Source organism: Melanerpes formicivorus, unplaced genomic scaffold, assembly GCF_026170545.1.
Source record: "Melanerpes formicivorus ecotype bairdi unplaced genomic scaffold, bMelFor1.0.p_v2 SCAF_92, whole genome shotgun sequence".
In the NCBI taxonomy this organism is placed as follows: domain Eukaryota; kingdom Metazoa; phylum Chordata; class Aves; order Piciformes; family Picidae; genus Melanerpes; species Melanerpes formicivorus.
In genome coordinates, this window is record NW_027142444.1 from 1,955,214 (window position 1) to 2,094,617 (window position 139,404).

The window sequence follows — 139,404 nt, forward strand, 5'->3', positions numbered from 1 at the left end:
GGGTTTGCTTTTTTCCAGGATCAGGTCATATCCCTGAGGCAGCAGCAGTAATGAAAGGCTTTGTTTGTTTGTTTAATTAAATACATGGAATAGCAGAAAGGTTCTGGTGTGCTGTGAAACACTGGCATGGGCACAAGCCACAGCAAAGGCTGCTATCGCTTGGTGCAGAGGGGTGGTACAAACCAGCTGCCAAGCAAAATGCATTCCATGACATCTCCTCTGCTTTGGAGGATGCTGAGGTTCTGGACTGATGCCATGGACAGAGACAAATTTTCCTCCCTCAGCTCAGTTTCTATCAGCTATTCTAATCAGGAAAGAAATAGGAGCTGTGGAACTAAGTCACTGAAATGGAAACAAACCAAGGAGTGAGCTAGGGGAAAATATTTAAGGTACAAACAGCTGATGTCAGCTTTGGTGACACCCAACACAACTCTCATTGACACTGAGGTCAAGAGTCTTTTATTGCAACACCAGATTTGGTCATTTGTCCTACAGCCAGCACTGGGACCAAAGGCAGTGTAAACTGCTTGTTGACACAACAACCCCCGGCCAGCTCAGCAGAGCAGCATGAGGCGGGGAGAGCACAAAGGTATTGTGTTTGTAAGAGTCCTGGCTAGAAATCCCAGAGGAGGGAGGAGGAAAGAGGCTGTAGCAGGCTCAGAATTGTTTGCATCTTGACCTGGCTAATTGCTTCTCATTAATAATAATCTGCTTCCTCTCTGGAGAAGGCTCCTGTGTGTGTCCTGATGGCCACAGTGCCTCCTTTGACAAGGCAACATACCCCTGCTTGCTTTGGAAGAGTGTTCTTGGAGCTGAATTTGACCTCTTACAGCTGAGCTCTTCCCTACCTTCTGTTATGCAGGTGCCTGGTCACTTCCAGCTCACCAGCAGCCTCAGGGAGTCCATTCTCTGACAGCTGTCTGCAGGGAGATGTTAGCTTATGGCTGGACTCAGTGATCTAAAGATCATTTCCAGCCATGTGATTCCATGATTCCCTCTTACAAACAAAACCTGATTTCACCCTGGCTTTAACAACTCACTTGGGCAGGCCTAAAGGCAGCCAAGAGGTTTCTCTGATGGGAATGAAGGGTGCTCTGTACAGTCCTTGGGAGGAGGGCTACCATCCTAACTTAATGGATACGTCCTAGGAAGTGACTTTCTTCCTTGAAGAAGTGCCACAGGTGACTAAACCACGTGGCCCCTCTCAGCCATCCTTGCTCACATGGCACGACATTCCCCTTCCTGAAAGCTACACTTTGCTCTGAGAGAACTAAACAAAGCTGACCTGCCCAAATCACACCACCAGTACTGCCTTCCTGCTCCTACAGCTGCTAAAGAGGGGAAAAAGGAGGACAAAAGGTAGAGTTCAAGCACAGATGGCAAGTCTGAATCTTGAAGTGCCTTTGAGGTGCAAATAAATCATTTTATATCACCAAAAAAAAACAAAAAGAAGGGCAAGTGCCAGCCCCTACCAGAGGTATTGATTATTGACAACAGCCCTGAATTTCTTGTGGCAGTGCAAAGCCATTGAAGCTCCACAGCCACTGCAGTCCCAGAAAGAATTTGATTTAAATTCTTTCCTTTTCTTTCTCCCTACTTGCAGCAATAGGGCTTCAGGGTTAGAGTTGTTCTATACAGTGAGCAATGGACTTCCCCCCCACCCCCCTGCCTATTTTTGAGGCTTGGAGAACTGCAAAAATAGCCCTGGTCATCCATCAGTCCTTATGCTAAAAATACTTACTCCTTTAAATAGCCTTATAAGCTTGAGGGGGGGTGGGGGGTGGGAAGAGAGCCTTGGGATGGAGAGCCTGGGGAAGGAAAAAGTGGTTTGGGTCAGAGCTGGAGAGTCCCTGTGCTGAGGCACATGAAGGCACTGAAATGCTTCACTGCTGTGAGTGCAGGTCACAGCTGCTGCCTGACTCAAGCCCATCTAGACTCACAGTGGTGTTGCTCCCAAATGAACTCCCCAACAGGTGATTTGTGCTGCTGAGCTGCTGGCCCAAAGCACAGTGCAAAGGTAGTTTGGGCCTGGTGGCAAACATCAGCCAGCCAGTTTAGCCAGCAGGGTTTGCATCCAGGCTGAGCAGAGGAAGGGCTCAATCTGTTGCTAGTACAGCTGAAGTTAGTGCCACAGCAGGAGGGGAAAGGTGCAGACAAGAGAGTGAGAGCCAAGTTTATGCCTACTCTAAGTCGGTACAGAGCTGTTGTAACAACTGCTCATCACTTTCCTGTGGCCTTACCTGAAATGGGCTGTGTGCTACTGCATCTCCTAATGACTGCCCGTGGCAGGGGCTTGGAACTAGAGGATCCCTTCCACCCCAAACCATTCTGTGACTCTGCTACTGGCACTCCATGTTCTGCAGCCCAAGTGCACATTAAAGAGGAGAGAGAAGTCTTTGGCACGGGATGGGAATAACTGTCTGTTCTGGGAAACAGAGGATTATTAGGGGATTTGGATGGAATCATATGTTCAAAGTAGCTGCTTCCTTGTCCTGAATGCAGGTTTACACCCACTCAGCCCAATCCAATGTGAGGTAACAAACATGGCACAGAGCTTCACACCGGTGGGTCCAGCCTGCTGGCTGCTTTCCCCTGCTCTTGTGTTCCTTTGTGCTTGGTTGGAGCGGCCTCCAAACTGCTACGATGCTGACCAGACTGAGGAAGTTACTCCTCAGTAGTGAACTGGTAGAGGTTGGGTTTTGCAACACAGGGAACCCAGCTTTGCCAGTGGGAGTGAAATGCCCCCTGTGGCAGAAGCACCAACACAGGCCCACAAGCAGAGATGTGTGGCAGGAGATGCTTGGGAGGAGGGGCTGTGACCTAAGCCCAGCCAAAGAACAAAACATTTCCCAAGTTCCCTTTTTAAGCTGGCTGGGACGTTGGGAGCTGATTGAAACAATCTGACAAGCTTTCAGGAGATACATTCTTTTCAGAGCATGCCCTGGCTCCAATGCCAACGAAACTCTGCACTCCCTAAAACCTCCCTCACGCATTTTCCCCCCTTGCTTTTTCTGCCCAGCTCACAGCTGCAGCCATTCCTCTGCCAGGCCTTGGCCCATCACCTCCCTGCACACAGCCACTATTGCCCAACGGGGGTGTCACCAAACAAGAGGACACTTTCAAGCTTCACAAAGGGTGATGAACTAAGACTTGTAGAGTCCTTGAGAGGAGATGAGTAAAAGCAATCCAACAAGCTGTGAACAAAACCTGGGCACTGCCCACACAAACATGGTTACTGCTGACAAGGGCAGAAAGGAAGAAGCAAGCAGGAGCACCTCAGACTGCAACCAGCAGAGCCTGGGGCTGCAGCAGCAACTGACTCATTCCTGTTCACCTCCCAGCTCTCCAACAGCCTAGGCACAGTCTAGGGTCTTAGCATTTCAATCTACCTAGTTTTTGTCCACTAAATGTTCTAGGCTGAATTGTCAAGAGCTGCTTAACACTGATCTGTGATGCCACCACTCCAGATGTGCCTGGTGAAGGTGCTGCACCACCTCCAGCTCATTCTCTTCAGAGGTGAAAGGCTGTGAATGGCCACTCAGGAGAACACAGGATCAGAGGATGGTAACTAGCCTGGGATGTCAGTCCTGGTTATCATCTGTAATTTCAGCCTGCAGCAAGGATATGAAGGGAGTGCTGTACCCTCCACATGAGTTCAGCAATCCCAGGCCACAAGGAACTTCCAATGGGTTCCAGCTCCTCTCATCAGCATGAGCAGAGAGCTGGTGCACAGGGACTTGGAGGTGATTCAGTGCTGACTGTGCTCCTGCACACAGGGACCAGCAGAGAAGCTGGTTACAGCTGGTTATCCTGTGGCACCAAGGGAAACTCCTGCCTTCTGCCTGCCTTTCAGCTTGGTTTCAGGGCCAGCTCAGTGTGCCACAGGCAGGTTTGGCAGTAACATCCAGCAGTGGTAAAAGCACATTACACACCAGCTGCTGCTTCAGACATCTGCCACTGCCTAGAATGATTGCATTCACTCCAGGGTAGCAGCACTGGTTTAGATGTGAGCTTAATTAAATCACTGCAGTGTGCAGACTGCTCAAGCAGTTTCTGCACTGATTTAATTAAATCAATCGAGGCAAAGTCTTTATTCAAACTCTAGCTCAAGTACTTCATCTGTGAGGAAAGAGATCACTCCCCTGTTCCTGGGGAGCAGGGGGAATACCCAAAGAGCAGTGTGGCAGCCGTGGTCATCTGTTGATACCCTGCCCTGCATCAGACTCAGATGTCTCTTTAGACACCAGTGAGGTGCCACAAGCAAAGCTAAGGTGACTATCACAGGACCACAGGATGTCAGGGGTTGGAAGGGACCCAAAGAGATCATCAAGTCCAAGCTCCCCTGCCAGAGCAGGGCCATACAATCTGGCTCAGGTCACAGAGGAACACATCCAGACAGGACTTGAAAGTCTCCAGTGAAGGAGACTCCACAACCCCTCTGGGCAGCCTGCTCCAGGGCTCTGTGACCCCTACAGTAAAGTTCTCCCTTGTGCTGAGGTGGAACCCCCTGTGCTGCAGCTTACATCCATTGCTCCTTGTTGCTTGTCTGAGGGGAACATGGATCTGCTGAGCTCCGCTCTGCAGCTCTTCCCCAGCCTGCCTGCTCTCTAGAAAGAGCCTGTGTGGCATCATTAAAAGCAGGATACACACTTGGCTGCCAGTGATGAAGTAGATAAAGCCTGGCTTGATGTTCTTTGAAGTGCAGAACACACAGCATATCTAAAAGTGGTGAATAAATTGCCCAATAGATTCTAGATGAGAGACAATGCTGAGTTATTAAAGACACACTGAAGCACAAAACAGGCTCAGGGTGGCATTACCATTTCTTAGGCTTTCCCTCCTTAGCTGGCATCAACAATTACATGGGGGGAATTTCACTCTTGGCTGTCTTCCTTCCCAGAGTAGACAACTAAAAGGAATGCATGCTTTTTGCTTCCTTTGTTCTGGGAGGGGTCTGGGGGCTGGTTTGTTGTGTGGGTTTTTTTTCCAGGACAGGTTGAGCTTGAGCCATCCTTACTCTGAGACTCAGTGGCCTTTATTCTGTCAGTTGGCTCAACAAGAGCTTGCCTAGAGGTCTGCTTCTAATTGATAGAAAGTTAAAAGCAGGCTTCAAGTCTGCATAAGGCAGGCAAATGTGCAGCATTATTTTAAGACAGAAATGACTACTTGACCTCCTGTGAACCATTCATCCTCTGAACAATGAGGACTGATGTCTCTGGTGTCTCTCTCAGCTAGCATCCACACACAAGCCAGCTTCTGTTATACTGGGGTTTGTTTCCATGATGGCTATCCCAGTAACAAGCAGAGCTCCCTTTGCTCAGCCAGGCTTACAATGATTAAACCAGGCAGCACATCCCAAACTTCTCACTGCCTGCTCACGCAGAGAATGAAGCCATGCTCCCAAGGAGAATTCCAGCCATTTGCTTTGCAGCCTCACACACCAGGCAATGCCAGACAGCTACAGAAAGCAGCACAAACAATGAAAGAGAAGTGCAACCCCCAGGCTGACACTGCAAGGAGCAATCTGAACAGATGTCTTGGTTTAGCCTTCCCACAGCACAGAGTTTCCTTCCTTCCCCAGCAAGCTTTTCTTCGAGCAGCCAGGTACCCTTGGTCAGCACTGGATGCAGCTGGCAGAGGCTTCCTTCAGTCGTTTGCTGTTTCAAAGAGAAGGCTTTGGTTGCCTGTCACACTGCTGGGAGGTTTGTGGAAGTTCAGGCTTTTGCTTTCCATCTGCAGAAGTCAGTTTTCTGCAGCCACTCTGTCTGCTGTTGGCAGACTGCAGGGTTCTTAGGGTCTTCACAAACCATTTTTCCCCCCAGCATGAAGAGCAAAGAAAATATCAGACTGCAGAAGAGAAACACTGAGGTTGAAAACAAAATGTGATGTCCTTTCTGTCCTCCTTCCCCAAATACAGGAGACACAAAATGCTCAAGTTTCAAGAAGTGTTCCATGAGCTCTAAGCCTTTCCAACAGGCTTTAGCAACTGAAGGGCCTGGGAAATGCTACAGGTGCCTGTAGGAACCCTGCCCTTCCCATAGCAGATGGCTCTGAGAGGCAGAGCACAAAGCTCAGGGGAATGGGGAAGAGCAGTCCCTATTCATCTGAGGGCACTGGAGGTGACAAATGCCAGGTGGAGGAGCCAACTCCTGGCCCTGTGAGTCTGAGGCCTGCATTTACCTCGGGATCGATGCTGCACCAAATCCAGCTGAGCTCCTGGGAGAGCAGGACTGAGAAAGGCAGAGAGGAAACCCCAGTGCCTCCCCTATGGCAGGTCTCTGCCACCCCAGTGATGGCACAGAAGTCACCCTGTGACTGCACTGAAATGCAGCAGGCCTTCAGCGGGGCACAGGATCAGGGACAGTCTAAGTGGCTCAGTCCCTGTGTGGATGAGGGGCTCCAGCTGGAGACACTGCAAGGCAGGAGAGAGCAGAGCAAACCCCTCAAGTTTAATCCAGCTCCCCATGAGTTTTGTTGCACCCCTAGCTCCCAAGGCCTCTGCTTCTTCAGAACTTTGCCAAGAGGCAGCCGTGTGTTTTGTGCCAGGAGCTCCAGTGCCAGTGAAGCTACTGCAGACGAAGCAAGGAGTTCACACAGCTTACACACATCTCACCAGAGAACTCCCCAAATCACCTCATTTCAAGGGCTTTAAAACAAGCACACTCACTTGTTCACTCCCAAAGAGATGAACCAAACTGTTCTCCAAAGGCCTTTCCAGAGCTGGATTCCTTCCCTGCCACCTTTGCACCCAAATGCATTTGTTTGATTTTAAGTGCTGTGGGGTTTTTAATGGCTGTGTCCCTAAACCTCCCCCAGCTCAGACTCAGCAATGCACCGGTGAGGGCCAGCACCATGGAATGCTCTACATGCTGGGGCAGCAATCCCTCCTGCCACGTTTTGGTCCAACACTTCCTGGGCTATTTAATCGCAGCCTCTTTTAAGAGTGGAGTGTCCTGTAAAAGGCAACTGCACCAGAGGCAGAGCAATAAACACTTCATTCACGCTGCTGGGCCACAAGGGCTCCCCGAGGCCTGGAATGAAAAGACCCTTGTCCACAGCAGACACAATGACAAGCACAGACAGGATGGCTTTGCCTAGGAGGGGAAAATGCCTTGGAGCCTCAGGGGGAGGGTGAAGTCTCTCAGTGGGCAGGGCAATCGGTTTGCTAACGATTAGGACACTTGTAATGGGGAGTGGGGAAGAGAGGGGAAGTCAGAAGTGCCTGAAGGGGATAACAAAGTGCACCTCCCATCTCCCCAAGGAAAACTCTTCTCCGTGTTCCCTGTTTCCCTTAAGGGAACATTTAGGATAACTCATCACAGAAGCATCCCAAGCAGAAACCCCATCGATTATCACTCCCTCCTCCATTGTGCTTTCTGAAGGTTTTAACACCTGATCCAGCCCTTGATCAGCCTCAGTCTTCTCTTTGCTGCTTGCATATTACTCTGATTGCTCAGCACTCTCAGAGCGTTTGCACTTTGCCTTCTGCTTCCTCCCCGTCCTCTTGACTCTGCCTTTTGCTTCCCTGGCATTAATCTGCAGCTCCCCTTGAACTCCTCATGGCTCCTCTCTCCCAAGTGACTCATGTTGCAGATGGCAGCAGCCAAAGCAAAGGGTGCACCTTAGAACCCAAGGCCGCAGGACTTGGACAAGGATTTGCCCCAGTAGCAGACCCCACAGCAGTGCAAAGATTTCCTCTGCTAAGAGGGGCAGTCAGTCATGGTGCCTTTGTTTGCCAGGGGTGAGTGCCTCCCCCACCAATAAGTGACCCCACGAGGCTGCAATCAGCACGGCCACTGTCTGAGCTGCGGCAGCACTGCAGACCTCAGGGAGGAAGCTCGACTGAGACTCAGCATTTCATGTTCACTTCTTCCTTCCCTGAAAGCAACTCAGAATTTGGCCTCAACGAGGACCAAAGAAGCAGAAGTCCTGCCTAAAAGATTCTGGTCATGTAGTTACCCAAAAAAGTTTGTCTTTTGTCAGGGCTCTGAATGCAGAGGAGCTGTCAAAGGGGGGAATGCTGCTCTGCACATCTACAATGCTGTGGCTGTTCCCAAAAGGATCTTTCAGATGTCACAGCATTTCTGTCCCTTCAGGGAGTGCTGCTTTCAGTTCCTCCCTTGATCACAAGTTCTCTGACAGGACTGCACTGGAAAATAATTGTTATTTGCAAGCTCTTTTCAGGCTCTACTCTTTTCATGCTCAGGATCACTAGACTTCTCTTCAGTGAAAAATACAGGCTGCAAGACAAGACTGTTATATTCACCTCACTTGGCAGCACACAGGAAATGTAAGGCAGAAGTGCAGAGTGTATGAACCATGCACAGGACTCTGTGAGGAGACCCAGGTGCCCTCCCTGCTCCTGCAGACAACCTGCAGTGACAGGAGGCTAACAGGTCTGTGGTGCAGCTTCCTATGCTGGGAAAACAAACCTCTATCCACCACCAAACCTGCAAAGAGCAAGAGGAGCCTTGTGTTTTCAGGAGGAGGAGATCACCTCCCATCTCTTGCCACAGGAAGGCAACCTCTGAAGGTGATTTGCCCTCGCAGGCCTCAGCGCAATAGGATGTGATCTGTTCCAAGGCTAAGTGCTTTCTGAAGAGGCTGCTGCACGCCTTCCAGATGGGCTGGGCATTATCCCTCCATACTGCTAGGGTACACTCCAACAGCACTGCCAGCAACAGGAAGCTGCTGATGTGCTTGCTTTTGTGTTCTGAGATGCCTTAAGGTGAGCTGCCAGATTCTCAAACAGAGGTTGTTCTGTTTTGCCTGCCAAACACTCTCCAAGCAAGCACACTCCATTGTCTCTGCCCTCTGCTATCACCCACTTGCTCTCCTGGCATGGAAGTTGTGTTCCAGTCATGCTGCAGAGTAAGAGGAAACAATTTCTGCTTTTTCCCTGGCAAAAGAAGAGAGCTGCTTAGCTCACCTCCTCATGCTGCATACACCTCGCAGAGCATGGCTTGCCTGTCGATCTTGCTGCCAGCCTCCAGAGCAATCATCCCTGCAGCAGTGCCAGCAGCACTCGCTGAGCTCCTCTGCAAGTGGAAGGTTGTCATGGCACATGCCAGCATTACATCTTGCACCACTGTCGAGACACAGCCAAAGTTCCCCTCAGCCTCTGCTGACACTGTTAGGGGGACAGAGATAAGTCTGCAAGGTAACTCTGCAGCCCACCCCTGAGAATGCAAAGGAGTTCCTTTAACCTGCAGTAAAACTGAGCCCAGGCACCAGAAGCACATCCCCACCTGGCCTGCTACTGCAGAGCACCATGATTTCTGCCCTCACCTGTCACAAAGGTGCAGGTCAGTCACTGGGATTGTCTTGTAAGTAAGAAACATCCAGAGAGCTCCTCAGGCAGGAGCATCCCTCTCTCCCCTCCCCAAGAGCCACACACAGTGGAAGTTTCCTGCAGTAGATGTACAACTCTCATACATCTGCTGAGTCTGAAATGCAAGGTCTAAAGCACCACAGCTTTCTTCTGATTCACTTAATCCTCACCAGATGTTACCTGAGCTCAGCACCATCAGGCACAGTATCAAGCTCTGATCTCCCAGTTCAGTCTGTTTAAAACTACAGATTCAGACAGGCTTTTCCAAAGTAAGACCTGAGCCTAAGCAGAACTGGCCAAAGGCAACACCCTCTGAAGGTACAGCTCTCTCTGGCTGTCCCACCCTGCACTGAATTCTCACCCTGCAAGACCATCCCTTCCATAGGCTAGTTCAGAGCCCTGGGTAACCACACTGAGCTCACCTGACAGCTATTCCTAGCCCAAGGACCTCCATGGGAGAAGCTGCAGTGCCCTAACCACCCCCAGAACTGCTTCCCCACCTGCCTGCCACAGACATGAGAAAGCAAAGCTCCTCTTTGCTTTGGTAGGATCAGGTTATGCACCCAGCAAACTGCAGAGCTCCTAACTTGGCAGACCAGCCACATTTCCACAGCATTTCCAGTCTGATTTTAAAGCAAGAAACAGATTAACCTTCAAAATGTATTCAACAACCCATGTTTCTTATCCTCTAAAGTAAATAACCCCACAGTGAAGCACAACATAACCCACATCTGTCTTCTCTGCCTTTTTGTCCTGCTTGCTTCCCCTCAGCTTGCAGCATTTCTCCCCTAGAGCACAGCCTCTGGTTGCACCTGACTGTGGAATCAAAGAAAGCAGAACTAAGACCTAACAAGAACTACGTAGCTGCTACCTTCCTGGCTCCACTGGAGCCCCTGTTTTGCCCTGTGCACAGCTTGCAGAGTTTGGGGTTGGTGTTGTGTCAGGCCAGAGCTCTCCATGTCTTGGCAGAGCACTTAGCACAGGGCCCTCTGGTTGAGCTGCTCTTGTATAAAATGGGCAATCAAGAAAAACCACTCCAGTGTCTTCCATGCTGGAGATGAGCTAAACAGTTACCCACTGGGAAGCAGTTTGCCTGTTCATGGCTGGCCTCTGCCATTTCAGTTGCCATCAACCTGAGGAAGCAGCCGTGCTGAAGACGATGGTGTGCAGGCTCCAGCAGTTCACAGCACCTAGCAACAGACCATAAACGTGCTTCAGGTCCCCACCACACACAGAAGAAGGTTTCTGTGTTCTTCTCCACCCAGCACTGACACCAGATTGTTCTACAATCCATTTCACTTGCCCCCAAAAGAAAGCAAGCCATTAAAGCTCCCCCAAACCACAGGCACTGCCCATTAATGTTTGAGATATCAAATCTAACATCCATGACACACTGGAACTGAAAACCTGGTAATGCCTTGATTTGTCTGCAATTGCCTTTGGGCTTTCCCTTGCCTCTGGACCTCAGCTGACTCCTGCAGGTAGCTAAACACACACAAACAGAAAGGCCAGGGGAAAGCTGCAACAAGCTGACCACAAAAGCTGAAGCAAACCAATGCTGTGAACCAGTGAACATCACCTGCTCAGGCTCAGGTATAATCTGCAAGCAGCCTGCCCTGTCCTCAGCTTGGAGACTCAGGACAAGGTTTACCTGCTCTCTGCTGCTAATTCACTGTGGGGAAAAAATACTGCAAAGCCCCAGCTGGCTTGGTCAAAGCCACTGCCTCTCTCTCTGTCAAATGGCAGTGACACATCTCTCTCAAGTGCCATTCACTGACCCCAGCAGGAGCTGCACTTGATAACCAGTTGGCTAAGTGCAGGATCCATCTCTGTTAGCCTGGACTGTAACAGCAGAGTAACACAAGTGGGACTGGTGAGTCATCAGCTGCTCAAAACAGCTCTTTTGAAAGCCTGGAGTTTCCCTTTAAGATCTGATGAGATCTGTGTCATTCAACAGCTCCTTTTACTTCCTCAGCAGTTTCTCACTTCCCCTGGCAGGCACGCCTGGCAGTCACCGGCAGAGGGTTTCAGAACAGCGCCCTTCAAACACAGGAAAGTTTTGGGCACTGGGGCTGATCTCACACCAGCCCCCAGCCAGCACACCTCACTCAGGCAGTGGTTCCTCTGGACTGCTCTTAGGGCAGGAGGGGTGAAAAGCCCTCCACAGAAGCCTAAACAAGGCAACTGAACTGCATCAACCCAGCTGTCAGTGCCACCAGCAGAGCCCTGCAGCCGCTCTCCCAGAACCACACCAGCGGCATACACCTTAAAAACTTCAACCTAAGAAAGCTTTCCAAGGGACACAAACTTTTGGGTTTCACCCTTCCCCTCCCTCCCACTGAAGCAGTCCCTCTTTACCCTCCAGCGCTGCCCTTTCGCCTCTGCCAAAGCACACAGCGCAGGGGCTCTGCTTTTTCCTCCCGCGGCTCTGCTCTCGGTTTCAGTTCTGCCTGCTTTACACCAGCCTAAACGAGCAGGGAATCAGACATTCCATCCTCAGTGCTTTTGTTTCGAAGATAAATGGCTGTTTTGCTGCCTTCCCCACGGCTTATTCCAGAGCTCTGCTGCCAAGTCGGACTGGCTCCGTGTCAAGGCTTGACACACAGCAACACCAGGCGAGAGCTCACCAGGCTGCGGCTGATCAGCCAGAGCCGCAGCAGAGGCGAGGCAGCACAGCCACAGCACTCCCAGATACCTGCTTCTAGAAAGAGCTCTGCAAAAGTTCACACCAAGGGTTTTGGACAGGAAACAGGCCTGGAAAGGCTGAAGCTCTGAAAGGAGAGAAAAGGGGCAGGGAGAGAGGAAGCAGAGAAGCAGCTGATCGCTACGGAGCGCCTGCGGATGTGCCGCTGAGCGGGACACGGCAGTGTGGCACTTGGGGACAGAAGATAAACTGAAGGGCAGCTAGAGCAGTGCTGCAGAGACACCAGTGACATCAAATTAAAGTCTCCTCTGTGAAGAATGGCCTAGTTCCAGTATTTGATCTCCTGCAAGGACTCAGAACTGTTTTACAGCTCTTCAGAAGAAAAACCGTATCTGCTTCCTGCCTTAACTCAGAGACAGCCAAAGCAGCAGGGCCAGGCTCATTTCCCTTGAGGCTTCTGCTACTGATCTGTCCAAGAGAAACACCTTCAAGGAGCACTTCAGACATTTCACCTCCATCAGCAATCAAGTCCACAGCAGTGGAAATGCCATTAAAATGAAACAGACCATTTCCATGGGGAAATTTGATTTAGGTAAGTCTGTAGTGGAGATTCAGACTGACCTGTAAAAGCAGGTGCAGGTGGTGTGCTGTCCTGGAAGCAGGACCGGAGTCACAGCAGCTGCTTCATCAGAAATACCTCCTAGGACTGTAACATGTGGGAAAACAAAGCATTCAGTCCCAGTCAGAAACACATCAGCTGTTGATGGCATGCTCCAATGTGTCACTCACTGAAACCTCACTTAGACCACAGGCACCAGCTTCGATCTGGCAGCTGCTTGTGCACAGAGCTTCACAAGGTGCCTGTGCGATGCGGAGTGGAAGCTGCACCCTGCAGAGTGAGTCTGTGTGTGAAAGTATCTGTTTAGTTTGTTTCTTTACTGTGAGCATGCAGAGCCACTGACTAATCAAAAGGAGACTCTCCTGCTTCCAAGTCCTTTGGAGCTGAAGAGCAAAGACAGTAACGGCAGAGAGCCCTTCCTCAGCTCCCCGGCAAAGCCTGGGTTGCAGTGCTGCTAGCCACAGCGTGCAGAAGTCTATCCCACTGCCATCTCACCTGGGAGAGCTGCCAGGGAAGGCAGAAAGCTGCTTCTGCAAGATGTGTGCAAGAAGACCCAGCAGAAAAGTCAGCTTCCATCTCTCAGCACTGACAGAACAACAAAAGCAAGCTTCCTGTGTGCCAGCTGCTGGGGTTTGCCTGGGGCAAACCACAGGGCACTGCCCACTTGGATTCCACGTGGGGAGTCCCCCTGGTTTTTTACCAAAGTCTCTCTTAGGACTGGGGCTGCATTCCAGAGGACCTTACTGAACACAGCCTCCTAGAGAAACTGCTCAGAACAGAGCAGTGCAAAGGCCACGCTGTGAGTAAGAAAATGAACATGATAGGCTCTCAGGCTTGTTTTGACAGACACTCTGTGGCCAACCCAGCTGCCCATCAGTGTGGAAACAGCACCAAAATCCTTCTCTTTCAGGGACAGCTGGAAGCAACTGTGGGAGAGAGAAGAGCACTGTCACAGAGCAGTAACTCAGCAGCAGCAGCTCTGAGCCCAGCCTCAGCCAAGGAATTTAGGATGCTCAAGTGTTCCTCAGGGATGGACATTGCCTGCATTGATGGCTGTAGCAGAGCAGGAAGGTTACAAACAGCAGATGGTTAAAGTGACTGCACCCTGGGGACCTCTTCAGTAAGAGTTAAACACTTCAGGAGCTACCTCCCTTCAGTAGGGAAAAAAAATCATCCTAACCCCCCACTTTTACCCTCCATCCAAAGCCTTCATGCTGCTGACTTATAGCTCCCTTATCTCTGCTTTCAAGCAGAGATTGCTGTATCCTCACTGCCCCAGCTCCCACCCAAGCCAGTGTTTTGTTCTCTTTCTTCCCAAGCAGGAATATTTCTTAGCTTACTGGATTTTGTGCTTCTAGGACTCACTTTTGCAGCTTCTCCTCAAAGAGGCCTATTTAAAATTCCCTGGAAAACTCTCCCTTGGTTACAAGCTTTCCAGTGCTGCTATTTTCTGCTCACACCAGATTTGTGGTTTGGAGTGACAGAGAGTCAGTAATCCCCAACCTACCACACCTCTCAGGAGCTCCACATTCTTGAACTGACATTACAAAGGATTTTCTTCCTCCTTAGAACACAAAATCCTGCAGAAATTGAAGGGAAGGCTGCATGAGATCATCTCCTGCCAGAAGGATGAGGCAGTATTAGCCACCCTAGGTAACATAGCTGGTGCTTCTCATTAAAAGAGCATTCCCTGGGAGGCCCATACCTTTTATCTTGGGCATGGAGATCATCTGGTAGCCTCCCTCCTGCATTACCTCATGTGTGTGCAGACAACCAGCAAGGCCTTACAGGTCGAAGGCTCCCAGAGTGTCACCCAGAGAAGCTCTGCCATGCATTTGGTGCTAGATGGAACAGAGGTCCCAGTGCTGTGATCAAGCACTCAGTGAACTCAGCAGCCATGGAAAAGAGACTGATCTCAGATCCAGCTGCTGAGAAATGCTGCAGAGTGACACCACCTCCTGTAGTCTGGGCAGTCACACAGCACTCCTGCTTTAAACTTAGGAGAAACAACAGCCCTAGGATCACAGTGCAGCAAGGAGTACTACAGCAGCTGTACCAAGAGCAGGCTGGCCACAGCACACCTTTCAAGAAGGCCTCAGCTGTATTTCCATTCATTTGCCAGGGTATGTGTCCCATGCCCCAAGGAAAGTGTCCAGAGAAGGGCAACAAAGCTGGGGAGGGGTCTGGAGCACAGCCCTGTGAGCAGAGGCTGAGGGAGCTGGGGTTGCTTAGCCTGGAGAAGAGGAGGCTCAGGGGAGACCTTCTTGCTCTCTCCAACTCCCTGAAGGGAGGTTGAAGCCAAGAGGAAGTTGGTCTCTTCTCCCAGGCACCCAGCACCAGAACAAGAGGACACAGTCTCAAACTGTGCCAGGGGAGGTTCAGGCTGGATATTAGGAAGTCACCGTGACTGGAGGTGTTTAAAAAGAGCCTGGCTGAGGCACTTGGTGCCATGGCTTAGTTGATCAGATGGTGTTGGGTGAGAGGTTGGACTTGATGATCTCAAAGGTCTTTTCCAACCTGGTTAATTCTATCCTATCCTATCGTATCCTATCCTATCCTATCCTATCCTATCCTATCCTATCCTATCCTATCCTATCCTATCCTATCCCTATCCTAAAAAACTTTTCCTAGCTCCATCAAAAAGGGCTAAGGGAGCCACAACTCCCCAGGCAACTGTTTTTCTGCTTTTGTATGTCAGGCAAATCCTGAGGGGTTGCAGTCTGTAGGCATGTGAGGGTCAGCCAGCACAGCACTGCCTGGAAAGCAGCAGCTGCTGTGAATCATATCCTGGGAACTTCAGAGAGGGTACAGACAAGTGAGGACAGGGCAGCACTCCTTTCCCAGCCCAGGAGCTGGCTGTCTCATGTCCTAAACAAACAGAAGAAACTGTCTCTGGGAAGTTTTAATGGCAGGGCAAGACCTGCTGGAAAACTGCAGTGATTAAGAACCCCTGTCCAGATGGAAAGGTGTCTTTGCTCAGCCTCCCAGGTGGGTATTTGCCTACCCCAGGGCTGCTCAGTATTTCCACAGAAAATCTGGGTGATGCCTTTCACAAAGAGAGATCATACCTCTAGAACCTGAGAGTGGGCCAGCAGATCTGTGTGCTCCACAGAACAGAATTAGATTGAAGTGTGGCTTGAAGACCAAGAGTGCAGCCGGGGGGGCAGGCAACCAGCCCCTGCGGGCAGCGCTCGGGAGGGGAGCACTGAGCAGCAGCAAGAACAGAGGCTGGGGAGGTGTGAAGCAAGCCCCTTCCCTTCTGCTCCACATCCACGGGGGGGCTGTGTCCAAGGAGCACACTGGCCTTCAAAACGAGGTGTGGACAAACAGAGGCAGCTGCAGAGGATGTCGGTGAGAAGCAGCAGGAGTCTGGGAAGCACATGGGCTGTGAGCACACACCAAGGGCAGAGTGGCTCAGCCCAGGGAAGGCAAGAGACTCCTCAGCCTGTGAGCTGCCAAAACACAACTGGAAGGGCACAGGCAGGCAGTCCAGCCATGATCCCTTCAGTCAGGGCAGCTAAGGTGTACCTAAGCCACACCTAATGAAAGTTAGGTTAATCATTATGGACAAATTCTGTAGCTGCAAGGATAACGAAGTACTGAAGAAGCTGCCCGGGGAGACGCTGGTGTTCCCAGCACAGGCAGATTTTCATAACAGGTTAGACAAAGGGGTGTAGCTAATCCTGCTCTGGGGGTAGGAGCTTGTGAGAGCCCTGGGAGACTTATGGTGTGGTCTAGAGAATGGTGGGCAGCTGCAGCTCCTCCTCTGCAGGTGAAAGCAAGGGTGCCAGTACTTGTTCAGAGTCCAGTTCTTGACCAGCCACACACTCCCCCTTTACCTGGCCTGAACAACTTCCTCCTCCCTTCCCTCAGCTCCAGAGCAAGCATATTCATTTCAGGTTATGTTACATCCTCCAGGGAGTTCCTTTTCCCAGTGCTTCCTTGCTCCCTCCCTGAGGATTTAACTCCTTCATCATCACCCTGCCAGCCCCACAAGCTCCAGCTCCCTGTGAGGGTCTGAGTCACACAGCCCATGCAGTCCTTGGCAGCTTGCTTGGCTCTGCACTTCACTGCTTCTGTGGCAGACTGGCACAAAGCCTCATGTGCCTTACAATGAAATATTTGCCCACTGAGGCCAGTGCCCATAATCAAGTTGTACCCTACAGCACAGCAGGCCTCCCTGCTGTCCTCCCACTCCCACTCAAATCAATCAGGCCAAGGGCCACACAGCAAGGGCTGAGAACCAGCCTTGTTCCCTGCTTGGCTGACAGAGCTAGAGTGCAGAGCCTTGCTCAGGGAGAGCCTCCTCTTGCTCAGTGAGTGCCACTGGTGGTTTTCAGAGCTCCTGCCCTGGAAGCTGCCCCTTGTCAGCCTCCTGTGCTCAGCCACTGCCTGCTAACAGCCTTAGAACAGCTGCAGTGTGCAGTGGGGAGCACACAGGAGCAAAATGGGAGCACACTTCCAGCAACTGTGCTCCAAAAAGAGCCTTCTGGAGCTCGATGTGTAGCAAACACTCTGCCCTCAGCTGGAGGCAGAGCTCGCTCATCCCTGTGGCCTAGCCCAAGTCCTGCCATCTCCGCACAGCACAACTGTTTCATGTCAGAGGCTGCTGCAGCAGAGCCCCCTCCCTCCAGCTGCTGCTGGACCACCCCTTAGCAATGCAAGGCACAGCAATGCTGCCAGCTCCCAGGGCCTGCTCCATCAGTGATGTCAGGAGAGCTGGCTAAACACTTGCAGCCCTCTCCTCCACCCACCCAGATGCTAACTGACACCCAGGTAGCCATGATCCCTTGCTGACACAGCATTTCTGTGCACACTTCCACTGACACACCAAGGATGGTGGTACCTTCCAGCTAGCTCTTGTGGCAGCTCTGGCTGGCTCTGCTCCCATGGGAGTTTGTCTGGCAGCTAGCTTTAGTGATGGATTATCAATGACCAAACATTCAATAGCCCAGTCCCACAGCACAGTTGTGTTTCCTGAAGCCTCTTGCTTGTTGTCCTGCTTCTTCTGAAGGCTCCATGTCCAAGAACCCTAATCCTGCAGGAAAACTTATCTAAGTTGCCCCTATAATGAAGAACATAAAGTGTTTAACCTGTAAGGTAGACATCACACTCCCCAGGCAAAGCAGACACTTGTGTTTAGAGTGTGGAGCCTGCAAGACGAGTTCTCCTTTACCACCTGATAAGCAGAAGGAGTTAGCACTGCTGTCAGAGCTCCCTGGAGCAAAGGCTATAAAGAAGGAGGATTTGGCAGGAGCTGCTGTCATCTGCAAGACTGCCTCTTTGATCCTCCTTACACTTCTGTAATCATGCCAGCATCTCTGCAAAACAGAGCAGAGCTGCTGCATAAAGGCAACCTCCTTCTCACTTCCTTTTTGTCTCTGACAGCATTTTCGCTTGGTGACAACTCTTTATAGACTAAGGAAAGTCCTGCACCTCCCTCTCCAGTCTCTCCCTCTGTTGCAGCATTTCTGTTTAAGCTCCTGGGAACTCGAGCTAGGAAGCAGTGCTGACAAGGAGGCAGGACACTGGGCTGCCAGGGAGGAGACCCTCAGGCTGCCAGCCCTGAAATGGAGTGCCTGGGGATTTCCCTGTGCTGCTTTAGGCTGGGAGGTCGACAGAGCCACAGCTGGGCACCGCACCTGTGCCCAGAACAGTGCTCAGACATGGTCCCCTGAGGAAAACCAGGGCCTGCACAAACCATCTCCTGGGCACTGTGACCATGAAGAGTGCCTTTAAAGTGGTGTGTGATCCACAGTCTAGAGAGTGCTTGCCCCACACTGCACTACAGGTATTCCCTCTGGTTTCTCACTACATCTTCAGCACCAGCAGCTGAAGAGTAATTCACTGAGTCAAGCAGGAAAGCTCATCCTGAAGAGTCAGCCACCAGCAGGAGCTGACTCTGCTATGTCAAAAGCTGTGGCAAAACTCCAAGCAGTCTTCCAGGGGCTCACATCAATATCCTGACAGCATCAGTCTGTCAGAGTGTGGTCACTGAAGTCAGCAGGCAAACAACACTAATACAAATGACGGAGTTTTCTCCTCCCTCCAGTGCTCTTCTGATTCCTGAGCCCTGAAGGTAAGCAGCAGCCACATTTCTGAGCTCTTGTGAACACAGAAACTGATTTTCCTATCGGTGTGTTAACACAAGACCTTAGTCTGTGGGAACACAACCAAGCACGGGAGGACTAAAGCATTGAAGTCAAAGGCCCCCGTAATGCTGGTAACAAAACCCTTTATGTGCCTCACTGCAGTACATCCACTGCATTAATAATTCAATATTCACTGAAATACCTCAAGATTATCAGCATAAAAGTACAGGTGGAATACAGGCCTGAGCCCTTGAGTGGCCAAGTCTAGCTGAGAGGCACCCTGCAGGGGGCTGGAGCAGATGAGCTCTGAGGTCCCCTTCCAGTCTAAGCCACTCCAGGAAGCTGCGGCAAGAGTCCAGCAGCAATGACAATTTCACTTGAGACCCTTTGTACAACACAGAGGGAAGCTGAGGGAGACAAAAATATATGGACAACTAGCATGCAAGCTTTCACTTGCAATTATGACCACACTCCCCAGTCCTTCCACTCCTTCAGCAGGCTGCTTCTGCTTTTGAAAGGAGCAAACCACGGCCAGGCCGCTGCGCTATACATAGAGAGGATGAAATCAGAGTTTCCCAGGATGTGCCTGTACAGTTAGCATCCACCACATAATTAGCAGTTTCTCTAAGAACATGTGTTTTGAAGCAGGAACATCTTTGGAACCTTTGAATAGGCACTTTCAGCTTCAAAAGCAAAGAGAACTTGGAGGCTGAAAGCCCTGCCTTCGCTCTGTATTGGTGCAGCAGCCAGGACAAGGGGGTCTGGGTTCCCCACCAGAGCTCCTGTGAACTGCCACAGGATTTGTTCAAAGAACCCTCTCCCCCTGTCATCTGCTGGTGTGGGAGTCACGTCCTGCAGAGGAGCTTGCATTTCACATGACCCTTGACTGCCTTTTGGAGGGGCAAGCAGAGCCCTCTCATTTACCAGTGCTTCAAATCCAAGGAGTGATTTAGCAGAGCTGCAGTGCTGGGCTCCCTTCACGCAGTGCCCACAGCACAGCTCAGCGCTCCAGTGCAGCAGCCACTAGCACCGTGCTGAACAGAATCAGAGTGTGAGGGCAGCTGAAGAACAGAAATCAGTGCACACATGGCCTGAGTTCATCCACCCCAAGCAGCAGACCAGGTTCAAAAGTTATCAGTTTCCATTTGACCTTAGATAGGAAGCTTCCAGGAACACCTGTGTTTAACAGGGCTCAGGTGTCTGTCTGTAGAGTCATTTGTACCAGCAGAGAGACAGGAAAATCTATCTGGATCAGAGCAGCAACACCTGACATGCACTCACCTGACCCTTCTGTCCTACCTAATCATCAACCCTTTTCTTTCTCCCACTCCCTATTTAGATCTAAGATGACATTTCAGACAAGAGAGCAACAAGGCCTTCACAGAGAGTTGTTAGCCGTTGGAATGTGCTGCCCAGGGAGGTGGTGGAGTCACTGTCCCTGGAGGTGTTCAAGAGGGGATTGGACATGGCACTTGGTGCCACGGTTTAGCAGTCATGAGGTCTTGGGTGACAGGTTGGACCTGATGATCTTGGAGGTCTTTTCCAACCTTACTGATTCCATGACTATTCTCTGCAGCACAAGTGACAGATTCTCGATTGCTCTCCACCAGGCCAGGCCATGCCAGTGGAAGTCCTCTGGCTTTTCTGTAGCACAGGAGGAGCAAGAGCAGCCCCAGTGCTGTGTGTCACTGCTTTGAACAGGCTGAAATGACAGCAGGAGGTGCAGGGGAAGTTCAGGTGTGGGGCACGGGCCGCAGACTGGAAACAAATACCAGCCCCTGGGCTGCAAGGCCTGTGCTCCCTGAACAGCAAACCAGCACAGGAACGCCTGCTCAGGAGCCCTGACCTCCAGGATGCCCTTTCCCCTCAGCTGTTCAGACTTGGACACAGCACCAACTCTTCCTGCTCTGTTCAACAGGGTGAGTCTCCCTCAGCTGCCCAAGTGCTCACCTGCTGACCAAGCAGAAAGCCTCTTGAGTGCCAAGACAGCTGTTGCTCTCCCTGGCACAGCCACTGCCCAACACTGCCTTTAGTTCCAAACAGAGTCTTGGCAGAGGAACTGAAGTGGAAACCCAGGGAAGCTGGAGAGCAGGTTGGCATGAATCACAGAAGACATCTGTTTGGAAGAGACCTCCCAGATCATCCACTCCAACCTTCGACCCAGCACTCAAGGGTCAATGCTAAACCATGCCCCCTAAGCGCCAGGTCCACACACTGCTTGAACACCTCCAGTGGTGGCAGCTCTACCACTGCCCTGGGCAGACCATTCCAATGTCTGAGAACCCCCTCTGTGAAGAAATGTTCCCTAGCAGCCAGCCTGAACCTCCCCTGGTGCAGCTTGAAGCCATTTCCCCTGGTCCTGTCACGTGCCACCGAGGAGCAGAGGCTGCCCCCTCCTCGCTCCAGCATCCCTTCAGGTAGCTGTAGAGAGTGAGGAGCTTGGAGATCATTTGACCATCACTGAGCAGCACTAACCAGGAAAGCAGCAAGCTGAGCTGCTCTGCTTCCACCCCACCCCAAGTCCTTTTTGACCAGCAGGAATCTGTACAGGGAAAGGAAAACCCTCATGTAATGGTGTTGCTGGAGTGTTGTGATCCCAGTGGGAGGCAAAGGGAAATCTTCCACTCATCTTTGAAAGGAAAAAAACCCAACCACCAAACCCAAGGGTGAGCAGGGGAGCATTTAAAAACCACAGCCTTTTAATGGAGTGCTCCCCAGTGAGACCCAGCACTCCAGGTGGAGATCCTAAGGCTCAGATGGGGCCAGTCAAACGGTTGCTCCTGACAAGGTTTGGCTTAAAGCTCCTTTAATTTTTGACCTGTGTTTTGATGCCTCTGATAATTCCCAAGCTGTGGGGATTCAGTTACATTAAAGGAACAAACACAAAGCTTCCTGCTGCAAAGCAGCTGGGAGGGAGAACTCAGGTGCCATCTCTTCCCTGCAGAGCACAGCCTTGCTCTTAACCATGTGCTTTTGCACCAGAACTCCTCTGGCTCCTCTCACTGCTTCACCCCTGGCTGATTAAGCAGCCTGCTCTTGCAGGCTCATAGCTATGTTAAGATATATGTTCCTACAACAGGAATAAATCCTGTCTGGCTAAAAGAGAGCTCAGAGGTTTTCCAGCCAGCCTTCCAGTTCTTTCAATCCCAGAGGAGATTCTTCATTTGGAGCCACTTCAGCACTGCTGACTCAGTGCCTCTTTGGTGACCCATTAGGGAAGGGAAATGCACATGAATTGAGCTCAACAGGTTTCACCATGTTACTGACCTAATGCACAGCATTAGCAGCAGACTATTTCTTGCTTTAAGACCTTGATCCTGACAGTCTGAAGCATGTCTGTAATAGCCCAGAAACAGCCTTACTGTGAAAGGAGAGCTGTGCAGTAGCTTAATGCTAAGCACTCATCAGTGAGTATGGTGACCCTGGAAAATGGGAACCTTTCCGAGCCCACCAGCACCTGAGCACAGCCACCCTGGCCCCTGCAGCAGCTTGTGTCAGTGGAGCAATGCAAGCTGAACGACAGCAGCACTGATTTCAGACAGGTGGCAGAGCTGGGAAGGCAGGAATCTCCCAGGCATAACTGCCATCAAGTTCTGTAGCCGTTTCCACAGGGAGCTGTCATTTCCCTGCAGCTGAGTTCTCCTCTGGGCCTCTGCTGACAGGCCCTCGGAGCCTCCAGCCAGGGCTGCTCACACAGCCGGTTAGATGATCAACGGGGAGACAAGAGGAGCTCCATCTGAAAGGGCTTTTGGCCTCCTGCTGTGCTTAGATTATGATTTAATGCTGAAAAGTTGGCATGGCAACCCAATGCTTGGCAACCAAATGTCACGGCCAAGGAACAGGTCCCAAAGAGGGCCAAGCAGAGAGGGCTGCCCAGCCGCCCGCAGGCACAGCCCTGCCCCACACAGCCCTGCCTCACATAGCTCTGCCCCACACAGCCCTGCCCCTCACAGCCCTGCCCCACACAGCCCTGCCCCACACAGCCCTGCCACACACAGCCCTGCCCCACACAGCCCTGCCTCACGCAGCCCTGCCTCACGCAGCCCTGCCTCACACAGCCCTGCCCCACACAGCCCTGCCTCACACAGCCCTGCCTCACACAGCCCTGCCCCACACAGCCCTGCCACACACAGCCCTGCCCCACGCAGCCCTGCCTCACGCAGCCCTGCCTCACGCAGCCCTGCCCCACACAGCCCTGCCCCACACAGCCCTGCCACACACAGCCCTGCCCCACACAGCCCTGCCTCACGCAGCCCTGCCTCACGCAGCCCTGCCTCACACAGCCCTGCCCCACACAGCCCTGCCCCACACAGCCCTGCCTCACACAGCCCTGCCCCACACAGCCCTGCCTCACACAGCCCTGCCTCACACAGCCCTGCCCCACACAGCCCTGCCTCACACAGCCCTGCCTCACACAGCCCTGCCCCACACAGCCCTGCCCCACGCAGCCCTGCCCCACACAGCCCTGCCTCACACAGCCCTGCCTCACACAGCCCTGCCCCACACAGCCCTGCCTCACACAGCCCTGCCCCACGCAGCCCTGCCCCACGCAGCCCTGCCCCACATAGCCCTGCCTCACACAGCCCTGCCCCACACAGCCCTGCCCCACATAGCCCTGCCTCACACAGCCCTGCCCCACACAGCCCTGCCCCACATAGCCCTGCCCCACACAGCCCTGCCCCACACAGCCCTGCCCCACGCAGCCCTGCCCCACGCAGCCCTGCCCCACATAGCCCTGCCCCACACAGCCCTGCCCCACACAGCCCTGCCTCACACAGCCCTGCCCCACATAGCCCTGCCTCACACAGCCCTGCCCCACACAGCCCTGCCCCACACAGCCCTGCCTCACACAGCCCTGCCCCACACAGCCCTGCCCCACACAGCCCTGCCCCACACAGCCCTGCCAGCGCTTCGGGAGCAGTGCGGTGACAGCAGAGGGGAGCACCGTGAGTAAAATGGGCAGGTCTGCAATAAGTGAACTGCAACATTCTGTAGCAGGCTTCAAACGGACCCTGGCACCACACTCAGGCTCCTTTAGCCCTGTCCACCCATGACCAGACGTTGCCAGGAGACAGTGCCGCTCCACACGGGGACTCGCCGCTGCCTGCCATTGTGCTCCCGGCCTGGCCCCCTCCTCCCCGTCCTGCTCCTGCTCCCCTCAGTGACAGGAGCCTGGCAGTGCCCTGTTCCTCAGTTCTGACACAATTACCTCTTTTAATTTGCGAGCTTTCAAAAGCTCTTTGCTTTTTCTGCAATGACCAACTGAGCAAAATGCTCAGCCTGTGCAGCCCCAAGCTTGCAGCGGGCTGGAGAGCGACGCAAGTGCCATAAAGGACAGGGCTGACCTGAGGGGACAGGAGTGAAGTGCACTGGGAAGGGTCTGTGTCAGAGGGATCAAAGACACTCATCTGCTGCATGAGCACTGTGGCTGCATCTCCTGAAGCCTAAGACCCTGAGCTTGGGCACCTGGTGAGCACACTCTAGCTGGAGCCCCATTTGCACTGGGAGCTCTTTGTAACCCATCAAAGCGTGCCCTTGGCTAGCTCAGTGCTCCCAGGCTTTTGTTTGATCCTACAGGGCTTCAAAACCCTCACTTGCCTTTGGATATTGGCAGGCTCAGTCCCATGCACATCAGAAACTCAGCCATTCATTCCTCAGTGCTCCCCTCAACCCCCTGAAGGAAACCCTTGGGACGCAGGCTCAGTAGGAGCCAGCACAGTGTCACCTTCCCCAGCCCGCTGGCGCCAGTGCCAGTCTCTCACTTCAGAGAGCAGAGCTGCTAAGCAGATAAGTGAAGTTAAAGGCTGAACAGTCCCAGGGCTGCTTTGCCAAGCACTGTGTGCCAGGGATCAGTTTATGCTGCCATTTGGCATCATCTGCCATGGTCAGAACATAGTGAAAGGTGGAGGAGAACACAGTTGTAGCAGAGACCTCAGCACTGGAAGGCTCTGGGAGAACAGTGCAGCCCAGGCACGGCTAGAGCACAGTGCTCCAGCCTCCTCAAGGGCCTTGGAAAGCAGGCAGAAAAGAACAAGGATTGTAATGCTCCCTTTGCCAGGAGTCAGCCACAGCCTGGCCCTGCAGCTGCGGGAAGGGCACTTCCCCTCCGTGCCACGCTCAGCGCTGTATCCGTGCTGAGCGCTGTATCCGTGCTGAGCGCTGTATCCGTGCTGAGCTGAGCCACCTTGCCTTTCCCTGGATGAGAAGCCCCTCCCCACATGCAAGTGACCTAAGCCAAGCATCCCAGCTCCATGCCTGCCAACAGCTGTCTCATTCCAGCACTCCTGTTCCCTGCCCCACACCTCACCACTCCATCACCACCTCTCTCCCCTCCCCGATGGCGTTGTTTTCCAGCTGCTCCCAGACACACACCAGCTCTCCCCCTCCTGCCATTTCACCTGGACACAGGAAATGTCAATGAAGTGGACAGGCCAATTAGAGTAATGTATTTAATGTCACCATAACTTCACTGTTTGTTTCCCATTCACTGTGTCACCATGGGCCACGTTTCCCCTCATTCTTTGCTCCCAGGGATATTGTTACTGTTCTGAGTCTGCAGTGGAGAGAAACAGAGCATCAAGCTCAGTGTTCCCAGCTCTCCCGGGCAGAGGGGAGCAGCTGTGCTGTGAACCAAGAGCCATGAGGCAGGAGTGGATCCAGCTCTGTGGCCCAGCAGCCAAGAGAGAAGATCAAGCTGTTCCCATGGGGGAGTTTCAGGCTCCTCAGCAGCAAAGGAGCTCCCCAGCACATGCCATAAAGGTGCATGGGGAGCCCCCAGCTGCTCACCTCACCTCTCACCCCATGTCCTCATGGCTCTGGTAGTACCCAGCTCAGCTGTGCCTCTGAGCTTCACCAGGAGAGCTGCTTTGTTTGCAGAGCTCCAAGAGGTGATTGTAGCCAGTCCTAATTCATAGACTCAGAGAATTGTTTCAGTTGGAGAAGCCTTCAAAGGTCATCCAGTCCAACCACCAACCCAACAACGCCATGGCCACTAACCCATGGCCCCAAGTGCCATGCCCCTGGTTCTTGAACTCCTCCAGGAATGGGGACTCCATCACTGCCCTGGGCAGCCTCTTCCAATGCCTGACCACTCCTACAGCCAAGAAATTCATCTGGCCTCACTTGCCAGCTCTGCTCTTACTGACAGGAGGAGCTACAGACAGCCAGCTCTCAGCCACAGCAGAGGCACACCTCAGGCCCAGCACAGACTGCAGGTCCCCCACGCAGGGCAGGGTTGTTTGCCTGTTGCTGCCTGCCCAGCCCTCTCCTTTTGTCTTTGGTTAAAGACAGAAGCCCCAGAGGGCCCAGCACGTGGACAGGCAGCAAGGGGCGTGCAAGGAGGCTCACAAGCACACACACATACAGCTGAGGCTTTGTTCCCATCGTGTTTACTGCAAGGCAGACAGGCCAGCATTGTTTCTCTTTGACAAATTGTAACTGTCCAGCTAGGAGGGATCTAGTTCCAGCTGGTTAGAGCTGTTTTCATTTCTCACCTCCTCCCCCTCCCTCTCCAATAACTTATGAGTCCAGCTTACCCAGGGACAAAACCAGCAAGGACAAGCTGCCCCTTGGCTCCCTTCCTGCTTTGCACTGACACCGACCTAACCAGAGTCCTGACCTCCGCTGCCAGCAGAGCTGAGATCCTGGTGGGGCATGGCTTGGAAGGGCAACTCACTTGGCAGGTGTCTCTGGCATTCAGGCCCTGCACTTCTGTTATTGTGAGGAGCAGTGGAGAGAGACCCTTCCACAGCTCCCACTGAAGTGCTTTCAGCAGAGGAGGTTTGGTAGTGTTGGAGCACAGCCACAGGAGCCTCAAGCTACTCACTACCTACGTGCTCTGACTGCCATGTACAGCACCTGGGGCAGCAGGGGCTGGCCAGCCTCTGCACCACCCCCAGTGCCATGGACAGCTACTGACCCCAGCTCCAGAAAAGGAGGTGTCCTGTCGGCAGAACAAAGCTGCTCCTTCGCTGTCAGGCAGAGGAAATCCCAGGATGTCGTAAGAGGTTTGCTTGGTTCCCTCTCTCCAAGTAACTGCACCACCTTTAAGACAACTCCCTCCTTGAGAAGGACATCAGGGCTCTACCACAGCAGAAGAAACAGCAGCCTCAAGAAGCTGACAGCCTTCAGAGAAGAGGTGGCAGAATCAGACCTAAGAGCAAAGCAGCTCTGATACTCAGCTTCTGAAGACTCCTACTTAGCTTCCATAGCATTTGGAAGCTGCTTTGTCTCTTCTGTGATGAAAGGGGAGAGATCTTCACCTAGTGCTGAAATGCACACAGGGAGGTCCTTCAGAGCATAACTTAAAGCTGAACTTGTTCCACCCCCCAGGACCCTGACCTGTGGCTCCTGAGTAAGCAGGACTGGGAGCTCAGTGCACAGCTCACCTGCTGGTGCTTGTGAGGTGGCTAAAGCAGCGCTTCCTATGGGCTACAGAACAGGTCACAGAACCCAGAGGCAAGGAGCAAAACGTGAGCCCTGCAGTTCTCCACTCGTTAACCCTCCCATCAGCACACAAACCAAGCCTGAGGCAGCAGTGCTGGCATTTCACAGCCTGCTCCAGACTCTCTTGCACGACAGCCTGGCGTGCCAGAACTCAGACCTGCCTGACCCAGACACCAGTTTCCTCTTCAGAAGGGGAAACTCTTCTTGTGGGCACTGGTGAGGGAAGGTAGCTCAGCTTCAGCCTTGTATTGCTAGCTTCCAGCAGCATATCTCATGACTCTCCCTGCTCCCCCAGTCACTCAGAAAGCTGTAGATAAACTTCACCTTATCTGGAGGGAGGAAGTCGCCGCCGGATGCAGTCAGGAAGGACAGCAGGCTGCTGCACAGAGCAGGAGCTGGAGGGGAACACTCATTTTCCCATGCAGGGGGGAAACAGCATTGTTAACCACTCAAGTGCCGTGCCACCAGGCCCACTGCTTCAGCAAACTGGAGGCCTTTCCCCTTACAGTTGAAGGGCAGGAAAGGAAACTCCTGAAGCTCCTTGATGGCCTGGGCTGACAGAACTTCAAAGCTATAAAATGCAAGGGTCCAAGGTCCCAAGGCAGGGACTCAGGACTCTGCCCTGCAGCACGTATCAAACCTTTCCCTCTGCTCTCAGCTTCCCACCTGACCTTGGCTCCTTGACCTTGCCCTGCAGCAGATATCAAACCTTTCCCTCTGCTCTCAGCTTCCCACCTGACCTTGGCTCCTTGACCTTGCCCTGCAGCAGATACCAAACCTTTCCCTCTGCTCTCAGCTTCCCACCTGACCTTGGCTCCTTGACCCTGCCCTGCAGCAGATCTCAAACCTTTCCCTCTGCTCTCAGCTTCCCATCTGACCTTGGCTCCTTGGGCTCAGTCATTAGCCAGGAACATAGCTCTCAGAGCTGATAGCTGCTGGTGCAGCTCAGCTGGCAGAGACAAGGCAGCTGGAGGGAGCACTGTGTGCTCGGGGCTTGATCACAGCACTGCTGGCAGAGTGACCTGGACTATCTTTGGAGGGCAGCTGCAGAACCAGCCTGACCTGAAGGGTCACAGATAGCCAGGACATTCCCTTTTCAGAGGTGCTCTGCTCCATCAGCCTTTCTTTGCTCAAGCAGGGGTGTGAGGGCCACGGCAGCACCTCCCATGTCAGGCTGGCAGGCCCTGGGTGATGTTTGTCCCAGTGACAGCTGTGGCAGGTGGCTGTGCTGCTGTGGCTGCAGGGCACACAGTGCCCACCCCTTTAGAGCTCAGTTAGCTGCTCAGATGTGTGCTGTGTCCCTTCCTGGGAAGTGTCCCAGCACAGCTGAGCCACCTTCCTGTGGGCTTTCCCTTCCTGAAGAAGGAAGAAAGGACAACTGGCTGTGTTTCTCTGCTGGAGAATGCAGCTGGAGCGTGGCAGCTGAGCAAAATCAGCAACACAGAACTTTCCCTTGATGACCAAGGAAAGGTCCCACTGCCAGTGCTTAAAAAAATCATCCCAGTAGAAACCCAGGAAGAGATCTCCCTTGGCTGGCTGGCACTGCCAAAGCTGCTGCCCACAGCACAGCACAAGTTTGACACTGCAACACTGCTCACCTGTAGATGAAGAACCAGACCTGTAGTGAACCTGTAGTGCTTCCTGGTAGAAAGCAGTGCCAGCCACTGCTCCCCCAACCGCTGAAGCAAGGGGATCAGGACCTGCTTTACACAGAGCAGCCACCTGAGGTTGGGGATGGAGACCTTGAACCTCAGAAGCTGGGAACCACTCCCAGGGGTGCAACATGCTCCGTGTATCCCAGCCAGGCTCTTGCCTGCTCCCCCCTGCTGCCCTGTGGGCACAGGCACAGCTCACAGCTCACACACTCAGTGGTTGGGCTTTTTTATGGCTCTAGGATTAAAGTCCTCCAGGACTTGCTCACCTAAAGGAGCCAAGGCCCATGGCTCAATCTTTACACAACCAACAAACCTGCCACTTAGCCAGCCTCTGCAGAGCACTACATCTGCATGTCCTGATAAGATAAGGAGACATCAAAAGGGTGGCAAACTCCCTAATTGCCTCTCTCAGCTCCTTCAGCTTTGTCCCTGCAGCCTCCTTCCTTTGAAGTCCAAGTCATTTGCTCCCTGCTTACACAGGTCCTTCAGGGAAATCTCTCCCTTGTGCTAAGTGCAGTCTGGCTGTCCTGCTGCCAGAGAAATCACCACACAGGCCCTGCCTGCAGCAGGAGAGCCAGCAGTGTGCCACCAGCTCTGATCAGCCTCAACAGCCACCCTGCTGAGAGGCACAGCTCCCCCAGGGCTTGGGTGTCACCTCACTGTCTCTTGGTGCAGTGCTCCCCCAGCAGAGTGAGTGCCACAGCAAAGCCTGAGCATCCTCTGGGCTTCTCTGGGGCTTGCCAGTCACCAGCTGGGTTTGTTACCAAGCATGGCAGGAAAGCTGCCTCAGCCCAGAGAGGGCTGCTGAGCATTTCCTACCAGCCCTTGGAGTTCCTCACATGTGCAAGCCCCCTGCAGGCATGCTAACTGTGGGTGACGTGGGGCATCCATCCTCTTCCTCCCCGTGGCCTTCACCTGAACTTTGTGCCTGCTCTCTAGGCTGCCTGATTGTGATGCCTTCTGCTGGGGCTCTGACTGCATTAACTCTGGCTCTGATTCTTTCTCTCACAGCTGCTTTCTGCCCTTGCACTGGTAGCTGTCCCTGTAATCAAGCCTGCTCTTCTCCTGAAGAAGCACCAAGATAACTGGCCCCCTCTCTCTCACCTGATCTCTCACTCCTCCTCTTTGCTGTCAGGACTTTTAACAACAATGAACTGCTGGGTCTCCTCCTCCATGTCTCAGCCTCACTGTGGGTGAAACACAACTCCCATCCCCAAGCAAATCAGAACAGGAGGAGGAGCCCTCCCTGAGCAGCTGTGTCAGCATGTAGAGTGGTTTCTCCTTTCCACGAGCCCCAAACCTAAAGCCCTCTGAACAGCTCCTCTGCTCACTTGAAGGCAGCCTTGCTTCTAGCCCACTGCAATTCCATGCAGAAGTGAGATCTGATGTTTTAGTTAGACTCTCCAGCCTGGGGACTTTACCAGGCTTTCATTTCATAGCCTCCCTGGGGAGACACAACTTTAGCACTCCTGAGCCTCTCTCTGCTGCCTTATCCCTGAGACAACTCCAGCAGAGTCTGTGCATCCCCTCAGTCAGGACCATGAGTCCTCACTAGGGTTTTGATGGCACTGTGCATGCAGATTCACAGACACAAGGGGTTGGTTTGGTTTTAGGTTCTGCTAAACATTGGACTGGCAGCAGCTTCAGTTTCTTCCCCTCCTAAAGGACTTTAACTGTCTCTGTCCAGGGCAGGAGTGCTGCCAGCAGTCAGCAGCAGCCCTGCCTCACCAGAATGACTGCACCAAGGCTAAGCACAGTCTGAAGGGATTGCTCAAGCTGACCTCTACATCCAACAAGAAGTTATACAAATACCTTGCAGGAGAAGAGGACCAAACCACAATGAAATGTTAGCTTCCACGAGCAGCCTCACCACCAAGCAAGCAAAGAGCAGGAAAACTGCTCACTTCCCTTTGCCCCTTTGTATTGTCCGTGGGTCAGCTCCAGGGTCCTGCCTGATCCTTGCTCTGGAGGGAGACAGGCATTTAAAGGGGCACTCAACAGATACACTGGCAGCTGATGCATGGCATGCCAGGTGAAAGGGGGCAGAAACCCTCACACACCTATCCACATTCAGCCCAGCTCCAGGGCTAAGCTGTAGTAGTCCCTGTGTCACCTCCTGGCCCTTCCACAGGGCAGAGGCTGGGGGAAGGCCACTCGTGGGTTACACTGAAACAGATGTAGTGAAACAGCCAAACTGCCCCCACAAAGCACAGAAAGTCACACTCCCCCCAGCCAATGTGGGCACAACACTGGGCACAACAAACAGGAAAGCAGTGCTGGGAGCAGAGCCATGAGAGCCCCTCCAGGAATGGGGAGCAGCAGGAGCCAGCTGCCCCTTTTACAGAGTGTGAGGGTTACGGTGTGGGATACAGCTGTGAGCAGCTCGGGGCAGCTGCCCTGGCTGACTGCCTGCCTGCAGCAGGCCTAGGAGTCTGTCCCAGTAAAACCAGCACACCATCCCCTTTGGGCCCTACCACCAGAGTGCCATCTCCCTAATCTGTTCCTCACAGACTCATCTCTGGTGAAAAGCATTTTTCTCACAGTGTGAACAGACCTGAACCACCCCACACTGCTGAGCCCCCTGAGAGCAGCACACCTCTGAGCTGGCAGCCCCAGCTCCCCTCCCCCTGACCCTTGGCACAGACTCACCTCCTTTCCTCCCTTTGGCTGTCCCACAAGCAGTGTGACACAGCTTACCAAGCCCTTGCAGGGAGCTTGGGCTGAAGCACAGGCAGCTGCAGTCCAAGTGCCTCCTGCCCAGAACCAGGGCTGCTCCCCAGGGCTCACAAGCCAGAGTCGATCAGAACAGGGCAGTCAGTTCTCACCTGTAGCAGAATCCTCCTTGGAAGGGCTTGATGTGCTTTCTGCACAGGACATGGCCAAACAATCTGCACAGCTGCAGATGGCAGGGCTGGTGGCAGGCTCCTGGTGGCACAGGTTGGCAGCTGTGTGTCATCCAGGGGCGTGGAAACCTTCAAAGCTCCCCAGTTGGGAACAGTGCCTCAGGAGGGGTCAAGGATGTTTCATGCTTCCTAAACTCAGATTGCTGCACACCTGCTAGTCCCAGCAAGGGCTCTCTGTACCAATGCCTCTCCCTCACTGAATGACAGGACTGGGAAAAGCAGCTTGGCTGTGACGTTATAAAAGCTCCTGGAAGCTACAGAACATTTTCTCTTCCATCCCTTGGAACCACCTTGGCATTCAGCCATGCAGGGAATGCAGTCTCTGGGTGGGTGACTTGTGGGGTGAGAGCTCTCTTCACGCCCTGAGCACATCAACACTAGAGGTGCAAACAGCTAAGAGGCACTCTGGAGAGGGAAGGGCAAGGAGGGGGCAGTGGGAAGCATGGCAATGGACCACGTAGCCAAACAGGAAGCTCTGGCCAAAGGGAAATGCTTCAGTGCTGTCTTAAAGCCTTTCCTATGAAACTCCAGGCAGCTGAGAGAGGTGAAACAAACCCAGCTTCCTGCTGGTTCAGCTTCCCAAAGGCTTCTGACACAAAGGTGCTAAGCTACAGTGGCTTAAGTGGGTCGTGGTGAAGCAGTGTGGCCATTCCCCTGCAGAAATAAAGCACCACTCCTTGGTGTTAGCTTCCTTCAAGTGGAGGGCAAGCAGGCTCCTTGGTAAGGGTTAGGAGAGCAAAAGTGTCAGCAATAAGGAAAAGGTAGAGGTGGCAAGTGTCCAGAGGCAGGAGCAAGCCTTGGGTAGCAGGCTGTGAAGTCACAGGTACCACTAAGGCCTCGGCAGGGTCACAGCCACACAGCTCCTCCCTCCTGCCAGCTAAAGTCCTGCCAGCCGCTCAGAGCCTGCCCCAGCCCCCACGGCTGCTTCCCGGAATGAGTGACAGGATGGGAATCAATGAGCCCTGTTCTTCCCAACCCAGACCTCTCAAGGGATAATTGAAACTTCATGGCCCTCAGTTGCAACTGTCCATTTAGTTTGTTAAATGCCAGGAGAACTCTTGTTCTAAAGCAAGTCATCTTCTTAAAGCCAATTTAGATAATCCCATGATCCCTGGAACACAAACAGGCAGAATTCCCAAGCACAAAGATGGCCCTGTAGTCAACATGTCTGAAGTTGAAAGACTCTTTGTTTCCTGCAATCAGCATCATCTCCAAGTTTTCTTAGAAGCCAATGCAAAGGGGACCTCACTCCAGCCCCCACCCTGCAGAGGGTAAAGCTCTTCTGCCTCGTGTGCAGGGCCCCTGCAGCACAGCGTGGCTGCTGTAGGGCACCCTGAGACCCCAGCACACACACGGTGACCTGCCCAACCTGCTTTTGTGGCTGTGGGCATCCAGCAAAGTCCATTCTCCAGCGTGCTGAGCTCTCTCTTTCTTCCTGCCCCTGGTGAAAGGCAGGTCGCAGAGCCATCAGTGGTGATCTCAGGCTGAGGGGCCAGGGAAACACCGCAGGAACCACACTGGAGCTTGCTTTCCTCGGCAGCCTTCCCCGTGCTGCCACACCGACGCTCTGCCAGCAGCTGCTGGCCTTGACAAGCGACTGCCCCGCTGGGACAGGACCCACTGCAAAGGTTTCCTCCCAGGTGCTGCACTGCTGGCATCTTCTGAGCCTGCAGGAGGCTGAAGCTTCTGCCAGTGCTGGGGAACCCACAGCCCCTGGAGAGCAGCTGCTTAGAAAAGCTCAGGGGCAGCTCTCCCCTGTGGAGAGGAGCAGGCACGCAGAGCTGGGGCCTCGCCTCCCCGGTCAGAGCAGCTCAGCCTGCAGCCCAGCGCCTGCCTGCAGGTCTTTACTCCTGCCTGCAGCCTGGAAGCGAGCAGAGGCGATGGGGAAGGGGTACCCACTCCGGGGCAGCAGGGCAGTTGCCACTCAGCGCTTTAGGGCAGGAGGTAAGAAGCGCTTTGGGGACCACTGTAAAACCCCGAGCTGTGCTAGCAGGGACAGTCCTTGTCGTGAAGGCCTCTCGCTAGCGATGGAGCAGGGAGCAGCAGCGTTCCCCGCAGGAGCGCCGCACGCTTCCTCCTTCCTCCGCCCGCAGAAGCCCTCCCGCGGGCCGCGCCGCGGGGCAGCTGCCAGCCCACCCGCGGGGAGCCGCTGCAGCGCTGGCGGCAGCACCGCCCCTTCCACGGCCAAACGCGCCTGGAGTCCCAGCAAGCAGGGAGCGGTGCGGGTCCCCTCTGCAGGGGCTCAGCAAGGCCGGCGGGAGCTCTGCCCAGGAGCGGCCGCAGCGCCCCGCAGGCAGCGTCTCAGCTCCCTGGCGCTACTCCCGCCGCCTCCCGAGTCAGAAGGCGCCAAGCCGGCAGCGCGCGGCCTCTCCGCCGCGCGCCTTTCCCGCCCGCCGCCCCCCGCTCCGCGCACGCGCCCCCCGCGCGGCCTCGCCCACAGCGCCGCCTGCCGCCTCCTGTCGGAGCCAGGAGGGCGCGCGCGCCCACTCCCCGCCACGTCGCCCCCTGGCGGACGCACCGTGGCGTAGCGCCGGTTGGAGCCGCTATCCAGACACTAAAGTGACACTAAAGCTGGGAACGAGCGACTCCAGATTTAAGACAGCTTGGCTCCTCTTCCTCCCGGCCCTGCTCAAGCCGTGTCCCCAAAGCCTGGCAGGGTGAGGGACAATCCCACCTGGGACACAGCCTAGAGGAGCTCATGTCCTCCTGGTACCACAGGCAGAGCAAGGGCAGAGCAGTCACCAGACCAAGGGCAACAGCTTGCCAGCCATAAACAGTGGGACATAAACAGCATCCAATTTCTTTGCTTTCAACCCTGGCCTGGGAGCAACACAAGCCAGGGCCCCTCGGGAGCCATGAGGGCACCAGTAACAGTTTCTGGGTGGCACTGAGTTTCCAACCCTTGTGTTGCAGCCTACATGGTTGCGGCAAACCAGAGCCCATCAACTCCAGCCAAACATCACCAGTTGTGTGCCACAACATAACCAGTTGTGTGCCACAACATAACCAGTTGTGTGCCACAACATAACCAGTTGTGCTGTGGTGCCTCCTGCCACCACCTGACAGCCACCACCAGTGGTCTTCAGACAGCGCTTTCTGCACAGCAAAAGATGGAAGCATGCTCCAGCTGTGTCCAAGAGAAGCAGGGACGTGGAGAGGTGCTGCAGACATCAGTAGTTTATTGGTATGTTTAGTCAAAACACATTCAGAATGGAAACTTAAAAGTAAAAATACTTTCCACCTGCAACAATTAAACTAGAATCTACTAGCAGAGAATGCTGGACACATTACAGCAATAAGGATGGTATCCACTGTCTTGGAGACCTACTAAAGCCGAGATGAGTCAGCCAAGCTGGTTGGAACAGAACCATGATGACAAAACACTCCCACCACCCACAGAGCAGCAGCCAGCGGCAATGGTCAGTGAACCCCTTCCTTTGCTCTAAGAGGTACAGGTGCTACCAAGAGTCCACAGCACGGCAGGTGAGCTATCCCCGTGTAAACATCTCTGGATGATGGTCCAGTGGTTGGTCATGTCACTCAAACAAGAAGCAAGCCAGAAAGCAGAATGGCTCAGGAGCTCTTTCTGGTAACTCCAGGGTTTGTTGTGGAGGTTATTCCCAGGGCCATTTGCCAAATGAACAAAGGAGGTGGCAGCGAAGCACCACGGCACTAGGAGAGGGAAGGACAAGGCTACAGGAATCACTCCAGGGGCAAACTGCCAACAGCAATTTGTCCAGAAGCTTCAAACCCAAGCAGTGGGGTTGTGTGGAGAGCAGGTCGAGCACTACGGGATCCCAGGGAACAGCTGACAATGCCTTCAACAAAACTGAAACGTGACAACGGAGAGCGGGAGAGACGTGCCCCAGAGAAGGGTCTGACAATAGTGCAAGACTTACCAGAGCAGAGACCTCCAGCCTGGGAGCACAGACAGACAGATGGACGGACGCTGCTTCGCTGTGCCTCATGTGCAGGAAAGGATGTGCAAAATCTTCCACCTCACTCAAACCAGCAGGGATTGCATAATCCAGAGACAAGACACTGCTGTGGTGCCCTACCTGCTTCCGCTCTCCGAGGTGGGGCCCTCTGTGCCTGGAGCAGCGTTAAGTGGTCGCACTTTCAGAGAGGCACCTGCCAACACCCCCCTCCACTTGGGCGAGCGCAGCCCAGCTGTGCTGGCTGCTGCAGCTGCCCCCTGCAGCCGCGCTCCGGGACATCCTCCAGACACAGGCCTCTCCGCGGGGCACCCACCGGTCACGCCGAAGAGGAGGAGGTCTCCTTCCTAGCCTTCAGCCCGGAGCCACGGACACGCCAGCTTCAGCTGAGAGTTATGTGCAAAACGAGTTAAGAGTTTGTAAAAAGTGCAATTGGAAAATGCAAATACTTAAGAGCTGCTGCTTTGTCCTCTGAGAACCGCAGTATCCTCCTCTGAAGAGCTCGGCCTGGCGAAGGATGCTCAGTCCTGCTGGCCAGGGGCTGGCCAGAAGCGCTCACCCATCGCCACTGGCTTCTGACGGTCAGGCTGCAGCTCTGCTTGGCTTTAAGAGACCACCTGCAGACCACTCGATGCCTTCTTGCTCCCTTCCCCCCCTCTGCCACGGACCAGGCGAAGCTGTTACCCGAGGATGAGCACTAGAGCAAGGTCTGACTGATTCACAGATACTGCACTTTTTGGGTTGAGTTTGGTTTTTTTTTTCTATTTTTTTTTTAATACAATGAATTTTTTTTTCCCCTCCATGATTTCCTTTCAAGGCTTTGCAGCCGAGCGGCTTGGCAAGCACAGTAATCGATACAGGGCTACTGTACAAAGTCACCAGCGAGACTGGAATGATGTGTTCAGAGAAGGCACCATCATGCTTATTACATTACCAGAGAACTCAAATACAGTCAGGACAAGTTTCACTGTACAACGCTTACGGAGGGGGCCGGGGCGGGAGGAGTGTCGGGCAGCCATCCCTGTACGGCAGAGGGGCAGGTAGGAAAACACCGGGCGTGAGCTAGCAAACCGCTTGCCTACTCAGGGCCACGACCCCGCAGCTCTGGGTTCTGCTTCTGTTTACAGCTAAAGGGATTCCTTCTGGAACAGAGGTGTGTAGTCTGGTTAAGGTTTGGGTGTGTACAGGCGTCGGTCACAGCCAGCAGATCGGATGCCCACAGCGTTTCCCAAGCTATTCTGTCTGAGGGAGAGGATGAGAGGGGCTGTTTCCTCCGAGGCCTCCTGCAGATGTCACAGCCACGAGTCCAGGGTAGCCATCAGTGCATCGGATGAGTGCGTAAACACGAGTCTGTCTGAGCTGAGTGTTCTAAGAGGGACCCAATACAACAACCAACCACCAACCAACCAACAGAAATAAAACAAACCAGGCAAGCTTCTCCAATTGCACAGATTGCACTGTTTGTGTTTCCAAGGGGAAGAGGCAGAAACAGGAAGGCTGGCACCAAGTGTGCAGCAGAGGGGTTTGGACTGCAAGGACCCCGAATTCTACTGGGCATGTCCCTTAGGTCACCGTTGTTGCAGATAGTTCACCGGTCTGTTGTTTTGTGTTCTTTGTTTTGTTTGTTCTCAGTCCTCGTTTCTCCAAGTCTACATCGATAAATTAACAGTGTGACTCCTGGTGTGAACTGGGGGGGAACCGACGTCCACCTCGATTGAAACTGGAAACCAAAGGATGCTTCTCACATCAAAGAAATGATCGGGAGGGCTGTGTCACATTCCAAAGCCAAAAGAAATGAACGAGAATGCAAACACGATGGACGCCGCGCCGGCGGGCGGGGCAGGCCCCTCAGCGGCGCTGCCCGGAGAAGCGCCCCTCCATCTGCCCGCTGCCGCGGCCTGAGCCCAGCTTCTGCGCCATGCCGCCCCGCGCCGGGGGTCCTCTGCCGTCGCGCTCCCGCAGCATGCCGCCGCCGCCACCCACTATGCCGCGGGGCCCCCCGGGGCCGCGCTCGCTGCGCCGCAGCTCCCGGCGCTCCTCGCCGCCGCGCGTCTCCCTCTCGCGGGCGGCTCTGGTCTTCTTCTCCTCCACGTTGAGGCGCACCTCGCCCCGGAACATAATGGGCTTACGGGAGAGGGGGCAAGCACACGTTAGGCACCGCCCCGCGGGGCCCGCGCCCGCGCCGCGCCCCGGCCTGCCCCCGGCCTGCCCCCAGCGTGCGCCCCGCAGGCACGGCCGGCAGCGCCCTGCAGCGCACCTCCGGGGAGGGGACATCCACAGCCTCCCTGGGCAGCCTGTGCCAGTGTCTCCCCACCCTCACTCTCAAGAATTTCCTCCTCATCTGCAGCCTAAATCCCCCTGCCTCCAGCCTAAATCCCCCTGCCTCCAGCTGCAATCCGCTCCCTCTCATCCTGTCCTTGACAGAAGTCCCTCCCCAAGTCTCCTTGTAGCTCCCACACACTGGAAATGAAACCTGTTGCTTTCTCCTCCACATCTGCTCAAGTCACAGCTGCAAATAACTGTGCTCCTTTGCCCAGCCCCCACAACTCAGCGAGGGTGCCTACTGGGCTTTTAAGCTGGAGAGGATCTCTGCAGTCAGCGCTGAGCTGCGTGTGGTGCTAAACCTGAACTCTGCGTGAGAGATGCTGGCACAGCTTCTGTAACCTCCAGACCCTTCCTGACAGAACAAGTATGCCAGAACCAGGCTTTTTGTCCAGCTGCTGCCTGAATGCTAGAAACAGCCACCACACACACTGGGCCAGCCCCCAGAACCTGGGCCCGAGGGCTGCTCAGTGCCAGTACTCACTTTGGCCACTAAAATGCGCTGGACGGGCTCAGAGTCGTCGAACACCACAAAGCCGAAGTTGGGCAGCTTTCCTCCCACTCCTTTGGTGTTTATGCGAAGCTCCACCACGTTTCCAAAGCCTGGGGAAACAAAAGCCAGGTCACCACACCCACAGTGCCACTTGGCCCAGACAGCACCCTGTCAGGTCAAAGCTCCCCTCTGTGGCCCCAAGGGAATGGCTGTGGCAGTTTTAGGCTGTGCCAGTTTTAGGCTGTGCCTAGGAAAAGTTTTCCACAGATTGAGTAGAAAAGTGGCAGAATGTCACTAATTAACCACTGGATGTAAAAAGGGAAATAATGTCTAAATAATCCCATTGCCTCCTGAGGAGAGGCTGGGGGACCTGGGGCTGTTTAGTCTGGAGAAGAAAAGACTAGAGGGGATTTAATAGATGAGTATCTGAGGACTGGGTGTCAGGAGGGAGGGGACAGGCTCTGCTCACTTGCACCCTGGGATAGGACAAGGAGCAATGGATGTAAGCTGCAGCACAGGAGGTTCCACCTCAGCACAAGGGGGGACTTCTTTACTGCAAGGGTCACAGAGCCCTGGAGCAGGCTGCCCAGAGAGGTTGTAGTCTCCTTCTCTGGAGACTTTCAGGGCCCATCTGGACATGTTCCTCTGTGACCTGAGCTAGATTGTATGGCCCTGCTCTGGCAGGGGGCTTGGACTTGATGATCTCTTTGGGTCCCTTCCAACCCCTGACATCTTGTGATAACTAACAAAGTCAGTTGTGTAAACTCATTCTTTCTTTCAGCTTCTTTGCTCTAGCAGATCCTGGCTGGTGGCTTTTGCTTAGCTGTTGCTGACCTTGGCTGCCTTCTTGCTGTGGCTAAGCACTAACAAGCTACTCTCTGCTCTTTTCCCTGGTGTAGAGTGGGGGAAGGGAGCATGGAGGGAGAAGCTGTTGGTAGCTCCTTGATTTTGTCCAGGGGGGTTCTTGTGCTGTTCACACATCATAAACACATGTAACCATTGTGTTTTGTACTTATTCACTGCACTTCACCTTTCTCGGCTGTAGTGTGCTGGTGAATACAGCTTCATTTGCCTTCCAGCTGAGCTAGGCTGGCAGTTTTATTTTGGGGGTAATCTCAACCCACCACAACGGTGCAGGACCTTTCAAGACCATTTCCTTCTCGGGCTGTGCAGCCGGCAGGGGCACTTACTCATGAAGAACTCCTTCAGCTCGCTCTCGTCGATGTCGTGAGGCAGGTTGCCCACAAAGAGCTGGTGGCTGTCTGGGTAGCGAATGATCCGGCGATTGTCCGACTCGTTCTGCTCCATGTCCCCTCTCCCTGTGGGCAGCAGAGCCACTGAGGTCAGAAGATGTGTGTGGATTGGGATGGACACACCTAGGAACTGCACTCCAACAGCTCTGTCCCTTCAGCCCCTGCACCTGTGTGTACCATGGGTGACACAGCAGGGAGGAGGCCACCTTCCCCTTCACGCGGCCCTGGCAACTCCACCATGACACAACACAGGAACTGTTTTCCTCTCACCTGGTTTCCTTGCTCAGGATAAGTAAATCCAGGCTCACTACACCATCTGGCACCCTGGGCAAGCTTGTTTAGGATGTCCTTGTTGTACCTGGGCCACTACACTGACAAGGAGCTCACCACCCAGTAAAGGCACTTGTATAAAGACCTGGGTTTGGGTCACCTCCTCATCAGTGTCTCAGCACAGCACCACTGCACTGACCAGAGCCAAAAGCACTTTGAACCCCAGTCCATCCCAGTTTGATATGCACTTACTGGAGACACTTGGTCTCTGAGACTCACCCACATGTGCTCTGCCACCTCCTGCCACTTCTGCACTGCCACTGAAGGACAGACACCAACTCCACCCCTCCCACTCACCACTCCTTTTCATGCTCAGGAAGGTGCTGAACTGATCAGCACCCTGTAATGCCAGGCCTTTGACTGGCAGCTTTTGCCCAGCACTGCCAGAGCTCTGCCATGCCACCAGGCTGGGCTCTGAAGGGTTTCAACTCTGAACACCACTTGTGACACCTGCCAGGTAGGGTGCATGCTCTCAGCTAGACCACCTGCAGCTCTGGATGCTCTGTGCAAGAAAATGCAGAGAGCTGCCTGCTCAGAAAGCAAGAGAAGGGCAAGGCAGCCAGCCAGGGGTGTTGTAGACAACTGCACAAAACAAGATTGTTAGCTGAGGCAAACGTGCCAAGCTTTTTGTCCAAAACAAAGGGCAACAACAGGCACTAAAGAGCTCTCACTTCACAGGAGCAGCAAAACTAAGAGGAAATGGGAAAATCCATTAGCTTTCCAGGCCAGCATCAAGCCTGCATCAAGCCACATGAAAACCACCTATGGCTTGGCTGTTAAAAACCATGTCACCAGGATGGAAGCTTGGAAGTGCAGCCCAGCCTATCCCACATCTCCAGCTGGAGGCAGGAGCAGGCAGTCCCCCCCACTGCCCAGCCCAAGCAGCAGCTGCTGCACCTCACCTGGCCGAGGGCCGCGGGGTGGGAAGCCCGGCCGCTCCCTGGGACGCTGCTCACGCACACGCGGGGGCTGAGACTGAGCTTCAGGTTTAGTTTCAACTCTTGGCTAGAAGAGGAGGAGAAGAGGCATTGTTAAACACTGGCCCAGGAAAAAGCAAACCCAAACCCTCAGACATCCCCCCACCAAGACCCAGATAAGCAGCATGCACAGAACAGAGGCTCCAGAGCTCCACCTCCATGTCAATGTGTTTGGGAGTGCACTTTTTCACCTCTCTCCATTCCTCTGTACCAATCCAGGACTGCAGTGCTCAGGTAACCCTGCCAAAAGGGGAAAGGGGCACAGCAGAGGACCTCTAAGCTGCTGAAAGGTGCTCTCAGTCACAGTGTCTCCCCAACATGTGGCTCAGTGAACTGCCCATGTCTGCCTGGGCACTGAGATCACCACGCTCTGTTGCTCAAGATCTCCTCACCCTGACTGTATTACCCTGCACAGATGAACCAAAGCTTTTCCATGCCAGGCTCAGACTCCATGGAGTAGGAGGTGGCCTGGGATCAGAACATGAAGAAATGGGCAAATGACATTTTCTGTCTGAGTACCTGAGGGATTCTTCTCCTTGAGTTCAGAACAGCTATAGGGAAACTACCACAAAGGAAGAGGAGAACAAAACCCAAGCCCTCAGCCCTCAGTACTTCTGACACAGCAAAGCCACCTGAGGTGACAACTTCTACAGACTACCTGCTGGATGTATTTTCAACCTTCCTGATGTCAAGACCATGCTGCTCAAAGCACACCCTTCACATTCTCAGGAACTAGAACACCTATTCTGTTCTTTGCAAGCAAACCCCCCACCTTCCAAAGCCCACCTGAGAAGCAGACAGAACAACTCAGAGACGTCTGGGCAGCCTGCTGCTTGCTGCCAGCATTCCTGAGCTCCATGTTCTGTGCAGCAGCTGCTGCTGTGCTGGGTCCTTATCTCAGAAAAGCAAAGTTATCCTCAGGAGCATGAGGAACACCACTGCTCTTGAAGAGAGACTGAACACAAGGGCAACAGCTCAGGCTCAGCCTGCCCTGCAGGACTGGTTTGTGTTCAACACCTCCCTTACTTCCCCTGAGGACAGCTGGTGGCTCCAGCTCAGAAGCCTGTCTTTGACATGCAACATGCAGCTATGACCCACCAAGGGAGTGCTTCAGCTCCCCTCTCACTGGTACTCTGCCCAGCTAGGCATCAGCTTGGCCTTCCAACACTCCTTGTTCCATGAATAAGCTACACCCCTCAGCCTTGCTGTGGAGTCTCCTTTCACTGCACCTCCTCATGGGTGGCTGGAGCTCCCCTGCCATCTTACACTAACAACTACTGCACTGTAAATTATACCTCAAAAGCCAAACTCAGCACATGCAGACCTCCATTCCTTACATGCTTCAGGATTAAACACTCAGGCCTTTCTTCAAGCACAGCAGACTTTGCTCAGTCCCTGGGGGCCTTCCATTCAATCCCAAGCAACAATTAACTTCTACCCCCTGGCTTTGTTTCACAGATCTTCTCATCTATCACACAAATACTTTGTCCACCCAAACAACACAGGGCTGCTCTCATCAGCTGCTTTCTGATCAGCACCACCCCTTTTCCCAGGACAAGACTGTCTCGGTGCTCCCTGGCACTGCACTTGCACCACTCTGCTCTCCCAGGTCACTGCCAGCACTCACAGCATCACAAGACACCAACTGAGGACTGCCATTTCCAGCCCAGCAGCAGTCAAGGTGGATCAAGAGACAGAACAAGGAATTCAACAGACAAGGACTAGGAGCCAAGTATGGCACAAACCTCAGCCTAACAGGGCTCACATGGGGAGGGGGAAAGGGCTGGCAACCAGCAAACCCAGCCACAGGGCAGCCTTTACTCACTGACCTTGGACTTGAAACCCCTCTGACACAGAAAGGTAGAACAATCTGGGACAGTTCTGTTTGTGAAACCTTACAAGGTTTAGAAGTTTCTCTGGAGTGAGATGCCTGCCACAATGCACACAAAGAGCCAAGCAAACAGATCAGAATCCAGGCTGTATGTGAAGCAGAAGAAAAGCCCAAGTCCTCTCAGCAGGATTTCAGTAGCTAGGTTAGATGCACACCACAGGCAGCTGCCAGGCTGTCCTCAGGGTGAACATGCACCACACAACTTGCTAAGGGCATCCACCACTCCCTTCCACAAAGGCCCTGCAGAGTCCAGGGGAGTGTACCCACAGTCTGAGCAGATTTGCAGTGGTGAGAATGCTCCTATAAACTAGGTGAGCACCCCTATAAGCTGCTGCTGATCTGCACCCCCTGCAGGAGCTCCTCGGGTGCCTTCTCTGCCAGCTTTCTGTGTAGCTCACCCAAAAAAGCAAGCAAAGAGCTAAGAACTGACTAGCTCTGCCTCCAGAAGAGCTGAGAGATGAATCCTTGCCACTTCAGTGCTGTTCAGAAACTGCCACACAGAAGTGCTTCACCATGGGGCAGTAGGAGCCCCAAGGGCAGAGAGCACGCCAAGCTGCAGCAGGGGGCCTACAAACCTCTGCTCTGCTCTCTTGTCCAGAGCACTGCACAGGACTGTTGCAGCCATGGTACAGAACCCCACCCTCCCTGCTGCAAACACCTCAAAGCCCACCTTGGTTTTGCATGGGGAGAGCCCCTTCTTGAGGAGAAGCAGCAGAGTTTTCACAGCTCCAACACCAGCGCAATGCTCAGAGCCCTGCCGAAGCTGCCCAAAGCTTCCCAGCTCACCACAGAGCCATCACCTGACTGCCATGGCAGAAGCATCACCAAACAAGGAGGTGGGCTTTTGCTGCTTTGCTTCCTGCTCTCTTTTTTAGCATGCATTTGGCTGAAGGGCAGCCCTAGACAGGTTGCTCTGTGCCATTAAGAACTGGAGAAGAAACCAGTGCCAAGCCACCAGCTGCAGTGACCTGGCTGCTCTCCTGCAAACGGCAGATCTGTGGAGATGAGCTCCCATGGCACACAAAGCTAGGGTGCACAGCAGCAGGAGGAGAGCTTAAGGCAGACATTTTCTATTGGAGGGCTTTGATAGAGATGGAGGCAGCTGAGGTGAGTCTCAGGCTGCCTCACACCGGCATGGCATGAGCAGGATGTGAACCATCACCCAGGCAAACTTCCCTTCCTCTTTCCCCTTCTCACCCAGTCAACCTAGGAATGGGCAGACAGCATTGTCCTGCCAAGGAAATGCATCTCCTCCCATTCCTCTCACAGTCATAAGTTGGTACAGGGTTCTGTGACAGGTTAACTACAAGTGGATAATGAAATCCAGCATATCTGTATGGACATCAGGCCTTCCAAGTCCTCTGGCACCTCCTTGGGAAAGGCTGCTGTCCCTTTATGCTGCTGGGGCCCTTCTGCCAGTGAAATGCCCCTTTCCAACACACTTTGGAGAGCCACCCTTTTGTGGGCAGCTCTTGTTTGGTGGGTTTGGTTTCTCCCTTGCAAACCAAATCATATCCCATTAAGACAGGTCAAAACAAAAACCCCAACAAACCCCACATCAGCAGGCACTTCTTGTTTCTGCACAAGCAGATTTTGAGGCCAGCATCACCCAAAGTCACTCCTGTTACATGTTTGTGCCCTGCAACAAGGTGAGTGCATGAACATGTAAGACACAATGAATTTGTGCAGTTGAGCTCAAACAAATTGGGTCTGGTAAGTAATAAATAAATAAATAAATAAAACCAAGCCCAAACTGAAGCAGTTTGCAGAAGTAATGAGACAATCCAAGGTGTTCACAGATGGGTTACCTGTGAGACTGGTGCTTTAACATGGGGTGGAATTCCAGAGGAAGAAACAGTACCACTAGGAGGCAGGTTTTTACTGGTCACTGAAGCCCAAGAGAAAGCCTGCAGGAAATGCAACAAACCTAGGCTACTAATCATGGCACACCACTGACAGTCCTACAGGGAAACTTCTCTGCTGAAAACACACTTTTTGCTTCACATCTGGCTCTTAGGTACTTGGCTGTGCAAACATTACAGGGAGGACACAGAAGGCTTTGCAGTGCTGCGGACTCCAGTGGCATGGAGCAGTTGTGTATGGTGCCCTCTATGGCTCCCTGAGTGAGCCCAGCTCACAGCACTGCTTCTGTGGCACCAAACCTAGGACTGGAAACCACGTGGTGTTCAGTGTCTTCTGTACAAGGAAAGGAAGTGGGTGCCAGAAGTTAGAAATAAAAATGGAAAAGAGCAATAGGATGAACAAAAAAACCCCACAGGAGACAGGCAGGAGCCAGAAATGACCTCTCCAGCTTTTGCCACTGCTACCATCACCCTCAGAGACTCAGGTGTACCATACCAGGTGAAGCACAGTGTGCCCAGTGGTTTGAAAGATCAGGAACCCTGCCTCTAAGGGAGACAGGCAGCATGCTCTTGTTGCCTTTGAGCCTGTAGTGCACTGTGGGGTTTGTCACAGGAGAGCACTGGCTCCCTGGGTGTGAGGTTGTCAGTGGTGAGAGCTGGAAGTGTTTCCTTAACCTGTGCTGACTGCACATTTACCAAGGTTTACACATGCATAACACACACACACTTCAAAAGCAGAGCTAAAGTTTACCATAGGTGACTTGAGCAACACTTCACAGTAACTTTCTTCCCTCTTCTAGCAAACCCTCTCCTGTTTCCCACCGCAGGCTCGAGTCCAGCTGCTCATGCACTGCCAGGAGGGACCAGTCTGGCCACTCCGAAAGGCTGCATCCAAAACCAAACCTGCAGGTTTACCATCTGCACCTAGAAGCACAGCTGTGACTGTTAACTAACCTTTGGTGGTTCTTGTGGTAGTGAAACAGGTTCTACAGGAGGTGGAGATGGAGACTTCTCTTCCAGCTCCTCGAGGGTCTTCTCTTCCGCTTCAGCTTTCAGCTCCTCGGGTTTTGTTTCTGATTCCAGCTCCGGCTCAGGCTCATGAGATGACTCCTCCAGTGCCTCCTCTATCCCATTGCTACAATCACCAAATGCAGTTCATGCAGTTGATCAATTGCTTTGGATTGGATGGCTTTCTACAAGCTCTGCTATGGTAACAGCTGCCATTGCAAAAATCATTCCCCTTCCAGTTGCTACCATAGGGTACCCACTGTGAGGGGCTGGGCTGTACCCCTGTAGTTGCACACAAAGCCATCTCTTACTCCTGCTGAAGCAGAAACCTGTCTTACAATTCTCTGCAGAGTCTGAACACCACACAGCCAGACAAACCCTTCAGGGAACAGCTGCTAAACTCAAGGGCTGTTGCTCTTAAAAGAGCAGAAGCACAGTGAGGGACCACTGCCTCTTCTTGCCATACATCTGTACAGCGACCTCCCTCCACCCATAGAAGAAACCCTGTTCCAAATACCAAGTTGCCAGAGCACACATCCTAGCCAGTCCAGTCTAGCTTCCTAAGCTACCTGTTAAACCACATCCAGAATCCACAGCCCAAGGAATTCTGCTGGTTCTAGTAACAAATTCTGAGTCCAGAAGGACATCTTACGTCACAGGGTGGTTCTCGTAGTAAGTGCTGCTGGCGTTCTCTTGCACAGGCTCAGGGGATGGTTGCCTTTCCTCCTGCTCCTCTTCCACCTCTTCCTCAGACTCTGACACAAAAAGAAAAAACCTCCTTAAACACCTCTGCAAGTGTACACAAGCCTCACTTAAAATAAAGCATGTTAAGCCAGCAATAACCCAGAGAAAGCTACAGCAACAAACTGAGGCAAGAGTGGCTGGGAGGGAAGGCCCTGTGGTGACCACAGGGAAGTGAAGCAGGGGGCACATTTGAAAGGCCAAGCCCTTTGGTTCTTCAACTCACCTTACCTAACATTCCCCCAGACTGAAGGAATCAAATCTCCCTGGAGGAGCCAGTGGCAGCACAAGCTCCATTGTTCCATATTCCCATTCTCTGCCCAGCCTCACCCACCCTAAGCCAGCTCAGCCCCTCAAGGAGTAAGGTACTGCCACATGACCTTCACTTCTCAGAGGGTTTAGGCCCAGCAACAGAACCCATAGCCCACCTCAGCCCCCCACACTGCCCCAGAGGAATGCAATGCAGTTCAGGCACTTCCAGACACTGCTGGAAGCTCTGTGTACATGCCAGAGGAAGAAGACAAGCCACATCTGTGCTTCTTCTCACCTTCATCAAGCTCTCCTTCCGAGTCCCCAAACACTTCATCTTCGTATCTGAAGATATCATTATGGACATAGAACTTGTTTGGAACAGAGCCCTGTAAAAGAGCACTCTGATGCACTTTGTGCAGGCACAGTGTATTAGCAGCCACTAACAGGGAGAATCAGAGACAAGCCCTGGGGTACACACCAGTGTCTTGGAATGGGGCTACCTCACTACAGCCACCTGCTAAGTGGTGCCTCTTCTCTGAGCACACAGCTGAACACTAACTTCTGCCCAGGGCAAAAAAGGAACTTTCAAGCAGGACACAAAGCAAACAAACCAATTTTGCTAAGCCAAGGCAACCACAGGTCCTAACTCAAGACCCTCAGTTTCATCAAGGAATCTGCATTCTCCCTGTTACTATGACTTCACAACACAGAAGCAGTGCCTGAATACTCACAGCATTACACAGGGAAATAACAAAGACATTCAACAGGACTCCAAACATCACCCACACAGAGGTTGTGGTGAAGTGGGGGAGAGCAGCAGAAGGACACAAGCCACCTTTTGCTCTTAACACAGCTCTGCTCTGGCTAGGAGCTACATTTGAGCAGTCATTTGCTCAGCTTCAGCCCATCCTCACGCTTGCCAGCAGACCTGAGCTACTCCAGAGGCCTGGTCTGCAGAGCTGGACAGGACTGGTTTTATTTATTTCTGCCAAGAGCAGCTCCCAAATGCAAGCTCCAATTTGCTTTTCATTACTGCTGCCAACACTTCAAGTCCAAGACCACAAAGCAGCTGAGGACAGGTCCAGCATCCTCCCTTCCCTGCACTCACACACTCTGACATGGGCCAAGCTCTCTCTAAAGGCCAGATCCCACGGGTTTGCCCCACTAGGACAAATTGTAGCTACAGGGCAGGTCTCCACCGTCACTCCCCCAAGTGCAACACCCTCTGACAGGTACTTACCTCTGGAGCAAGCACAAAGGTCTGCATGAACTTCCTCATGGGCTGCCCGTTGTTGGAGAGCTCTCCCATCACCTGCACCACCACCCCGTCGCTCAGCGTGGCGTGGGCGTCCACGTGGCGGATCTTGGTGTGGCACTCGCTGAACTGCAGGGACATCACCTTCTTGTGTATCTCCTAGGGAGGAAGAGCAGAGCCACACTGCAGCTACAGCCAGCTGAGCACCAGCTGAGCACCTCCTAGAGGCCCGAGTGCAAACCAGCACAAAGCAGCACAAGGCTGAAGCTCAGAAGGTAAACACCAGGAAGGGTCTTTCACTGGGCACAGACCGCCCGGGCTCCTCTTAGCTTTGCTTCTGACTTTCCCCACCAGGATTCAAGCACTTCTCAGAGCAGTTCAGCAGCACTCAGCTTGCCATTGAGCTGTACTAGAGCACAGGACCTGTTTTAAGGCTTCATTTCTAAAGGGCCTGTGAGAAGGACAGAATTTATCTTGCACTTCAAAAAACCCCACCAACCCAAAACATCACCTCCCAAACAAAGAACCCCCAACCCCCTACACATCCACCAAGAACCCAGATGGCTCAGGAGGGGCAGGATCTGCACTGCCAAGAGTTCTGTGCTCCACAATCTGCTTTTGGCAGTGAGAGGAGCCCTGGGCTAAAAACCACAGTGTTCAAAGATGTGGCTACCACATGAACAGATGCCCCATGGCATTACCCTGATACAGAGCTACAACCAAAGTGACAACTTCTGCTTCTTGGGTTCACTTCACTTCTCCACCTGTGACCTTCCACTTAAAGGAAACTCCACTCACAGGACTTGCTAAGATACAGAACTCCATGTAACCCACAAAGATCACAGTCCCCTTCCCAGGGAACCACTTGTAACTGAAAAGAGACACAGCAACAGCACAAGTCTAAGGGGTCCCTTGATTTTCCTTCCCATCCTAAATCTGCTTTCTGCAGTCAGGACACAAAGCTGATGAACCAAACACACCCCACAGCAAGAGCAGCAATGATCAAACAGAAAAATCCAAGCCAACAAACTGCTATCTGCTTCTGAACAGGAGGCAGCACCACAATACATGAGTCACCAGGGAGAGAAATCAAAGCCACTGGTGAAGAAACAGCCTGGTGTCTGGGAGGAAGTTCTGAGCAGTAGTGAGGGCCCCAAGGCCTGGGTTGGATACGCACAGCCTGGCCGTACACCGCCTCCTGCGGCTTCCCGCTGGCATCCAGCCCCCCGTGCACGTAGGAAGAATTCCTGCCATAGAACCTGCAAGGGAAGAGAGGGGAAGGTCACAGCAGTGACAAAAAACAGTACAACGAACCCAGCAGGTACTTCAGCCCATGGCTGTAGAGCCCAGTGCCTCAGGAATTTCAGCACAAACAGCCAGTCAGGACGTACTGACCACTGCGGCTCCCCGAGCGCAGCGACACACACCGCAGGCTGCGCAAGAGCTGCAGCAAGCTCCTGGACCAGCCTCCACCCTTCCCTTGCCTCCCTTAAGCCAAGTGGCCCATCTTGGGTTGAAGATTCCTCTCCAGCATAGGAGGAACAAGCCACCTGCCTCAAGGCAAAGCTGCAGCGACTGCTGCCTCTCCAGGGGTACACCCAGTGCTGGACGCGGCCCCAGAGCAGTGTTCTCTCTGCTCCTGACAGCCAGGCATGGCCTGGCTCTGGCTGCACTGCTGGGTGCACTGAGTCACTGCCTACAGCAATCTCCACCCTGTACCTCTGGCACAAAAAGAATATTCAGATGCTTGTTACCCAAGCAGAGGCAGCTGAGGTTTTGGTCTTGTGAACAGCACACATCTCTGCAGCACCCCACCAAAACCAAGCCCTCAGACCCCTTCCTGACCCAGCTGCTGGCCTGGCCTGCCAAAGCTGCTATGTACCATACAAACACTTGCTTCCAGTGTTTTCCTGACATTTCAGAGGTGACTTTGCACTTTCATTCCACTTCCAAATGTTGGGCCTAGAAGAGTCCAAGTTTATCCCTTATCAAATTCTCCTGTCTCTCTCTTTATGCAAACAGTTTCTGGCTTTCAGGGCAGAACACTCCACAAGAAAACTCTCTTATCACCTTGGGCCTTTCTACCATTCCAAACCACCCCTGCTGCTCTGACATCAGGATCTCCACTGCTCCATTTGCCCACAATGTGGCTGCTGCCCTGAAGAACTGCTGCAGTCACACCCTTGGTAAGCCTCCTAAAACATTCTCAGCTGCCTGACCTTTGCAGCTGATGGAGAGCTGCAGTTTTCAGCAAGATGAAATCATTTCCCAAGAGTTAGCCAGGTCCATCTCCTCCCACACTCACACATGCTCTGCCTGCCCAAAGGCAGGAGTCAGGCTGTGTGTGCAGGCCCTACCTGTGCAAGAAGTCAGGAGCTTTATTTAGCAGGGTGTAGTACTGTCTCACGAACTCCCGCCCCACGAGCAGGGGACTTGGCTTCTCCATCACCATTTCTTTGGTACTCAGTGTCAAAAGCTGCAATCAGAAAGAGCCAGGTTAGCTTGGAGCCAGGATGAGCACCATGATAGCAGAATTGAAACAATGATGTGAACAGGGACAGAATTCACAGAGCTCCACAGGCCAGGACACCCTCCCCAGCCTCCTGTGAGGAAATACAAAGGCTTCAGCCTCGAGTCCTGTGTTACTCTGACAAGGAAGGAGCAGGGGAAACAAAGCCCCTTGCAGAACAAGTGCTTTTCAAACCAAACCTGCCCCCCAAACAACCCCAAACTTGTTCAAAAGCTCTACTTGATTTACCCCTGTGGCATTAAAGTGATGAACCATTAAAAATTCAAGTTCAGCAGCACTGCAAACCAACCAGGAAGACTCTGCCTCCTAACAGTGAGGTGGCAGCACCAATATGCTGGATCCACATTCCCTGTAGCCTTGGAAGGGAAACCTTTATGCCTCAGAGGTGGATGGTACTCACTTTGACTTGCTATGCTCCCAGCCCTCCATGCTGTCTGGCAGATGATCCCTGCCATAAATGATCTCCAGCACTCTGGAAGTCTTTGTGATGGCTGCCAGCACCCAGCATGCTGCTTTCCCCAGTTCAGGTCAAGGAGGCTGAGTTCATAAGCACCAGCATCGGTGCCCAGGAGATCCCCTCCAGCTTCCTAAAGAAGCTTCATCTCCTTTCCTTTCTCAAGATGCAAATGTCTAAGCAAGGCAGCAGGCAAGGAAGACCAAGTCAAACCCCCAAGTTTCCAGCTTGGAAGGTTACTCTAGAATAGGATTTCTGTTTTCTTATCAAAACCCCTTGAGCCAGGGGACTGTTGGCAGCTCAGCTGGACAGGGCATAAAGCAGGAGGTGAAACTGAGATACAAACCCCAGCTGAAGGAGGGCAAAACCTACACAGAAAAGGTGTCACAAACCTGTCAGAGCCTGCCTCCAAAAGGATCTCTGATGAAAACAAACCTTCAGGTACTTAGCACAAGCAGTTTGTACTTTGTGGACTGCCAGAACAATCTCAACCCTGCAGTCCTAGGCAAGGGACACAGCAAGAGCTGCTCCCAGACAGAGCAAGCCAGGAGTCACAGGTGAGGCAACAGCCTCCAGCACTGGCAGGTGAGGCAGCAGGCACAAGTGTGCTACTGGGAGATAAGGAACCACAAAACTCCTTCTAGGATTACCAAAAATGTTTATTCTAAGCTCCCAAGCCTCTGAGATGTGATGCTAGGTATGGCCTGTGGGAAGCACTGGGGGAACCCAAACCTCAGGAACACTGAGGGACACCAAAGGCTTGAGCCTTCTGCATCTTCCAGGTGGGACTCTCCAAAGACACAATCTCAGCCCAGCACTCACCCTACAGCAAGGCACACAGATGGGAACTTCCCTTCAAAACCAACCTGAGAAGAACAAGGCCCTCAGGTGGCACAGGTGAGGCTGCTCTCTCTTTGTGCTCCCCTGCCCCACAAGCAGGTGATGAACACAGGATTGGTGGTGGGACCTTCAGCAGAGGCACAGAATACAGGGGAATCATTTCTTTTTAAAGACCCTGCTAAGCAGCAGACCTCAGCCAGCACCCAGGATTGCAGCAGCAAGCACAGCACAGCTGTTAACAAATTGCTGGCACACCACAAGGAGCACTGAGAATGCCTCTGGGCACAAAGCAGCAATCTCTGTGACAAGTCACCACAGCACATCAGATCTGGCAGATCTGTTCCTCACTGGAAGCTGTGCTAGGTCAGGAAAGGCTGCTCAAGGCCACAGCCATCACACACAGCCCATCCTGAGCACCTGCAAGGGAAGGTGCTCCCTGAGAGGAGCTCTGGCCACCCCTGGCCATGCTGCCAGTGGCAGCACCGTGGATTGCCACCACACCCACAGCGCCTCACAGCATGGCTCAGTGCAGCTCTCCACCTCTGCAGAGTTCTTGCCTTGTCCCTTCAGAAAGCTCAACAGGGGTAGCAAAGGCTCAGTGAAGTGTTCAGGTCTCCAATGCATTAAAAGGCAGGACAGTGAAGGTGCCAGTGCTCCCTGCTACCAGCATGGGTGCCACAGAACTGGGTGATCATCCTCACCTCTCTCAGTTAGTACAGCACCTCGTTAAAGGCACGGAGCAGAGTCTTGGCAGGCCTGAAGGCTTTGGAGGTGAGGGCACCAACAGCTTCAACAGTCCAAGCTGACAAAGAATGGCCCCTCCATGTATCACCAGGCACAAATGGAAGCCTCACAAGTACAAGGTCTACAAAGGCTGACTTTCCAGTTCCCATTGGTGCACGCTCCAGAGTCAAGGGAAGGAGGATCTGAGTGCTCCTTTCAGTTGAGTTGCATGAGCCTCATCCTTAGATCAGCTGCAACAGCCATTGGGAAGGCCTAAAGCAAACACAGAATCCCTTTCTGTTGCAGACAAGGCTCAGAGGTGAGGGACCCAGTGGCACCCAGCAGAGGGCTCAGACTCCCAAACTGAAGGGCCTTGCAGACACAGCCCAGGGCACCCTCTTGTGTAGCTAGCATGACTCAAGTACACAACAACTCCACTGCAACTGAAGAGCCTGCAGGCAGGCCTGGATGAGCTTGTCACCACCACCTCTAACAACTGGGTTCCTAGCCAGACCTACTTCCATGGCCACTTCTCCCAGGAAACAAAAGTCAAGGGAGAGTTAGTACAGAAAGGGATGGCTTGGCACTGGCACCCACAGACAAGCAATGCAGCACAAAGGATGTTTTGGTCCCAGGAGCTGCACCAAGTACCACTGCAGGCTGAAACAGACAGGAACATCCCTGTAAGCTGGTGACAACAGCCCAGCTCTGCCAGATTCCACACAGCACGACTGCAGCCTTTCCTCAGCTCTGCACAACACCTCTGCTGGTGGCCCAGGAAACAAATGGCAGCTGTGACAAAGGAAGCACAAAGTTCACCTCTGCAAGGGATGGCGCTGCTGAGGGCTACAGGGAGGAGACAACAGCTCCTGCTGGGACAGTGGTAATGAAGGACTTGGGCACCAACCACTGCAGCACTCAGTTAACAGCCTGCAGACTCCTCCAACCTGAGACCATCCCTACAGATAAAACTCCCCTTACTGAACTGCCTCTGCCACCACCAAACCAACCAAGAGAAGCATTCAGCCACCACCCTGCACAGAGGGCAGCAGCAGTTGGTTTCTCGAGTCCTGAAGGCCACTACATGTGGAGTAGTCAAAACATCCAGGGGCTGGTGCAGCTGGCTTGATAAGCAGCTCTCACCTTTGCTCCTTACAGTGTCTCTAGAGCTTCCTCCTTTTCATTCCCCTTATCCTGCAGGCCAAGGAGTGTGAGCAGCCAGCTGGGGCAAGGCATGAAGGGGAAGGTACCCGAGGTGAAGGCTGAGCTGCATGCTCCTGTGGGTATTCACAGAGTGAACTTTGGCACAGCCCCAGGTTGTGCCAAAAGAGGTAGCTCAAAGCCACCTCCATCCTGCTTCAAGCCAACACCAACAACAGGGATGCTGCCTGGATGCTTCCCCAATTCTACTTCCAGAAAAGCTGAACCAAATCCTGACAGGAGCTCAAGAAAACCTCAGCTTCACCTGAGGATAACCTCCAGACAGACTTCCAAGCTTTGAGAGGAAGGAAAATATTCTGGTTTCCTGACAAGCAAATCTCATCCTCTGAACCCTCCTGCCAGAGAACTTGCCCATGGTTAAGGGCAGACAGACATCCAGTTACAGTTTCACACCCATCCACACCAGCCTGGATCCACACTTCTGCGGCTCACAGCCAGGGTGCTGCTCAGATCTGAATACCCCACTGAAACTGGGAATGAAAGGGGGCAAAACACTCTTCAAATCAAACCAGATGCTCCCCAGTGCACACAAAGCAAAGCCAGGAAGCACAGCGTGCCCCAAGCCAGAGGGAAAGCAGACAGCAGCTTCCACAGCCTTGGACAGGCTTCTCCCAAAGCCAGATCAGCACTTCTGAGCTGTGCTTGCTGCTGTGGGCTAGCAAAGGATGCCTGGAAGGGTGGGCCTGTTACTGCCACCCCACTGCTGCAGCACAGTCACACCTGCAGTAGAGCTGGGGAGCTCAGCAGCAGCTGCCATCGGCTGGGGCACCTGTACCGCTGCCCTGCACCGCCTGCTGGCTGCTCCAGGGGAACACAAAACAATCCAGCTGGGTGCTGAGACGTCCCTCCCTGCTCTGCGAGGCTTTCCTGGGGCAGGCACGGCCCTGCAGGCATACTTACAGTCACAGGGAGCTCAGAGTGCCTCCTTAATGAGAAATGATCTCCAGCAACTAAACTAATAGCGGTCTGCCAGGGCTCAGAACAAACCCTGTACCCACTCACCTGGGCACAGGGCTACACCACCTCTGGCAGCTGAGGTGTTCACAGCAGTGCCTGCTCCATCTTACCTCTGCCATACAACATGGAGCTGGGCAGCACAGCCTACAGCACAGAGAGACCGTTTCTTGTGAGCTGGTCACTGCTCTTCATTCTGCTACTACTCTCTCATTAGAAGTGTCCACGAGAGACATGACCAACCCCCTCAGACAGCTGAGGCAGTGGAGTGCTTTATACAACAAACAAATTCTTCCCAAGAGATTTCCTTCCCCTCACACTCCTCCAGCCCGTTACAGACCACAGAACACAGCCATACAGGTCGTGTCTAAGCAGTCCACCCACACAGGAACAAAGTAAGCTCACCCTTCCCTCTGCAGCACAGCAGGCCACACACACTGAACTGCACAGCCCAGGACAGAGGCTCAGGCACTGCCAAACCAGCGTGGAAGGCCACCCCAGCAGAGCCTGCATGGCTGACCAAGCCGTTCTGATTCAAATCAAACAACACTCCCATATCCTCTCCTTCTCTGCTGCCTCAGTTCCTTCACGCAGTGGTGCCTGGCACCAAGCTCAACATCCAGGGTCACCCAACCGACCAGGAGATGTAGAAGCTTTGCCATGGAGATGCTCCTGTGCACCCACAGCGGCACTGCAGTGACCTCTACTTCAGCCCTCCAGTTAAGAGGAGCAAACGCCTGGGAGCACACAGGCCCAGCTCCGAAGGGAAGTGAGAGCAGCTGGGAGATGATCTGCTCGAGGCATGCGGATCTGCAGAGCAGAAGGTGCAAGCTCAGCCATGTTGGGAGCGAGAGCAGAGCGGCTCAGGCTGCGATGGGGGAAGGCAGAGAAAGGCGAGGTCCGCAGGGCAGAGCCCGGAGTCAGCGACCCCGCGCAGCACGGCTGGGCAGGAGCAAAGGAGAGCCCCCGCGGCCGGGCGGGAGCGCGCCCGCAGCCGCCCGCACACGCCGAGCCCCAGCCGCCCGCGGAGGCCCCGGGAAGCTCGCCTGAGGCCGGCGGGCGCGGGGCCCGGCGCCGCAGCGCACGCCCGGGGACGCGGGGCTCGGGGCGCCCGTCCCTCCCGGAAGCGGCGGGCGCAGGGGGGACGCCTTCCCCCGGCATCTCCCGGGGCCCGGCGGAAGCGCCATCGGCGGCAGGCGACACGCCGCCAAGGTGACGGCGAACAAAAGCCTCCCCCCACCCTGCCCTCCCCTCCGCGCCCCGGCCCCGCCGCCCCCGCGCCACAGCGGGCCACAGGAGGCGGGCCGGCAGCCAGCAGCCGGGCCCGGCCGAGGCGGGGCGGACGGCGAAGGGCAAAGGCGGGCCCCGGGGGCGCTGCAGCCGCCGTTAAACGCCCGCCGCTGCGGGGCCTACCCGCCATCGGCCCTCACCTAAGGAAGGAGTCTCGGGTGCGCGGGGCCGGGGCACGTTTCCCGCCCTGGGCCTGCTGGGTGTCAGGCGCGGCGAACCGGAGCCTCGGCGTGTCCCGCAGCGGGGGCGGCACGGAGGCGGCGGCGATGTCAGGGCCGGGCGCAGGAGGGGCGGCCGGGGGCTCGCGTGCGCGCGTGCCTGTGCGTGCTGTGCGTGCGCGCCTGCGTGGAGGGAACGCGCGGGGGAAGAGGAGGGGGAATGGCGGGGGGGGAGGGGGGGAAAGGAAGGCGACCGGGCATGCGCAGCGCGCGTGGCCTGCGTTCAGCCCACGCGGAGCGAGGCCGGTAGCTCTCCGCCAATCGCCGCAGCCCTCCGGCTGGGCGGGGCGAGCAGTCGGCCGTGGTGCTGCTGTCTGTCCCGCGGGGTGGGGGCTAAGGGCGCCTGACCGCTGCCCCGCTGCTTAATTAACCCTGTTCCGCTCCCGCTCCCGCGGAAGACCTGTTTGTGCCGCCAGCCCTTGGGCCAGCCAGGGCCCGGGCGTCCGTGAGGGCGGCGCGAGGCCCGCCCGGCGGGGTTCACCCCTCACACCGCTCCGGCTCGGGCCCTGCTGAGCGGGAGCAACGTTCCGCTCTTGGCGGAGGGCTCCGGCCGCCTGCAGTCAGAGGAGTATCGGGCGCTGGCTTAACCCGGGGTCTCTGCGGGGCTGTCCCTCGCTTGTAACTCGGGCAGCAGCTTAGAGCTCCTCACAGAAACAGGGACAGCCTCTGAGCTGTGAGAGGTCCAAAAGGACAAAGAGCTGTGAAGCGTGCAGCAGTCCTTCCCAAGGGGACAAAAGCTGGACTTCGGAGCGCAGCGCGTTCCTCGCTTGGGAGCGGACAGCGAGAGCCGGGGCCGAAAGCCGAGGCTCCCCGGAGCAAAGGCGCCGGCTGCCGTGGCAGGGCGCGGGTGCCCGCGCTGGGCAGGTGCCCTGCGGCGGGGGCGTACCCGCAGGAGGAGCGCCCGAGGGAGGGGTCGTGGCTCACGCCTTCCCCGCCCGCCGCCGGCCACGTCCGTGCCACGTCGCGGCGCAGGCGCGGTGCCCGCTTCCGTCGCGGGGGCGGCGGCGGCTCCGGGAGCAGCGGGGGCCGGGGGCGCGGGGCGAGCTCCGCTGTCCGAGCCCAGCCGCCATGAACTTCCTGCGGGGTGTCATGGGCGGCCCCAGCGCCGGGCCGCAGCCCTCCGGCGCCGAGACGGTGAGCAGGGCGGGCCGCGGCTCGGCGGGGCCTAGTCCGGGGAACGGGGCTGCGCCTGAGCCGGCGGCGGGCACCGGCGGGGTCCCTGCCGGCGGGCGCTGGGGAAGCGCAGGGGCGGCCCCAGCTGCGGCTGGCGCCCGTGCAGCGGCGGCTGTGCGCGTCCCCGCCGTCGGTGCCGGCCCGGCCCAGGCGGTGACAGCTCGCTCCGCGTGCTCGCGGCCGGTCGGCGCTGGCCCGGCGCTCCGCGGGGCGCTTCTCGGTTCTGCGCGCCCCGCCTTGCCGTTGCGGGACCGGCAGCTTTCCCGAACGCCCTGTGCCCTTCCCGGGACGCCGGGGGTGCTGTGACAGCACCGTGCTCTGCGCAGGGACGTGACAGTCTCGCCCGGTCCCGGAGAATGGGCTCAGTCCCGGGCGGTCGCGGCTCCGGCTGGGCTCGTTGCGCGGTTGCGGGGGGCACCGTGTCCTTCACCCCCCTGTGTCGTACTTTCCCAGATCCAGAAGCTGTGCGACCGGGTGGCTTCCTCCACGCTGCTGGATGACCGGCGGGATGCCGTGCGTGCTCTCAAATCCTTGTCCAAGGTGAGCAGCCAGCTCCTCAGGAGCCCCGGGGGCTTCCCGTAGCTCTGCTTCAGAAGCTGAGTCAGGTCTTCAGGCTGGACCATTGCTTATTCTGCTTTCCCCACACAGAAATACCGGCTGGAGGTGGGCACCCAGGCCATGGAGCACCTCATCCATGTCCTCCAGACTGACCGGTAAGCTTGTGGCTGACTTCTGGCAGCTACTCTGGCTGATAACCTGGCCCTTATCTGCTGCTGGAACCATTAGCTGGCCCTTATCTGCTCCTGGAACCATTGCAACCTTGGTTCTCTGTACCAGTGACGCTGGGGGAGCTGGGCTAACAACTGGAAGAGCAGCTTTTCATGATGACAAACTGAATCACCTGTCACCTCCCTGGGCAACCTGTTCCAGCGCCTCACCACCCTCACTGTCACTTCCTAATCTCCAGTCTAAACCAGAGCTTCTCAGTGGTCAGTTTCCAGTGCTGTGGACAGGAAAATCCCAACTGACAGCCTCAATCATCTGCAGTATTTGAAACAGCCCAAGTCTACCTGTAGGAGGAACTGTCCCTGACACGAAGGGGAAGGCCTTCAGAAATGAGGTCAGGGAGCCTGCTTTCCACTTCTCTGCTCTGGAGCCAGAGCTGAACTTTGAGAAGGGAGGGAGGCATGGCTCTGCTGATCTCCTTTCCAGGGAGATGCTGGCCTGCACCACTCAGGGCTTTTCTGGGCTTTTTGGGCTCAGTTGTCCCTTTGGAATTGGTGTGTGCTAGGGCTCTGTGCAGATGTCCCTCGTGACCTGAGCTGCCCTTCAAACCAGTAACTCCACCTCTGGGGGGCTTGGATTTGCAGCTGGAAAAATGCTGCCTTCCACACCCCCCACACTGGTGGCTGGATTTCCTGGAGTGTGTTTGTGGTGGGCCAGCACAGCAGCTCAGTGTTGGAGAGGTCTGGTTGAAGCCCCCGTGCCTGCTGAGTTCAGGAGGGTGTTAGGGATGGTGTGAGCACGTTGTTGGGTGTTGGTGAGGTGGAGGTGAGGCTCTGGAGCTCTTTCAGCTGTAAGAGCATAAACCAGAGCCAGCTCATCTCAGTAACTGATGAGGGAGTTGCATGCTCAGCTGTCCCTGGTGCCCAGAGTGACTGACATACTGAGCTGAGAGACAGCTCAAGGTGTCTTCTCACATGTCACTGTGTTCATGTCAGAGACTTGCCTGTGCTGGTCCTGGGTGTTGACTGTTGGTGTGAAGCTGAAGCTTGCAGGAGGTCTGCTCTGATGAGAAATATGGAAGGACCAGGGAAGCAGTGTGCTGGAGCCCAAGCAGTGACTTCTGCTGTCCTCCCCAGCTTAGCTTCAGGGCCTCTTCCAGTCACCTGAAGAAGGGTGGTCGAGCTCCTGATGTGATGGTTTTCGACCCTGAAGCTACTGCTGGTTGTTTCTGTGCTGGCTGGAGCTGATACACCCCAGCTGCCTGTTGCCTGGGATGTGTGCCTGTAGCTGCTGTGTTTGTGTGCAGCAGAGTGTGGATTGAGTCCATGGGATTCCCTCCTGAGGGTGAGGGGTTGCTGGTGTGCAGGCTGCTGTAACCTGAGAGCAGGGACAAGTGCAAACTCGTTTTCCATGTGTGTGTTTCCCAGGAAGGAATGGGGTAGCTGAAGCAGCACAACTGTTTGATCTTCAGCAGCACTTGTCTTGCTGGAATATGCAATGGCAGTATGGAAAGCTGCAGCAGCCTTGGTTAGGGATGATGGTTTCCTGATGCAGATAAGCTCGTTGGGAAATCAGCAGCTCCTCAAAAAGCCACCTGGTTTTTCAGACCACCTCAGGCAGGTATGAGAGCTCAGCTCTTTCTGAGGGCTGTGCTGACTGCTGTCCCTGTGGCTGCTGGGAACAAAGGGCTGTCTTTCATCTGCAGTGCATCTCCTGATTTTGGTGAATCCACTTTTCCTTCCCATGGAATCTGAAGTGCTAAGCACAGCTCTTGGCTCTGCAGTAGTAGGTCTTTCCTCCTTCCCCTCTGCAGCCTTGTGGCTGTGCTAATCATTGACTTGCCTGGCAGTAAATCAAGTTTTTCTGTAGCTCTTTGTGCTATAGGCCATGCTGATAGCTTAACTGTGAAGCTGTTGGTATGAGCAGCTTCATCTCCTGGCTTCAGGAGAAGCCTGTGCTGGAGTGTCCCCAGGTCTGCACTGCTGCTTCAGGCTCTCCACAGCCTTTGCCCTGGGACAGTCTCTGCAGTGAGCACATCACTCCACTTGTTCCATGGCTTACTTGTAGATTGCCTTAAGCTCCATCTCCTGTTTGCTCAGAGTGCAGAAGCTGCTCCACAGAAGCCTGCTGTCATTCACTGCTTTTTCAGCAATGTGCAGCAGCACCCTGGAGCCTTCAGCAGCCCCCAGCCAGCCTGTGCCTGCTCCAGACCCCCCCCACCAGTGGCTGGTGCCATGTGTTTGTGTTGTAACACCAACAGGGTCTGTGACCTCTGAGGGGACTTTTTCCTGCTCTCTAGATGTTGCCACATCCCACCAGGGATTATTTTGGCCCAGCTTTGGTGCTGGCTGTGGAACAGGCCAATGGCACTTCACTACTGGTGTGGGAGAAGGCACCAGAGGAAAGGGTCCACCAGAGGAAGGGGTCCACTTGGATTTTCAGCTGCTTGCACAACAAGGGTTTTCAGTTTCAGCAAGACAGTTCTGACAGTCTGAAAGCTAACAGGGACCAAAGAGAAGGCATCTCCTGTGTCAGGCACAAACATCAGCTGTTGCTGTGCTCTTAGTTGTGAGTTTGGGAACTGTCACATGCCCCTCATGCCTCCCTGTAAGAGGCCCTATAAATGCCATGGCTCCTGGGATAGGTTTTCCATTACTTTCCCAGTTTTTTATGGCCAACAAAACCTCCTCCTTCTCAGGCATGCTGTGCCTGATGACATGGCAAACACCCTGCGTTCCCATGCTGCTCTTGACAGTGGAGCTATTGCCTCTCTCTCTTCTGACAGTGAAATGCCCTAGTTCAGAGGAAGAGATAAAGCACTCCTGAGACACCCTGGCTGGGCAGCACAAGCTGTGGGTGCCCTCACTTCCATGCAGCTCCCTGCTGGTTTGGCAGCTCAGGGAGCTCTGTGCTGACATCTTGCTCATGTGCCTCAGCAAAGCCCAGTGAGCAGGGGGAAGCTGCCTGAAGTGGCTCACGCTGGATTGCTGCAGTGCACAAGGGCTGCATCTCCCATGGCTGCAGGACAGGCTGCAAGGCTACTTCTTGCTTGATTTGTTTTCACTACAGAGCAAAAGGATCAATAAAGTGTGTGTGGTGAAGGGCAGGTGGCAGCAAGGCAGTGAGCAGCAAAGATAGGCTGCTGCTCTCATACTGATGTGCTCCTCCTGACAAGGGAAACCAGGCCTCCTCTGCCACACCTACCCTGGCTTGCTCTTTTGCAGCTGCTGGGATTTCCCTAGCAAGGGGAAGGAGGAGCAAGGCTGCAGCTTGGTTAGCTCAGGTCTGCAGCAGATAATTTCTGTGTGTTTTCAGAGGTGGAATGTTACAGATCATGAGAAGGAAACCCCAGGTGGGGTTGTGTCAAAGAGCTAACTGGCAGCAAAGGGAAGAGAGGAGCAGGGAGCTGAGCATAGATGCTGGGTGGACTAAAAGCCTCCTTCACTTGCTTTGCCTTAACACTCTGGCAGGGAAGGAGAGAGTTTTTTCACCTTTGTTTCCATTTTAGCCCAGCTTTAAAGCAGGTGGCAGGAACTGAGTGACATGCTGAGGAAAAAGGGATGTGTCCTGGGAGGACATCAGCAGAAGGATTCCATTCAGAGCCCAGCATGACAGAGCTGCCCTGACACCTGATCATTTCTGCCTTCTGATGTGGTGTGGGAGGCATTCAGGGGAGGTGTCACCTTGCCAGCTTGCTGAAGCCCTTGCTGCAGTGACACAGGACATGTAGGTATGGATTGCTCCATTCTCTCTTGTCTCCTGCTGGAGCACCTTCAGACATCTCTTGGGTTTTGACTGCAGCATCTGCCAGAGGTCTGTCAGCTGTAATTAGTGGTCCAGGAGAGGTAGCTGGCCTCAGTTGAGGCTTGGTGGTTAGCCTTGCTGGTCAGGTTGGTTTTTAGACCTCTGCTCTAAACCAGCCTGGTAGCCTCTTCAAGTGCAGAGTTACCTGTGGTGTGGAGGCCTGGCTTTGTGTGCCTTGGAGATCAGGGAAAGCAGGTGCTGCAAAGTGTGAATGGCAGGTCTTGTTTTGGCAGTGTGCTGCTCTGCTGCTTGGGCAGGACATGAAAAGAGCTGAGGTGTGGCCTCCCACACTGAAGTGCCTTGCTTTGTGGTGGGGATTTCTCTTCCTTTGTCTTCTGACCAGCTGTGCTTTCACACTTTCCTGGTGTATGGGCAACAAAGCAAGCAGCAGACAGGGTTACAGTGCCCCCAGACTCACACAGGGGTTGTGGATTGTTCAGAGGGAACAGGTCCCTCCTACAGCAGGGCTTTATTAGGAGCAGAATCTTGGTGTAAGCAAGTAGGGTTAGGGTGGCTCTCCAGCAGCTTCCTGGGAAGGCCTGGAGTTCCAAACCCCTTAATAACTGGGTGTAGTCTTGAGCTGGTGACACAGAAGCTGACCTGTTTAGGAGTGCAAGCATTTGTCCCCTGGGTCTTGTTGACTGGGTAGCAGAGAGGGCCTGTCCTGGCATGGGGCTGAAGCTTGTCTGCAGCTGCTTTGGTGACTTTCTGAGAAGGAGTCTGAGTCCCTCCCAGAGGTTTCTCCTGGTGTGCCTGAGGAGCAGTTTGGAAGGAGTGACTGAGGAGATGGGTGACATGCTTACACTGAAGCTCCTTGTGGCAATCTGGTGTCACCAGACTTTCTGGATGTGGCCACCTGAGGGAATGGAAGTGGGAAAGGGAGTTTGATTCCATCCAGGGATGGCTCTGTGGGACTGCAAAACACTGTGTCAAGATCAGTGCTTCTCACTTGGTGTAATGTTGCAGGGGGAGCTGCCTGTGCAGGCAAACAGTGTGTAAGAGCAGCTGGCAATCTGTCACTAAGGAAAGGTGTTCTTCCATTTCAGTTCAGATTCTGAAATAATTGGCTATGCCTTGGACACCCTCTACAACGTCATCTCCAATGACCTGGAAGAGGAGGAGCAAGGTAAGTGCTTGGGAGCTGTAGCTGGCTGAGCTGTGGGCTGCTTCCCTTGGTGGATTCATTCAACCCATGACCTGTCATGCTCTGACCAATGCCCAGACTTGCTTTGCTGTGGGGCAGCTCTTGGGACAGTGCTGCAAGTCTCCTTGTGTGCAGCTGACCCTCTGCTTGGCCCTTGCTGCAGGCCACCTCTGTTCATGTTTGCCAGTCAGGCCTTGGCTTGATCACTGTGTAAGCTGGCAGTCTAATCCAGATGGCCATGGGCTGGCTTCCCAGGGCTTTAGGGGAGAACATTAACAGCAACTCCCAGAGCCTTGAGGCTCTCCCTTCTGCTTCTGGGGAATGAACATGAAAACCCCTCAGACCAGCTTGTCCAAAAGCCATCAGAGCTCATGGGTAGGCATGAGTACAGTGTGAGAAGGCTACACAGCAGGGAGAAGGCTGAATGTCTGTGGGCTCATAACATCCTGCATTTGCCAGGGACCTCAAGAGCCTCTCTGGTCTTTTCCCAGCCCTTGTATCTCATTTTTCAGTTCCCATCCCATGCAGTGAGTGCAGGTGCTCCTGTGGATGGGCAGAATGGGAGGTGATGCTGCCCTTGGGGTTGAAAAGTCTCTTGGCTGCAGTATTTACCTCAAGATCTCTCTTCAGAGGTAAATAGGTGGTAAATAACCTTACAGAAAGTAGGTGAGGGCTCTCCAGCAGAGCTCTGCCAGGCTGTTGGCACTGTGCTGTGCAGTGTGGCCTTTCCTGGGGCCTCCTGCCATCACCTCTCCTGTCTCACCTAGCTGCAGGAGACTTGCAAGCTGAAGTCCTTCAGTGCTGCGTTCTTACCACCTCTCCCACTCTTGCCCTTTTCCTTGTTCATGCAGTTGCCTGATCTTGAGGAGTTTCTGACCAAGATCAGAGTTCCACAGTGCTGGGGAGTCCATGCTCACAGCAGTGGCCATGATAATGGACTTGACAAGAGTGTTAGAGCACTCTCTTAGGAAGGGCAAAGAACTGACAACCTTGAGTGCTGTGTGAGGTCCCTGCTGCTGCCAGAGTGCAGGGTGGTAGAGTTCAGCCCCTCCACAAGGACCACCCAAAGCAGGAGCTGCTGCTGTAGACCGGCCGCGGGAAGCCCGGGGTTGTGCTGTAGGTTGTGCTGTGGGGAAAGCTGTTCAACTTGTAAACCTCTCTCTTGTTTCTTTTCCCTGTGTCTGCACTGACAGATGATTCTGAAGGTAAAAACCCTTTACTTATGTCAATACAGCACTTTGCTTTAGGCCTAGTTGCTACTCACACCTGTAACACTCCCTGCTGCTTAAAAAGGACACTGGCGACTTGCATCGGAGCTTCCTCAAGGCTGTCTGCTGGCTGCTCTCCATGTTTGCTCTGGAGCTGAAGTGCCTTCCCAGTTTGGTTTCTGGTGTGATTTGGACATGCTGAATGCCAGCAGGTCTCCAGAGACTGCAATAAGGCTGAAAGTCTTGTTTAGGGTGCCATGACACAGTGTGCAGGGTTTGAATGGGCAGAAGCTGGCGAGCAGCTTCTGTCCTTGGGAAGCCCTGGAGCTCAGCACAAACAGGCTGCACAGGAGCAGCCTGCAGTGTCTCTTTTAAGCAATGCATGTTTGAAAGGTCTTCACTGCTACCACTAACTCTGTGTGTCTCCTTTTCCCAGCTGGCTTTGTCAATATGCACTTCACCTCTCCATTTGCAATTCTAGTTTGCAGTGCTGCTTGGTAGTGACTCACTAAGAGCTAACCTAGCAGGTGGAAGTTGTTCTCCTTTTCTGAGCCCTCTGAATGGGTAGATTTTTGTGGCTAGAAGCTGGTTGCATGACCTCTGCTGTGTCCACAGAAGTAGAGGATGCAGTTTGGCTTTGCCTGTTTCTGTCTGCCTCACCTCTCTGTTGTTTTAAATCCAGTAGAAGAAATACTGATAGGAAAACTGAGGATGAACCTCTCTGCTTTCTGGGAGACCCACACAAATGAGCTCTTACAAGCTGACACCTTGCTCTGAATTGCCATTGCCAACAGCTGGATTGGATTGACTGAATGGACTGTTTCCTTGGCACCAAATGTTCGTGGCAGAGGCCTTGGGTTTCTCACTTTTTGCCATACCCCTGCAGGGTGCAGCGTTTGAGGATCAGCTGTGGTCTTTGCCCCCTCTTGGAGCTGCTCAGTTGTTAATGGTTTGTTAGGGCTGCCAATCCTGCAGTTCAGACAGGAGTCCTGATTTTTGCCTTCACTCAACCCAGTCAGACCTTTGGATCTGCTCAGAAATGCAGTGGCTTTCCCAGGTGTCTCCTGTGCTTTGTGCTTCAGGCTGTGCCTGTGGTTTCAGCAGGAGCTGAAGGTGCCTCTGTGTGGCTGACCAGGCTCAGGGGAGGAACAGCAGGGCCTGTGCAGCAGCTCCTCGTGGAGTGCTGGGCTTTCTGCCTTGATGGGAACACAGAGCAGGGGCCTGGGCAGCTGGCAGTGTGCTCTGTTTGGAGCAGAGCAGCAGGTTGTCTAGGAGGTGTGTGAGGAGAGGGGGCTTTGTAGGCAGAAGGGTGCTTGGCTGGAGGTGGCCTGTGGCCTGCTCCCCTTGCTGCTGCTTTGTGTTCACTGGCTGTTGTGACAAGCCTGGAAGCAACCTAGCAAAGAACCAACCTCATATGGAGTGGCCAGTGGTGTGCTGCACAAGTGAAGTGCTGCCCCTCCTGAGAGCCAAGCAGCTGAAGAGCCATGGTCTCAGCTGGGGCTGGAGTGGCACAAACTGTCTTCTCCTCCTGTCCAAAGGAGAGCATGGTAAAAAGCTCCCTTTGAACTAGAGCTGCTCTCCATTGCCCAGCAGAAATTCCCTCCCTGTGCCAACCAGCAGAACCTGCCTGGGGGTGTTCTGTGGCATGGTTGTGTAAGCTGTCCCTCAGCAGCAGTGCAGAGATGCCCTCTGCCTGTTTTCTCCTCCTTTGTGGGCTGCTTCTGCCTTTGCTTTGAGTCTGTGCAGCAAACGTGCAGGAAATGATTGTGTAAGAGGAAATTTATGATCTAACCCAATTCCACACATCTGAGGAGTGAATGACAGCCTGGCACTTCTTTGCCTCTGGAATGAATTCCCATTTCAAGACTGAGAGGTTTTGGTGCTCACCTGTTTCAAACTCACTGTCCTGATGTTCAGATCCTTTCTGCTGAACCAAAGCAAGTCAGTGAGATGTTGGAGCCATTGAGCTTCGGATGGTTTCCCACTTCAAGCCCCCTGCTCTGAAATGTGCTCAGCTCTTGCACATCAGTGAATAGTCCTTACAAGGAACTTCACTGGAGCAGCTCAGCTGCATGTGAATGGAGCCACTTGGAGGCTTCTCTCTTTCTCTCACTGAATTCTCTGCTCACTTCAGAGTGTGCTTGGTTATATCTGTAGCAGGCAACTGTGGGGGTGAGAACTGTGAATCTGGCTGGGTCCCATCAATGGAAAGAGGATTCTTCAATGCTGAAATGAGTTTGGTTAGCAGATTCTTGGTCCCCTCTTCGTGTTAAGTTTAGAATGATGTGGGTGTTCCCTTTTGTGCAAAGCTGCTGTCAGTGTTTGTTCTGAGAAGAATTCACAGGAGGGCAGTGGCTCTAAACCTTGGCCCTTTTCAAGCAGGAATAAAAGTGGCAAGCAGCTGAAGTTCTCTAATGTGCTGTTTTTCACTGTTACAGAGGAAAACTTACCAAAGCAAATTGATGATTTGGGGAGTCAGTTCACAGAGATTTTCATTAAGCAGCAAGAAAATGTCACACTCTTGCTCAGTCTTGTGGAGGTGAGTGGCAGAACCCTGCTTGGCAGGCTGAGGGACTTGTCCTGCTGGGTGGGGAGGTGATCTGGAGGGATCTGCAAGAGGGTTGGCTTTTCTTTCCTCCTGCATTTTCAGGCGATATGGGATGGACCTGGAGGGTCAGACTGACTTTTAGGGAGAGGAAATAGCTAGGGGAGCTGTCCCAGAGAGCAAGAGGAGAGGAAACTGCTGGGAATTCCCCTTGCTGATAGTGAAGAGCCACAGAATGGGAGAGTGTGTGAATGCTGGCCATGTGCTCTGATAGGATGGGTGAAGAAAGAGCTGGGCAGGAGAAGAAATTCCTTATCTCTGTGGTGTCCAGAAGAGAAAGCTGAACAGTGAGGAATTGATTCCTGTTCTCCTCTCTGCTTTTGCAGGAATTTGACTTCCATGTCCGCTGGCCTGGAGTGAAACTCCTTACATCTCTCCTAAAGCAGCAGGGACCTCAAGTGCAGCAGATAATTCTGGTCAGCCCCATGGGTCAGTGTTGGAGTTTATTCCTCATAACTTGAAGCTGGAAGCTTGGCAAACAGCATGGTGGGGCTTGGGGGGGGGAGCTAGTGGAGCCTTCAGCAAGGTGTCTTCAAGACCTCCAGTGTGAAAAAGCTGCTCCTTCATTCATGCTTCTGAAAATGTGTTTCTTGCAGGTGTGTCCAGGCTGATGGATTTACTAGCAGACTCTAGGGAGGTGATAAGAAATGATGTAAGTAGAGGGCAAAGAGCTCTTCACAAGTAGTAACTGTCAGCTGAACTGCTGAGTGCTGCTTCATGACTGGGGTTAGGTTGAATGAATGCACAGGAAGAGTCATCCTGGTTGCTCCTTGGGGATACTGAAATCCTCAGCTGAGCTGGGTGGCTCTTGGGTGTCTTGCCATGATTCACACAAAGGCACACTGCTGCTGTGCATTTCTTGCAGACACTGATCCTGGTGGGGGCTTTCCCTGCCCTGTCAGCTGATCTGTCTCCTGCCTTGTCAGGTTCGCTTCAGCTCTTCTCTTGACTCAGCAGCTGCCAGAATGCTCTAAGTACTGCAGAAGGGAGATGAGGTGCTTTACAAGTTCCTTCTTCCTTCTGTAGAGCCTCATGGCACCCTTTGGAGCACTCCTGTGCTTCTGTTCTGAGGTGCAGTGAGGCCTGAGGAGCTGCTGGTGGTGTCCATGGTGGGGTGTGATAGCTGTGCTGAGGCACAGGGCACGCAGCTCTGTCCTGTGGTCCTGGCCAAGGATCGTGCTGCTGATCTAGCATTCTTCTAAGAGCTGTGACTTGTGAAAGGCCAGGCAGGGCCAGGAAAGCTAAGCTTAATATTTTCTCTCCCCACCTGTCAAGGGAGTCTTGTTGTTACAGCAACTGACCAAGAGTAATGCAGCCATACAGAAGATTGTTGCCTTTGAAAATGCCTTCGAGAGACTTCTGGACATTATAACTGAGGAGGGAAACAGCGATGGAGGTACAGGAAAGTCTAAGATTACTCACAGCCTTGTGCTCCTGCACAGAGCATTGGGTGACAGCATTCACAGGCTGATGTTAGTGTACACTTGGAGTTAAGGGGTAGCAGGATTGAGAGACACAGCCTGGTCATAACAGAGGGAGCAGAACCAGGCTGAGCAAGCAGGCAGGACCTTGGCATCTCCTGAAAACTAGTCCTGAGGAGTTAATTGCTCTGAGCACGTGTGCATGAGTTGGTGTGTGGCAGCTGGGCTGAAGCCTGTTGAAGGGCAGTGTCAGGGATGTGTGTGCAGCATGTGGCACTCACCGAGTTCAGTGCCTGCGTTCCTCCTGCACGGTCCTTGGATGCTTGGAGTGCCTCGAAGTGGCAGCTCACTGAGCTCCTTCAGCCTCACAGCTGACTTCAGCTTCCTGGTCAGCTCCTTGCTGAAGCATTTAGCTGTTGGGGTGAGGAAAAAATAATGGATGAAAAAAAGGAGCAAACATGAGCTCTTTTTGACTAGCAGCACAGTCTGAGCTTGATACCAGTTGCAGCTCGCTACAGGGTCACTTGCAGTGACCTTTCTCTGGGCTGCAGGAGCAGGTAATGCTGCTCTCCCAGATGAATTCCTTCAGGCATGTTGGCATGGAAGGGTTAAGCAAAGCTGCTATTTATAGGCAGCTGATAATTTTAGGGGACTTGGTCTGTTAAATTCCTGAGTGCTGAGAGTTCTCTGCCCCCTCTCCTGTGTCCCTTGCCCTGCCACGGGCTGGGTGCCCAGCTGTGGGAAGGGGGAAGGTGACAGCTGCTCTCTCTTTGTTCTCCCACTCCCAAGTCTGGCATTGCCAGGGAGTTTTCACAAGTGCAGGGAGTAAGCCCTGATCCTTTCTGTTAAGTCCACATTTGGAATCATCCCAGCAGAAGCAGACTGCCTTTATTCTTGTTGCCTTTCAGACAGAGCTGCCTGGAGATTTGCTCTTCTCACAGTACAGAGCTGATGAGCAGCTCTGGGGCTTTTTCAGTACAGATAAAGCCTGGGGGGGGCAGGGGGGGAAGTAACAAAAACCCCCTATTGTTGAGTAGAGTTTGAATTGGCTCATTCTAAGGGGTCCAGGGAGACCTAATAGCCTTCCAGTACCTGAAGGAGGCTACAAGAAGGCTGCAGGGAGGCTGTTTGCAAAGGCCTGCAGTGATAGGACAAGGGGCAATGGCTTCAAACTAGAGCAGAGCAGATTTAGATTGGATGTTAGGAAGAAGTTCTGCACCAGGAGGTTGCTGGAACACTGCAACAGGTTGCCCAGGGAGGTGCTTGGGGCCTCATCCCTGGAGATATTCAAAGTGAGGCTTGACAGGGCTCTGGGCAACCTGATGTAGTTGAGGATGTCCCTGCTGACTGCAGGGGGTTGGGCTGGGTGACCTTCAGAGGTCCCTTCCAACCCAGACCATTCTATGATTCTGTTTCTACAATTGCTTCTCCACAAAGTAAGCCCCAAAGTACCTTTGAAATGAGCTGAGGATGTAGGCAGTGGGCTGTGTCAGCCAGGGAGAACTGCTGCATTTCAGCTGGGGAGCTGTGTTTTAGTGCTGGTGCAGAGGCAGGAGTGCAGCCTCTGAAGTAGATGCACTTCAGTCCCCAAGCTCTTGGTGAGGCTTGCTCTGAAGTTCTTTCTATTCCAACCCAGTTAACTTCCCCAACCTGTATTCTTTGGGAAGAAGATTTTTGCTTCAGACTTGTGATAAGAAACACCAGGAATGTGCTGGGCCTTGGGTTTTTCCATGCAGGAGGTTCAGTTCTGCCTCCAAACCTAATGCCTGTCAAGAACCAAGAGCTCTGTTCCATAGTGGTGCACAGAGAAGCTGGTTAGTTTCCCCTCTGCCACCCTCACATTCATCTTGTGGGTTTTTGTCTCACCAGGAATAGTGGTGGAAGATTGTCTCCTCCTGTTACAGAACTTGCTGAAGAATAACAACTCCAACCAGAATTTCTTCAAGGAAGGTTCCTACATCCAGCGCATGAAGCCCTGGTTTGAGGTTGGAGATGACAACTGCGGGTGGTCTGCTCAGAAAGTAACAAATCTTCATCTAATGCTGCAGGTAGAACACCTCCTGCACCGGCTCAGTGTCCATCTCAGCACGTGCTCAGCTCTCTTGCAGTGCATTATTAGTGGAGTGTCACAGTGAGCTGCCAAGTCTGGGTTGTCTCCAGCTCAGAACTAGCGAATTGTTCTCTTTGCCTCCATTTTCAGGAGCAATTCTGTTTTATGGCTGAACTTGGTTTTGTTTTGTGCATTTGGGAAGCTCTCAGGCTCCCTTCACACACCACTGTTGCTTTGCTCCTAGCTGGTGCGGGTGCTGGTGTCTCCCACCAACCCTCCTGGTGCCACCAGCAGCTGTCAGAAGGCGATGTTCCTCTGCGGGTTGTTGCAGCAGCTCTGCACCATCCTGATGGCCACGGGGGTTCCTGCTGACATCCTGACTGAGGTAAGAGGGGAGCAGGCAGATGGAGGGAGGGGCAAGCAGGACTCTGCAGGGGTGACTGGCTGCTGCAGAGACAACCTGATGTGATCAGATCTGCTAGGAGAGCATTTCAGATGCCAGAGCTGTCAGCCCCTCACAGAGAGAAGCCAGTCCCTCCCGTGATGCTCTGCAGCCAGGAGCCCTTCAGACCTGCCTGGGGTTTGTGTTGGGTTTCAGCCTGTCCCAGAGTGGCTCCTCACAGAGAGAAGCCAGTCCCTCCTGTGATGCTCTGCAGCCAGGAGCCCTTCAGACCTGCCTGGGGTTTGTGTTGGGTTTCAGCCTGTCCCAGAGTGGCTGAATGGATTGATGTTTGTCCCTGTTTTGGGGATGGGGTTTTTGTTGGTTTTCTTTCTTGAGAGAGTCTAGAAGTACTCTACCTCAGCAGGTCTCCAGTGCTGAGGGGTTTGTAGCTTCAGGACAGCCCTGTCAGCAGTGCAGTGCAGGATGAGGTTTTCCCTTGGTAATTGCAGTGCTTACACTGTGTGTGGTCTGGTTCCTCTGGCACAGCCTCCAGTCCAGCGCTTTTCTCTCTTGGAAGCTTTCACTTCTCAACTCCTCTCCAATGTCCAGCTTGCCTGGCTGACACAGCAAAGCTGCTCTGAGAGAGGAAATGGCCACGTAGGTACCTGGGTACAGTAGAGCTGGCTGAGCTGTCCTTTACCCTTAGTTTCACTGCTGCCAGCTGCCTGGATTTCATCTGCAGGAGTTTTACTGCATTAATCCCTGTGCTGTGACTTGGAATGTGTTGTTTGATGCTGAGCTGTCAGGGAGAGCTGGGATCCTTTTGTGGGAGTAGATTATGCCTGGCACTAACTGTCCATCTCTGTATCCTTTCTGCAGACCATTAACACTGTCTCAGAGGTCATTCGAGGATGCCAGATGAATCAAGACTACTTTGCCTCTGTAAATGCACCTTCTAACCCCCCAAGGTAGAGGAAAAGAAGTGTTTTAAGTGGGCTGGGTAATGAAGTACTGGTATGGGCAGAGGGTTGGTGGAAGGCAGAGTCTGGAATGACGATACAGAGCCACAGCTTTGGGTTTAGGTTGGGAGCATGAAGGTGTCAGGTGTGCTGGCACCTGATCTGATTTGTTCTGGGGCACCTGAAAAGTGAAGTGAGCAATAGCTGAGGAATTCCCAGATTGGGATGAGCTGCCAGGGTCAGCCAGAGGATTTAGAGGCAAGCAAACAGGTATCTGGGACTCAGACTAGGGAACAGCAAGTGTTAGCTTAATGAGATCTTAACGTGTGAGCGTGAGGGGAGCAGAGGAGCGCTACGGGCTGCTGGTGGTGTGAGGAGGCATCTCCTGCAGTGTTCCTGAGGCTGGCAGGGAGCAGCAGGGGACTTGGTGGGAGGTGGAAATCCCATGGAGGAGCACTGGCTCACTGCAGCCATCTGTGCTGAATCTGCTGTTGGGTTTTGTGTGCAAAGATCAGAGGCTGTGCTCAGATGTTTGAAATGGAGCTAGGTGGAGCAGGCAAAACTCCTGGCACTCACCTTGTGTATCTGGGGTTGTCCTCAATCCAGGCCTCCTCCTAATGCTTTCCCCTTTCCTCTCACGGCAGGCCTGCCATTGTGGTGCTTCTGATGTCCATGGTGAACGAGAGGCAGCCCTTTGTGCTGCGCTGTGCTGTCCTCTACTGCTTCCAGTGCTTTCTGTACAAGAACCAGAAGGGCCAGGGGGAGATTGTCTCCACGCTGCTGCCCTCCACCATCGACGGTAGGCGAGCCTGGCACCACTGCCTCGTGCAGCAGCTGCCTTCCAGTGTCTGCTCCAAGCAAGAGCTCTCTGAGGATTTCTCTCTAATGCCACTAGTTTGATTTTTCTGGGCTGTCAGTGTGTTTTGATGTCTTCTGATGTTGCTGTGGCCTCTTTTAATCTCACTTGTACCTCTTGGCCCTTCTGGTAGCTACAGGTAACTCGGTCTCAGCTGGCCAGCTGCTCTGTGGGGGCCTCTTCTCCACGGACTCTCTCTCCAACTGGTGTGCTGCTGTGGCCCTGGCCCACGCCTTGCAGGAGAATGCCTCTCTGAAGGAACAGCTGCTGAGGGTTCAGCTGGCCACCAGCATCGGCAACCCGCCGGTGTCGCTGCTGCAGCAGTGCACCAACATCCTCTCGCAGGTACGGCTCCCACCCAGCCTGCCTGGGGCAAAACAAGGGCTGCAGGGGCCCTGCTGCCCTCTGCAAGGCATTGTGTGCAGGGGCACTGCTGCAGGGCATGTCTGCCAAGCTAACCAGAAAGAGGATGCCCTCTCTTGAGCCCGGTGTTATGCCTCACTTGAAGCACTCTGTGCTGCGGGGGCAAGGCGAGCAGCAGAGCTGGCTCGCATCAGGGAGTGCTGCCTGGTGGTCTCTGCTCTCAGCAGGCAGAAGGCCCCAAAACATCTAGACCTTAAACTTGGTTTAAGAGACAAGGCAAGCTGGCAGGACCTGCAGGCACAGTTTGTTGCTGAAGTGGTGCCTGGTTGGCTTTTAACCTGGAACTGCTAAGTGGAGACATGCTGAGGATGCCAGGCTCTTGTGTAAGATGGTTGCTGGGCTTGGTCAAAGCCAAGAGCTTGTCTGACCATGACCTGGTCACGCCTGCCTTTGCAAATGACAAGTGAGGGGAGTTCATCTCCTAGCCCTCACTTCCTTCTGACAATCCCTCTGCTATGTTTTCCCCACATGGTTGTAATAACACTGAGCTAGTTAATCTGGCTGCAATCAGCCTTTCCTGCAGTGGAGAGCAATGGCAGAGTGCTGGAGCCTGGGATGGATCCACCTGCCTTTATCTGCTCCAGCACTGAATGCAGCCAGCGCTCCTTACCCTTTTCCCAGCGCTTTTGTCTGAGGTAAATTGGAGTCAGGAACACTGCCTGTGGCTCTCAGCCTGAGCTGAGTCAAGGGAGTGGAAGTGTGGGGGGCTGTGTGCAATGTGTTGCCCTTGAGGGCTGTGCAGTAATGTGTGTGTAACTTGCAGGGGGATAAGATCGACAGACGGGTACGTATGCTCCGGCACAGCTTTGGCACCTCCCGGGGTCTTTAACTGCTTTTGATGTGTTTCCACTCACAGCTTCCTGGGGCAGTGGGGTTTGGGGATTTTCCTAGCATAACAAGCTCCCTCTGTGTCTGCAGGGCATTCTCTGGGGTGCTCCATAAAGCTGTGGCCTAAAGGTCTTGGGTAGCATGGGTGCTTTCTTTCCCAGGGGAGACTCCTTCAGCTAACAGATAACTGCTCAGGTTGGAACCACGACAGCTGTTAGAAATTCCTGACTGGCCTGCAGCCAGCAGCTGCTACAGTCTGAAGAGGGAACATGGTGCTGATTTCCTGACTGCTACACCCCCCCAGCTGCTTAACCTGGCTCCTGGCCTCCTGGTACCTTCTACTTAGCAGAGGTTTTAACCTTGGGCTGCTAGCTGTTGCTAGCAGGGATCTCATTACTGGCAAACACCCCTGAAGGGAGCTGTCTGACCTTCAGGGTGCTGCTTAAAGCCTTAGGTTGGTCATCTGTGGCACAGAAAAGCAAAACCAATTCTGAAATGTGGCTGCTGTGGGATTTCTGTTCTGTGTGTCACCTGGCTCACAGCTGTCCTGAGGGGTGGGGTTGTGCCATGAGCAGCCCTGGGCTGTAGCCCAGCAGCCATGGAGAGCTCTCTCCTCTCACAGCAGTGCTGCCATGGTGTGTCTGAACAAGAGCTGTGTGGCTTCTCCAGAGAGGGGGTTCTGGGCTGGGTGGAAAGCCTGAGGCAGAGCTCCTCTGGCCTCAGAGGAGCAGGCAGTGCCTGGGGACAGATGTGGTTTGTGCCTGCTTCCAGCAGATCGTGCTGCAAGTGTGACACTTGTGCCAGTGTTGTCTTGAGAAGCTCAGGATGTGCCAGTGTGCTGCAGTGCAAGGCTGCCAGGGCCAGAGGTCATCCCCAGGGCCAGAGGTCATCCCCAGTGCATGTGAGCTGGCGACAGTGTTGGAACAATCAGAGCCAGCTCCCTGGGCATCCTCTCTGGGCTTTGTGGGTAACCCCACTACATGCCAGTGACTCTCTCTGCAACGTGTTACCAGACTGGCTTGGAAAGAGCTGGCACCTGGGGAGCAGGCACCTGGCAGTGGTGTGCTGCAGGGAGGTCACTGACTGCTGAGAGAGCAGGGTGAGGGGACTGCGTAGTGCTGGTGGGGAAAGCTCCACAAGCCAGTCCAGGGGAACAGAGAGGGCAAGAGGAGAGCAGAGTATGGTGGGCACTGGGCAACTGGCAGTGAGGTCTGGGTCAGTGGAAAGCTTGAGCTAGCAGAGTAGCAGCAAGGCAGGTGATCTGTGCTAACAGAGCAGCATGGCAGGGTCCCAGCCAAGCTGCAGCCACACCTGGAGTAAAGACTGAGCAGTGCCTGCTAGGACAGCTTGTGGTACTCACCCTGCAACACAACAGCTTGGTGCTGAGCGCTCTGCTGGACCTCTGGAAGGGATGATGGTGACTGAGGGCCAGCTGCTGCCTTTTCTGTGTGCAGCATTAAGGATGGCTGCCACAGCCTTGCTCTCTGTGCTGTGTGCTCCTTCAAGGAGGTGGTTTGGTGAAGCAGCACCTCAGGAGGAAGCCCTGGAAGGCAGGCTCTTCACAGCTTGCTATTTAGACTCAACTCCTGTCTGTCTTGTGGTCTGCAGTGGCAGTTGGAGGCCTGCTGCAGAGGATCTTCCTGCCAGGCTGCTGCTCACTGGCTGTTCTGCTGAGCAAATTGGCTTCTTCAGAGCCCTCTGGGGCTTGTTTAATGCTCAGCCAAGTTAAACCCCACACTGCCTCCAGCTCTAAAGCACAGGGGCTGTCAGTGCAGTGTCTCCAGCACAGGAAACTCCCCAGCAGAGACGCTGTTGATGGGTGCTTCTCTGTTTGGCCACTGTCTCTTCCCCATGACCACTTGTCCAGGTGTATTGTCTTTCCCAGCAGTTATCTGTGCCTTGCCTTTGAGACTTGGCTTTAGCTTCCAGATACTTCATCAGATTGCTCAGGTGCTTGTGTGAAGCTCAGCCTTGCATGCAGGGAGGATGTGTCTTGGTTGCCTGTGGGAACAGATGTCTGTCATAGCGCTGCTGTGCCTGCAGTGCCTGCAGCAGAGGGGGGGAACAGGATGGAGAAGGCAGGCACTTGCAGGGTGAAAAGTCATTTTCCCTACTTAACAAAAACAGTGCAGCTAGCATTCCCCTTGCAGGGTGAGTGGGCACCTGCCTGAACCCAAAGCCACTCCAGTGCTGTGCTGCTTTGCTTAGGAAATGACAGTGAGAGCACCTGGCACCTTGCAGCCAGCAGGGCAAGTCTTGGTGGTGCATCTCTCCTCACAGGGAAGCCTCCCCTCACTTCAGCTGCACCTTTTGTCTTCTTCACTGGGGTGGGTGTGTGTGTGTGTGGTCCTTCATCTCACCCTAGCATTCACTAGAAATGCAGAAGTAATTGGTTAGGATTTTATAGTGGTACTTTGCAGTGAGGGGGGCCACAGAACATCAGAGGTTGGAAGGGACCTCTGGAGATCATCAGGTGGAAAGCAGGATCACCTAGGGTGTGCTGCTTGGTTTGCTGTGGGAACAGTTCAGTCTGGTTTCATTTGTGTGCCACTAAAGCTGTGTGCAGTGTAACTAACGAGTGGGGGCCCTGAGGGATGTGCCTGGTGCTTGTCTGATGAGGAGACCAAGGTGTGTGTGAGAGCCTGCAGTGGAGAACAGCTTGTGGGGGTGTTTCAGTCTTCCACTGCACAAACATAACAGTGTGGGGGGGTTTACTCTTTCCAGGGCAGCAAAGTGCAGACCAGGGTTGGACTGCTGATGTTGCTCTGCACTTGGCTCAGCAACTGCTCCATTGCTGTCACCCACTTCCTCCACAACACAGCCAACATTCCCTTTGTATCCTTCACCTGCTTGCAGAGCAAACTCCTGTGACAGTTGAATGCTGATCTAGATCACACTGCAGGGCACCTCCTGGGGCAGGGGGAACAGCCAGCCTTTTGCTCACAGATTGATAGAGTGGCTTGGGTTGGAAGGGACCTTAAAGATCACCCAGTCCCAACCCCCTGCCATGGGCAGGGACACCTCCTGCTAGACTCAAGGCCTCATGCAGCCTGGCCTTGAATGCCTCCAGGGAGGGGACATCCACAACCTCTGTGGGCAAGCTGTTGCAGTGTCTGCCCAGTTTCTGTGTTGTGGAGCCCTGTGGATGCTGAGCTGTCCATAAGATGTGTGTTAATGGGAGTAGAGTGGAAGGCTTCCTCGTGCTGCCAGCCAAGTGCACTCCTTGTTCTGACAAGCCCCTTGCTATTTTTAGTGTGACTTAGCTTATACCCTAGAGGAAGGAAGGAAAGGAAGGAGGCTTCCTATTTGTTGCTGTGCTTGCTTTTCAGGAAGAACTCTGGCAGAGGTACTTAAGGCTAAACTGTCACCTTGTCTAAGCTCTGTTGGAGCAACTCAATCTCCTTGGTTCAGCAGGGTGTTACTGAAGGGAGAGGTTTCAGGGGAACCACGGGTGACTCGAGCCCCTCAGAACAGGAGCTAGTTCTGTGAGGGGTTCCATCATCATTTTGTCTGCTTCCTAATCCAGAGTCACTGGGAATTTGTAGAGGGAGGAGAATGTTACATGTGTTGTGCTTCTGAAGTACCTCAGCCTTAACAAGAGCTCCAGCTCACAGGGCAGATAGCTGAAAACCTCGGGGAGGAGGAGCAGCTTGTCCAAGGCCTGTGTGCACTGCTGCTGGGCATCTCCATCTACTACAATGACAACTCCCTTGAAAATTACAGGAAGTGAGTATGGTGTGGGAAGAGAGCATGGGATAGGCATGAGAGACTGCAGGGGAGGCTCTGTGAGGGGCTGATGGGGGCTCAAGAGGCGCTGAACGCTCCTCAGGGAACGCAGAGTAAGTGACCCACCTCGAGTTCTGCATAGCTCCTCCTGCCCTGCGTGCTCCTGGGCTGGGAAGAGATGTGAATGGCTGCTGAAACACTGCCTCTCTCATGCAGAGCATCTGCTGCAGTCAAGGCTGGAGCCAGATAATCAGAGTTTAAACAGCAGAAGCCAGCTTGAGGGGAGGAGGAGCTTGTTTCTGGCCAAGTGTTGCACTGTGATCTGTCTTTTTTCCAGGGAGAAGCTGAAGCAGCTGATTGAGAAGAGGATTGGCAGGGAGAACTTCATTGAGAAGCTTGGCTTCATTAGCAAACATGAACTGTATTCCAGAGCTGCTCAGAAGCCACAGCCCAGCTTTTCTAGCCCAGACCACATGATGTTTGACCATGAGTTTACCAAGCTTGTAAAGGAGCTGGAAGGTGAGATGCTAACTGTCCTCTCTGCAGGGGTGGTGAGGAGCTGCTGGGTGTGCAGTGTGAGGGTTCTGGGGGGAGTGTTCTGAGCAGCTGTGCAGGCTGGGGTCCTGCTGCCATGAGCTCAAACTGTTTTGAGCACATAAAAAGATGAACTGGGCTTTAGCTGACAAACTGTTTCTGGCAGGTGTTATAAGTAAAGCTATTTACAAGTCCAGTGAGGAAGATAAAAAGGAGGAGGAGGTTAAGAAGACATTGGAACAGCATGACAACATTGTGACTCACTACAAGAAAGTCATTAGAGAGCAGGTAAGGGGCAGTCACACTGTGCATGTACCTCCAGAAGCTGGGGGCCCTGCTCTCAGAGGCACCACTGCAGTTTCCCCACTGGTCCAAAACAAGTAACAAAGGATCTGGCAGTGCAGAGGCACTTCCCAAAACACTTCAGGCAAGTTTGGGTTCTGCTGAATGTCAGTGTTCAGACTGCTGGGGAAGCTTGCTGTAGTTCAGGGCTGTGGGGTGGACATGGTGTGGTGCTGCAGGGGGAATGAAGGGACAGTGCTGAAGCACCAGGGAGACTTCACAGAAGGTGTGATGACTGCAGTGAACAGGCTTCTGTAATGACTCTTGAGGCAAAACACATGGCTGCAGGCTTCAGTGTGCTGGAGGAAAATGGCACTCATCAGATTCCAGATGTTTCCTTTTCCCTGCTGTGGGGATGCTGGAGGTCTCCAAAAGATTGGGATGGTGTTGGCCTGCTGAGGGGCTTCTGTCTCTCCCAGGAGTAACTACCTAGACCTGTGTGAGGCTTTGCTCTCAGTGCCATTCAGCAGACCCATACTGCTGGAGTTGAGGGTTTGCTGTCCTGTCTTTGCCTTCCTCTCAGTGCTGTGTTCACAAGTGCTCTTATTCCAAGTGCCTCTTTTGCTTCCACAGGACCAGGAGCTTGAGGAGCTAAAGCAACGAGTTAACACTTTAACCTCCCAGAATGAACAGCTCCAAGCAACAGTTACACAGCAGGTGTCACAGATCCAGCAGCACAAGGACCAGTACAATCTCCTCAAAGTGCAGCTAGGTAGGCTTCAGGAGGAGTAACAGAGTACCCTTGCTAGTGCCAAGCTCCACAGCAAGCTGCAGAGCAGCTGCAGCAGCCAGCCTGCTGCCTCTTCAGGCCTGCTGCTCTGTGTCCTGCAGCATGTGGAAGCCTCCCACAGAGATAAAATGCACTTTGCTCAACTCCATGTGGAGCACTGCAAAGAATTTTGTTCAAGTGGGGGAGCTGAAGCTGGGTGCCTGGGAGCTGCTGGTGCAGGCTCTCTCTGCACTTTCAAGTCGGTCCAAGACTGTTGTTGCAGTTCAGCCTCAGCAGATGAACAGCTGGGCCATGGTGTGTGCTGAAGCTGGGGTCTGTGAATGAAAGCAGGACGTGGGGAAGAGCTGTGGCATGGCACATGTGCAGGCTGGGGCCTGTCACTGTCACCAGGGGGATGCTTGAATCAGGAGAGTGTACTGAAACCACTCCAAGGGGAGAATGCCTGATGAGCTGGATGTGGCTTGACTCCAGGAAGTACTTCTGCCCTCAGGACTGCCCATGACTAACCTCACTTGAGGCAACACTTGCCCTTCCTCCATGCAATGACTTATCTGGGATCTTGCTTTGGATGAACTGAGTGAGGCAGCACACAGGGGCAGCCACAAATGCCCCCTGGGAAGAGTGGCAAATCACAGCTCTTGACAGAGAATTCTAATCCTCTGCTTTGCTTCCTGAGTTGGAATGGCTTCTGCTGGCCTGTGAGGTGGGAGGAGGATGGCCAAGAAGGACTCTAATGGGTGGGTTTGAAGTTGGTGACCTCTGTTACAAACTGTCTTTCAGGAAAGGACACTCAGCACCACAACTCCCATGCTGACACCTTCCAGGTGAATGGCTTTCAGACAGAAGAAGTGAGCAGACTGAAAGAGGAGTTGGAAGAATGGAAAACCAAGCATGAACTGCTGCAGGGGCAGCTGAGGGAACGGGAGGCTGTGCCTGAGCAGCTGGTAGGTGCTGTCTCAGCACAACAGTCCACACCTGGCTGCATCCTGGTAACAGAAACAGGGTGGGAGAAGGCTTGAGCAGGGCCTCTGCTGCTTCCCACTGTCCCCAAGAGGAGTTTGTGCAGCTGTACAATCAGTGGGGTTTTCTTCAGTGTATTTTGGGTAGGTCATTCTAGGTGTCTCCTCCCCCTGGGTGGGGGTAATGCCCAAGACATTGATGGTGGTTTAGATGCTGCTGTGCATTGGTCAGAGATGCCTTTTGCATCCACCTTAGGGGAGCCCATCCAGCAATCAGGGCTTTGGGAGGTGCAGTTCTTAACCTGTGTGCAGCCTCTCTGCTGGCAGCTGTGGTCAGGCAAGCACAGGGTTTGCTTTGTGCTCTGGCCTGACTCAGTTTGGCCTGCCTGGCTCTGGGGCTGATTTGTCTCCTTGCTGTTACAGACATCCCCCCAGCTGGAAATGGGCACAGCAGAGCAGTCCTCACAGACCAGCAAATCTGGTGGCCTGGAGCACAGTGATGAACTGCAGAAGGTGAACTTGTGGTACTTGAGGCAAAGCTGAAGTGAAGAATGGTAGCTGGGGGTGGGAAGGGAGCTTGGGCAGGAAGCAGCACAGATTCCTGAGCACCTCGGGGTTTTGGGTGGTGTACCCTCAGCTGGAGAGTGTGGAGGTTACACACCCAGAAATTGATCTGATGGTTTTGCCAAGCAAGAAGGAGAATTCAGCTGGCTCCTCAGACCCACACAGTCTCTTTCTCAACTGCAACACGTTTCTGAAGGCTTCCAGACATTGGATGTACAGCACAGAGGAAGTGTTTAAGTATCTGCAGGTCCTGACAGTGAAGGCAGCTGTTGCAACAGCCACCTAGCAGAGTTCCTCTGAGCAGGGAGCTCATAGTGCCTTGCCAAGCCATAAATAATGGGCTTCTGCAGCAAGGATGGAGGGGTGTGGAGGATGCTGCTGGGAGTGCTGTGGTGTGAAACACCTTTAGAACCCTGGCTGAGCCTTGGCTGGCAGAGAAAAGTGATTGCAAGAGCAGGGAGGAAATATCTGTTGCTGACTAGCTTTGTCTTCTAGAGAAACAGGCACTGTGCTCTCCTGGAGGGAGCTGCAGCTTTCCTCTCATCCAGGAGGCAGTTCCTCTGGTAGCAAGGAAGAAAAACTGCTGTGAATAACCACCTTGCTGTACTGAATTAACTTAGAGTATGTTTTGCCTCTGTGTCCTGCAGGAGCTAGAAATGCTCAGGAGTCAGATACAGCTACAGGCTGCAGAAATCTCCAAGCTTCAGATGGAGAACCAAAAGCTACAAATAATGGTACCAGTGAAAGAGTTCCTTATTTGCTCCCTGGGGACTAAACCTTGAAGACTTCACTTCCTGCCTGTGCTGTCTGTAGCTGCTGTCCCAGCTCAGGCTTGTTCTGAGAACATACTCTGATAAGGGACTCCAGCACTGTCCTAAATGTTAAGTAGGAAAATCCTTCCTGAGGAAAGAGGGAGCTTGCAGCCCTTGGTTTCCTATTGCAAGAGAGGCTGGAGTGGGGAAGAGCTGTGTTTGATGTACAGATCACCTAGGGAAGGCTTCTGCCCCTGTCAGGGCTCAGCTGCTCTGAAGGCAGATGCCATTGCACACGTGCTGGCCATGTGTCCTGTGAGGTGGAGGCACATTCAAGTGCTCCATGCTGCCAGTGGTTGTCAGACCACCTCACTGCCACCCTCCAGACTGCCTGCCTGCCTTCCCTAGAGCTTTGGCTAAAGGTGGCTTTGTACCTGGAGAAGCCATTGGCCTGAATTCGTGCCAGGCTGCAGTTGTAGCTGAGACAGCTGCTCCATTTTGGAGGTAGTAACTGAGGGCAGGGCTGGCTGAGACTAAACTCTTGCTGTTTTCAGTAGTCACATAGAAAGATGTGAGTATTTAGCTGGAAAAAACCCACCTTGTGGCCTCCAATAGACAGGATCTGCCTAGGAAGAACCTAGCAGCCCTGTAGAGAGCCACTCCTATGAAATAAGGATTGCACCCTGTGGGTTTGTGTGCTCCTGTTCACTGAGACCCCAGGAAGCACAGACCTGCTTCCTGATGCCTTCCAGCACAGGATGCATGGAACTGTCACACCTTGGCTATGCTGCAAGAAGAAAACAGGGTTTGAAATTGCAGGACAGACTGTGTAAGGCCTTAGCTTGCTGTCTTTGGATGGAGGCATTCAGTGCTGTGATGTGGAATTTCCTGTCCCCAGAATGCAGCTGCAGATCCTGTGTTAGGAGATGGTGCAACAGCAGCAGACAGCTCAGAAGTGGAGAGGAGACTTCAGCAAGAAATAAAAGACCTGAAGGTTGGTAGTGGGTGGACAGCACCCCAAGACACCTGACCCTCAGCCTTCAGTTAGGAGAGCTTCTACACTGGGAAAGGCTTTGGGTGGAAGAGGTTTGTTTCCTCTGCATCTGGATGCAGCTCCTGCCTTTTTATTTTGGGAAAGGTAGGCCCTGCCTGCCTTTAAAGAACTGGTTAGGAAATGGCTTTACACTCCAGCTTGGCTGGGAGGCAGCCACTGATAACTGCCACCTCTCTTACTCCTGGCTGGTAATAAGGGGATTTGGGTAAGGAAGTGTGTGGGAGCAAGGCTACAGGGCTCTTGGTGGGGCTGGAGCTGTTGCAGGTGGTGTGTGGAATGTGCTTGTAGGAAAGGAGGCCTCAGCTGTTCTGTGCTTGTGGCTAATGTGTGGATTTGTCCTGTGGCCAGAGCGAAGTCAAAGCCCTCTCTGAGGAAAAAGAAGTGCTAAAGCAGCACCTGGACTCCTCCAGTAGCACAGTTGCTATCTTGCAAGATGAGAAAAGTAAACTGCAGCAAGAAGTTGCAGAGTCAAAGAAGGAGCAGGACGATCTGCTGGTGCTTTTGGCTGACCAGGATCAGAAGCTGCTGGCCCTGAAGGTCAAGCTGAAGGATCTGGGGGTCCCGGTAAGCAGAGCAATGGCTGCAGCGGGGCCCTGGGGCTGAGGTGGGGGCTGCTGACCCTGCCTGGCTTGCTTCAACTTACATGGGCAGCCCCTGCTGAAAGGTGATGATGCCTCCTGAGAAGTCTCCAGCTTGGGGCTGAGAGAGGCTCCTGTGAGGAGAACCTGTCATGTGTGCCTGCAGGGCTGCCTGCCCATGGGCCTGGCCTTGCTGCAGCTTCCTCCAGCCGGTGGCTGTGTTAATGCAAAGGGAAGGTTCCAGAGGTAGTAAAAGTGAGAACTGGAGAGCTTTAGTCTGCTTCTGAAGCAGCAGCACAAACCCAGGGCCTTGCTGGGCAGCTTGTTTCAAGAAGCCTTTGCAGCTGGATGTGTGAAGACCCTTAGTGGAATGTATGGGGCAGAGCAGACGGTGCTGAACAGCTCCAGCAGCCAGCCACCCCTGGCCAAGAAGCCATGGCCACAGGTGCCTCTGCTGAGCACTGACACATCAGCATTTTAGGCTGGCTTTCAGCTTCACTCAGCAGCTGCTTGCCTTCATTTCAGGTTGAAGATGAAGATGACATTGAATCTGGAGATCAAGGAGATGAAGATGAGGACGGGGACGAAGAGGAGCAAGACTAGAGAGCTTTTGTGTCTTACTATGAAAACTAGATTGCATTGTTATTGGGGGGGAAAACAATCTACTCTTGGTATGCAAAGCAAAACATCTGCTGAGGAGAGGCAGATGGGAAAGTGGCAACTGTGGTACTAGTTCCAAGTTACTGAAGTGTTCAAAACCCCTTCATGCTAGGTAAAGCAAACCAAAATCACTCTTTAGGTTCTACATGAGTATCCCAAACTGTACTTACTTAGAAGTTGCTTTAGACACCGTTTAAAGCTTGAGGATGACTATGTGGCAGCCTCAGTTCGTTGTCCCTGACAGGAGTTCTGTGCTTTTGTCTATGGTTTTAGCCTTCTGGAACTCTTAATGTAATTAAACACAGAGGTATTTGGTTTAACACCGGTCAGACGGAATCATTGCTGCCCCTGCCTTCAGCACAGAGCTGCAGTGTAATTCATGGCTTCCTGGAGAGAGCAGTGGTGAGGGTGAAGGGCTGGGGGGGCTGCAGGGTGTGGTGGCCACTCTGCCAGCCAGGTGTGCCTGGGCCTGCACAGCATCGAGTGCCTTGCCACCTGCCACAGCCGCAGCGGAGGCGCAGCGCCGCGCTCCCGGCGCGGGAGAGGGCTCCTGGAAAGGCTGCAGGAGAGAGCTGGTGGAGACTCGGGGGGGAAACAAAGACCAGTACACTCTGTCCTGAAGACCTAACCTGCTACTGAGTCAGCAGCCAAGTCAATGAAAACCAAGCTGACTCCTTCAGTTAAGGAAATGAAAGCTCCTATGATTTGTATAAGTTATTGGCTCTTGATGAGTGAATAAAAGAGACGTTTTAAAAGAACAAGGTGAAGAGAGTGAGTGCCTCCCTGCCAGGGCTGGGGTAAGAGGTCTCTCCACTTGCTGCTCACTGACTGCACTCCCCCCTTTAATAAAGTCTGGTTTAATGCACAGGTGAAACTGTCTGGACCCAGTGCAGCCTGCCCAGTAACATAGCAGGGACTGGGGCTCTCATCACAGGGCTGCTGGGGCAGGTTGTGCACATTTCAACAAGGTTGCCTTCAGCTGCTGAAACTTCCTGAGAGCTGCCTTGAAAAGCACAATCCTGCCTTCAATAACTGGAGGAACAGCAGGAAAGACAGACATCTTCAAAGCCACCTCTGTGTTTAACAGGAACTTGTTGGAAGGAGTGGTTTCAGTGAGCTCTGCAGTTGTGCTCCATCCCTCCTTGGGCAGAGCTGGGGGAACAGGGCAAGGGGGAGAAGCAATCCTTGAAGGTGAGCTGAGATACTGTGGCCATGAGGGCCTCACTTCCATGCAGCAAGGCCTGGTGCCCACCTTCAGTGGGACTTGCCTTCTGCTGAGGGAGGAGCTGCAAGCAGCTATTGCCACTCTCTGCAGGGCTCTGCTTGGGAAGTTCTTCCTTTTGGATTCAGCTTCAAGATGTTTGAAATGGCAAAAACAATCCAATCCAATGAAGAGATAACCAAGGTGGGGTAGGAAGTGCTGGAGACAGACAAACTGGTTACAAACAGGTTTGAAAGCAGCCTGTTCAAAGCCCTCTTCCCAGCTAGAAAACCTGCTTTGGTGATGATTTCATTGCACCCTGCTGGTGGTGGCTCTGCCTGCTGCTAGCAGACGTGTCTGGGTTGTAACTGCAGCCTTGTCAAAGGGGTGGCCTCTGCCCAGGAGCTGTTCCCTGGGCTCTGCAGCCTTAGCTGCCTCATGGAAATCAGACTCTTCATTCTTGGGAGTATTTTCTTGTCCCCTGGTGACTGGGACGTGGATGCAGGGTGCTTGTGTCACCCTGCACTGCGTTTGGGTCCTTTCCACAGGCTCTTTGTCAAAGCTAAGCAGGCCAAGAGGTGCTGAGCTGCAGTGAGTAGCAGGAGAGAAGAGCAGGAGCTGGGTGGCTCTGCTGCTGGTGTGCTAACACTAGGAGACCAGAGCTGGTGCTCATGTGCCATATCCAGAGCCAGCAGCCTGGGTCCCTTCACAGACATGCTTTCAGTGCAGGAGCCCTCAGGAAAGGTCCAGCACTGCCTGGCCTGGACAGGGGAAGTTTTGTGCTTTCTTTTACAGAGCTGCTGCCCTCTTTTCTGGGTCAGTTGTTGGCAAGCACAGATCCAGGGCAGCAAAAGCAGCCTCACCTGTGCTGCACAGCCTCTGCCTGCCATTGGTCTTCTGCAAGCTCCAGAAGTGCCAGACCCTCCTCACTTCTTCCTAGAACACAAAATCAAAGCAGAGGTTCAGCAGAGTGCACAGGACTGAGGTCTTGGTGTCAATAACTAGCTGAGTTAGCTCAGCTGCAGCTGCCCTCAAAGGCCAGCCAAGAGCCTGTGCATTCTTCTGCAGCACAGCTCTGCTGGGAAAAGGGAAGGGCAGCAGGTTTGTTATGTGGTCACCCCCCTCACCTGCCATTCAAGGTGACTCTGTCACACAACTTCCATCTCTGCTACACCATCTGGCATGTTCCTACATCATGCTCCTACCTGCACAGCACTGTGGGGTGTGTGCAGGAGTTGTCTCTGCAAGGCTGCCTGGTGGCAAGTGGCATCTCCAGCTCGAGGCCCCTCCAGGTGAGGTGGTGGAGCTCTCCTGGCATGCTGAGCCCTCTGAATTGATTTGTGCAAAGCCCCAGGCCCTCTGTATGGAGGGAGGTGCTGAATCTATGTCACTAGGCAGGTAGTTGTGGCACTCCTAAACTGCCCTCTGCTAAAGCACAGCCCTGCTGTCACAGCTGGGGTCTTTCCACACACATCCAACTCTGCTCCATGAAGCAGGCACAGAATAGGACATTTACTTGGAATGGTATTTCAGATCATTCCAAGGAATGGGGCTGGGCAGGCCTGAGATTGCTGCCTACTGCTTCTATGATGCACCAATAACCTTGTGACACTGTTCTTGATAAAGGACATCCTGCTGGCAGCAAACTGTGCTGCAGTGCCTTGGGCTCCCCGGGCTCAAGTGAAGGTCAGGTCAAGGCTGGAAGCACCCCTGGTGCATGGTGCTGTGCCTTGCAGCTGCCAGTGGCACTGCTGGACAGAGAGAGGACAGTCACCAGCAGCTGCTGGGAGGCTGCAGGTGCTCCAGCAGCAGCAGGACAAGAAACCCCTGGGCAGGCAGCTGGTCCTGAGCAGCAGTTGCTCCTCAGGCTGCTGTGTTCTCACGTGGGGACAGCCTTGAGCAACCAGGAGCTCTGGGGTCAGTGTCACAGAGAGGCCTCAGCCTGACCCTGTGACAGCAGGTGACAGATGAATTACCCCCATGGCAGTGAGACCTGAGGCAGAGGAGAGCCCAGGCTGTCCCAGCCATCTCAGCAACCACCTCCTGCCTGGCCCATGTGGTGAGCTACGTGACAGGCTGGGTGACACAGCTGCTGCCCAGCTGCTGGGGCTGACAGGGGCACCAAGCTCTCCATCTGGGCCAAGGACAGGCTGCCCAGGGAGGCTGTGGATGTCCCCTCCCTGGAGGTGTTCAAGGCCAGGCTGGGTGAGGCCTTGAGCCACCTGGGCTGGTGGGAGGTGTCCCTGCCCATGGCAGGGGTTAGAACTGGATGGTCTTTAAGGTCCCTTCCAACCCAACCCATTCCATGAACCCATGACAGAGCTGGGGCTCATGCACTGCACAACAGGAGCCACTCCCAGAAGCACACGAGCCCAAGAGAGGCTTTGCTGGCAGTTGTATGGCTCTGAATTTGCTGCTCCCGGCCCCTGCTGCCTGCATCTTAAGGTATTTGCAGGGATGTGACCTGAAGGCCCTTCCCTCTTCTTTGCAGTCAGCAGGGTTTGCCTCAGCGATCCGAGGGAGCGCTGTGCCCGCAGGAGGCCTGCTGCTGCCAGCCGCGGTGCGCCCAGCAGAGGTCACGGTGCTCACACGGAACCTCCGCTCCCGGCTGCACGGCCGCAGGCAGGCGAGGAAGGGCTGCCAGGGGAGCCAGATGGCTGCTGCTGCTTTCAGTAGAGCTGGAGGGCAACCGGCTGGAGCATCACTGCTGCTACCCAGCCCAGGCATCCTCAGCCCAAACCAGCTGGAGCATCACTGCTGCTACCCAGCCCAGGCATCCTCAGCCCAAACCAGCTGGAACATCACTGCTGCTACCCAGTCCAGGCATCCTCAGCCCAAACCAGCTGGAGCATCACTGCTGCTACCCAGCCCAGGCATCCTCAGCCCAAACCAGCTGGAACATCACTGCTGCTACCCAGCCCAGGCATCCTCAGCCCAAACCAGCTGGAGCATCACTGCTGCTACCCAGCCCAGGCATCCTCAGCCCAAACCAGCTGGAACATCACTGCTGCTACCCAGCCCAGGCATCCTCAGCCCAAACCAGCTGGAACATCACTCTGCTGCTACCCAGCCCAGGCATCCTCAGCCCAAACCAGCTGGAACATCACTGCTGCTACCCAGCCCAGGCATCCTCAGCCCAAACCAGCTGGAACATCACTCTGCTGCTACCCAGTCCAGGCATCCTCAACCCAAACCAGCTGTAACATCACTCTGCTGCTACCCAGTCCAGGCATCCTCAGCCCAAACCAGCTGTAACATCACTGCTGCTACCCAGCCCAGGCATCCTCAGCCCAAACCAACTGGAACATCACTCTGCTGCTACCCAGTCCAGGCATTCTCAACCCAAACCAGCTTTAGCAGCTGGCACAATTTGAGGCTTCAGGGATGGTCCTGGTGATGCTGCACCCACAGAGGGCACAGCCACTCTGGGACCCACACTCCAGTGCATCTTCATTGCATGCCCACAGTGGCTCCCTGTTAGGCTGCCCCTGCCTTGTAGAACCCAAGCTCCTGGGCTTCCTGTCGTGCCCTTGTGAAGCAGCAGTCCAGGCCCTTCTGCTGAGTTCCCTACTAAAGATGGCTGTGCCTGGCAGTTTTGAGGTGGTCTCTCCCCTCGCCTCTGCTGCTGAGGCGGAACAGAGGAAGCCTGTCAATGCTGCAGCTGTCAGGGTGCTGCTCTGGCCTCCCTTTCAAGGTTTCAAACTTGAGAAGAGCAGGTTTAGATTGGATGTGAGCAACAAGTTCTGCACTATGAGGCTGCTGGAACACTGCAACTGAGGCCCCAAACCTGGAGCTATTCAAGGTCAGGCTCTACAGAGCTCTGAGCAACCTGATCTAGCAGAGGATGTCCCCTGCTGACTGCAGGGGGGTTGAAGTGGATGACCTTTGGAGGCCCCTTCCAACCCAAAACATTCTATGACTCTGTGACTCTGGTGTTGGAGAGGAATAACAAGTACCTTTCATCCACAGGCTGGAAGCTTTCAGCAGGGAGATTATCCTTAATCCTCAACACAATTTCCCCCACATTATTCTTAACCCAAGACCAGACCCAGAGGCATCTCTCCTCAGGATTTCCAGCCCATGTGCCTGCAGGTCCAAAGGGGAAAGGGTCAGCTCAGGAGCATTGTTCCCATGGCCACACATTTCTGGAACACCTCCAGGGATGGGGACTCCACCACCACCCTGGGCAGCCTCTTCCAATGCCTGACCACTCTTGCAGGAAAGAAACTGTTCCTAATAGCCAACCTAAACCTCTCCTGGCACATTTCCTCTCACTCTATCACCTGATACTACGGAGAAGACACCAAACTGCACCTGTGCCACCCCTCAGCCTGAGCCTGCTGTGCTATGTGCTGCCACATCCCACCCCTGTGCTGCCCTGGCAGTGAGCTCCCATTCCTGCAGCCTGTCCTGTCCACGCTGGCCCACCAAGCAGGCCCAAAGACGTGGCTGCTCCACTGCACACAGGGCCTTGCTCCAGGTCTCTGTGCAGCTGGAGGACTCTGCTGCCGGATGACAGCTGCTACCCAGCAGTCCTGCCAGCCCTGCCGTGGCCCAGTGGGTGGCCTCGAGGGACCAGCCCAGCCAGGAGGGTCAGGCCACGCACTTGCTTGCCGTGTGCTTGCGTGCCCAGGGAAGCGGCCGGGCCTGCGTCAGCCACTTGAGGCCTCGGAGGAGATGCCCTCCGCAGGGCCATGAGCTGGCTGTGCACTCCGGGGCTGCTTGCATCACCACAGACATCCCTGCATCACCACAGACATCCCTGCATCACCACAGACATCCCTGCACCACCACAGACATCCCTGCTGGGCCAGCGGAAGCGGCGCCCCGAGCGCGTGCGAGGGGCTGAGCCGGGCCCAGCGCCGGGGGTGAACGCTCGGGGGTGACTGCCGTGGGGTCTGACACAGCTTCCTGGTAGAGTTTCATACACACTTGAGTCATGCCTGCCCTTTGCCCTGGAAACCTCCCGCCTTGACCTCAGCAGACAGCAGCAAAGAGCTAAGCGAATTCCCTCCCGTCTCTGCTCTGGCAATGACAGCAGCTCTGGCAAGGGGCTGGCCAGACAGCTCCCCCTCCCCAGCCTTCATCCCCAGTCTGAAAGCTCCTCATCACAGCTCTGTGCTGCCTGATGGAGCAGATAGATAAGGGGACTGTTATCCTTTCCTCCCTGCTGCTTCATGGAATGCAACAGGACCTTAGCCAAAACAGCTGCTGCCAGGTGTCTGCTGCCTCAGCAAGGACCTATCTACAAACACCTGGTGCTTGCAGATTTGCTGCTGCATTTCCCTCAAGAGTCTCTCCAGTGAAGTGTCAGGGCAGCAGGACTGATGATGTGGCACATCTTCCCATCTCTGAGCAGATGATGGGACTGGCAGCAGCTGAAAGCCAGCAGAGACCAGGAACTGTGCAGAGGATCCCTCTCTCTGCCAGAGCCACTCCTTCCCTCCTTACAGCCAGCAGCACCCCTTCCCTTGGAGGCTTCTGAGGGCCTGCTGCACCCAGCAACATGCATGACCTGACTGCTGCTCTGGGGGCCTGCCCCAGCTGCCTGCTCACATGTGGTGCCTGTCACCCATACCTGCCACAGGCTGCCTGCCAGCAAGAGCAAGCTCAGGGGGAAGAGTGTGAAGCCCGTGCTCAGTTTCTCCCTGCACCTCTGTCTGTGTCTCCAAGTGGATTTCCAGGTCCCAAAGAAACACCTGAGTCCAAACTGCTCAGGAAAGAGAGAGGGAAATCCCCACTTCAAATGGTCTCAAACCATGCTGGTGCCACAAGTATGGTTTCCACAGCAGCCCCTTATGTCCAGTTCCCTTGGACACAGAGCAAAACACTTCCAACCCCAAGAACAAGAGAGAGCAAGAGAGAGAGGTGGTGTGGTGGGAAAGCCACCCTAATGGGGAGAGAAATGGGGACCACCTTGCAGCTGTGAGCTCAGGACAAGGCACATGGCCCCTTGCTGCCCAGCCTCTCTAATTCCCAGCCAGACAAGAGGAGAACAGGAGAGGTCCTGCCTGCCTAATCTTTTCTGGATCAAAGCAGGAGGGGTGGAGGATTCCTTCAGAAACTTCCAGCCACTGCAGGATAAAGACTGCCAGGTAATACAGCTACATACTAACAGCCTGCACAGGATGCTGAAAGCCAAAGCTTCCCAGTTTCTCCACAGGCTGTTACAGGATTCAAGAGGGGTTTTGCAGAAGCATTTTGTGAAGGGACTGGAGAGAAAGTCTGATGAGGAGAGGCTGAGGGAGCTGGGGTTGTTTAGCCTGGAGAAGAGGAGACCCAGGGGGACCTTATCACACTCTACAACTACCTGAAGGGAAGTTTAGTAAGGTGGGGGTCAGGCTCTCCTCCCAGGCAACTTATGACGAGAGGACATGGCCTGAAGCTGTGCCAGAGGAGGTTTAGGCTGGATGTTAGGAAGCACTTCCTCAGGGAAAGGACAATCAGACACTGAATGGACTGCCCAGGGAGATGGTGGAGTCACTGTCCCTGGAGGTGTTTCAGGAAAGATTGGATGTGGCACTCAGTGCCATGGTCTGGTTGAGGTGGTGGTGTTAGGTCATAGGCTGGACCTGATGATCTCAGAGGTCTGTTCCAGCCTCAACAATCCTGTGATTCTCCTATGACGTTCTGGATGGGGCTCCAGAACAGGTGGTGTACAAAAGCTCCTCCTTTGAGTTCCTGCCAGGAGTGTATTTGTGCTACAGGACTGAAATGTATCCTGGAGATGGATTTATGGCATGTGATGGAAACACTGCACCTCAGAGGTGGATGTTGCAGTATGGATCCACACCTCCATGACTCTACCTTTAAACTGCCTGGGACTCTCATTAACATTTATTGCCATGGCTGCGGGTTAGGTGAAATCCCTCCCAGTGCCTCAGAGAGCCTGCCAGGCTCAGATCTGAGCTGGCAGCATGGGCTGGAGGGCACCTCCCAGAAACTCTGCTCTGATGGGGGGGCTGCTCCTCAGTATCTGTCTGCAAAGAGAGCTCCTGCAGTGCTGGGGTTAAGTGCACCCAGCACATCCCCAGGCAGCCAGCAAACCCCACGGCTTCTGTGGCTTGATTTTTGTCAGGACCATACAGATCTTTGCTGTGGTGTGAAACCTGCAAAGAAACTAGGGCAAGAGTGTGTTGAAATACCACCCCTGTGTGCCCTGAGCAGGAGTCTCGTCTGGTGGGTTGTTTGTACCCTCCAAGAGAGACACTGTCAGGAAACAAGGATTAGAGCCTGGATTCGGCAAACAGAGAATCATAGAATCCCAGAGGGGTAGGGGTTGGAAGGGACCCCTGGAGACTGTCCAGCCCAGCCCCCCTGCCAGAGCAGGACCACCCAGGGCAGCTCACACAGGCACACATCCAGGTGGGTCCTGAAAGTCTGCAGAGAAGGAGGCTCCACAAGCTCTCTGGGCAGCCTGCTGCAGGGCCCCAGCACCCTCACGGCACAGGAGGTTCTCCTCATGTTTGGCTGAGTCCATTTTGTTTTCCTATCATTTAATTTCTTTCTAAGGAAACCCTCTGGAGTTTTTCCTCTTCAGATGTGTTTGTGGTGGAAACAGCTAAGGTTAGATGCTGAAAACAAGGGGAAATGTTTTGGTCAACACCAAACAAACCCCGGCTGGCTGTGTGCTCTCAGAAACCCCAGCAGCAAGCAGGGCCTGAGGAAACTGAAGGATTTGGGCTCCTGCGCTGAGCCCAGGCAAAGCTTTCCCAGTGCAGACTGGGAAGAATTCCTGAGTCTTGCTTTCTGTCTGGGAGGGTGGAGGATGCTTTTGAGAGTCTGCAGAAAGAATGCAGTGCTTTGCATAGCCCCTTGGCAGGCGAACAAAGCCACCCTGGAAGCTGTGCTGCTGCGCTGCTCCCTCGCTATCTGTTTGGTTTCCGTTTCTACCCTGCCCAAGGTAATTTTTGGCAGAGCAAACCCGAGCCAGGCCTCTGGCTCTCAGCAGACAGGAGAAGGCAGTGCTGGCTGGGCTGCCAGCATGAGCTCTGCCAGCTGCAGGAGGCAAGACTCACTCCCCAGGTCGTAAAATTAAACATGAGTTGTTAAGCAGCCAGCAGTAATGAAGGCACAAACCGCCCGGCAAACCGCAGCCCTTGGAAGGGCTACAAACCAAACGCAGACAGGAAATCCCCCACCCAGCCAGGACCTGGAAGTTGTCTACACCTGAAGGAGAAAGTAGCTGGGGATGGTTTACTTTAGGTCTCTTATTTGCAAATGACAATGTGAGTGACGTTCACTCCCTTGGTTCTACAGCAACCTTATCAAACGAGTGCCAGATCAGCCCTCGCTATCTGCCTTGACCAGTTCCCTCTGCCTCTCCTCTCCCAGGACCTGATCCTGATCTGCCTGACTCAATGGCACTGCATCAGGATGCAGGTGTCAAAGGGACACTTCCGCCAGCCAGTGACCTAGGTCACGCTCTCAGGGCACTCCGGGCTGGCCGAGGGGTGAGGAAGGGTCTGTGGGCTGCAGAGGCTAAGTCCTTGGCAGAAGCAGGCTGTGGTGTTTCAGGGACTGCTGCTTACATGAAATGTCTTTGCTCCCAGCTCTAGGGAGATCCAAGAGCTGACAAGGATTACAGGGCAGCAGACAGAGGGGCAGGTGTGCTGGGCAAGGCAAGCCAGTAGCAAATACAGCCAATACTCAGCAGGAGGAAGCTGGCTGGGACAACAGTGCCATCCTTCCCTCCCTGGCACCACACTTCAGCTGGCTGGCATCTCTGCTAGAGGAACACATCCCTCAGCAGCCCACCACTCCCCTCACCCACCACTCCTCTCACCCACCACTCTCACCAGTGTCATGCCCCTGCTCACCCAGCCTGCCCCTGTGAGCCCAGCCTGGCTCCAGCTCTGTGCATTTCCCTTGCAGGAGCACGCAGCCACTTACGTTTGCTGGTTCGTAGACATTCTCCCGTCTGGCGCCTGGCTCCTCTTGTACTCTGTGACCTTCCTGTCCTCCTGGAGACCCTGGGATGGCTCCTAGCCCCGTGCCTCAGTGCCAACAGCCACGGGTCAGGGCCCTGCAACAGCACAGGGAAGGACTGTGCTCCACAAGGGCAGAGACTCCAGGCGGGAAACAGGAGCTCGCTTCACCTGCTTGCTGACAAAGGTGGCCTGAGCTGGGTGAACTTCAGAGCTCTCTGGCTGGTGCTGCAGATGGGACATGAAACTGTTCAGAGCCACCAAGGGGACACATTTCCATGCCATCTTTGCAGCATACAAACCACTCACTGAATAAAGGGCAAGGAGCACCTGAAGGTGTCTGCAAACAGGGGCTGCAGTGGTGACCTGAGCTCTGAGCCTGGCCTCGTTATCTGACCCTCAATGTACCAAGGGGGCAGATTTACACTGCACTGCTCCTTGGGTGTCAGTGGGGCTGTGTGAGGCACTTAGGGAGGATTTTCAAAGCTTTCCAAATAAACTTCAAAGCAGGAGCACTTCCTGTGCTAGGGAAGGGCTCTGAGTGCCACCTGCTAATCACTTCCTGCCTGCCCCCACAGGTGGGCTTCTCCTGTCCTCATTTCCTAGCAGAACAGCCTCCTGAATCAGCAGAAAGCTCTAGAAGAGCCCCAAAGCTTGCAGAAGGAGGCTGGAGCAGCAGGGCTCCAAGCAGAGGCTGGAAGGGTTACAGAAGCCCCAGGAGCAGCCCCAGCCTGGTGCAGTGGGCTGCTGTGTCTCACCTCTCTCCCAGCTGGCATTTCTGGTTTCAGAAGCAGGACTGCTCCCATCTGATGAGGTTAGTGCAGGGTACAGGCTAAACATGCAGAGCAGAACCAAGCAGGAAGGCTCCTGCTCTGCCACCCCACTGCCTTTCTGGCCCCCAGGAGAGGAGCAGACTGCCAGCCCCTATGGCTGTCCACACACCAGCTCAGTGGCTCACTGCCTCCTAGCTGTCCAGATGCTGACTCTGGAGGGAGATGCCACAGGTCACATAGCCCCTTCCAGACACAAGGAGGGAAGATGTGACCTGTGGCTTCCTCCATGACAGCTGGATTCTGTGAGGGCTGGCAGGGAGAGCCAGGAAAAGCTGTGGGGTCAACCTTGGGCCCAGCTTTGATTTCCAAATGCCTTTATTTTCTCAAACTATTTAAAATCTACAGAATCCAAAGCTGGGACTCAAACATAAAGGCAATTGCAGCTCTTTGGGTTATGAGCTCTGATTTGCCTTCTTCCTGGGACTATTTAAATGGTTCCCTTCTGCTCCCAGCAAAGCTCACTCCTGGCTCAGGACACCACCCTGCTTCTCTGCTGCTTCCTGCCACCACCCCCTGAAACTCAGAGCCCTGCTGGGCCATGGGCAGGGATCCAGGCACAGAGCAGAGGCAGAAAGCTTGGCTCTTTGGTAGCCTGAGAAGACTGTGGTGCTTCTCAGGGCAGAGCAGCAGTTAGGTGAGACAAAAGGCAGTCATGATGTGAGGATGCTCAGGGGTACCCATACCCACAGCACTGCCCATGCTCAGGTGCCAGCCTGCAGGGCACTGCAGGCCCAGGCTAGCTGCAGAAATGTGCATCTTTGGGAACTGTAACTGACCCCTGGGAAGGGAGACAGCCTGAAGGTGAAACCAAGGAAAGCAAGAACGCACTGCAAGTATTTGGGCAACTTCCTCTTGGCACATAATTGCTTGTTTTGTGACCTAAAAACCAGAATCCCTTCCCAAGGGTACAGGTTACTCTATTTATAGATGCTTTCATCCTTCCTGCCACCCAGGCAGCAATGTGTGGCTCAGGCAAGGGGGAGCTCATTCTGGCTGCTGCCACCTGGACACGTCACCCTCTGCTGCTCGCAGCTGCTGTGGGCACACTTATCAGCTCCATCTATTGCAGACTTCCAGGAGGTCCCTCCCTAGGCAGAGGATGCTTGAGAAATGGAGGACAGCAGGCATGCTGAGTTGTGTCATTGGCCCTTGATGAGGGGGTGAGGGAAGGCAGCCTTGGCAGTACTTTTCCACTGGCTTCCCTACCAGGGAGCCATAGCCAGGACATTGCGACACAAGAGAGCTCTGCTGAGGCTGAGCCTTGCAGAGGCAGAGCTCAGACTTGGCTTGAAATATCCCAGAGGTTTGGTGATGTCTGTTCCAGTGTCTCCCCAACCTCACTCTCAAGATTTCTTCCTAATCTCCAGTCTCAATCTCCCCTCTTCCAGCTCAAAGCCACTGCTCCTCATTCTGTCACTCCCAGTCCTTGTCCAGAGTCCCTCCCCAGCTCTCCTGTGGCTCCCTCAGGTACTGAAAGGCTGCTCTGGGGGCTTCTCAAAGACTAGGAGAAGAGGAGGATGGATATAAACTCCAGCACAGGAGGTTCCACCTCAACATGAGGAGGAACTTCTTCACTGTAAGGATCACAGAGCCCTGGAGCAGGCTGCCCAGAGAGGTTGTGGAGTCTCCTTCTCTGGAGCCTTTGAAGCCCTGTCTGGATGTGTTCCTGTGTGAGCTGTGCTGGATTCTATGGCCCTGCTCTGGCAGGGGGGTTGGACTGGATGATCTCCAGAGGTCCTTTCCAACCCCTAGCATCCTTTGAGCCTGTGATGCTAAGGCCAAGTGAGGTATTTTCAGGTATGAGAGACCTTGGATGTTCCTTTCTTCCAGAGAGCATCTCTGTGGGCCAGCTGTGGATGACAGGACCAGCACCAGGCTTTGTGGCTCAGGCTGGAGGATGTCAAAGATGTGTGGAAGCCTGGGGCAGGCTGGAGGCTCTTTGGACCATGAGCTAGTCAGATTTGGATCCAAAGCAAAAGAAAGCTGGGAGAGGCTTTTCCTGGAGATTCTGTTGCCACTGCAACAGGGAGGATTCACCTGGACCCTTCAGCATGGATCTTCCGCTTGTGCAACCCTGGCCCCTGCAGCCGGCGTTGCCACACGAGCCTCTTGTGGAGCTTCATGGCAGGAAACTGACCCAGGCACAGGAACGTCCCCTTCTGCCTCACAAACACTGTGACATACAAGCAGAAGAGCCTCCACTTAGTCAGACAGACCTCCCCAAGTGCCCTGCTGCTCCAAAACCACACTTCCTGTAAATATTGTCTCCTCTCGCTTCCTGTGTGCTCCTCGTTGCGTCGCTCAGAGGAATCTCCATGTGGCAACCTGAGAGGGGCCTGCAAGAGAGCCAGGAAGGGACTTTTGACAAGGGATGGGATGAGAGGGAATGGGTTGAAGCTTGAGGAGGGCAGATTGAGACTGGAGATGAGGGAGAAATTCTTGCCAGTGAGGGTGGGGACACACTGGAACAGGTTGGCCGGGGAGGCTGTGGCTGCCCGCTCCCTGGGGGTGTTCAAGGCCAGTTTGGATGAGGCCTTGAGCAAGCTGGGCTGGGGGGAGGTGTCCTTGCCCATGGCAGGGGTTGGAACTGGATGGTCTTTAAGGTCCCTTCCCAGACAAACCATTCTATGAATCTATGAACTGCTAACAGTGGCTGGAACTGCCCTGGGAGCAGGATAACACAGCATGGAGCAGGAGGACAAGTGGAGGTGGAAACCAGCAATGCAGCAAAGTGCACCTGATAAAGCCAATGAAAAGCCCTCTCCTTTCCCAGCTGGCACTGGGCTGCACTGGTGAACTGGCCTTTAACACAGGCAACAGAAAGCTGCTCTAGGAAGGGATTTGAAAGGACCAGAGGGCACAGCACTCAGGCTAACGTGGCAGAGTCAAAGGCACATCTGCTCATGACTCAGTGCCTCTGATGTCACTCCTGCTGCTGGCACCCACAGACAGAGGAGCAGTGAGTTCAGACAGCACCCAGGCGATTTCTGACTTCAAACAGGTGGGATGTCACACCCCAGACTGCAGGAAGGCAGCAGCACCCAGCCTCTCTGAGCAGCTCATTCAGTCTCCCTCACTTGCCACAGAAAACAGCTGGGGCCAGATCCTCCCTTCCACCCTGGGGACAAGCAGCCCCCATGCTTGGCACAGTCTTTCTGTCAGGCTTCACCAAGCTCAGCAGAAGGTGAGAGAGCTTTGCACTGAGGTGGGAGGTATCAGCCTGAGCTGGAGAGGCCTATTCTGCTGGAAGCATTGTCACACCTGGGTGCTGTGTCTGCAGGCCCTTGTCTCTTCCCTGCTGCCCTTGCAGCTGTTTGCATCCCTCGTGGTCCTGCCCCTGGCATGAGCCATACTTTGCCGCAGTGCCAGCCCCAGGCACTCTGCACAGATGCAGACCTGCCCCTCAGCAGCCCATGCAGCTGTGCCCATGCAGATGCTCTCTTCTGACACTGCCTGTTTCCAAGGGCTGTGTTGGGACCTACTGTGCACCAGCCAGGCCTCAAGATAAAAACTGGCAGTGCTGGCTCCTTGATGGAGATGCCTTGGAGTCTGCAGCTGGTGTGATGAAGACTGAACTCCTCTCCTCAGAGTAATGGTTGCATGCAGTCTAAGGGAGAGCAATTCAAAAGCACCTCCTTTCTCTCTTGTCCCTAGGAGATCAGAGGCTTCTTCTGTCATCCTTATTAGAGTCATAGAATGGTCTGGGTTGGAAGGCACCTCCCAGGGTCATCCAGGCCAACCCCCTCTGCAGGGACATCCTCAACAACATCAGTCTGCCCAGAGCCCTGTTGAGCATCACCTTGAGGATCTCCAGGGATTGGGCCCCAACCACCTCCCTGGGCAGCCTGTTGCAGTGTTCCACCACCCTCATGGTGAAGAACTTGTTCCTCACATCCAATCTCAATCTGCCCTTCCCAGCCATCTCCCTTCTCCCTTCTTCACTGGCGCATCCTCTGCAGCCCGCAGGCAGCATCAAAGCCAGGCAGGGCAGGCTGTGGCCTGTCCCATAGGCATGGCACCCGAGGCAGAGGGAGCAGCGGGCAGGGCTGACCCGGCTGGGGTGGCAGGAGCTGCAGGAGATAACCCTGCACCTGTTTCATTGAAGGCTGTTTACAGCCAGCTCAGAGCCCGTCCGCGCCGCTGAAACCGTAAGGTGGAGTGGCTCTTCTGGAAGGGCTCCTGGCAGGGCTTGTCCAAACAGCAGCAGGGGAACATCAAAAGGTGCAGTGATCACCCACAGATAAGCACCCAAACTGTCTGATCCTGAGCTACCCCCGGGCATGGCTCAGGAGTTTGTCTGCCCGTGATGAGCTCTCCCAGCAGAGCCTCCTCCCGCGGCAGACGCACGGTGCAGGCCTAACTGATGGCCGGTCCGGAGGGTTCGGTAGCCAAAGGACAGCTCCTTGTCCGGGGAGCATCAGCATGCAGCCCCTGGAGCAGAGGAAGGGCTGGGAAGGCAGCCTGGGTCAGTGCTGCAGTGACCCAGGCACGGTGGGAAGTGTGTTTGCATCAACCACCTTCCAGTAATTATAGCAACAGCTGACTGCAGATCAAAGTGTGCCTGCGAATGATGTGGCCAAGGAGATCAGTGCAAATCTCAGCTGCTCTATCTCTGCATCTGCCTTTCATGCTGACTTCTGTCCAGCTTCAGCCTGCCCTGGGAAAACATCTCAGCTTCCACTGCTGCAGCACACGTCTGGACTGACCCCCGAGAGCCTCCTGGCCTCCTCCCCGCTCCCCTGCTGGCCCCGTGGACAGCAGCTCCTTGTGCCTGGGCCTGACTCCAGGGCTCTTCTCTGTGCAGCAGGGCACCTTTGCTGCCACAGCAAGCCACCAGAGCCAGGTGCCCAGGTGCTTTGTGCTGACATGCCAAGGTGCTGTCGGTGGTTGCTGCTTCCAGGGTCTGCCCCTCCCACTGTCAGCACCCAGCAGACAGCTGCTCTGCTGCTGCCCATAGCCCAGGCTCTCCAGAGATGGGTTCTGCTCCAACTTCTGGCCTTGCCCAAGCACTCCAGAGATGGGTTCTGCTCCAACTTCTGGCCTTGCCCAAGCACTCCAGAGATGGGTTCTGCTCCAACTTCTGGCCTTGCCCAAGCACTCCAGAGATGGGTTCTGCTCCAACTTCTGGCCTTGCCCAAGCACTCCAGAGATGGGTTCTGACCCAACTTCTGGCCTTGCCCAAGCACTCCAGAGATGGGTTCTGACCCAACTTCTGGCCTTGCCCAGCCAGGAGGCTGGACTCCAAAAAGGGTGTGCCAGGAAGGCCCCTTGATTCAGCCTTACAGAGGTGACAGCCAGTGGCTGACCAGCAGATGGAGAGGGTGCCATTTGCCCAGCCTTCTGAATACATCCCATGATTGCCCCTCACCTTGGCTGAATCTGTTCCACCTTTCTGTCACCTCCTTCCATCTTCTGTCCTGTCTGCATTTTCCAGCCAGTTAATTACTCTGCCCATGATGCTGAGCTCCAGCCCTTACTCACACTGGGCCAAATGTCTCCCCTCTGCACACCCTACTCCAGACAGCACCAGAGACCTCTCCACAATCCTGAATGCACTGCAGCTCTCTCTGGAGCTCCCAGCCTTGCTTTCAGCTCCCTTTCTCTGGCACTGCTGCACTAAACACTTCCTTTGATTGCCTTCCTCATCTTTACAACATGGCTTTTGCCTATGACACTCTGCACATGAGGAGCAGGAGAACTCTTGGTGTTAGTTTAAAACACAACAGAGGATAAAATCCTGCCAGAGGAGCAGCTTGCTGAGAGAACCTTGGCTGTCCTTGGCTAAGCCCCCTCAGGGACTGAGCACCAGGGGCCCAAACATCACTTTGCCCAAGCTGCCCCGCAGGGAACAGCAGTAAATGCCTTCCAGGGCCACACTGAGGAGGTATTGTGATGAGCAGTGGTGTGGCTCCTGACATGGGTATTCACCTGCCTCACCTCATGCTGTAGCATGCAGAGGATGGTTGGTTGGTTGTCCAACAGAGGTTACAGGAAAGAGGCAGGGAGAGGTTTTCTGAATGAGAAGCAGAGAGAAAAGTTCCTGCACACAGTGGCCTCTGCTGTGCTGCACGCTGCCTCCAGACATCCTTCCTGCACAGCTCCTGGCTACAGGGTGTGTGGAGAAGAGGCCAAGTGGCTGGGGGCTAGATGGAGAGCAAGAATCCTGACTAAGAAAGTGTTCCTGAGGTGTCCCTGAGACAGGTTTGGGCTCTCTTGCTGACCTCTGCTGCCTGCCTTTGCTGTTTCTATTCCCAAGGCATCCCCATGGCCGCTGCCTTCTGCACAGTTACCAGCTGGCAAGGGTGGCCATGCTGGGTGAAGTCTAGAGCTGCCACCTGAGACCAGGGACAGGTGGCATCTACAGACAGGACTTCCCAAATCACATCAGTCACCTGGATTTTCAGTGCTGCTGCTGAGGTGCCTGCTGCTCCCTACATGCTTGTTTCTCAACAGAGAGGCTTACTTATGGGCTTGCAGAGCTCCCCAGGGTCCTGTGAAAAGTCTCAGGACACATTTGGGTTCCTTCAAGAGTGACAGGCTGCTCTCTGCTGCTGTGCTGCAGTCCAGGGGCAGTCTGTCCCCAAAGCAGCTGCCCAGCACAGCTCTGTGTTTTGGTTACTACCATCGAAAGCCTACAAGGTGAACAGGCAATTCCTTATCGTCGAGGGAAGTACTTTGAATGTTATCATCTGAGCTGCTTAGAAGCTTACTCTTTCTGTCCCTGGGATCACATCCTCCTGAGGAGGAACAATTAGAGTATCCTGTGGTGAAACACGGGATTATTATTAATGAAACTTGTGCTGCCCTGGAGTTTTAATTGACCCCAGTGTTTAAACACATGCCTGGCTTCAAACATGTGGGCACTCTCGTTCCTGCCACAGGAGCTGCCCATGCCAGCTGTTAGAAATGAATGTTGGACCATTTATTAGCCTCAGTTCCTCACATGTCCTACTCAAAATCCCTCAGCAGAAAGTGCTGAGCTCTTACTGTGCCCCTGAAACTGAGCAGGGCTTGAATCGCATCCTCTGCCAAGGGCTACCAATGGCTACCAGTGAGGAGCGCTTCGTGCAAGTCACATCTGCTGCCCTGCTCGATGTCATGGGCCAGGAATGCAGCTGCTGCTCAGGCAGCTGCCAGCTGGCCAAGGCAACTGCAGGTGTGTGTCTTTATTTGTTTATATATGTAAATGCAGTCCAAAGTCTCAAGGGATTAAGTCACGGGGTGCAAGGCATGTGATGGAGCGGTTAAGAAAGAGCCGAGGGCAGACAAGGGTGACAGGAGGGAAGCATTGCACAGTGGCAGCTAAATCCTGCTGGAATTGGGTAACCTGGATTTAGGGGAGAGGTTGGAAAGGAAGGGCGTAGCTCTGGGAGAGGAGGTTTCCTTCCCCTCTGGAAAGGGCCCTGCTCCTCAGGCTGGGGCCTGGCCAGTGCTCCCCCTCCACTGCTGCGGGGGGATGTGCCCACTGACCCCACTGCAGACAGGCTGGACCCCTGCCCAGGGAAGCCACAACTCACTGGGGGTGCCTGCAGGTTTTGGGAGATGCTCCCAGCACAAGCAGTGCCCCCTGCCTCTACCCCTGTCCTGTGCTCTGGCATCACACAAGGACTCTGAAGCTGAGTGGAAAATGGTCACTTTAAGGGCAGCTGGAAGCACAGAATCAGCCAGGGTGGAAGGGACCTCCAAGATCACCAAGTCCAACTGATCACCCAACCCTAACTCATCAAGCAGACCATGGCACTGAGTGCCTCATGCAGTCTTTTCTGAACCACCTGCAGGGATGCTGAGCCCACCACCTCCCTGGGCAGCCCATCCCAGTGTGCAATCTCTCTTTCTGTGACTGGAGTTGAAGCCACCATTAGCACAACGCCCTCCTGGCTGCTCTGCAGCTGTGTGCGCTACCAGCTGCTTGCCCATGCACTGGCTGTGCCCCCCCGAGCTGCTCCTGCTCCTGCCCTTTCACAGAGGCACACAAGAGGCTGTCTTTAGCAGCACTGCTCTGGTGCTGATGGGGAGCAATTGCTGTGCTGGGTGCAGGAGAGCTGGCCTGTGCCCTGACACAGAAGCCAGCCCAGTGGCAGACATCTCATGATGCTGTTCCCCAGCAGTCTCCTGATGCTATCACCACTCCTTTGAGCGGTCAGAAAGAAGCAGCTCCTACAGTGCCAAGCCACAGTGCTTGTGGTGGTACAGAAAGGAAAGTGAAAGGAAAAAGGGAGAAACCTTCCCAGAGAATGAAAAAGAAAGGAAAAACCCCACCCAAAGGTGCATTTCGTGGCCCTCCTGCTTTTGAGGGACCAACAACCTGACGCACAATGTGCTCATGAGCTGCCCAACCTACACTTCAGCATCTGAAGGGCACCCAAGGGACAGCTGGAGAAGGACTGCTGAGCAGGGTTTGTGGGGACCTGACAAGGGGCAGTGGTTTGAAACTGGAGCAGGGCAGAGTTAGGTTGGACATCAGGAGGAAGCTCTGCACAATGAGAGTGGGGAGACACTGGGACAGGTTTCCCAGGGATGTGGTTGAGGCTCCATCCCTGGAGACATTCAAGATCAGACTCAGTGTGGCCCTGGGCAGCCTGATCTAGGTGGAGGGCGCCCTGCTGCCTGCAGGGGGGTTGGACAAGATGACTTTTGGGGGTCCCTTCCAACCCAATGCAATCTGTGACTCTGAAACCAAGAGCACAAGGGTCGACCATGGCACACAGACAGAAAATGAAGGCTGGAGAGGAGTGCTGGAGTGCTGCCCCATTCCAAATGACCTTAGACACTGTGCTCTACACCAGCACCACAGCTGCTAAGCTTTGAGGCAGACAAGCCCAGGGAACACAGAGAAGTTGACTGACAATTAATTGATAGGATTCCTTCTGAATTTCTTGGTGGCAGCTCTCATGCAGCACCGAAATGCTGCTTAAAGCACTGCCACGTGGAAAGCAGCACACCCCTCCTCTGCTCACTGCTGGCCTGACAGGAAGGAGCTGTTTGCACTTTTGCTGTGAGTATTTGTCAGGCAGCACAGAAGTACCCAGGGCAGAGCCTCTGATCTGCAGGAGTGCCAAACCTTACAGGCTGCTGTGCCCCCTTCGCTTTCAGGAGGGACTTTTCAGATAGGATTCATCAGACCCTGAGTTTCTGAGCCCAGAATAAATCAGCAATGTGGCTGTGGACCAAATTGTGCCTGAGCCCAGGGGAATGGGTGCAGAGCCTCAGCAGGGCCCTTCCTGAAGGAACTGGGGCAGGGAAGCTCAGCAGGTTGGAAGTGGAGCAGGATGCAGGAGTGAACAGCATTATGTAACCTGTTTGCCCTGCCAGGGGCCGGGCTCAGGCACCAGGAGCTACTTTCCAGTCCTCTTTTTCTACTCGAAGCCTGAACCCCACAGTAAAGCACTCCCTGAGCTGGCTGGGTGCTGCAGAGAGGTGGCACAGGGGCAGGCCCATCAGGCTGCCTGCATGCCAGGAGCCTTGGTTGTGTTGCCACGCTCCCCCACAGCCAGCACGCAGGGCCCTGCCGTCCGCAGATGCTGACCTGCACTCCGAGGCAGAATTGGAGCTGTTTGCTCTCACCAGCCCTATGGCTTGGGCCACTTCCTTGCTAGACACCCTTAGCAGCTCTCCCCTGGCAGAGTAGCCACTCCAGAGATGCCAAGAGGGTTGAGCAATGTGCCCTATCGACTTCTGTGCCTTGTCATCAGAATTTCACTCAACCACCAAGCCCCAGCACCGTGTGGCCCTTTGCACCCACTGCCTGCTGGCTCCTGAAGCGCTGTCCGGCAGCAGGGAGCAGGCCTTGTCCCATTAGTGCTGTCTGACTGTTGCCCTGCTGCGAGTTCCCCCAGCTCCTCGTGTCAGAACAGCCAGCAGTGCTGTCTGTCCTGGCGGCACTGCCTGTCTGTCCTGTTCCCACCGCGGTGGCTGGGAACCGGGCTGGCCCTGGGGCAAGGAACCACATCAAACAGCTCTGAGCCACGGCTGCCTGCTGCTGCCTCCCTGCTCCCTGCTGCCATCCAGGCAGGCCAGCCTTTGGGCTCGGCTTGCTGGGGGAAGGTGAGCCTCTTAGAGTGGTCAGGCACTGGAACAGGCTGCCCAGGGAGGTGGTGGAGTCCCCATGCCTGGAGGGCCATGGCACCTGGGGACATGGTCTGATGGCTGTGGTGGTCTTAGGTTGATGGTTGGACTGGGTGATCTTGGAAGGCTTTTCCAATTGAAACAGTTCTGTGATTGATTGGTTGATTCTAAGAAGATGTTGCTGCAGTGATGAGGGCAGGAAGGATCCCCTTAAGTGACATGGGGTTAAGGTGAGGGGCACAGCGATCCTAACACCACCAGTGCAGCCCCACTGCTGCTGGCCACGAGAGTTAGCACAGGTCAGCTTTAATCTCAAGGCAAGGAGCACCACCCAGCCATACAGAAGTGAAGTCCTACATCCACACCTGCATCCCCAGCTCTGCCTGCCCTCTTCCCATGGTCATCAGAAGGTCACAAACTCAGCCAGACCAGCTGCAGCCCCTGCCTGCTGTAGGGCCTCACCTGAGGCACCTTCACCAGTACCTGCAAATCCTGTTGGGTCCCTGGAGAAACATGAGTGGGGAGATGTTGCAGACCATGCTGCAGGGTGGAGACTTCTCCCCAAACCAGTTGCAATTGGCTCTTGTGTAATGGTGCCAGGGAAGTTTTGTAACCCCTCATGCACTGGGAGGATTCACTTCATCACAAGAGCAATTTCACTTTCTGGCACCTACCTCCACCAGAAATTCCAGGCCAGAGCTTTAAAAGCAACTGGTGACTGAGGGTCTCCTGGCTACTGAAGCTCTAGGTGGAGGGATCTCAGCAGGCAGGCACAGCCTTCCTCCTCAGAATGAGCACCAAAACTGTGGCTTGCCCCAGGGGTCCCAGGCTGTGCTGTGCAGCTGGCACTTCCCAGCATGAGTCACAGAGGCTCCTTCCAGAATGTCAGCTCTAAGGCTCCAGGACAAGACCCCTGCCCAAAGCCCCACAGAGAACACACACATTTCCCACAGCTGGGGGCCTGCTTACAAGTGCCAGGTGCAGCAGTGCCACAGGCACAAGGGGCACTGCTTGGGAACACCCAAGGCCACCCTGCCACCAATGCCTAGAGGCCACAAGCCCTGCCAGTGCTGCCAGGCTGCTGGCAGCAGCACACCAGGACCACTCTCAGCCCCATGTCAGGCCCTGAAGCTCTCACAGCCAGCTGGCCAACAGGTGAGGGGGGACAGGGGGACAGGGCCACAGGGAAGGGTCCAACCCAGAGGGGCTGATGAGAGCTGTACAAGCCTAGCTTCCTCCTGCAGCATCCTGCAGACCCAGCTCACAGGAAGGGGCCAGGTGTCACCTCCAAAGGCTCTCTTCAAGCAGTCCTTCCATGTGCTGTGCTGGACCTAAAGCAGGGTGGCAAGGGGATGCCCAGAAGGCATTTGCTGTGCTGTGCTGGCACTGGGCTGCCTGCCCAGTCACACCTCGGGGCCCAGAGGTCTGCTGTGACCAGTGTGGCTCCTTGCCCCTCAGCAATGAGTGCAGTCGTGGTGTTCCTGTCAACTGGTCTCCTTCCTGGAGCTCCTCCAGGCTGCAGGTGACTGGCACACCTTAGCTGAACTGCTGCTCCTGCTGGGCAAGCAGGGAAGGACTGGGAGACCTCTGCAGTGACATTGCTTCAGGAGACCATCAGGAGGGACGAAGCTGGGTGAGAGTCTGTTTGGTGGTTCTGTACTTCTGCACAACCCTCCCCGAATCAGGCTGCTGCTGCTCAGGGCTGGCTCAGCTCTGGAGAAGCCTGGCCTCTCTTTGTGAGGCCCTGCAGATAGCTCCTGCTGCAGAGGAAACCTGGCTAAGCCCCTCCAGGACCTTTCCATGCCACAAGACTGCCCCTGCTTGGCTGATGCTGCAAGTGAAGGGAATGCAGGGAGGGCTGATACAGCTCCAGGCCTTCAGACAGTTCAGCTACGAAAAAGCATCCTACCTTCCCTGAACCCATCCTGACCTTTGCCCTACACCAATCCCCAGCAAAATGGTACCTGCATCCACCCAGGCAGACAATCAAAGGGTGACTCACTGTCACATATCCTTATTCATGCATTTATTGCCCAGATAACTCTCCATTAAGCTAATGACTCATTCTTTTACACCCACCAAATGCATAGCTGGGATGCTGCTGCTTTCTGCTACTCATGAATTAGGAGCACAGGCAGAGCCTGGATCCAGAAGATGTAGTTCCTCTAGAGGAGCTCTGCAAAGGACACAGAGCTGGACTGGTGACCTCTCCACAGTCAGCACACCCAGGGAGAGCAGGGCTATGCTTTTCCTACACAGCTCATCTGCAACCTTTGCTGTTGAAAGCAACTGGAGGTGGGTGGAGGAGCAAGGCTGCTGGTGGGATATGCCAGGCTGCCAGGGGGTACAGGACTGACCCTCCAGCTGTGTTATTTTCACCCTGCCTGTCCCTGTGTTCCTGTTCAGAGGCCTTGCTCCACAGGGACTGCTGATCCCAGGCTCACTCTGGGTTGGTGTCTGGAGCTGGGATCTGCAGGCTCTTCCAGCTGAGCTTACACAGCCAATTTCTGCTCAGGGGAGGCACTGGGGGCACTTTGTTCCTTCTGCAGTGAGCTGCACTCATGAGACAGCCAGACAAAGCCATCACATCCCTGGGATCCCTGAGGCGTGCTCCTCAGAGGACTGCAGGAGTCTGGCCTTGTGCAACAGCCAAGACTCATTTCCTTGGGAAAAGAGGTGAAGATCCTGCACTGTGCCCCAGAGCTGGGCCTGGGCAGGCTGGGCAGCCCTTCTGCTTTCTCCTCACACTGACTCACTGCGCAGTAACCCCTGCAGGGAAGCAAAGGGCACTTCCAGCCTGCTGTTCCCTCTCTGCCCAGCTCAGCCTTGAGAGGAGAGGTGCAAAGCAGCCCACCTGTGATTGCAGGGAACAACTCCCAGGGCTCCTCTGAAGGCCCAGGAGCCTCCCTGGGCTGCTGCAGCTCTTGCAAATATTCCTTGTTCCTCTTTCTAAACAGCTAGGCAGGTTAAAAAGCTCCAGCTCTTCTTGCCAGAAGCTCTTGCTCATTCCTAGAGCAGCTCCTGTAAGAAGAGAAGAGCTCAGGTCTGTTGAAAAGGGGAAGGATGTCATACTGCCAAGCCTTGAGTGAGAAATGGCCTCTCCTTGCTTCAGAGGCAGCTGTGGGAATGTGCTTGCTGTTCACATGGCAACTTCTGTCTGCAGCAGCTTGCTGAGTGATGCCTTGAGTCAGGCTTTGGTAAGTGATGTGTCTGAGGCTTCTGCAGGCACTACCTGGCTGCCATTCCCTTTCCTGTGCTGTCACTCACAGCTCAGGTAGCCAGCCTGGAGTCCACTCAGCTAAACCTAAACCTAAACCTGCTCCCTTACTGACCAACCCAGGCACTGGAAGGACCAAGAAGAACAATCTTTTCCTGAACTTAGTGCCAGCAGCAGCAGACTTTCCCCCAGTGAAGGCAAGCTGAGGAGCAGAACCCTTCCAGCCTCCCGTGGAGCCCAGCTTCGTGCAGGCCACATCCTGTGCTTTTAGGGGTGTTGGCTCCTCTTGTTTCTGGGCTGTCTCCTGCACAGCTGGGCTTTCAGGGCTCCTGCCACGGAGGGTGCTAACACACCCAGTGCTGTGAGCAGCCCTGTGACTGTCTGCAGATCAAAGTCACTGGGAGCTGGCGGGAGCAGCACATTCCAGGGTAACAAGGTCCGGAGAGCCCTGCAGCCCCGCGGTGCTCCCCACCCACTGCTGACTTCCATTAATTAATTACCTCTGCAGCTTTGTTCCCTTATCACCCTCCTCCCAGCAACGGCACAATAAATTGCACTTGCAACAGATGCCTGAGTGAGATGATCCCAGGTCTCTGCAGCTTGAAACAAGGGTGGGAAACTCACAGCTTTGTGGTGAGCTCCAATTCATTCATTATACAATCAGATCTTAATTGCTTGAAGACTGTGACTCTCGTAACTCTGGCCTCTGGTACCACTCCTGCTAAAGCCTGCAGCTGCTGGGCCCCTGGTGGGCTCTAAGGGACTGAATTCTCTGTAGAAGCTGAGGCTGGGCTCACCCACCTCACATTCACCCCTGAGTGGACAGACACCAAAGTTAGTGAAAGAGAAGGCAGCTCCACAGGGCAACTGATTTACAATGAGCAACCTAAAATAATCCAGATGAATCATTTCCTGGAGCTGCAACATCCCAGGAGGGGGGTTTGGAAGATGATTCTGCCTTGAAAAGCAAGGCTGCATCCAGCAAACTTACACCAAACTCCTTCTGCCCAAATGCAATGTGGCTGAACAGCAACAGAATGCAAGAGGCTGCTGCTCAGGGAGAGCTCAGAGCTGGGGGGGACAGAATGCAAGAGGCTGCTGCTGCTCAGGGAGAGCTCAGAGCTGGGGGGGGACAGAATGCAAGAGGCTGCTGCTGCTCAGGGAGAGCTCAGAGCCAGGGGGGGACAGAATGCAAGAGGCTGCTGCTGCTCAGGGAGAGCTCAGAGCTGGGGGGGGGACAGAATGCAAGAGGCTGCTGCTGCTCAGGGAGAGCTCAGAGCTGGGGGGGGGGACAGAATGCAAGAGGCTGCTGCTGCTCAGGGAGAGCTCAGAGCTGGGGGGGACAGAATGCAAGAGGCTGCTGCTGCTCAGGGAGAGCTCAGAGCCAGGGGGGGACAGAATGCAAGAGGCTGCTGCTGCTCAGGGAGAGCTCAGAGCTGGGGGGGGGACAGAATGCAAGAGGCTGCTGCTGCTCAGGGAGAGCTCAGAGCTGGGGGGGGGGACAGAATGCAAGAGGCTGCTGCTGCTCAGGGAGAGCTCAGAGCCAGGGGGGGACAGAATGCAAGAGGCTGCTGCTGCTCAGGGAGAGCTCAGAGCCGGGGGGGGACAGAATGCAAGAGGCTGCTGCTCAGGGAGAGCTCAGAGCCGGGGGGGGGGACAGAATGCAAGAGGCTGCTGCTGCTCAGGGAGAGCTCAGAGCCGGGGGAGGAGGGAGCAGTGTGCCATGGTCTGCCTGCTTAGGCACCTCAGAGGCATCTCTGGTGACTCAGTAGGTGGCAGCCTTCACCTTGGCTTTGCAAGGACTTGTCACCCTGTGGAAGGTGCTGGGGAACCTGAGCACTGGGGTCAAAGGCACAAAGTGCAGAGCCTGGCCAAAGTCAGCTGTGAGACCTTGCCCTGGGTTGGGTGTGAGGAGTCCCATGGCAAAGTGCTGAACAAATGCCCCCCCTGGACAGTAAGTGGCCTCAAGAGTTGGCTTTAAGGTACTGCCAGCATCTCTGACTCCAGCACACTCCACAGGATGTCTGTGCACAGCCAGTGGAGTTCCAACCTGAGTGAGTCTGGCACTTTGGAAGGGGTCAGGGCCTGCAGAACCCCTGCTCATTCATAGGGTGAGCAGGGGCAGGGAGCAGGATTGGGTTTTGTGTGTGTGGGGACTTTGCTACAGGGGAAAGAAGAGGAGCCCACAAGAGCTGTGTTCTGGGAAAGGGACAGTCTGGGGAGGAAGCAGAACTCAGCAGAACTTTCTGTGGGAAGTAACTCACATGCCCATGAAGGGGGGCACAATTCCACCATGCAAGCCAACACTCAGCCCCCAAGGAAAGTGGAACAAGAAAGTGGGAGGGTGGGGTCTAGCCACAGGGGAAGCAAGACAGGCTCCTTCTGGTCAACAAGACCAGCCTGCTCCTGGAGCCAACATCAGGCACAAGCCCCAAGAGATCACTTTGGTAGGGGGCACCATCCTCCAGCGGGATGGGACAGGGACAGAAGCATCCTGAGTGGCCCAGCCAGCCCTGGCCTGGGCCCCCATCTCCTTTCAAACCCAGGCTGCTCCTACGCAGGGTAGTTTGGAGTTTAACACTGGACCCATCTCCCAAAGCTCTGAAGGCTTCAGGCAGTGTCAAGCTGCATTTTTGTGACCTGTTCAGCTGCAAATGAGGGGAGGAACCATTACTAATGTGAGAAACCATCCTGGCTTCCTCAGCGGATACCGGCCCCGCCTGCCTTGCCTCTCAGCATCGTGCCTGCCTCCCCTCCTCTCCCCCTGAGCAAGCTGGAACGCAGTACCAAACATATTTGCTCCTCTTACCAAGAGGCAGAGAGCTGCCCTCACGCTGCTGTCACTCTCAATGCCTTACATAAACCACCATTGCTCTTGGAGAGATGCCAGAGCAGTCTGCAGGCATGTGTACAGCACCTACCAGGACAGGGCTTCCCCACGTTTCTGACTCCCTAATCCCCTTATTCACAGCTAAACCAACAGGCTCACACCTCCTGCTCACAAAACCTTCCCCAGCTCCCTCCACTGCCTTTGAAAACAAACAGGGAAACCCACAAACTCCTGCCCAGCTATTAGCATGAAAGAGAAAACAAGAGACACAAAGCAGAGGCATCTGCAGCACGCAGAGCTGAGCCCAGGAGTGAGGAGACCTTTGGGTTTGTTCCAGGGAGTCAAACATGTCCTCATCTTCAAACCACCTTCACTCTGCAGTTGCAGCTGAGGGCTCACTCACAGGGGACCTGCTGCCAGAGCAAGAGCCCCAGAGTCATCATGCTGCTGGACTGTGAGGGTAGGCTTGGGCAGTGCTTGGGGAGGACTTGTGGGACAAGCTGCCTGAGGTGAGGGGGCCGGCAGGGCTGTCACCATACTGCCACCACAGACTGCTCTGCAGGGTGAGCAGCAGGCATGGACACTGCTGGGTGTTCACACTGGGGACCAGCTCTGTCAGCAGCCCATCAGCTGCACTGCCCAGAGAAGGGCAGAACCTGAGATTTTACTCTTCCTGCTTTTCCTGCAGAGGTCAAGTGAGCTGCCCAGTGCCACAGAGGATGACTAGGGACAGGGCTGCTGTTGGGTATAACAGTTCCTGAGCTTCCTCAGTCAGCTCCCACCAGCTCTATTTGCTGGCCCTTCCACGTTCTGGCAGAGTCTCCTGCTCCTTCACCATCATCAGACTGAAACCTCCACAAGGACAACCTGCTTCAAGCTGCCATCCCTCCAGGCTGGGAGCTGCTGCTCAGGCTCCTGCTGCCATTCTCCCACACAGAGAGTGAGGATCTCCTTAGTGCAGTTATTCCCAAGGGAGCTAGCTGAGCTGTGAGGATTGCTAGGGGGATTTGATCAAAGTGGGGGCTTACCTTCACTGGCATCTTCCACCTTCCACAGCTGCTCTGTGCACAATGTCTCTGTCCTTGTCTCTGTGTCAGCTGTTTCCCCTGGGAGGAGAGGGCACAGTTAAACACAGGCAGCTGTGTTAGCACCAAGTGCCTGGGAGAGCCCCTCTGCCCCTCTCTGCTCACAGGCACTTTTCTTCCCTCTGCACACACAGCACACACCACTGCCCAGCTTTAAGAAGCCTGCACATTGTCACACAGCACTTGTGTGAGGAGCAGACAGGATGCTCCTAAAATTCAGAGCAGGGACCAGGGGAAGTGTTCCCAGCCCTCAGAGCAGTGACTGTGAAGCCACCTGGCCATGGAGGCTTTCTGTGCAGCCCCCAAGCCCAAGTGTCCTCTGGCAGGTGTCTGTGGGGAGGGAGCTTACTGCAGAGCAAAGGCCTGTGCCTGGGAGCACGTCTGTGCCAGGACAACAGTGAGCACACCTGGCCTGTGCTGAGGTGGGAGCTGGGCACACATGTGTAGCTCTGCTGACTGTGCAGCAGTGCACAGAGCACTTCCCACAGCACGGAGGGCTGCAGAGCTTCGACACGGGAGCTGAAGGTATGTGCCCAGCCCTGCAGAGGACCTTCCTCCATTTCTTCCCTTGCAGTATTCAAATTCCAGAGTATTTCCAAACTCCAAACACTTGGAGCAATGAGTGCCTTGCAGAGCTGTCTGCTTTGCATCCCAGGAAAACAGGATGTGTGGGAAGCCCTCGGCCCCCACTGTGTACAGCCCTCTCTGCTTTGGGGACAGTCATCTTCCCCAAGTTCAAACCACCGTCCCTGGAGACTTGTCTGACACAGGACAATGAACCTAACCCCTCCTACTGCCAGCAGACAACCAGCAGAGACCCAGGCTCTCCCCTTCTGAAGGCCAAGACCAGGGCTCCAAGCATGGAATGTGCAGCTATGGGGACTGATGTGTAGGGAGGGGCAGAGCTCATGGCTGACAGGCTGGCCTGATCCCTGGCACAGCAGCCTAGGGGTCCAGATGGAAAGACAGTGAGGAAAGGCAGAGTTCCCTCCATGCCCACAGCAGTCCAGCTTTGACCCCTGTAAAGCAGAGCTGCTGCTGACACCAGTGGTGGCAGTTTGGCTAACCCCAGAGCACTGTGCCCACACATCTGTAATGACAGCTACATTTCCACCTGGCTATAATCCCTGTGGGGCCTGAGGGAGGCAATTAGAGAACAGCAGCCTGAGGTGATGTGCTTCAGGCCTGGCTTTTGGAAGGCATTTCCCTCTGACCCAAGGGAGAAGGCAAGAAGCAGAGGATAAACTCAGGAGTCTCCTCCAAGCACCACCTACAACAGCACTGATGGGGTAGAGAGCCCTTCAGCCTGAGAGCCCCCAGTGGCCAAGCTGCTTCAGAAAGCCCTCAGCTAGCTCCTAGCCCTTGAAGCTCTACAGAGCTCCCCAAGCAGCCTTGGGTGCCAGCCATGTGCAGACAGCTGAATGTGCTGTAGCAGTCTGGCCATGGAAAACAGGATTGCTCAGGCTTGCAAAACAGCGTGAGAGCCTGCGAGCCCAGTCTGCAGGCTGCTTCCTTGTTCCCAGCTTCCTCTGGCAGAATTGTTTACTTCAGTCAAGCTCTTCCTCATCCATATCCAGGCATCAGCAGCAGGCTCAGCACCACAGCCTGGCACACTCCATCTCCAACATGAAAGCAGACAGGAGCTACCACGGGGCAAGCTTCTCCCCACGGCCACTCCGGCAGCTGTGAGGATGTGGTGGCTTTTGGGCACAGGCTGGTCCTGGCTTTGGGTCGCTGCCTTTCTAAGCCTGAGCATCTGGCCAGCTGTCTGGCCCCAAAAGGCAGTGCCACCTTCCAGTGCTAGTGTGGCTCTCCTGTGGTTTGTCTCGGTGCTGCGCTCCAGAACCCCAGCTTCTGTTCTCTGCTCACCTGCCTGCTTCCCACCAGTCTTTCAGGTCTTGTCTTTGGCCAGGAGCAACCTGGGAATCTCCAGTTGCATCTCCCTGGTCCCAGGCACGTGGCTGGCCTGGGCTGGGGCCGTGCCTGTCTGCTGTGCGAGCCGCGGCCGGGCTGCCGAGGCTCCCCGTCCCGACCAGCGCTCTTGATGCTAATCAGCTGCCTTTGATCTGCTGCCTTGCAACTGCAGCTGCCATCTTCTGCCCTGCTGCCCCCGGGCTCTCCTCCAGAGGAGGAGCTGCCTGGCTGCCGGGGCACATGATAGGAAGTGCCACATCCAAGCAGATCAGAAGTCCGCAGCCCCGGCGAGGCCTTTCGGCAGGGCGTTTGCATCCTGCCCCAGCCGAAGGGTGCCAGCCGAAGGGTGCCGGCTGGTGCGGCTGCCCACACGGCTGCACCGCCCCCTGGCCCGGCCATGCAAACGCTCCTCGCCGAGAGCAGAGCCGGTACAAGCCTCGCACCTCACCACCTGGGGCTAAAACATAAGTTTACTTAGCCCCAAAGTAAGTCCCTGGAAGCCAGTGCCAGCTTCTTGACATCAGTGATCTGTTTGAGATGGGTGAAGCTGCTCTCACAGCCCTTGCAGATCTTCCTTTCAAGGCAGGAGGCTTCTGCTTAGTGTTGGTTTCTGCACACCAGCACTAGAAAGGTTTCCATGTCACTGTCATTTTCAGCTCACTCAACATGAGGATTACATGAGATTTCCACAGCAGGCCTGGGGGTGAATTCAGCTCTGCTCTTTCAGGTAGTGGGTTTTAAATAGTTGCTGTTAAATCTGTCCCCTTGATCCACATCACCTTGGGGATCAAACACAGCAGGCTGGGTATCAAACCCATCAGGTTGGGTATCAAACACATCAGGCTGGGTATCAAACACAGCAGGTTGGGTATCAAACACAGCAGGTTGGATGTCAGACTCTTCAGGCTGGGTATCAAACCCATCAGGTTGGGTATCAAACACAGCAGGTTGGATGTCAGACTCTTCAGGCTGGGTATCAAACTCATCAGGTTGGGTATCAAACACATCAGGTTGGATGTCAGACTCTTCAGGCTGGATATCAAAGCCATCAGGCTGGACATCAAACTCATCAGTGTTTGGGAGACTGTTTCCCAAGCAGAGTCCAAATTCATCCCTGGACAGCTTTTTTCTTTTGCCCCTCCCTTTTTTTTCTTCTTTTTCCTTTTGAAAGCCCTGAGCCAGGTCTGGGGCTGGCTCCAGGTATCCCAGAAAGCACCAAAGTCCACAGGTCCCCTCTGCTCCACCTGACTCCCCAGTCCCAGGAAGAGCATTCCCTGGCAGGCTGTTTCTAGGAACAGTGTGTGGCCATTAGCCTGCTGCCTCATTAATGCTAATGGCAGTTGCACAACAGAGCTGCAGCCTGGCTGTGCAGCAGGCTCCCAGCACAGCCCAGCCACAGGAGGCCAGCCAGAGCTGTCACAGGAACAGCTCCATCCAGCTCTGCTTGGCAGTGCTCTGAAGGGGCCACCTTCCAAGGTGTCACAAAGCCATGCTGCTAACTCTGGCACAAATCTCTGCCTAAATGATGCATGCTCAGCCTGGGCTGCAATGGTTTGAGCTCACCTGGTCACTGCTGCCCCTGTGCAAAAGCTCAGCAGCAAAAGCTCAGGAGACCTCCAGAAGGGCCTTGCTCACTCACTGGACCTAACGACAGGGAGCTCAAGACTCAAAGACGGCCCTCAGGGAGCCCTGAGCACCAGTGGTAAGACCAGAGGGAGCCTCCAAAGCCACACCAGCAGTGAGACAGCCACTGAGGCTGGGCAGCTGCACAGCCACTGGCTCGTGCCAGCAAAAGGGAAACCTCAGCCTCTACAGAACTGCAGGGCCTGGAGAGTGCCAGGCAGTGCAGAGTGAATTCCTTTCCTGTTCTGCAGATTTGGTCCCTTGGTGCAGCTGGCTCCTCCTGTTGGCTTGCTAAGAGAACATCAGTGATGCCCTCTTCCAGGCCCTGCTTCTCTGCTCGTGTCACAGCCTCCTTCAGATGCTCTTGCTTGCCTTTAGATAAAGGAGCTTTGGGCCATACTTAAGGCCATCAGATAAGATCCATGGAGCTCTGCATGTACCAGCCAGACTGAGCTCTCAGTTTCTATGCTGTGTTGAAGAGCAAAGAGCTCTCCTCTGCCTGCTCCCTGCCAGCCACACTGTGCAGGGTAACTCTGCTGGAAACACTCAGGAGTGCTCAAACTGACCCTTGCCATTTGATGACAGGCTCCCAAAGACATTCCACCTCTGCTTTCCCAGAAGCACAGAACTGTCAGGGTTGGAAGGGACCTCAAAGATCAATTCAGTTCCAACACCTCACACCACAGCAGGTTGCTCACAGCCACATCCAGCCTGGCTGCAAACACCTCCAGGCAGGAGGCTTCCACCACCTCCCTGGGCAGCTTGTGCCAGGCTCTCACCACCCTCATGGGGAACAACTTCTTCCTAGCATCCAATTTGAATCTGACCACTTCCAGTTTTGTTCCATTCCCCCCAGTCCTATCACTAGCCAACATCCTAAAAAGTCCCTCCCCAGCTTTCTTTCAGCCTCCATCAGATACAGGAAAGCCACAGTAAGGCCTCTCCTGGGAGCCTTCTCTTCTGCAGACTGAACAGCCCCAACTCCCTCAGTCTGTCTCCACAGCAGCAGCTCATGCCCACTTGCTCATCAGGATGCAGCCTTTTGCTCCAGATGCCAGGGCTTTGCCCAGAGCCACAGAAAATCATGTTTGACTGTGCTGAAGGTTGCTTCCCTCCCACAACACCTGTGCCTGCTGCCATGTCACATCCATCTGGGTCCATGTCCTGCTTGTGGCTGAGTGAGAGGAGTGATGGGGCCGAGGGATGCAGCCACGGGGCTGTGGGAGGATGAGGAGTGCTGCTGCAGCTTGGAAACAATGGGAAATATGGAAGAAAGCCTCATTCCCTGCTGGCACATACAGGCACTATAAATAAACATCCCAGCATGTAAATACACTCAGCTGCTGGGGGCTGGGTCCCTGCTGGGAGCAGGCAGGGGAGCTGCCACCCTGCAATAGAGGGATGATGCTCGGCTGAGTTACGCAAGCCGCCGCGATGCTGCCGTACAGTAGCTCAGCTGCTGCACACCGTCCTGCTCGGCCCTCCTCAGCCATTCCCAGAAGGAATTCCTGCCAGGAGCACACACCCAGAAGCCAGTCAGAATTTCTGGAATGACATTCCAGTTGCTCAAGCCCTGGTTATGCAGATAGAAGAGAAAACAGAGCGACGCCTTAGCCAGGATAATAGATAAGGGTGTGAGAATCCAGCGCCCTGGCTAGCACATGAAAGCCTGCAGGACCTCGCCCCACGGCCAGGATTGCTCAAGCCAGGGGAGATGGCAGTATCAACACACACATCTCCCTCTGCACTCACAGCACGGCTCTCGTCTCACTGCTTGCTTCTGCCCTCAGACCTTAACCCCAGAGCGGAGAGGAAGCACCACGCGTGTCCCACAGCGCCTGCGGAGTGGTGTGCTCACAGCATCACACAGGGTCTCACAGCATCACACAGGATCACACAGGATCACACAGCATCACACAGGATCTCACAGGATCACACAGCATCACACAGGATCACACAGCATCACACAGGATCTCACAGGATCACACAGCATCACACAGGATCACACAGCATCACACAGGATCTCACAGCATCACACAGGACCACACAGCATCACACAGGGTCTCACAGGGTCACACAGCATCACACAGCATCACACAGGATCTCACAGGGTCACACAGCATCACACAGCATCACACAGCATCACACAGGATCTCACAGGATCACACAGCATCACACAGGATCACACAGCATCACACAGGATCTCACAGCATCACACAGGACCACACAGCATCACACAGGGTCTCACAGGATCACACAGCATCACACAGGGTCTCACAGGATCTCACAGCATCTCACAGCATCACACAGCATCACACAGGATCTCACAGGATCACACAGCATCACACAGGATCTCACAGCATCACACAGGATCTCACAGGATCACACAGCATCACACAGGATCTCACAGGATCTCACAGCATCACACAGGGTCTCACAGCATCTCACAGCATCACACAGCATCACACAGGATCTCACAGCATCACACAGGGTCTCACAGCATCAGACAGGATCCCACAGCATCACACAGGATCTCACAGCATCACACAGGGTCTCACAGCATCAGACAGGATCCCACAGCATCACACAGGATCTCACAGCATCACACAGGACCACACAGGATTACAAAGGATCACACAGGATCTCACAGGATCTCACAGCATCACACAGGATCACACAGGATCTCACAGGATCTCACAGGATGTTAGGGGTTGGAAGGGACCTCTGGAGATAATGACAGAATCAACCAGGTTGGAAGAGACCTCCAAGATCATCAAGTCCAACCAATCACTAATTAATCAACGAGGCACTGAGTGCCTTGTCCAGCCCCTTCTTAAACACCTCCAGGGATGCTTTGTGGCCTTCCAGGATCTGCAGGGGGCTACAGGAAAGCTGGGGAGGGACTTTGAAGGGTGTCAGGAAGGGATAGGACTGGGGGGGATAGAGCAAAACTAGAAGTGGGGAGACTCAGATTGGCTGTGAGGAAGAAGTTGTTCCCCATGAGGGTGGTGAGAGCCTGGCACAGGTTGCCCAGGGAGCTGGTGGCAGCCTCCTGCCTGGAGGTGTTTGCAGCCAGGCTGGAGGTGGCTGTGAGCAACCTGCTGTGGTGTGAGGTGTCCCTGCCTGTGGCAGGGGGGTTGGGACTGGATGATCTTTAAGGTCCCTTCCAACCCATTCTGTGATTCTATGACTTCAGTAGACAAAACCCTGTTGCAGTGAGAACAGAAACAGTCCACATCCCTTCAGCATGGAGAGGTGCAGTCAGCAGCAAGGTCTGGGTTCACCTCCAAGCCCTGCTCTGGCAGGCAGCTGAGGGCTGTGCAGGGCAGGTGAGGGCTGTGCAGGGCAGCTGAGGGCTGTGCAGGGCAGCTGGGTGCTGGTATCACTGTGGTGCTGTCTGCTTTCTGGGAACAGCCATTAAATATTTGTCTGCATGAGCGCTGCCCTCTCCCTGCTGCTCCCCTGTGCTGCTAACGCACTTTCCCCAGGAGATGGAATGTTTGCCACCCCAAAATAGCAACTCAGTGAATGAAAGTTCAAGTGTGGCTATAAATAGACAGGGCAGCAGGCTTTCACAGGGCACAGAGAGAGCTGCTTCACACCCACTTCCCTTTGTCTGCCCTGAGCTCTGAGCCCGGCACTGAGCACCTCAGCTGCACTTTGGAAGAACAAAGAGCACAAGAGTAAGGAGGCCAAACTCCTACAAGGAAGTCACTGAAGCTGGGCAGGGAGGGTGGCCAGGCCATTGCATGCACACAGTGCTGCCAAGGGTGGCACTGCTCGGGGGGGAGTGTGGGGGTGGCCCAGCTGGGACACTTCCCTCTGCCTGCTCCCCTCCAGCAGTCCCTCTGATGGGCAGCAGTGCCAGCAGCTGTCACCCAGGGCCGTGCACAGTGGCACCTCCTGGTGGAAACAAGCTCCCAGTGATGGGAGCAGCAAAATGGGCTGAAGAAAAAGGCCTGAAGAGCATAAACCAAGAAGCTAAACCCCAAAGAAACAACTTCTGGGAGGAGCAAGCCCCTCTGCTTTGCACACCACGGGCAGAGCACACCGGCACCAGCCCAGCACTGCTTCCCCATGTCAATGAAGGCAGCTGGGGTCACCACAAGCTCTGTTTAGGACACCTCTGGCTGGCAGGGAGAGGGCTAGCAAGGCAAAAGGTGTGCAAGGTGCTCTAGGAACCACCTCCCCTAGACTCACTTCTCATCAGAAACCTCACCAAGCCTCACACTGCCCTGAGCTTTCCTGGGTTTGCCCTGCCTAGAAGTGCTCTGTGGAAGGCTGTTAGTAGTCAGCAGGTGAGAGTGAGATAAAAGCCAAGCAAAGCTGGAGGAAAGCAGCTGAGTCAGGCTAGATTAGATATGGGGCAAGTTACTATTTTTAGCTTCAGCTGGTGGAAACAGGCACCAACCAAAATCCCCCTGGAGAGAAACTGCTGCCCAAAATGCAGGCTCATAAAGCCACCAGGGCTTGAGAGGCTGGGTTTGTACCTGCCTCAGGTGTAAGAGCAGATCAGCAGGGGGGGAGGGATGCCCTCTGCTCCTGGGGAGGTTCTCTGGAGGCTGCCATGTGTAACACTTGGCCCAAGGAGAGTTCCATGCTGTGTCTAGGTGCAAATGTGATAATGAGTGAGGGAAGAAAGCATCACAAGGAGTTCTGAGGTGTCTGGGCTGTGCTGAGAACTCAGAGCAGCTCTGCACAGCTGTCTGCACCCAGCTCCTTCCTGATCCTTATCACTTCACTCCTAGCAGAGGAGGTGGCTGGGCCTCTTTCCTAAACTTCAGCAATGCTGAGGGAACAGGAAGGGAATGCTGCCAGAACGACTCCCTGCCTCCTCTCCTGAGCAACTGGATCCTTGCTTTATCATAGAATCATACAGTGGTTTGGGTTGGAAGGGACCTCTCAAGGTCACCCAGTCCAAGCCCCTGCAGTCAGCAGGGACATCCTCTACATCAGGCTCTTCAGAGCCCTGCTGAGCCTGACCTTGAATATCTCCAGGGATTGGGCCCCAACCACCTCCCTGGGCAACCTGTTGCAGTGTTCCACCACCCTCATGGTAAAGAACTTGTTCCTCACATCCAATCTCAATCTGCCCTTCCCTAGTTTGAAGCCATTGCCCCTGGTCCTGTCCCTGCAGGCCTTTGCAAACAGTCCCTCTGCAGCCTTCCTGTAGCCCCCTTCAGGTACTGGCAGGCTGCTATTAGGTCTCCCCAGAGCCTCCAAGTCTCCAGGCTGAACACCCCCAGCTCCCACAGCCTGTCCTTGTAGCAGAAGTGCTCCAACCCCCAGTCATTTTCATGGTTCTCCTGTGGACCTGCTCCACCAGGTCCATGTCCTCCCTACACTGAGGGCTCCAGAGGTCTCTGTGTGTCCATGGGGAGGAGCCTGCAGCTGCCAGGCCCGGTGTGGGTCACTCCTGTGATCCCCTGTGAATCACTACCTTTTAGCTGAGCTCACCAGCCAGATGGTCACTGCAGCCTGCTGGCTCTCTCCTGTCCCAGGCCAGCCCCAAAGGGAAGCAGCCTGCATGAGAAAGGAGCTGTGCTCACAGCAGTGCTGCAGTGCAGAGCTGCCTGTGCCAGGACCTGTGTGGCTGCACACAAGGTGAGCAAGGAAATCGTGTCTGGGAAGCTGCTGCTGCTGCTGCTGCACATGAAAGCAGCTGCCTGCAGCTAGATCCCATCAAAGCACAGATCTGTGGGCTGATCTTCCCAGTGTGACATCTTCCATCTGCAGAGCACTCAGGCTCTTTCATTAGCCCCACTGCTGCTGGTGAGCCAAGCTCCTGCAAGAGGGGCTCGGCCCTGCCAGCCCCAGGGAAAGCCCCCCGGTGAGGCGGCGGCAGGGGAAGTGCTGAGTGGGGAGGGCCAGCAGGGCAGGGGCATGGCTCAGCCTCTCACTGGAAGCCCACCCCATCTTCTGGGGCCAAGGCCCAGCCTGTGGCCACGTGAGCAAGCAGGAGCAGGAGCAGGAGCAGGAGCAGGGGCAGGAGCAGGAGCAGGAGCAGGAGCAGCTCTGCTTCCCCCTCTCTGGCAGGCTCTCTGCAGGCATGGGCACGTCTGGGGGCAGCTTTGCTTTATTTGCAGTGATGTCACAGGCAACCTTTTGATGACTTATGACCCACAGCAGGCTAAGTACCACTGGCTTATGAAACAATGGAGAAGAAAGTCAGGCAGAAAGCTGGAAGGCATCAATTAAATAAACTCATCAACCAAAAGGGCAGAAGTGGCACAGAGCTTCCACAGTGACCTGCCACACACAGGGCAGGGGGAGGTTTCCAGAGTGCCTGTGAGATCTGGACACAGCAGAACATGCCCCCTAGGGCTGAGCACCTGAAGAGCCACATCAAACAGATTTGGGGCACAGCACACAGCACACCAATTTGCTGGGGACTGGGCTCTGCCACAGGATATGCTAATGCTGCAGAGAGGGCTGGGAACATCCTCGGAGCAACCACAGCACTTTGCATATCCTGCTCCAGACGTGGCTGTCACGAACAGCACCAGGGAGCTCTGCTGTCTTCAGCCCAGCAGAAAGGTCCCTCAGACCTTGGTGCTGGTGAGCTGCAGCCTCTCACATGTCAGAGGGAGGCTACTCCTGAGCCATTCCCTGGGCTTTTAATGGATGGGAGAGGAATATGTTGTTCCCCAAGAGCATTTCCTACTGATTCATTTCTCTTTATCATCTGAGGTACAGGTCTGATCTTGACTTCTCACCACACCCAGCTCTCCCATTGACTTCAAGGAACAGGGCTCTGTGGGGGCAGTGTGAAAGTCACCCAATAAAGGTTTTCAAGAGGAAGCTGCTGAATTCATCAACAGCAGGATTTACATAGATCTGAGAGATGCTAACAGCTTCACTGTGGCAAGCCTGAGGAGCTGTGTCAGGTGAAGTGGCTGGAGGTAAGGAGGAAGGCCAAGCAGAATGCCCCACAGATTTCAGTGCCTGCCCTTTGCACCCCTTGGCAGAGCATGGCATGCCCACTGCAGAGCCCCCTCTCTCAGCCCCAGGATGTGGAGGGGCTCTGCTGTACATAGTTTGTGGCTCAGGAGGGACTGCCAGGAGCCCAGGTGGTCTCTAAGAGAAGCCAGAACACACTGTCATCACTTTGATTCCTGCACAGACACTTAGCTGGTCCTCAGCTCAGAGACCCCTTGTGTTAGCTGCTCCATAATCACCATGGAGCAGGAGTTACCCTCAGAGCTGGGCACCACCAGGGCAGTTCTGAAGGGCTGGGACACAGTGTGCAGAGCCACAGGGGATGCTGCAGCAAGGGGAAGCCTGATCCAGCCCTGCTCTCCAGGCTGCCACTGATGGGGCCTGGGAGACACTGTGACACAGGAGGCTGTGCTTTAGGACATGGCACATCCACAGCAGGCTGGGCTTGTGTCTGGACAGAGCTCAGGCTGCAGGGATAAAGTGTGAACACCACTGCTCTAAGATCTAGAGGGGAAGAAGCCTTCTGCTGCTGGGGAGAAGGGGCAATGAGGGCCTTGCAGAGCACCACTGCTGTAAATGACTCCCCAGGTTCAGCACCAAGCTCTCTCCTTTGGGAGGAGCTGTGTGTGTTTGGATGTGTAAAGCAGGGTCATGGATTGCCCTTATTAAAGGGCTTACAAATTGGGCAGGCAAGCCCCAGGTGAGAGGTCACTCTGACTGTGCAGGAGGGAAGGTCTGAGCTGAGCCAGGAAGCTTGGCTCTGACTGAGAGGACAGGGACAGAGGTTTTGTCCACAGCCTGAGCAGAAACTTGCTCACAGGCTCTTCTCTTCTGAGTTTCTCAGCCTGCTCACTTGTAGAGTGTGCTGAGGGGGTGTGACAGCAACAGAATCCATCCCACCCCTGCATCCACTAAATGCAGCTGCTGCAGAGAGGCTCATCGGTCTCAGGGCTGGCACACAGCTTCAGCCACAAAAGAGAAGTCTCTTGAACCAAAACTGGAAACAGGAATCAACACCTTGGGCTCCCCAGAAGGCTGAGGCAGAGCCCAGTCCTGCACTCCCCAGAAAACCATCTGTGCTGTCCCCAGCTGTGGTGACAGAGTTCCTCCTCTCAGGGCAATCAATCCCTGCTCTGCACAGCTGCAGCTGCTGCCAAATGGAACTCCCCCTTCCATCCAGAGACAGCAAGGCACAGGAGCTCCTGTCCAGGGCACAGGGTGGCAGGCAGACAGTAAAGTGCTCAGGCCCTGAATTCAGGAGCATGATTAGCAAATAAATGCAGCTCAAAGCACAGAGTCTTAGAGTCACAGAATAGTTTCAGTTGGAAAAGCCCTCCAAGACCATCCAGCCCAACTGCCAGCACAGGACCCCCATGACCCCTAAACCCTGTCCCCAAGTGCCCTGTCCACACAGGAGGGCTACAACACTGCACCTCACCGAGCTGACACCAGCCTAAAACGTCCCTTGAGCCCTCCCTTGTGATCCCTGAGCGTGAGGGCTGTTAGCCTGTGCTGTGTAAAGGAGGCAGAGTGCCATGCTGCTGGCCCCAGCAGCTCTGTACCACACACTCCTCATCCCAAGCACAGAAATGCCTCTGCCTCTGCCTGTCCCCTCTGGGCAGCCTAACCAGTGCAGCCTACCCAGAGCCTGCCTGCACCTAGCCCCACACAGCACCCCCAGCTGCACACACTGGCTTCTGAGAGGCACTTGCACAAGGACAGCTTAATAAAAACTCGGTGGGGGAAGGAACACAGAGCCCAGAGGAAGATCCTCTGCTGCAGCTGTGATGATCCAGGCACACCAAGCAGATTGGAAAGCCAGTGGTTTGGAAGAAGCCTCTTCCAGGGCCAGCCAAGCTGAGCTGACAGACCTCTTGCCCAGTGTGCAGGGCTGTTTGTGTTCTGAGCCTCTCCTTTCCCCCCAGGCCGAGCCACAGCACTGCCTCACAGAGCTGCTGAAGTGGGGCTGCTGGGGGAACGCCTCAGCAGTTCAAGACTGCACTCCACATCCCTCATCCCTCACACACACTCCTGAGCTGCAGGGGCCGCCCAGGGGTAGGAGTCACCCCAGAGCTGCTTAGAGCACAGATGTGTCCGAGCAGGGCCATGACAGAGGAAGCAGGAAGCTCGGTTCTTTGGGTCCCTCTGGAAGCGGCATGCCTGCACAGCCCCTCTCTGTGCCTTGGGAAAGAGCCCATTACACACAGGCAGCACTTTGAATTTGCCTCCTTTCCTGCACAGGTCAGGGCCTGCTCTCAGGATGAATCAGAGGAGAGCACTATTGTCTGCAGCATCCCAGCCTCAACAGCTGATGAATTGGGGCAATAATGTGTAAGTCAGGCTGGGAACTGCAGGAAGGGAAAGGATTAGGGCCGCCAGTTGCTGCCCTGAGGACCTGGCACCTCTCCTGCCCCTGCTGAGTGAAGCAATAACTGGAACCTGTGGGGGCTGCTCACAAAGTGTGTGTGCATGGACCCCTGCTGAATGCTCAGCTGCACAGCCTCCCAGCAGGCCTGCAGGGAGCTCAGTCACCAGAGGGAAGGGAGGGTCTCCTTTCAGCTGTTTGTCACCTCAGCTTAGTCTGTACAGCAGGGACCAACAGCCCCAGGCTTTGCAGCAAGGCACTGGAGGGACCAAGGGAAGCTGAAGGAGCAGAGAGCTCTGCTCTGGCCCATGGGGGCACAAAACCCAGCCATGTGCTCATCTGGCAGTTTCCTGTTCCCACTCAGCCTGTTATCCTCACTTCACTGCTCTGGCCAATGGGGCACAGGGAGGTGAAAATCAGTGAGCAAAATGCAGTGGTGCCTCTCTTCCCAAGGGTGGCTGCAGCACTCCCAGCTCTCACAGCACATCTTTCCTCTGCTGCTTTGATGACCTTGAAGGTCTTTGCCAATCTGAATGATTCTATTTCAGCCTGCAGTCCCTGAGCTCTCTTTCAGCTCTCTTGTTCCCAGTGACCTATGTCTCTGCTCTGCCATTTTCCCATGGCTGGATATCCCAGGTAAACTAACAAAGAAACTTTCTGTCTCCAGTTTTGGTCCCTGCTATACAAAAAAGATGTGGACAAGCTGGAAAGTGTCCAGAGAAGGGCTACCAGAATGGCCAGAGCACTGGCAGAGCTGCCATGTGAGGAAAGGCTGAGAGAGCTGAGTCTGTTCAGCCTTCAGAGAGACCTCATCACCACGGACCAGGACATAGAGGGTGGCTACCATGAGGCTGCAGACTCCCTTCTGACAAGGAGTCCCATGGAAAAGGCAAGGGTTGGTGGGGACAAGCTACTGCTGGGGAGATTCCCATCTGACTGCAGAAGGACATTTGTCACCATGAGCACAGTTGGACATGGGAATCATCTCCCAAGGGAAGCATTGGTCAGTTTGAAGCCTCAGCTTGACAGGCTGCTGGGCCAGCTCATTTCAACTGGACTGTTGCCCAGAAAGGTTGGACCAGAGAGTCCTTGGGGTCCCTTCCACCCTGGCACTCTGTCATTCTGTGATTTGTGTTCTGGAGGATCCACTCTTGCACAGAGCAGGTGCTGGGAAGATAGCTGGGAAGAAGGTCACCTGTTTAAGGCAAGTCCCTGAGCCCAAGCAGAGTCACCAAAGCACAGCAGAGGCACAGGACAGCCAGAGCCACCTGTCCCTGAGGTGGCTGCAGGAGAGGCACAGGACAGCCAGAGCCACCTGTCCCTGAGGTGGCTGCAGGAGAGGCACAGGACAGCCAGAGCCACCTGTCCCTGAGGTGGCTGCAGGAGAGGCACAGGACAGCCAGAGCCACCTGTCCCTGAGGTGGCTGCAGGAGAGGCACAGGACAGCCAGAGCCACCTGTCCCTGAGGTGGCTGCAGGAGAGGCACAGGACAGCCAGAGCCACCTGTCCCTGAGGTGGCTGCAGGAGGTGGCTGCAGGAGGTGGCTGCAGGAGCTGAGGCAGGAGTGTTTTGTTTGGCTGCAGCCATGGTGACAGCAGCAGTAACTGCCCAGGTTCCCTTTCCACAGCCCTGCTGGGGCAATCCCAGCTTCCTGCCTGCCAGGGGCCTTGCAGGGAGCAACACAGTTACTGACTGCAGGGCTGACACTGCTGCTTGGCATGGCAGCTGCATGTGGGCTGGAAGGAGCCCTGCTTGCCTGCTTCCAAAGGGAAAATTAGGGAAGAGGTGCCTGACTTCAGCTGCTAAAGCAGGAGCAGCTCTACATCCACCACAGCAGAAGTGCCAGCCCCAAGAGGGGCTGTGGGAGAGCCTCACAGAGTTAGGGTGAACCATCCAGTGCCTACAGCATGAAACCCAAAGCTAAGCTTCTGCTTTGAATGGGTTCTGACTGCTTTTAGCTGCAATTCCACCTCAACATAAGGAGAACCTTCTGTGCTGTGAGGGTGCTGGAGCCCTGCAGCAGGCTGCCCAGAGAGCTTGTGGAGCCTCCTTCTCTGCAGACTTTCAAGACCCCTCTGGATGTGTTCCTGTGTGAGCTGCCCTGGGTGACCCTGCTCTGGCAGGGTGGGTTGGAGTGGATAATCTCTGGAGGTCCCTTCCAACCCCTAGCATTCTGTGGCTCTGTGAATTACCTGGAGCCTTAAAAAGCACACCAAAATGACCAGCCTCCCCTGTGGCTTCTGCCTTTGCTCCCTGCCTGCCTAGGCTTGCCGCGGAGCTGTGCTGAGGCGAAGTGGCAGGGCTGAAGGATGCAGTAAGTAGAACGTAACGACTTCATTACATTAATGACCCATCCAGGCAACGGAGCTGATGCAAGCGGTTAGCACTCTGAGTGTCTTGAAAGGAGAGGTCGGTCCCTGAGCGGGTGGGAGGCAGCGGGCGGAGCCCTGGCCCCGCTGATGTCAGTGGGAACGCCTTCGGGAGCAGCCCGCTGTGGAAACGCTGCTCTGCTCTGCTCTGCTCTGCTCCTGGGAGCCTGGGAGCTCTCCGCAGTCCCGGCTGCCTCGGAGCTGCAGAGGTGACTGATTTACAGCAGAACTTCCTGAGGTGACCCTGTTTTGTGAGGAGATCCTAATCTCCTGACAAGTTTGTCTAGCCAGATAATGACAGTAATTAGCCAGCAGGCAGGAAGGTGGATCTAGGCACTCCACTGCGTGAGTAAGGAGGATGCTTTATGCCAGTGGAATTAGGAGGGGGATGGAACTGCCAATACCCTTCAAAATGGGAGCTGGAACAAACAGCCCAGCACAGAGGGCTGCACTGGAGAGCAGCTTCCCCAGCCTGCTCTCCTCCCAGAGCTGGGGAGGGAAGAGCTGCTGAGCAGCAGCACCCTCCTCATCCCTCCTGCCACACGACCCACTCTGTCTGAGAGGTGGAGTGGGGCACAAGGAGGACTCCAGTGCAGCAGGGAAAGGGCAGCCTTTCAGCCAGCCAGTTGGCATCTGCAGAGGGTAAAGGAGAAGCAGAGGAGGCAGGCTCCCAGGCAAGGCCAGGCTGCCTGGGGTAGGCTGAACAATCCCCCTGCAGTCCCCCGGCAGCCCGGCAGGGACATGCCTGCTGCGGCACTGCCAGCCCATCACCTCTCCTTATCTCTCGTCCTTTCCAGTCGAGTATTTGCAAACTGCTTACAGGCTGGGCAGATAACAAGCCACAGGCACGCAGGGAACAGAATGCTTCACTCAAAATGCATGGTTTGGGTTTGTTGTGGTTTGGGTTTGGTTTTTTTTTTCCACTGGAAAAAAAAATAGCTCTTAACAACCCAAAGGTGAGATGTTCCCTGCAAAGAGGCAGCTCTGCTGGCATCCAGTGATCCACTTTTGTCTTGCTGGGGTGCTGCCAGACACCCTGAAATGATAGTGTGGAGAGGAATGTGAGATTTGCCCCTTTCATCATAATGGTTACTTTGAAGCCTAATTACAGCCATTTAAGCACAGCCCATTAGCCATGCTGCTGCTGCTGGCTGCACCGAACTGCACAGCCTGACGGGGAGCTTCTCCCCGCGAGCTGGCTGGCTGGCTCAGGAATTGCACTGGAGTTTGGGGAGAGCACAAAGCAGCAGTGGGTGTCCTGAGCCTGGTGGCCTCCACCATGCCTGCTCTAGTGCTGTGTGAGGCACTGGAGAGCCTTGGGACACGTTATGGCATGACCCACCCCCTGGTGATGCTTCAGGGCCAGCAGAGAGCCTGCCCTCCCCACCTCAGAAACTCTGCTCTGCAGGAGGGTGCCAGAGAGGATCTACAACTGTAAATACAACCAAAAGGCTCCTCTGGAAAGAGAAGCACCAAGAGCCACTGCTGGTCCCAAATGCTGCAAGAGACTCCCTGCAGACCAATCCCCACCCCTTCCAGTAGTGATGAACACAAGGCCTTGGGAGCATTTGGTGCCACTTTGCTGTTGCAAGCCTTGTCCCCTCCATTATGTTTCCCAGTTCTGGCTCTGTGCACTCCAACACCCAGGCAGTCAGTCTTCAATCTTGGGTGTCCAAGCACTTGGCCTTTTCCCAAGACAGCTGCAACTGGCAGCCCCCCTCTGAGATAAAGGCCTAGCAGAGCAGTGTCCCATCTGCAGTGGAGATGCACAGATTGCATCAGGTTGGAAGGGACCCTCAAAGGTCATCTTGTCCACCCCCCCTGCAGGCAGCAGGGACACCTCCAACCAGATCAGGCTGCCCAGGGGCCACATCAAGTTTGACCTTCAATGTCTGTAGGGATGGGGCCTTAACCACATCCCTGGGCAACCTGTTCCAGTATTTTCCCACCCTCATTGTGCAGAACTTCCTCCTGAGGTCCAACCTAACTCTGCCCTGCTCCAGTTTCAAACTGTTGCCCCTTGTCCTATCCCCACAGGCCCTTCTGAACAGTCCCTTCCCTTCCTTCCTGTAGGTGCCTTTCAGGTACTGAAATGCAGCCAGGGATGGGGCAGAGCTGAGAGCAGACCCTTTCACAACCCCACCTTCTCTCAGCAGTTCCACCAGCTAATTCTGCAGGGTTTCCAATGCTGCTTCTCCCAGGTGGGCCGCCCGGCACAAGGCAGGCACTCACTGCTACAACTGGAATAGCTGTGTCTGCTTGGTGGGATCTCAGGGGGATACTCATCAGCTAAGGTCTGACACTGAGGAGGTTCTCTGCCTCTGGTGACACTGTCAGGGAGCTGAAAGCAGAGGGCTTCCTGTGGCCTGTGTCAGTTTGGCTGTGTCGTGACCAAGAGAGACACCCCTGGGGCGGAGGCAGCAGCCTCTGAGGGCTGGAGCAGAGCTGGGGCAGGGACAAGAACAGCTGTCCCAAGACAGAGTGTTCCCACTTGTGAATCAAAGCCCTCCTGGGGATGCTGTCCTGTCCAGACACGCTTGGCACTTAGCCCTGCAGACATAACATGAAGGTAAGGATCTGTCCTCCTGCCAGTGCATCCCTTGTGCGCTGGGAGAGGAAGGCAAACCCAAACCAGCGCTGGCTGAGAGGCTGGAAGCAGGAAGCTCTGTGTAATTTGCACATTCCCTGGTGCTGATGGAAAGTAGGAAATATAAATCCCAGCCCTTTATTTCAGCTTTGGCATAAAAACTTGCCTTCAGGCTAGTGTCAAATAAGAGACTTCACACTGCTCAGAAGGAAGCTGCTGATAGCTGCGAGAAGCAGGAGGCAAGGGCGCAGTGCTGGGAGGCTTCCCCTTCAGTGCATTGCCCCTTCTCCTTGAGAGACCCACACCAACGGCAGCAGGGTGATCAAGAACAGCTATTCCACACAACTTTCACCTTTCAAATGCACCTCCCTCTCACTGCCTCACATCCTCTAAGTGCTGGGGGGAAGCCCTTAACTGAAGTACTTTGGCAGAAAGCAGAATCAGCTTTCCAGTGATCACTTTCCCCCCCTTTGCTCTCCTCCCCTGCTGTAATTTGCCCCTGTTTTGAATCTCTCCTGGCCTCCTCCTGTTTCCATCTAGGAATGCTCTTCTGGTTCTACTGGAAATTCAAAGACATTTAGCAATCCAGAAAAAGTTTCAGGTGAGTTTATGTTTTGCATCTGAAAGAAGAAAAGCTGAGAAGTGTTCCTGGAAAAAGCATTGGGTTTGTGTCACAGCTGGAACCTTGCAGCTAAAGGTGCTGGGGACAGAGCTGCATCTCCAGAGACACAGAGCCAACAACAGCATCCTTCAGCAGAGCCATGCCTTCCACACCTGATGGGAGGAGAGGAGACCACTCTGACTTACTGGAGAAATGAAAGGCTACAGCTTGCAAGAGGTGACCACCTGGGTCCTCCTGGCCCACACTGGGATCACAAGAGAGGCCTGGAGACAGGGCAGGGGAGCAGCAGCAGAGTACAAAGCAGTCTGTTCTTACAGGAGATTGTGGAGGCCTTTACTACTCTGTGCTCTCCCAGAGCTGCCCTGGCCATCTGAAGTTAAATCTTTGCCCTACTCCCTGCACCTCTGCTGTGTGTGCAATGAGAATGAGTAACTGGCCTTCAGAGAAAACCTTCAGGACGTTACTCCACACAAGTGATGCTGGCACCCAAAAGCAAGCCCTTCACACAGCTTCTCCCGGGGCTACCCTTCATGAGAGTACCTGTGTGGCATCTTTATTGGGCATCTCTAGTGCTGCAGGAAGGGGAAAAGCCCAGGCCACCTACTGCCACGCTCACAGTCACAAACAACTCCATGGCCTCAAGACCAGAAACTGCTCTGCAGTGTGATCTGAAGCTCCTTGAGGAGCTGCAGCCTAGCAGCAAGCCTCACAAGCAGTGCCTTGCTCTGGCTGAAGTGCCATGCTCTGGCTGAAGTGCCTTGCTCTGGCTGAAGTGCCATGCTCTGGCTGTGCTACTCACCTTCAGCTGCTCTGTCCATGCAGTGGGCACAGCTCCTCCATGCAGGCTGAGTGTCCTGGGCTGGGAGGGCAGGCGGCCGATGTCACCGTCGGGCTCCTCGGCGTGGCTCTGGCCCCTGCTGCCACTCACATCAGCCCTTTCAGGTCACAGGTTTGCAGCAGGCTTTGTGAACACCTGCACCTTCCAAGCTGGAAAAGAGGAACATCTGATGTCATGGTGAGGGCCAGTGCCCACACCAGCTCTGCCTGACTACAGCCAGCACCGAGGCCCGGCAGTTTGCAAAGGCCGAGCTGGGTTCATGCACAGCTGCACCGTCCCCCAGAGCAGAGCAGAGCAGAGCAGAGCAGCAGCTCCTCCTGGTCTGCCCCTCTCCCCCCTGAGCAGGACACAGCTGGCAAAGTGCCTGCTCTCCTGCACCAGCTCAGGGCTTGGGATCTGATCTGGCTTTTCAGCACTGAACAAACACGAAAGTGAAAACCTGCTTAGGCAGGTGATTGCCAACAGCCCTGTGCAGCCTGCTGCGATGGGATGAGTCCCTGATGTAAGCAAAACACTGCCACAGCCACCACAGAACTGCAGGGAGCTTTGGGCCCAAAGAGCATTTCCCCAGGCCAGCTCCAAACAGGCTGTTCTTTGAGCAGGGCAATGAAGGAGTCTCCATCATTACCTCTGCTTTTGCCCCTTCATCTCCCCGCCACAAAACCCTCTACCCCTGTGTCAAATGCAGATGAAATCGGTCAATGCCTTCAAACATTCCTACGAGGAGGCTGCCAAACGCTGAGGCACCGGTGCAGGCTCAGCTGCTCCAGAAGCCAGGCTGAGCATGGCCCATGCAGCTCAGCCCAGCCCCAGCAATTACCACCGCTCACAGCAGACAGCAGCACAGCCTGAACAAAGCCAAAGTGATTGCTATGCAAATGGACCCTGCTGCTCCATGCACAGCTGCAACCCATGCTGCCGGGGCTGGAATGATCCCTGGCTGACTTTGATAACTGCTCCTCTGTAGTGATCCAGCAGCTACTGATGACCTGTGCCGCCAAGAAGATTATGGGCAGAGAGGAGAGAGCGACACGAGCCTGAGAATGAACCAGCAGGAGAGTTCCTGGGTCTGGCCACCTGTAGATCACAACAAAGCCCCTGCCTCAAGCAGCAGGTGGCTCTTGCCCTGTCTCACTGCACGGACAGCTAAGTGAGAAGGACTCCCATGGCAGCCTCTCACAGAAATTGTTCCCTCAGTGAAGCTCCTGCTAGAACAAAAAACCAAACAACAAAAATCCACACCCAAAAGGAGATTTGTCCTGGGAAATTTGCCCAGCTCCTGTGCAGGTCACAGCATCAAGCTGCCCTGGCACAGCTCAGCCACTGTGCAGGCAGGACTCCAGTGTGTCAGGCCACTGCTCCTCCTCAGAACCACAGAACCATGCAGGTTGGAAAAGCCTCTCAGGATCACCAAGTCCAAGCATTCTCCCTACTCTACAAGGGTCACCCCTAAGCCATAGCCCCAAGCACCACATCCAAACCACCTTCAAACACATCCAGGGTTGGGGACTCCACCACCTCCCTGGGCAGCTGTTCCAGTGCCCGACCACTCTATGTCCTACTGTCCTGTCTAAACCTGCCCAGTCACAGCCTGAGGCCATTCCCTCTTGTTCTGTCACTAATTACCTGTGAGAAGAGACCAGCACCAGCCTCTCTACAAGGTCCTTTCAGGTAGTTGTAGACAGCCAGGAGGTCTCCCCTCAGCCTCCTCGGTTTCAAACCAACCATCCCCAGCTCCTTCAGTCACGTCTCATAAGATTTCTTCTCCAGGCCCTTCCCAGCTTCCTTGCCCTCCTCTGCACTGGCTCCAGCACCTCCACATCTCTCCTGTACTGAGGTGCCCCAAACTGAGCACAACACTCAAGGTGTGGCCTCACCAGAGCTGAGCCCCAGGGCACAATCCCCTCCCTGCTGCTGCTGGACACAGCATTTCCAATACATTTCTAATTCCTCCTCCAAGCCTCCTTTTTTATGCTGCTGCAGCTGCTGCAGCTCCCTTTCCATGTCACCTCAGCGAGGGCTTAAGCAAAGGCTTGCCAGAATAAAGGGACTGCTCACAGGAAGAGCTCACAGTGCCCAGAGGGGAAGAGCCCTGAGTGCTCCAGAGGATGAAGGAGAAGGAAAGTGAAGGTTTAGCAAGAGCAAGAGCACAAAGTGAGGGAGGGGTTTGCTGCTGTGGGGCATTCTCCCTGTGCAAGCACTGGGGTGTGTTTACAGAGCAGGAGACAGTCTTGGCAGCCTGCTCCAGCTCAGGCTGGAGTGTTGTCTCCAGAAGCCTGAATGGGCATTGCCTACATTTGCTGCACCTTTTCACCCCTTGAGGAGCCAGAGTTTACCCTGATGTGCTAAGGTAAGGCAGCTGGCTACTGCTTTGAGGGTACTGCTGCAGATCACACCTTGCTTGCCTCACTTGGATCATCCTTCTGGCTTCTGAGTCTCCAGCTGACATTGCACCCCAGGAACAACCCCTGATCCTGCAGTCATTCCCTGCAGACACCCTCTGAGCTTTTGCTGTACCAGACACTAAGATACAGGGCTTCCAGAGATGGCTGGAATAAAAAGATGAGCAAGCACCTCACAGCCCCAAACACACAGCAAGGACTTCTGGAGGGATGCAAGAGCTGATGGAAAAATGGAAAGGGAAACACTTGCTTTCTTCAGGCTGGAATGAGAGAGGCTGGAGAAGACCTCTAAGAACAAGTCCCACCTTCTACCCAACCCCTTCATCACCACTAGACCACTGTATCATGAAATGCCACATCCACTTGTTTTTTGAGCACCTCCAGGGATGGGAGCCCCCAGCTCCCCAGGCAGCCTGTCCCAGGAGAGAGGAGCCAGCGCTGGCAGCGCCTCGCAGCGTGTCCCAGCCGAGGCTGCCCGCAGCAGCTCAGCCAGCGTGCTCAACCAGATTTTCCACCACACCTTTGGGCCACAGCACGCTGTCATTATATCATGCATGCCTGAAATATCTCTATAGAGCTGGGATAAAGGAACCAAGGGACCTGTTTCTGCCTTTGCTTGCTCAAGACAGCAACATCTCTGCGTGGTTCCTGGGGGGGCTGCTCCGGAGGGGTGAGCAGTCCTGAGCACGCAGGAAGGTGGCACCCAGGGGACAGCACCTCCCTGCTGTCTCTCCCTGGAGCAAGCCCAAGCAGCTCTGCAGAACTGAACCATTAGAAGCCAAGGAAGTGTCCAGGTCCCTGTGGTGCACAGAAGGCCTCTCCTTAACTGGGTGTGAGTCAGTCATGTCTGCACACACGTGTGGGACAAGGCACGCAGCATCCACAGGGACCACTGCTTCGTTCCCTTGCAGGCACATCTGTGGATCAGGAGGAGACAAAACACCAAACCCAACCCAAATCTCAGACAGAGTCCTGGGCCAGTGCAGAACCTGCTGGGCCTGGGGGAATAACAACAGCAGCTGTATGGTAACTCAGGTGCCACTTCTGGGTCAGCCTGCAGAAGAAAGGCACTCTGCAGGCTTCTGTGGGGCCAAGCCACCTCCTGGACACATCTGCACTAAACTGCAGCACACAGCCTGCCTGCTCCAGCACCCACCTTCCCTAAGGCCCCCACTTCACCTCCCAAGCATTTCTGCAAAATCTGGGCTCTTCCCACTCATGAAGCAAGGGGCTGGGGAGCTCAAAGCTCATTCTTTGCCCAGCCCAAACCACGATGATCAACTGGTCTCATTCTCTGAAGTCCCACAGCAGCACCCTGGTGGAAGAGCAGGAGGCTTCCTGCAGGATGAGCCCTGTCAGCTCTATCAGGAGATAATGCCTGGCACTTTCCTCATTCCTTTCTCCTGAGTAATCCCTTCTCCTGTAAACAGACAAGGTAGGGAGGGAAAAAAGGAAGCCAAGCAATTCCTTCAGTGCCTCACCAAACGTGGATATTCCTGGGATATCTGCTGGGGGCTAACCTGAGCCTAATCAAATGGTTTTGCCTGGCCAGGACCAAAGCCTTGTTTCAGCCTGCAGCTGAGCTGTCACAGTGCCTTTGGGTCTCCTTTCTGCAGGACTTTCAGAGCACTTGCAGCTGCCTGGCTGCAGCTCTGTAAGGAACATAGCACAGCTCACCCCTGGGAGCAGCGGAAAGCCAGGCAGTGCCATAGCAGCACTGCCACATCCAGCCTAGCCCAGCATAAACTAAATGCTTTGGCATCTCCAAGTGGCACAAAACATTGTTCTCCTTCTGCTTCTCCACGTCTAAGCCAGCACAAAAGCACAACTTACAACATCTGCCCCCAGCACCAGAGGAGCCTTGCCCTGCTTGCCTCTGCCCATCTCCTCAGTCTCCACCTCTCTGCTACCATGTTCCTCTTCTGTGGGCTGACCTTACTGTGCCTGGTATTGCTTCACCCCAGGTGTACCTGCCAGGTGGCTTCACCAGGACCCTACCAACTCTACTGCTGCTTTCCCTGCCTTCCAGTGCCAGCCCGCCCCGCTCAGAGTCTTGACATACTTCCTCCACACCCAGACCCACAGCAGTTCCTCACTGAAACCATGAGCCCATTTGTATCCTCCTTCTGTCCTCCCAGCAGGGCTGGCTCCTCTCACTCACCTCTTTCCTGGAGTACACCCCAGGGATTTGCACACAGTCACACAAAAGGACTGATGGACAGCAGGACACTGCAAGTGGCTCAGGTAAAGCCCAAGTGCTCCATCACCAGTGCAGTCACCTACCTGTGCTGTCCTGCCTCCCAGCTGAGAAAAAGACCTGCCTGAAACATTGCCACCACTCATCATTGAGAGCTCTGGCCTCCAGCAGTGGTGCTGTGCAGTTTCTGCCCAGGAGCCAGCAAGCACTCAGCTGGAGAGAAGCAGAGCTGCCAGCCCTCGCTGGCTCTTAGGGTGGTGGAACACTGCGAGAGGCGCGGGGACCACCTCTGCAACGGCAGAGCAGCATCCCCCAAAGCCTTCAGCATGGGCCCAGCTCTGCCCTGTGGAGCTCAGGGGGGGAATCCCCTGCTTGGTGACTGCAGGGTGTGCTGCAGGCTTCTGAAGATTAAGCATCCCTTTGAGGAGGCCCTCTGAGGAGGCCTTGCTCTGTCTGAGGAGGCCTTGCTCTGTCTGAGGAGGCCTTGCTCTGTCTGAGGAGGCGGTTACACTGCACCCCTGCTTTGTCTTGAGGGATCCCAAACTACTTATAGTCCCTGGTGCTTTACTTGGAGGTGTGCTTGGGTGCATAAGCAGCAAGGACAAAGCCTTGGACCTAGGTCACCTTAGTGTACACAGAGGTATCTCCACCAAGTGAACGTGTGGGTGGGTGCCTGAGCAGACATGTGTGTCCTGTCCCCACCGGGCAGCTCACAGCCTGCGTTCTCACCCACAGGCAGACACACACAGAGACAAAACTCCAGGTCAGGCAGGACCAGAAACAGCTCCTGCCTGCAATCCTGGTCAGAGATCAGCAGCTAGGCCCTCCACCAAGAGCCCTGCCTGCCGATCCTGGGGCAGAATGGACCGTGTGAGAGGAAAGGCTGTCCATCGAAGCACTGCAGGGTGCTCCCTTGCCTGCAAGCCCGGCGGTCCAGCCTCCCGCTCAGCCTCCCGCTCCTGCCCAGCCTCTGCTCATGCCCAGCCTCCGCTCCCGCCCAGCCTCTCGCATACCTCAGCTCCTCACGTGAGCCTCGGTATCCGCTGCAGCTGCATGGCAGCAGCAGGAGGTCACCCGGGGTCCCGGCTGCTACCACGTGTGCTGGGCATCACATGGGCTCTGATGCCATGGGGCCGTGGCAGGCCAGCAGAGAGCAGAGCAAACATCCCTCTGTTGACAGTGACGGTTGCCATGCAGCAAACTCCCTCGCTCGGAGAAGCTCCCTGCATCCAAGGGCACAGGTCACTCAGGCAGGAATGGCAATAACCTGCAGTTTATGCAGGTAAGGACAAGTCCCTGGTGACACAGCCTCATGGCCTGACAGAAGTTGATAAGCTTCCTAACTTTGCTGCGTGTCCCAGCAATCAGAGGAGGACAGAAGTGGTACCTCTGGCACCGCACAGCAGAGGGAAAACCAAACAAGAAGCCCCCAGACCGTTCCAGAGGCTTGCCAGAGTGCTTCTCCTAGATCCCTCAAGGTCCCAACAGCTGCTCCCAAAGCCAGCTCCATTCCAAAAGGTGCCCTGGACCTCAGAGACATTGCAGTATGGCACTGGAGAGGGCTTGCTTTGCTGCCTGCACCAAGAGACAGTGGTGAGCAGGGGGCACAGCCACTGCTGTGTCTGTGAACAGGGCAAGGTGACAGCCAGAGCAGCAGGCAGGACACAGCAGGTCCTACCAGTCAGCAGCTTCCCTAGTCAGTCCCTTCTTTCTGCTGGGGAATGGTGCCCAGGTAGAATGTGAGGCCTCTGGATATTTGCCCAGGGTTTCCAGATGTCCTACAGATGAGTCAGGGCGTTGGATCTCCAGAACCCAGAGCTGGGTCTGCCCTTTGTACTTCTGGTTCTACTCCAGAGCTTAATTATTCCAGCTGAGCTTCTAATAAAAGCAGCTTTGGAGCTTTAAAGCCTCCTTGGTCTCTGGGGAATGGCCCTTCAGCAATGCATGTGGTGGCTTTCCTGCCCTCACACATGGGCTTTGCACAGAAACAACAACCCAAGAGCCCCAGCTGTGACTGCTGCTGGACCAGCACCTTGAGCTGACCCCTTCCAGCCACCCTCCAGAGGAAACAGGACACATCCCAGCCTTCCCAACACAAACCTCTTCTGCCAGAGAAAGAAAGGAACTTCTCAGCACTCCTCAGTCTCTTCCCTGGGCCTTGCAAAGGCTGCAGCTGCTACAAGACAGCACACATGGGCAAAGGTCCTGCCAGAAAGAGCCAACCCATGGAACACATTTGACACCCAAAGGACAAGAAGCAGCTTACAACGAGCCAAGCACTGCAGATCATTTGACAGCAGCAGTGGCCACTGGCCCTGCATGACTTCACCTTCTAAGTAGCCTGGGATGCAAAAGGAGTTAGGCAGTACCCTGCCTGCAACCCCAGTGACTTGGCAGGGGTCAGGAGATGGAGCCCTTTGGAGCTGGGAAAGCAACACCTTCCCTCTGCATCTAATTCACTGATGGAAACAAGAGATGGCATTTCTGTCCCTCTTCCCTCGGGAGCCAAGCTAGATCCAACACAAGGACAGTAATCCACCTTCTGGGTAGGTCTGCAGCTCGGTGTCTTGTTGAGCTTCTGCCTCCCCAGCTGCTGAAGAGGACTCTGGCTGCACAGCTCGTTACTGGGTGCTGGCAGAGTGCAGGGGAAAGCCCAGGATTCTGCCTCTGAGGGAGCCTGGAAGGAAGGGGAGTGGGACAGGGAAGAACCGAGTGCTGGGCCAAAGAGCTACACCTTGGTTAGTCTGGGGTCACCTCCAGAGGGAGGCTGTGCTTTGATCTTGGCAGCCAGCACCTTTGGCTGGAGCTCTCCTTTCACTAGCTCTTTGATTTTCAAGCCATTTGTATTGCAGGCCAATCTGTACTAAAAATAGGATTCCTTGCTAAGAATGGCACTGGCATTACTCACTGCCTGCTGCTCTCATCTCGGGCTGCGCCCCGCCTCCGGCTGGAGGAGTGTGCTGCCGTCATCACCACAACTATGTGCTTCTGTGAGCAGCTTTTGAACCTCTGCCACCTTGGGAAGCTCCCACTGCTTTTTCTTTCATGTGCTAATACAGTTGAGTGGCTTATCTCCTTTCACATCCCTGGGGCACACCTCTCTGCAGACTGTACACTGACAGCCCAACCGAGTGGGAAAAACACCCAGGAGGGGCAGACCCCTCCCGCCGGTGCTCCCAAGGCAGCCTGCAGCTCCCAGCTGAACGGGATGCTGTTCCAGCTTGCACGAAGGGAAGAAACAATTTGCTCTCCCTGGAAACTGCTGCATCCTTTGGCTTTGGCTCTCAGCTGCTCCTCAGTTGCCTTTCCTGGTGGGAGGTGCTTTTCCAGCTCAGGTTCACCAGATGCTAAGCATTTCTGCAGGGTGTCCACCGCTCCTCCCCGACCAAAGGGGGTGGGAGGTGGGACACAGCTCTGGCCAGGTGCCATGCATCCCGAATAAGGTTGTGTCTGCTTTTCCTCAGCATTCTTTTGAGCTTTGTAGCCCACTCTGCAGGGCAGGAAGGTGTTTGCTGCTGCCATCCACGTCAGGGCTGCAGGCAGGGTTATCAGCTCTGATAAGGGGTTAAATATGCAGAGGTAAACCTGGGCGTATGTTCAGAATGCAGGTGGCAATGCTACTTTAAAGGAGGCACCTTTCTTTGTTCCCTTAATGATTCATTCATTGGGAGTGT

General features: G+C 54.6%; 2 protein-coding genes across 6 annotated transcripts; one reads left to right on the forward strand and one right to left on the reverse strand.

Annotated features, from left to right (window-relative positions):
- Positions 1–34,851: 34,851 nt before the first annotated feature.
- On the reverse strand, positions 34,852–56,343 carry G3BP2 (G3BP stress granule assembly factor 2). Of its 2 annotated transcripts, XM_068165771.1 has the most exons (12): positions 56,161–56,343; positions 50,366–50,484; positions 49,186–49,267; positions 47,994–48,167; positions 47,049–47,139; positions 46,413–46,515; positions 45,707–45,887; positions 44,699–44,797; positions 40,925–41,027; positions 39,630–39,758; positions 38,431–38,549; positions 34,852–37,748 (listed from the first exon to the last, which is right to left on the reverse strand). In XM_068165771.1, the coding sequence occupies exons 2-12, from the start codon at positions 50,458–50,460 to the stop codon at positions 37,473–37,475; spliced, it is 1,452 nt and encodes a 483-aa protein (XP_068021872.1). In that variant the 5' UTR covers positions 50,461–50,484; positions 56,161–56,343; the 3' UTR covers positions 34,852–37,472. The 2 variants fall into 2 exon arrangements, with proteins under 2 accessions (XP_068021872.1, XP_068021873.1); XM_068165772.1 differs by lacking the exon at positions 44,699–44,797.
- A 901-nt stretch (positions 56,344–57,244) lies between these two features.
- USO1 (USO1 vesicle transport factor) lies at positions 57,245–84,532 on the forward strand. Of its 4 annotated transcripts, none has more exons than XM_068165761.1 (25): positions 57,245–57,372; positions 57,865–57,951; positions 58,060–58,124; positions 62,988–63,067; positions 66,732–66,832; positions 67,225–67,327; positions 67,495–67,550; positions 68,174–68,294; positions 70,189–70,367; positions 70,614–70,754; positions 71,631–71,719; positions 72,355–72,509; positions 72,700–72,911; positions 73,753–73,773; positions 76,542–76,652; positions 77,425–77,543; positions 77,881–78,062; positions 78,244–78,365; positions 78,993–79,131; positions 79,930–80,093; positions 80,532–80,621; positions 81,320–81,406; positions 82,323–82,418; positions 82,827–83,042; positions 83,582–84,532. In XM_068165761.1, exons 1-25 carry the CDS (start codon positions 57,307–57,309, stop codon positions 83,657–83,659), a joined length of 2,880 nt encoding a protein of 959 aa, XP_068021862.1. In that variant the 5' UTR covers positions 57,245–57,306; the 3' UTR covers positions 83,660–84,532. The 4 variants fall into 4 exon arrangements, with proteins under 4 accessions (XP_068021862.1, XP_068021863.1, XP_068021865.1 ...); XM_068165762.1 differs by having other exon boundaries at positions 72,706–72,911; XM_068165764.1 differs by lacking the exon at positions 73,753–73,773 and having other exon boundaries at positions 72,706–72,911.
- Positions 84,533–139,404: the final 54,872 nt, after the last annotated feature.

Bases quoted from the DNA above. Each gene is read 5' to 3' on its own strand.
- G3BP2 (XM_068165771.1), bottom strand. From the start codon at position 50,460: ATGGTGATGGAGAAGCCAAGTCCCCTGCTCGTGGGGCGGGAGTTCGTG. The intron at 45,888-46,412 runs GTAAGATGTCCT...TGGTGATTGTAG, and splicing joins TACGAGAACCACCCTGTGAC to CAATGGGATAGAGGAGGCAC. The intron at 37,749-38,430 runs GTGAGTACTGGC...CTCTCCCGTAAG, and splicing joins AGCGCATTTTAGTGGCCAAA to CCCATTATGTTCCGGGGCGA.
- USO1 (XM_068165761.1), top strand. From the start codon at position 57,307: ATGAACTTCCTGCGGGGTGTCATGGGCGGCCCCAGCGCCGGGCCGCAG. The intron at 72,510-72,699 runs GTAGGCGAGCCT...CCCTTCTGGTAG, and splicing joins GCTGCCCTCCACCATCGACG to CTACAGGTAACTCGGTCTCA. The intron at 82,419-82,826 runs GTTGGTAGTGGG...TCCTGTGGCCAG, and splicing joins AAGAAATAAAAGACCTGAAG to AGCGAAGTCAAAGCCCTCTC.